Source organism: Calonectris borealis, chromosome Z (assembly GCF_964195595.1).
Source record: "Calonectris borealis chromosome Z, bCalBor7.hap1.2, whole genome shotgun sequence".
NCBI classification, from domain to species: domain Eukaryota; kingdom Metazoa; phylum Chordata; class Aves; order Procellariiformes; family Procellariidae; genus Calonectris; species Calonectris borealis.
This window is the reverse complement of record NC_134352.1, coordinates 33814497-33958675: the sequence shown is the minus strand read 5'-3', so window position 1 is coordinate 33958675 and position 144179 is coordinate 33814497. Positions and strand designations below refer to the sequence as shown.

The window sequence follows — 144179 nt, the reverse complement described above, 5'->3', positions numbered from 1 at the left end:
AAATTGTTTTGTCCTGAAGAAATCTTGTAAGGACAGTATCATTAAGACGTGTCCCATTTAAGTGCTGTGTGGGTGGAACAACATACAGTCTAATAACAATCTGCTGAAATGGTATCTTGCACTTAACGCACTGCCCCAGATAAGCTCCCGTCTCTGCCTCTTTTCTTTTCCAGTGTAAAACTAGGCAAGTTACTTAACTACAGGGTCTCTTAATTACCCTAGGACTGGATCAGTGTGCTACTGTCTGCCATCCTTTCTCTTGCCTCTAGAGACCAGGGACTTTTATTTTATTGTGTACTTTGCAAGTCCTAGTACTGTGGAGCCCTGAGCTTACTTGTGGTTTCAGATGTTACTGTTACAGAAGTACTGTGATTGGATTTTGTTTGTTTTTATCTTTGTGCTTAAATCTTCTGACCCACACAAGCAGGGGATACTTGCATCATGTCTGCTGCTTGCATGCTGCATCAGGATAATTCAGCTGTATTAGGGAAAGATGGGTCACATTAGCACAAGCTGTCAAAGGGGGAGCTTTGAAGTAGGTTTGAGAAAGGAGCCTCAGCTCAGCATCAAAGTGGGCAGCAAGAGCATAAAGGGTAAGTTTGTCAAAGAAAGAATAAAATATGGGGTTTACGCTGTCATTTTTTCCCACTGGCAGAGGTCTATTCTGTGAGCTATCACATTTTCCAGAGTCTGACCGTATGTAATAGGAACATACCTTTCCCACCACTTAAACCAAAAAAGGTTGGCAAACTATGAGTGCAGCAAAACACAGGAGCAACAGCATGTAGATGAAGTCAGCACTGCACTGCAGTGCATTGCAGAACCAGAACAGTCCCTTTTGTACCCCAGGAGGAGTAAAGAACCAGCTTTCTTCTCCTTTCTCTCCCTTCTGTCCCATTTTCTTTGTGATGCATATATTTTTGTCTGTGGTTAAGAAAAACCCAACAAAATCAAGTCACTGAGTAGGCATGCACTAGCAACCCTCATTTCTAAATCTCACATTCTCTCTTTAGCATCTGTTTCTGCTGTAGATATTTAAGTTTTGCCGAGTGAGCTATGAAGGGGAAGCACTCTTTTCCATGAGAGATATGGGCAGTGGGTTTTGCAAGTTGGCGAAGAGCTTTCTGAGTCTTTTTTCTGCTCAGGATGTAGAATTTCTGGTGGGGTGGTGGGAACACTAAAGTCTTGTCTAGGCTGAGACAAAACGTGTACAGTGTCAGTACACTGAAACATATTTGTTCCAACGTGTTTAAAAGATCTTTCAATGCAAATAACAGCTAGGAGAAAGTCCATTTTTGCTATCTTCTTTATATTTAATTGCAATTCCTGAGGTATCTGGGACTCACTTGGAAGTCACTAGATCCAGGAGTTATGAGAATTCATGAGAAATTTCAGCAAGCACCATAGAAACCCCAAAACACAGAAGGCAAATGTATTAAGTACGCCAGGGTCATATTGTATTTCCCCAGCCACCTGTGGGCTCCTTGGAGACTGTGAGCTGGCCTCAGGTCACAGCTGCGAGATAAATCGGTGTGGTTTATGCCAGGTGGAAGTAATACTAGAGATCAAGGGATTCACCCTATGCCAGCTCTGTTTGCTGTTAATGGTAGACCAGCACACGTGCCAGCTCCCAGTTTCCCCGCTGGCTGGGCTGAGCAGGATACATGTAATTTTTAACCTGGTTTAAAAAAAAAATCAAAGTTGCAGTCTTTTGCCTACTTTGCATGACATACTGAAACAGAGATGCAATTGCTTATCCAGCGGAGCCATGTTCAGCCCAAAACTAGGTAGGAAGCTACAAAGACAGCTCAGCAACCTGCTTGAAGTCACCCCTGCTGCACTTCAAAACCGGCCCTTTGAAGAGCACTGAAGTTCAGGCGGACTTGAACGCAAACCGTGGAGACGGCTTTCCACCACCTGATGGGCCCAGGAACCAGGAATCGGTAGCTGATCAGGGTTCTTGTGAAGCAGAAGCTGAGAGGAGACGGCAGTGGTGTGCTGCTATGGGAAAAACAAGAAAAAGAAAGTAAGTTTGTAATGTGCGAACAGGGCTTTCATATGCAACACTCCCAAAGCAATTCCCTTCTCCACTGGATTGCAGCAGTACTGTACCCCGTTTTGGAAACCATTCCCAGTCCACAGCACAACACTGGAAATAATAAGTCTAGAAAGTGGCAGACTGGGAGAAAGATTGTCTCTGTTGAGACTAGAAGAGATTCAAGATGAACAAGACAGAGAGTTTCAAATACTTAAGAAGGAGAGGTAGAGAAAGAGACTAAATCTCCACAACTGGAGGAGTGATGGGTTCAAGCTGCGGCAGTGAAGCTTGGACTAGACCTGAACGGAAACATTCCTGCAGCAGTGAGGCAGCAGGAGAGGTGGTGGGGCCTCTATCAAGGGATGTCTTGGAGAGCAGGTTAAGCAAACCTCCACTGGGAATAATCTAGATACAGCTGAGTCTGTCTTGGGCCCAGAAGGCGGAATTGATGATCTCCTCCTGTCTGTCCTGAAAGACTTGCTTGCCTATTAGTAAGAGTGACAGCAAGAAGTGCAACATCTGGGACATTCTAGATAGGACCAGTCGCTAGGCTTAGTTTGGAGGTCAATGTCAAATATCCTCTTCCCTCTCCCACCAACCCCTTCCGTTGGATAGTGTTGGATACACAGCGCTCTGTGGAGCACACTGCTGTTTTTGCACTCACAGAGCTGCTTTCTTTGGTTTTCTAGAGATGGATCCTCATCCCTGAATTCATCCTTAAATTCTTGGTTCACCACTGCCACAGCAAGGGCTAGCTTCCTGCTGTGCCAGCAGGGCCAAGGATGTGGCCATTGTCCTGCTCTGAGTGGATGACAAAATAAGAGTAGGACTTAAATGTGCAGTTGTCTCCTCGTCCCAAGTAAATATAGTTTTTCTACAAACCCAGTGCTTAGGAGAGGCACTGTGGGTAATTTGTCCTTCCTTCCAAGAGTGCAGATGAGCATTGTGTCTTGAGCATAAAGACCTGGAGAGCCATTTTGCACTCACATAACCCAGAATGCAGTGGCAGCAATTCCCTTGGGTTAGGAGCTGCTGTCATGAAACGGATCAGTCTCCAAAGCACTGAAAGGACTCACCAAGCTGAACATGTTCAAGCTTCTCACTGTGTCATTACGCTGGTGACTCACTAGCAGCATGGCAGTGACAGCAGCTGCATTAATGCCTGTGGCTTCTATCACCCACTAGCACAAATATTTTCACCATTGTTATCTTGAAAATAATGTTTGAAATGTGTGAGCTCTGTCTAGAGAAAAGCACACTAAGTTTCCCCGGTTTGATGCACTGTGCCTGTCAAATGGAGTTAATACTGCTGACTTCCTCAGCAACTCCTTAATGCTTGAGAATCCTCTTGCAAGATTCATTTCCGCAAGCTCTGCAAGGAGGCAGGCAGGCAGGCAACGGCAGCGATGCTTACACCGGTGCTGCTGATGCCCTATGAAAAGGCAGACCTTACTGAAAAGCAGTGGTAGCACTTCAGTGCCTAAGTGCAGAAAGTCCTTGACGTTGTTGTTCTGCTTTCCCTCCCACATTCCTCGCTCATTCCAGCATATCACACTTCACCTAGTCCATTCTGGAGCACGGAGACTGCGTCTCTCTTTTTTGCTCTGAAAAGCCATTTCAGAAACTGCTTGCCCAGGCCAAAAATAACAAGAAAGCCTGAGTGTCTTTCACAGTGAAGGGAATCATATGGAGCAGCTGAGTGTGTGACACCCTGGTGGCATCACCTCTCTGATAAATCCCAGGAGACTGTAAGCTGCTGCAGCTCCACTTGTAAAACTTTTGAGGCCCTAGATGAAGCTTTGTGGTACCTCCCAAGGGACAGCAGCCACAACCCCCGCTTCCTCCGCAGCTCCAGCTGGGTTGAGAGCTGGCACTCGCTCTTACAACTGGCCGTGCGGTGGTATCTGAACACCTCATGGGCATGTTTCCTTAGGGGGTGTGATAGTGATATGGGCTGCATCTCCTTCACTGACCTTTTGCAAATCAGACCTTGAGTTCCCTGAACCACTCGACCAGCTTCTGCCCTTTCTTCAGCACAGAGCATGGGTACTTTGCTGTTACTAATTCATTATAGATCACAATCCCACCCAGAAGTGACACTGAACCACTCTTTACCTCTTCCAGAAAAGAGACTTTACAGCAAGAGAAAAAATACAGATAAAAAGTTGGGGGTTTTCCTTTGTTTGTTTGTTTGTCTGTTTTCTGGAAAGCAATTTAAGCAAAAGAGCACCATTTAAAAAAAACATTTGCTGACACAAATCTGGTTTTGATTATCAATATGTCAATTTTAAAGTAAAACATCTCATTTTCTATGTAAAGTCAAAGAGTTTTCAGTTCTCATTCATACCAATGCAAAGTGTGGAAGGCTTATTTTTGTTTCCCTCAACTATTACAGAAAAATATTTAACTTTTCTTCAAAACTCTGCAAGGAGAAAAATATCTATCTCCACCACATCTGTCCAGGACTGCTGTAACTACAATATCAGCTGGCTTTTTGCATTTGCATATTTACTGCCTTAAGAATATAACGAATAGCAGTCCCAATCCCCTATGGGAATTGTGAAGTATGATTGCAGTATAAAATAATTAATTTGTTATTAATTAATAACAAGCCGGGTCTGGGTTCCCAGGGCGCAGACCCCGGGAGGAGCCATGGGGTCGAGAGGGGGGTGCCTGCGGCGGGGACCCCCCACATCTCGCAGGGGCAGCAACTGCCCCCGAGCCCCGCGCCGGCCCCCTGCCAGCCCATTTTGAGGCCGGGAGAGGACACCGTCCATCCTTGCTGCCTGAGCAGAGGCTGAAAGAAACCCTAACCTGTAACGCAGGGGCTGGGAGAGTAATCCTTCACAACAGCAGTTCCAAAAAAAAAGGCAGGTGGGTGTAAAAATCAATGTTGTGCTACTTCGGTCTGCATTTTATAAGAAAAAAAACCCACACCTGTTTACTCATGGAAGATTCTCCTTGCTTTTGCAAAAGCAAGTGATTGGGATCGTACTGAGACAGCATGACACACGCACAACTGCGCACAGCGTTTCACTGCGTTGACAAAGACGGTAGGGTGCAACGTGCACAAGCAGTATCTTCCCTGCGGGTAGGTTGCAGGGAGTTTTGTTTGGGAAGTCAGCAAGTCAGTTTCAGAGTGAGCCTGATTCTCACCTGTAAATCAGTTCCCCCTCCTCATCTCATCCTGGTGTAGAGCTAACGAGACCCTCAGTGCTAGTGAGAATTGCGTTGACCTTGAATGAAGAACCCACCAAAAGATTTGAGCCTACCGTGGTGGGCTGACCTTGGCTGTCCACCAGGTGCCCACAAAGATGCTCTATCACTCGGCCTCCTCAAGTGGACAGGGGGAGAAAAATATGACGAAAGGCTCGGGAGTTGAGATAAGGACAGGGAGATCACTTACCGATTACCATCATGGGCAAAACAGACTCAACTTGGAGAAATTAATTTAATTTATTGCCCGTTGAACAGAGTAGGATAATGAGAAATAAGAACAAATGTAAAAATGCCTTCCCCCCACCCCTCCCTTTTTTCCAGGCTCAGCTTCATTCCCAACTTCTCTACCTCCTCCCTGCGAGTGGCCCAGGGCATCCGGGCATGGGGGTTGCGGTCAGCTCATCACACGTTGTCTCTGCCGCTCTTTCCTCCACCCGCAGGAGACAGTCCTTCACGGACTTCTCCAGCGTGGGTCCTTCCCACAGGCTGCAGTTCTTCACGAACCACTCCAGCATGGGTCCTTTCCATGGGGTGCAGTCCTTCAGGGATGGACTACTCCAGCGTAGGTCCCCCGCGGGGTCACAAGTCCTGCCAGAAGACCTGCTCCAGTGCGCGCTTTCGTTAGGCTGCAGGTTTCTTCAGGGCACACCCACCTGCTCTGGCATGGGGTCCTCCATAGGCTGCAGGATGGATATCTGCTCCACTGTGGACCTCCATGCAGGGCGACAACCTTAGTCACCATGACCTTCACCACAGGCTGCAGACGAATCTCTGCTCTGGCACCAGGAGCACCTCCTCCCCCTCCTCCTTCATGACCTTGGTGTCTGCAGGGTTCTTTCTCTCACATATTCTCACTCCTCTTTCTCACAGTGGTTCTTGCGCAGCAATTTTTACCCTTTCTGAAATATGTTCTCACAGAAGCAGTACCACCATCACTGATGGGCTCAGCTTTGGCCAGCGGCAGGTCCAACTTGGAGCTGGCTGGAACCGGCTCCGTCCGAGACGGGGGGAGCTTGTCGTATCTTCTCACAGAAACCATCATTGCAGCCTGTCCTCCCACCCCCGGCTACCAAAACCTTGGCACATAAACCAAATATACCAACTCATAATGCTTCCAGTTTCTGTGATACTTATCCTAAAGCTCTTCCCAAGTAGCCAGTCTACCTTCCTACTAACATCCTTTGTCAGATGTCCTTTGGTAGGTGCTAGGGCCTCCAAATTTAACCACCCATAGACAACAGTCCATTTAAAAAAAAAAAAGGAGAAGAAAACCAAAATTCTAGTCCTATTAATAGCAGAGGGAAAGGATTGAAAATCAAAATTCAGATAATAATGGAAAGAAATAACCAGTGCTACTTATTAAGCTAGACATATTAGCTGATGATTTGCCCCAAAACCTTCCAAGTCCCACTCTGTCATCCTATTTGTCTTCTTATTGAACTTCCTGCATTGCCTACAAACGATTACTAAAAGTAGTAAACTGTCAAGAGAAAATGGGCTGAAGATATTGAGAGGCCATATAAAGGAAAGAAAAAAAGTCTGAGAGTCTAGATTTCTGCTTTAGACATGATAATTCAAGTTCTTTCACCAAATCAGGACAATTACACCTTTTCCTCTAAAAAAACAACAAAACCTCCAACTCACAGACTGATCAAATAGCTCAGGAAAAGACAGATGGTGTTCTCTGCCGTTGCAGTTAATAATATGCTGTCAAGCCTAAAAACAGTAAACAGCTCCAGCATCAAGGCCAGCAGGATTTCTTCTAAACCTCTGGATGCAAAACAAAGTATGTCAGGAAAGTGCCCTGCTTTCTTTCACCAGGATGCTTCCCAGCTGCTGCCTGTTGGGGTGCCCCCCCGCCATGATTCACATGTAGTGAAGATGTGACCCTTTCACCGTTTTATTCCTACTGAGCTTTTTTGGAACATGAATGCAAAGAAGCTTATCATTCCAGATCGGGAAAATTGCCTGGTTTTACCTCCGCGACTCAGAAAGCCTTTAAGTCGCAGATTAATGGCGTGTCTCAACGCGATGCGGTGGGGTGTTTTTGGTGTTTATGGCCCACGTGGGCGTGCAGACATCTGCTTTCGCATTGGTCACGGTCAACAGCAAAAGGCCTACCCTGATACGCATATGTGATTTTTTGGTCAAGTGAAGAGCAAAGCCAACAAGCTTCAAAGAAGTGTCAAACAGGAGGAAGAAGAAGCTGACGTGGGGCTTCTCCTTTCCACTGAGAGGCACAACCAGTACTCATGCTTTTAAGCTTCCATGGAGACACGCTCTTTGCTGTGTTCAGCTCTTCAGATTGTGCAAAATCCAGAGGTATGTTTGAATTGAATGAAGATTTAAGGAGGGGAGAATAAATTTTGAATTCTTTTTATTTGTCTTCTGGAAATTACGAGTGTATCCCCTAACCTTTACCTGTATTACCTGTACAGGTTTACACTTCTCCAGCTGTATGCTGTATAACATTGGGAACAGAGAGCACAGTGGAAAATATCTTTCTGTCTGCCCACAGAGATCTGTGCTGTGGCGAAACCTGTAAAACCAGTAAGTGACTGTAATGTAACACAAGCTAGGTTAACAGGACTGAGAAATCCTGCTTTAGATTAAAAACTCTTCAGGGCAGCAGGTTTCTCTTTGCTCAGGGGTGTGAAGGGCTCATCCCATAGAATCATAGAATCATACAGGTTGGAAAAGACCTCTAAGATCATCGTGTCCAACCGTCAACCCAACACCACCATGCCCACTACACCATGTCCCTAAGGGCCTCATCTACACGTCTTTTAAATACCTCCAGGGATGGTGACTCCACCACTTCCCTGGGCAGCCTGTTCCAAGGCCTGACCACTCTTTCAGTAAAGAAATTTTTCCTAATGTTCAATCTAAACCTCCCTTGGTGCAACTTGAGGCCATTTCCTCTCGTCCTATCGCTAGTTACTTGGCAGAAGAGACCAACACCCACCTCGCTACAACCTCCTTTCAGGTAGTTGTAGAGCGCGATGAGGTCTCCCCTCAGCCTCCTCTTCTCCAGGCTAAACAACCCCAGTTCCCTCAGCCGCTCCTCATAAGACTTGTGCTCCAGGCCCTTCACCAGCTTCGTTGCCCTCCTCTGGACACGCTCCAGCACCTCCATGTCCTTCTTGTAGTGAGGGGCCCAGAACTGAACACAGTATAGTATAGTATTGTTAGTCCCATAGTATTGTTTATATAGTCCCATAGTATTGTTTGGGACTTTCAGGTAATGCTGCCATAAAGATAATGGCTGGTTTTCATTCTAGTTCCATCCTGTTCAAACAAACAGCTAGGAAACGGGATAAAAAAAAAAAACTAAAAAAAAAACAAAACAGAAAACCCACTGTAAATCTGGGAATCTGTGCTGAAGTAAGGCAAGGATGAAACAGCTCTGTCAGAGCAGAAGCAAGTTTAACTGACACGCTCATTTTGAGGCTCCCCCAGACCGAACCACATCTCCCTTTCCACCTGCCGCATGGGCAGGCCTTCCCAACCACATGGCTAGGAGAAAGGATGAGACAATCTGCCCCACCTCAGCCGGACGAGAAGAGCCTGCACACAGAGCAGCTTTCCTGCAGAGCAGAGGTGGACAGGGTTCGGTAGGTCTGGCCACAAACGTACCTAAGTTTAGCAGCAGAAGGAAATCTCTTGGCACAAACGTGCACAGCCAGGCTCCAGATCGGTGTCTTTCTTGAGGGTTGCCTTTCCTAAAACTCCATGGGGGCTTTGCATGGATAATTTCAGTGGCCTTCAGCACAAGGCAATCCGTTAAAATCCAATGTAATGTAATGCTCCCTGTGTCTTTGCTGTCCTTAAATGTACATCCTTTCTGCTATTTGAATATTTTGTTGCTAACTTCTATTCAAACAGTAACAGAATAAAAAGTGGCAGTAGGAATGCACAATGAAAAACCCAAGTAAGATCCTTAAAATGGACAAACCCAACATCAGCATTAAAAATCTCTGTGGATGGAGGATCCTACTTTTTTTGATGTGGGTTTAAATAGAAAATACTTCAAATATATGAGGGTAGGACTTCTTTTGCTACTCAAGTGACAGAACTTTGTCTCCTTGTATGCACAGAGCAGATTTTCTGCCTCTGATATTTGAAGTCACCATTGTCTCATAACCATCCTGATTAATGCAGTACCCTACTAGCAGAATTGTATCAGCCATAATCAAAGCACCTTCGGTATCTGTCCTCTTTGCATTTTCACAAAAGGGATGATTAAATTTCATTTCTCCTTTTTCTCCTCTTTTGGGGGGGAGTGCCCTCTAGGGTGACAGTTGGCTAAGCCCGCCGTGTGGGTAACCCTTCCTGATTTTTGGGGGTAGAAACATCGGAGGTTTAACAGCACAGCCAATTGCTATTAAATGTTGCCCTCATTAGTGCTTGGGAGAAGGGGGGCCAGGAGGAAAACAGTGGTGTGTAGGTCTGTGATCTGAATACTCCTGAAAGTCTGCCAGGGAAGATTCGGACGTGGTGCATGGCATCCATTTGACATGTGAAGGGCACTGAGTGTGCTGGACCCTGCTCCCAGCTCGCCTTCCCGCAGTCGATGAGGGAGGGCTAAAAGACCAGTGCCTGTTTAATGTGCACACAAGAAGCCCAAGGGGAGCTGAGGAATAAGTCTTCAAATACTCAGAGGTTTGCTATGGTGCAGAAGAATAAACCACTCTCCATGGTTCACCAAAATAGAAATAGAAAAAGGGTGGGAATTGCAGCAAGAGATTTGGGAATGACACAATGGGAAACAAGGGGGGAGACAAAGGGCAGAAAGCACGGGAACTGATTTTTTTTAAAAAAGTGTTATGGTAGGTGTGGAGGAGTGATACAGAGAAATGTGCGTCAGGAGCAGTCCTGATCTGTTGAGTCTGCTGTGGGACAGGAGGACCAGAAGGTGTCTGCTGGTCCTCCCTGGGCCTGCTTTTAGATTTATACAAGCCAATGGAGCTGCGTGTGTTTGTCAGTGCCTGTCTGTCTGATCGGTATGGCTACAGCAGGATTACAGCTACCCTAAGCAAGTACCTCAAAACTCCTGCCAAAGCAGGAGCACCTCCCCTCCCACCAAAACCAGTTTGAGTCTCAGTGGACTGCTTTGGATGCAAGGGAAAGGGGAGCCAACCCTTAGGTCCCAAAGGAATGATTGCATATCAGTGTTTTAGGGCAGGATTATTCCTTCTGTGCACACATGGTCTGAAGCATGCCTGTGAAAACCACAGAAAGGAACAATTTTGAAGCACTGCAGAAGGGAAGCAAGCAGACTCAAATATTAGAAATGGTTGTACACCACAGAGCTATAACGAGTCATCTGTCCCACAACCAAATGGCATGAGGAAACAGTGAAACATGAAGGCACAGCTAGGCACCAGTCTCAGTCATGACCTCAGCTCTGCAGGCACGTGGAGGGAGGAGCCCACACCAGACCTCACCCCAAAGCTTGAATGTAGGAGTTTTGTGGCCAGGAAGGGGAAATGGTTGAGGTCATACAAAAGCTCCAAAAGGGCTGTGTAAACATTTTGTTCAAGGAGGCATACACCTTGCCTGAGCCAGGAGGGCTGGACTTGGCAGGCCGTAACAGCTTCCTACTGTGGATCTTTCTCTGCGATGCTCTAACATGGTGGGACAGTGGAGAAGCACCATTTCTCTGCATCAAGCAAAGCAGGAGACACAAAACAGCCATCCACCAGCAGCATCCAGAGCTCCACCACAAGGCTGCTCCAAGCCAGGTCTCAAAAGAAGTAAGAAGGCAGAAGTTTCTGCTAAGTTGCTCTCAGCACCCTCCTCAACACAAGAACTTGCTGTAAGACAAAGAATTATACCCTCAGATGAGGGAAGGGAAGGGAAGGGAAAGGAAGGCAAGGCAAGGCAAGGCAAGGCAAGGCAAGGCAAGGCAAGGCAAAGCAAGGCAAGGCAAGGCAAGGCAAGGCAGAAAATGGGAGGGGAGGAGAGGACTCCTGTAACTGTGTACAGTCACAGAGAGGGGTACGTAAGACAGCCCCAGAGCTCACCAGCACTTGCCCAGGAACCTTGAGTTATATCTTGACAATCACCAATTGCCAGGGATGGTTCATCTGCACCATCTCATATGTCAGAAGAGTCTCTCCATGGTGTAAGTGTCTGACAAAGAGGTCTTTGTGCAGGGCACTGAGTCTCTCCTGCTGCAAACTGCCGTTTCAACACCAAGGTGAATTATGAAAACACTTACCCTGAGGTGGCCTCCCTACCTGTCCTCAGCTTCATTACCAATCTTCATCGGTAGAGGAAGCAGAAACTTGAAAACTCATTTGTAAAATGCCCACAGGTTGTTGACTGATCTGTTCAAAGTGATGTTTTGATCAATCAGTCCAGTGATTAGGACAGGAATACGTGAGCAGGTGCTCAAAGGGTTAAACTTCCTGAGATTCATGTGCTTGGCAGGCAGCTTGGATAAAAGTGAGTTCCCTCTCCAGAGTTTTCCCAAGCTTTTGCAGCCCACAGGACAAAGAAGGAGTGAGCGGGGTGTGGGGGGTGATGCAGGCTGAGCAGGGTGGAATAAAGAGGTGGAGGCTGGGAGGCTGCTGCTGAACCACCCCCAGCATCTTCTTCCAGATGTCAAGAGACTTCAGGGGTGAGGACTGGGAAATGAGGCATGACTAACTCCTGGTGTTGGAAAGCCAGGAGCTGCCACCCAGGCAGCACGGGCTGACCTGAGGGTTTTGAGTCTGGAGCTGAGCGATTGCTCAATTCTTGAAAAGGAACCTCCTCCACAGATGCCAAGAGCCCTGAGGACTCTGGTGGCACATCGCATGGGAACAGCAACGAAGCAAATGGGACAGGCATTAAACCCGAGCCAGCCAGAGATTCTCAGTGTCTGAATCACAAGTTTAACATCCAGGTCTGCGTTATTATTTTGTAAATGGCAGGCAGCAAGCCTTGTTGTTCCCTGTTGAGGCAACGGTGTTCCTCCTCCCAGTCTCATTCATACACTGGGAGTGAGAGGCTCATAGAGAAGGGCCGTCCTGTTTCCTCCTCTAATCCCTGGGACACTTTTCCTACAGCCTCTGACTGTGTGAGGAGGCCAGGTGGTGGACCCGAGGTCATGGTGGGGTGGTGGATGGAGCTGAGCCAGGGTGAGTCCAGGGAAGGCAAAGGCACAGGCATGGGGCCAGCGTGGGGTGAGAAGGCATACTGGACGATGGCTCTGGGGACAAATACAAGAGCCAACCCTGCGCTTTTGACGCTTCTTGATTCCAGAGAAAGGCAGGGAAATTTCTTCAGGAAAGTCTCTCTCCTGTATGAGATTTCCTCCTACCACTTCTCCCGGGTGTGGCATGGTCCTGTCCTGTGCTAAGATCACCTACACAGATTGAAGAAAAAAGGATGGGCAGGATAGCTTTGAAACTGACCAGAGAAAAAACTGGTGGAGTTAAGTAAATGCCTTCTAATTTCCGTCCTTTAGAAAAATGGATCCAAAGGATGTAAAGAGGAGATTTTCAAATGCCATGAGTTTCATCCTAACTTTGGTCTCACTGAAGTCAGTGGGAATTTTTCTCCTGATTAACCATGGGAACAGAACGAAGTCGGGGCTGAGCAAACCCCACCTTCCCTCCAGAGCTGAGTAGATGCATATTTCCTATAATCAGCAAGAAACCCTGCATTTACTGTCAGCTCAAGTGGGGAAAGTGTTAGAAACCTCACAGAAACCCTGGGATGTAGCACCGAAACAGGAGGCTGCACTGAGCGAGGGATGAAAAGGTAAACGGGACGAAAGCAGCGTTCACACGGACTCTGACAAAGAAAGATGGAAGGAGGGAAAGAGGGAGCCGGAAAGCTTGGCAAACAAAAGGACAGACTCTGCTCTTACCTGAGCTGAAACAAATCCTGCTGAAGTCTGTGATAATTGAGTGTATCTCCCGGGAGCAAATCTGGGGAGGATGGGAACACTTGCCTTTTCTTTTGTTTATCACAGGGGAATGTATTTATACACCTATCAGGTGTCGTAGCTGGGCCGCACGGATCTCGGTGCAGCAATTAACTGCTCTATTCTGAAAGGGGGAAAAAAAAAACCACCCAAGAAGTACCCATTACCAAACCAAAAGGATGACATTAGTAAGACCAAATCGTATACACCCTAAAAAAATAGCATAACTTTCTGACTTAACATCTATTACTACAAGGCATCCACAGCCATGTTATTTGAGATAGTTAGTCTAATACTAACACTGAACAGTAATTAAAAGAAATAAAATCCAGAGAAGAAAATGCGATCCTTGCCTCTTTCTTTTATATTTGTAGTGGTGAATAGACCTCTAGTGGCAACAGTAAAAATATCCTATCAAGTATAAGTAAGTTCTTGGGTAAGAAAATACGCTGTAGATAAAAAACGTCTAAACAAAGGTGAAAGTGAGGAACAGGTACCTTGAGTAATCAAACATAAAATTTTTGCTTGTGAATAGCAACGTCATAATTATCTCTGTGTGATATTAATCGTCTAGTTTTGCTGCAGCAAATAGTAGTGTTAGTTGTGAAAACAGTGGAAAGTTTCCTCCTAGTAGCTGTAATTCATTTTGTGCCTTTTATAATGATTTTTTTCGTACAATTGCATTGAGACTAGCTTTTGTTCTTGAAGCTGAAATTTATACCTTTGAAATATGAAAGAGTCTGAAACAGTGCAGAAGATCAGTAAAGATTCAATCCATATTCACGGGAATGGGACAGCATTGCAGAGTTGCCCAGCTGAAAGATTTTGCATACTTTACAAACCCAGATGAATGAAGTGGGGAAAAGTTAAGATAGAAATTTAGGTAAAAAGACTTTTACCTCAACTACTTCTTCCTGCCTATCATTGCAGTAACACATGAGTTTCTCATTAGGAACAGGATTGGCCTATGAATTCATCTCATTTATGGCACTTTGAAGATAGGCAATTTATGTGTCCTTTCCAAAAGAGAATCAGAAATTTAAAATCCTAAGTCCTATTCATTTTCAATACGGCATTAGGTTCCAAGAGGTTAAGTTAGCTTTGAAAATGATAGTGAAGCTCCTGAGATTTTGTGTACAAACCTCCAACCGTCAAAAGTCCCCCTTTTGCAACTAAAGAAGAAGGACAAGTATTAGAAGAGCACTGCTACAGGAAGAGCATGTGTGGACTAGGAAGGGGTGGCAGAATGAAAAGCAAATGCAAAGGGAAGATGGAGAAAGATGATCTAACAGAAATGTAAATACAACTATACATATGTATAAACGTGCTGTAAATAAAGTGTCCATTTGTGGCAATTTGGCTATATGCCAAGGGGTATTGTCTATCACTAATATGAATCACAGACCTCTGTTTTGCTTAAAAACAAAATTTTAGAGTCAGATTACAAACTGCCTCTCACATAGTCCCAAAGAAAAACTCGTGCACAGAGCTCTAGGACCCATAGTAGGCTGGTGTCTTCAGAAGTGACTTTAGCTGATCTCCCCACGCTGCTTGTTAATGGTACTGGAGCAGGGTGGAGTAGGGAGGACCCAAGTCCTCAGGGCTTTGTGGGCAACAGTGCAGAGGATTTTGGACCATGGGACAGCCCTCATCACTGTTGCTCCAGTTTCTCCTCCTCAAGGTCCCTGGCTGGGTTTCTGGCATCTTTTTCTGTCTGGCTACAAACTCTTTGAATGTCAGAGGTTTTATCTCTGGTATTGACCTCAAAAAACAGATCCCCGCCTGAAATAAGTCTGCTTTGTGTCCCAAAGCAGCAAAAACCAGCCACCGAATAACAGAAGAATAGGCCCAGATTGTCTCCATCAGATTACTAATTGAGAAGCTGTGAGGGGTCCTACCGCAGAATAAACAAGTCTTGAAGAAACTGTGATGAGCCCAGCTGTGCATAGCAGTGCTGTGCCTCCACGGCAGGATCTGAGTATCTCATGCCTTCCATTTTCCTTTCATTGGGATGAGGTAGTGGCAATATTCCTTTTTTCAACTGGGGAACTGCTGCACCAAAAGACCAAACAGCCTCATGTGAACCACCCACAGGTGGAGCAGAGAGCTGAGCTGAGGTGTTGGGTTTGCTCCCCATCCATCAGTGCCACCGTCCTCCCCAACAAGCACCCCAGCAGGAGCCAGAGAGGCATCAGCCACCTGCGGTGTAAGCACCGCCACTTGCAGCGGGATTATGCAAGCACCCAGTGAATGGCTACTTGACAAAATATTTGCATGCTTGAATTGCAGGCACAGTCCTGCACGGTATCCTTTCACAGGAGTGGAGCTTTGGTGGCGGTGCCTCTGTCCATGCCCGATAAAGTGCATGAGCTGGATCTCTTTTGGCATGAGAACCAGCGCGGAACTGGGGCAAGTATCTGGCTCTCTGAGTGCTATTAGTTCAGTTCATGTGGTTGTAGACACAAGGAGTCAGTCTACACTTTCGTTTTAGAGAGGCCAGGTTGTCTTTGCAGCTAGAAAGAGCTAGAAGTCTCTCTCCTTAGTTTTTTCCTCACAGGAGAATAAATACGGACAGTATCTCCACTCTTACCCTGATGCAAACTGGGAATGCCATAATGCTGTGGGAGGGGAGAGCCTAGCTCCAGGTGGTGATTAAATGATTCCCATCCATGAATATTTTCAATATCTTAACCTTACCCTTTAAAATTTCCTTAAACTTTTTTTTTTTGTCTTTTCTGCTGGAAGTTAATATCACACTTGTCATCCTCACTGGTGTCTTCTCCCAGGCAATATTCTGGTGGCAGAGCTAGCAGTACTGAACAGCACACACCCCAGCTCAGCTCCAGCAAGTGCTGTGATACGTGCAACGACGGGCTGCTCTTCTCTCCGGCATGGCTTTCCCTTTTCTGGCCCCTTTTCGCTACTCCCGTGGCACAAAGGGGTGGGAGTGGAGCATGGCTGCCCCATTAGTGACTCCTGAGGGACAGCAAGGTCTCTCAGCAGGCCGGGACCGCCTGTGTGCCAAGACCCACCTCTCCCTCCTCCTTTTCGGGGGACGAGTCAGGGAGGAGGTGTCTGCACTTATGGGGTAGCTGGAGTTGGCCGGGGCTCTGCTGGTGCCTGACCCCTTTGCATCTCTGTCTAGCCGGGGCAGCTCGCAGCGCCCGGCCGGCCATGCGGCACGTGTGTCAGGACTGGCACTTAGCTTAAGGCTAGTCCAGTTCTTCTGGATGCTTGTGCTTTATCGTTGGTCTCCAGCCTTGCTTTCCTGCTCAAGTTAACGCAGCAACAATAGGTCTTCCTCTTCTCTCGTGCCACATTTATTTGGTTATCTGCTAGTGGATTGCTGAGAGGGAAATAATAGTATATTCAGGCTTAACTTTAGATAAAAGTTCACTCTTTGACCTCGAGGGAACGGCATCATGTGCGTAGCTATGCCAGCCAGAGTGCTGCCACACTCTGAAGGCTGCTGTTCTTCTTCATCTTATTTCTAATGGTATCACTACTGATTAATCAATGGAGTGAAGTAGCCCAGACGGTCCTTAACCCGAGAACATGGCCTCATCGTGCTAGGCCCCGAACAAAGTGCTCGCTTTCCCTGAATGAGCTCGAAGCAGAGGTGTGGATGAGTGCTTTACAGAGCTGGATTTCAGGCTGAGAGCACTTCACAGAGCCACACAGAGAAGTAAGTTTGGAGCCCAAACCCAGGTGTCCTAGTACAGAGCTGGTGGCTGCAAGCCCCTCCTTTTATTAAACGAAGACAACGGACCAGATTGGTTGACAGAGCAGAATGAGAACAAGCATTTTCCAACATCTTTCAGTGAGTTTCTTCATGGACAGGACCACTAGCAGAATAAATCCCTCAGGAGCTAATTCTCTGCGCTCTTACCCTGATGCAAACTGGGAATGCCATAATGCTGTGGGAGACAGCTGGGGCACGAGGGGAGAGCCCAGCTCCAGGTGGTGATTAAACGATTCCCATCCATGAATATTTTCAATACCTTCCTGGCATGCATTAGGTGATGTGAAACTGCCATCATAGTTGTCATCATCCAAACTCGGCAAAGACATCGAAGAGGAGGGGCTGAGTGGACAGCCCCCCTCGGCCCCAGAAAAGGCTCTTTCTCAGAGGGGGTGAGAAGCCTGTCTGGGCAGGTCTGAGGAAGCTCACACTGCTACGGCTCTCGCTTTGCAGAGGGGGTGGTTTTGACTAGTTTGAAGGATGTGGTGCAGATTGAATGCTCGTTTCTCGCCATCGCGAAGTTATTATTAGCCAATGTACTCTAGCTGGGTGGAGCTCATCTCTCCCACCCCATCACTGAAAATGCAAAACCTAGTCAACCAAAGCTTTTAGGTCTGCAACACAGAGCAGCTTAAGATGTAACTCACTAGGAAGGAAATTTTTTAGGAGGAGAAGAGGGAGATTAATACTTTTGATCCACTACTGCCTAAACATCAGATTTTGATTTCTCATGTCAAAATGACATCTGTTACCAAAACTCTTTCTGCTTATTTATTTGCTTTCAAGACTCAAGTCTCAGCTGAAAATAAATGTTTTCATTCAAGCATAAAGATTTGGTTGTCTCTAAAGGAGTTTTTCCCACTTTTTGTTTTTTAAGGGAGCAGTCAAACAAAAGATAGAGTTTTAAAAATTGTCACATGGCCAATAAAACTAAAATAAGTGTAAAGACCTATTTTTCACGAAGTTCCAGGCTTACCAAACTCTCATATAGCTAAGACATTGCGAATTTCAGCATGTCTTGTTCTCTCCCTGTCTTTAACCACATAGATTATTGGCATATGCTAAAATACACACGGAAGAGCTGCAGATTCAACAGTGACAAAGTGGTGTAGGAGGATAAGCCCATTGAATGTCAAAGGGAGCTCAGAACATCAAAGCCTTCTTCAGTGTTTTTAAACCTCGATTCAAATCTGCACCTACCTGACTAAATGTTATTTGTAAACTTTACACGGCCCTATACACTTCAGAAAGGTAGTTGTAACAAAATGAGAAAATAACCCCTCCTTTTCACTACACGCTGCCTGTCTTTCAATATACCTATTATGTACGTATGTAGTGCATGTCAAAATGCATCATTGCGGGGTTGGTGGCGTCAAATGCTTCACCATATGTATCTCCAATACCCAAATTCTGAGACCTGTTCAGGTTTCCAGCTTCTTCGGAGATGTTATAAAGAAATAAGCAAAGAGGTTACCAACCTCCTCACAAGAAACACCCTTTTTGTATTTGTTTACTAAACCCTCCAGTGTTAATAAGCTATTGAAGCCCAAGTTTGCATTGTAATAATAATTAAAATGTCACCAATGGGAATCTGGCCCAGTGTGAACAAGTCCTTGTATGACAATTAATGTAGTGGTGAGGTTTGCTCCTAGAAACAATTAAGATATAATTGGATGAGTTGATCCAGAAAGCATATGATTTATTTACAAGCAGGCGGAGGGGGAAGAAGCGGCTACTTTCAACATGGCACATATTAGAGCATGAGAATAGACTACATTATTGCACTCTAATTAATTGAACTGTTTAACATCTATTTTTAATTTAGTTTTTATCACAGGGAGAAAATCGCCTAATCATATGATTTCACAGCCTCATTTTCACCTCCACAGCCCCTTGGCAGCCAGATGATGCCACCCTCAAACAGATAACAAAGCAACCTTTCGTTTTTTGAATGCAACACTGCCGCCACTCCCTCCCTTCTGCTTGTGGCTTCATTTGCATGGGGTCGGCTTCTCCTACCACTGAAACAAGTTAATGCAAGGTAGAGCTCATCAGATGGTGACAGGACTATGGTTTGGCAGCACACAAGAGAGCTGGAGCTGTTGGAGATAACTTAAAAGATGCCCTGGGGACAGCCAGCTACTGGATTACCCACTAAGCCTTCCTCCTCTATGCCCAGCCAAAAGTCGTCTCCAAAAAGCTGACAGGAAGAATAGCCCGGGGATTAACCTGCTCTTCTGGGAGAGACCCCAGTTCATCTCCTTCGCTATGCCACAATCCTGACTGAGGGCTGGATTCACTGATTACCTTCTGCAATGTCTGTTGACTGTGAAGTAAGATGACCATGTTAGACTATTAGAAATCCAAAGTTAGGCTAAGATCTGTTTCATCTAGGTCCATTACATGACTTTCTTAATTATGAAATAGAAGGCAAAACATTTCCCTCTTCCCAGCAGTTGCTGAGATTAAAAAATTGAAAGAAAGTTCATAGTGTGCACAAACTCTGCTATAATAGGGGCTGTAAAGCAAGGAGGAGGTAGGTAAGGTCTTCAAGGTGCCTTAGATAATTTGCTTGAGGATTGCATATATCCTGAAAAGATGAGAAGGGCCAATGAAGACACCTGTAGTTCCAGTGCTGGGAGGTGACTGATGTGCAGAGACAGTACTAAAACATGGCTGTAGTGTGAAAAGTGCTTAAGTCTTAAATGACAACCCAGACTTCCCATCTGTGCTTGGACCTCTTGAACTTAAGAACAATCTTTCTTTTCTTTTGGGCATGGTAGTTACCCAAAATACGGCAACACCACTAGTACTGTAAGAGCACTCCTACTCTTTCAAGAGAATGCGCAATCAAACAACATCCTAAATCCCACAGTAAGTAATGGTCTGAAAATTAAAGGTAGCATTCACTGAGAAGAACAAGATGAGCTCACAACACCTGGAAGAATCTTTATGTTCATGATGGGCAAAAAATAACTAGATTCAAAGAAATTCCCTGCTCTTTGACATCCTCTCCCCACCAAGAAAATGAACTGGTACCATGAGAAGTTAGGTCGACAGCACTGCTGTGGATCAGATAAGCTGAAGCCTGGTGGCCTCTACCCCGGTCAGTACGGACTGTTTTGTGTCAACAGTGCATAGGGCTGGAAACTACTGGAGGAGGCAAGCTACATCCACACTGATTTTGGCTGACTGGTATCTCCTGGCTCCTGACTCGGTATCAGGAGAGCAGCCAGGAGTGTGACCAGGAGTGCATTTTGCCATTGGGCACTTCAGCTACTGCTTACTGAATCTAAGGCAACTTTCCCATTGAAAGTAGCACATACTGTCTCAGTCCTTAGCAGAACCTAAAGAAAACTTTGGATTGCTGCAAACAAAAGACTAGATAGAGCCTATTTGTCCTTCACGTACTTTTAACTGCTTCTGCCTGCTGCACTCGGTATGATGGAAGGAGGTTATGAAGAGTTAGCTATGCTGGCACCACTTTTCCCAAGCAACAACATCAGTTACAGCTTCAGTGCAGTTTTCCAGCCTGGGTTGTTTTAAAGGACAGAAATCTTGCCTACATGCTTTCCAAGGGTGGTTATTTACAAGCCCAAAGGAGACAAATTCCAGCATACATCAAAAATGGGACTCTTGAAACACACCTGGATGCCTGCAAGATACACTTAGTTGAGTCAGTATCCCATTGGAAATCAGGGCTTAATCACTATTGCATCAGCAAAAAAAGCCACCTTTTCATATATAATGAAATATATACTTCAGAGTTGAATCAACAACACAATTTCAGACTGTAAACTGGATCATCTACAACTCAGTGCATTCTACTAAAAAAGTGACATACGACACTGCCTAAAGAAGTTCTGAACTTGTGAAAACTAGTTCAAGTCCTGAAAAAGTTGGAGGCTTCTTATATAAGAAAGCATCCGCTAAAAGAATCAGTAATAAATAGGTGTCTTAGGCCGTATCTTTGGCTGGTAGAACATGCAGACATATCCATTATCACCTTTTCTCTTTTTATATGAGCCCTTCCACCTCTGGCTGTTGCAATAAGAATGGATTCAAGAATCAAAGGAATTCATAGGAGCGGTGGGGAACATAAAGCCAGATATTATGCATATGAAATACGCGTGGTAACAGATAGTCTTGGGCAGTCTGTGTAATTATTGGTGAATATTACAGGAAGTTTTGGATCACTGTCAAGTAGTAAAAGAAAGTGAAGGAATGACACTTTTAAAGTTTTGTCCCTTTTCAATGCTGAGTGAGTCACCGTACTCTGGCAGTCTGTGAAAGTCACATTCCTGGTTATATTGCTTGGTGAGGAAGAGATTCCTAATGTCTTTAGCGAGTTTGGTGAGACCCAAAGCCAGCATGAAACCTCAGCTATAAACCAGGTCTGCATCTAAACTCTGCCTCCTTTCCTTACACAAATCTCTGTTCCTATGATGCATGTCTGAAATTGGCAGTTTCCTGCGTGAGGCAAAACTGAGACATCTTTGCTTGCTTCCTTTTAGGGAGAAGTTATTCAGTGAAACGGAGATTACCTTGGTGTAATAAAAAGTCAATTTGCAACAATATTCAGATAAAGACTGTGTTCAAAATTTTACTATTCAATATTTTTATCGATTTGAGAGACTTGAAAGTATGTTCATCAGTTTGTAGATGATAAGCGGGAGGGCCTGTGGGCTTTGAAAAACAGGCTGAGAATTCAGACTGATCTTGACAAAATAGAAAATTAATCTGGAAAAAGGATTAAAAAAGTAACTTAATTGTCTTAAAAAATAATAAAGAAAATCAGGTAGGAATAACCAACAGTACAAATGCAGGGTAAAAATTCCTGGGGGTTTTATGGTCACAAACTAAGCGTAAGCCAAGAATGATACAGACAGTATATGCCTGGATACAGGAAGACAGCTGTTATGTCAAAGACATCTGAAGTCATCGCTCTGCTTCTTTACACAGGTAAGGTTTTACGTGTATTTACTCATTTGGGCACTTTGGGACATCAAATTTCAAGAAAAATGTGAATCTATGGCAGTAAGTGCAGAGGAGAGTGACAGCGTGATTGAAAGGCTGACCTGCAAAGACGGACTGAAAGCGGTGGTGGTTCAGCTCAGAGGGTAGCAAAGGGAGGCATGAGAGCAGTCCTCAGCTACGTCCCAGGCTGCTCTGAGGACGAATGGAATAACTTGTTTTCCATTTCCATTGCGGATGGGACACAAAATTATGCTGTGAATTGCAGGAAAAGGTCTTTAGCTCCAGCTGCAGGAGACAAACATTCGAACAGCAGGAATAGCTGAGCCCTAGAGCATAGGTGTCACACCTCCACCTCTGGAGAGATCGAAGAGATTAGACAAACATCCATCTCGGATAACTTGGGCAAGGCTGAACCAGCCTTGAGGCAGAGCGATGGAGTAGATACCTCTTCCAGGCCTGTATTCTGTGGTTTCCTGTTTACAAATTAACTTTTTAAATAAATCTCCTTCATCAGAAAATTATTTTACTGTATGAATGGGTTATTGATGCTCAGATTCACTTCCTCCATTTTTCTCAGGCTCGTTTGTGAATTTCACATTGCAGATGACCTGAGAGCAGACTTTTCTAGCCATCTGATCACTGCAAGCGTGTCCGTTGTTTGGAGACTGACACAGCTGAAGATGGTGGCCTCAGAGCACAAGAGACACTCACGATATGTAAGGCGGAGATATCCTGAAGTCTCCAAGATCAATCACACGGTGACGTTACATCTGCTTAATGAGTTGTTCAGTGTCTGCCTAACCCACAGCAAAACCAAAAATGAGGGAAGAGATCTGCTGTGGCGGGTCTGAGCTGGCCAGCCTGACCTCTCTGCTGGAACAAGCCAAGCACGCTTAGCTGTGAGCTACCACAGCTCAGCTGGTACAAGGCAGCTCCTCAAGCTATGCTGGTCATGTGCTTGAGCCCTGACTATCTTGATGTCTCTATTTACTCACGAAGAGCTTAAAAAACCTGGGGCAGCCGCATTTGGAAAGATCACACCCCTCTCGACCCTTTGGTGCTGGAGGTCTACATGGAGGCAGAGCTCTAAATTTCACTAATATTTGATAGACATTAATTTCTAATTAATGAGTCTTTATTCCCCTCCCTAAATATCCTCACATAATTCAACTCCTGCTCCCAGTTCTTGTGAGTCTAGTAACTGGGAGTGCCCAACTCAGAAATTATGGGCTTGCTTGCCAACTGCAGAGAAATCAGTGTGAAATCAACAGTGGATTGTGTTCCTGCAATGGATCATTTCCTCTGTGCTGGGTGTTCAGATGCAAGATCACACAAGCTAATTAAGATAAGAGAGAATTTTGCAGCAGGGCCATGTGATAAGACGATCCAGAAACCAGTGCTGAGGGGACGAGAACAGAGTCAGAAGAAGGAAAGGGTAGGAGGAATTTCCTGTTGAACACACAAACACACAAAACAAAATAGCAGCCAAAAACCCACAAAACATATGGCTTACCCCAAAGTCGATATTCACTTTTATGATTTCTTAAGTGACAGGAGGGAGGGATGCATACATTGTATGGAAGGATGGCAAACCATCACCCTATCCAAAGCCATTGCTGTTAATGGAAAGACACCTAGCCACATCAGTAGTCGTGGTGTTTATAAGGGCCGGATTTGACTTGTTGGATAGGAAAACTTCTGTTCCATCCATCAGTCTGGGTGGACAAGGGCCCACATCCTTAGCTGCTGTCCAAAAGCAGCGTAGCTCATGATCTTCTGTACAGATATGCTTCTCCAACACAAAGCTCCGCTGCCTGCCAGCAAAGTTCCCTCACTCTAATTTTGGACTAGAGATAGGAGAAACATTCCCAACAGTGTTGCTGTGGCATTTGGATCAAAATGAGTGTTATCAGGGGAAGGGGGAGGAGGAATCAAACAGCTTTTTTCCTAGCATCTCTTCTTTCTCCTTATCTTTTTGTCTCAAGCCTGAAAAGTTGTAGCTAGAATATGTTTTCAGTTTTGGTTTTTTTTAAGAGAAAGATAAGCAGGGAAAAAAAACTCCAAAACACTAGCCCAAAAAGCACAGCAAACTTTCTGCTTTGGGATTTTCTTCAGAAAAAAGTTTGTAAGAAACCACTTTTTTTAGTTCAGAAAAGCATCCAACAACCCCTTCTTTCGCTCCAAATACAGCATTTCTCATGGTCAATTGTTGTCACATTTAAAGCAACTTGACAAATATAGCAACTATTGAGAACTACCCCAAAAGCGGGTTTTTTTCTTAGTAATTTCAAAGCTTTGAAGTTCTTACACTTCTTCTTGCATTTGATACTATCAGTATTACTTCATTTCTCTGGCAATAGCACCTAGCAACCTCAATCATTTTGGCAGATGTTATGCAAACATATAGGTCCATTTGCACTTTCCTGCATGTCAGCCACTGAACTCTTCTTTTATTGTTGGGAGTTATTTGCATAGCTGGTTAGTGTTACTATGCTACCTGCCTTTCAGACACCGTTCTCTCAGCCAGATCTCTCGGAGAGCTTCTCTAAGTATAAGCAAGCCAAGACTTGGTTGAATCTCTCTTCAAACTGTCATACTCCCTGAGACAGTTTTTTTCTTGCCTTTCGTCTTTCACTTTTCAAAATTGGATGCACCAATGCAGATAGATCAGAAGAGCTCAATGCTTTCTAAGCGCTTGCTGGGCAGTATGTCATTTATATTCCCCTCACTTTTAGAAACCCTTCTCAGGGCTTTGTTTGCTTTTCAACTGCTGCCAAACATTGTCCAGATGGTCTTAATGTCACATCACTGTAGGTCTTTTATTTTCTAGTCTGTGCTCTGTTTTGTCCTTCCTTGTAAGCTAATGTCTCTAGGACTATTTTTGGCCCCTTACTTCATTTCCTTTCCCTTCTGTACATCAAGCTGGGTGAGTCACACTCATCCGTCCAGGAAACCTCATCTATTACCCAAATTGTTTTGGACTGAAAGGAGGAGAAGAGCAGTCATCTCCAGACGACATTGTTTGCGCTACCCCAAAGTGGCTTACCAAGGGTTTAGGTACTTCACACCGCACACCCACAAGGCTGCCCTCGGGTGTGTAGCAGCACCGACTGCACCTCCGGGAATGTGCTTTGGAGAGGGAGCATCTTGCCAGGACCCTGCGGTTATCACATGCTGCTGTATTTCTTAATAGTACCAGGAGATCCAGTTCTCACCTACACATGCATGCAAAAGGTACTCATGTATGCCAACAGCAACAGAAGACAGTATATGAACGTCCAAGCGCATCCAAACATTCAGCAGAGATAGCTCCACATGCAGAGTAGGTAAAGAAAGATGCACACAATCTCTGGATCTTAAATTCAGACGAGTGGATACTTTTCTCTAACATTTTCCTTACCAACATGATCATTAGAAACCTTCATCTCCCTCCTTCTTCTTAGTTTCTCTCCTGTATTACAAGGAACTATCCACTTTAAGTATATCCCCATCATAATGATCCCTTTTCCATTCCTTTGGTCTCGTTCCCATTCTCAGGGAAGAAAATTTTTATGTCTTCTACTACTTCCTGCCAACTTCTGAGATACCATTTTTCCTATTGCTTTCATCATTGTCCTTAGTTTTCATGCTGCCCTGTCTGCTCAGTTTTAAAACCAAATCCTATCTAAATATCACATTCCTCCAGAACAGGCAGCTCACTCTCTGGGATGCTACCATCAATATTGGCAAACATGAAGGCAAAGAAGTTATTTAAGCCTCAGGGAACAGCTACTCCCACTCTTCAGAGGTGGAGTAGACTTCTGAGTTTTGGAAACAAGACTGTGCATGGCGGCAACCTAAAGTTGTAGACCCATTTGCAACCCTTAGTTTAATAATCCTGATTCATGAAGAGAGTGGGAAAGATTTCTGATTTAAAAAAAGAAGTCTGTATTCTGCCTCTCTGTCGAGGAAGGACAAGGTCAGGTAGGTCTCTCCCCTGTTTGCTGTCAGGGTCTGAGTAACCAGTGCCATGCTCTACCCCCAGCCTCTAATAACTGAAATATCAGGTACAATGTCTGGTACTCATCATATGAACTTGTTCCTACTCCGTAAATCCACATATTGAGACAAAATGGCAGAAGGATGATGCAGATCTTCATTCAGTACAATCAAGGCAGTGTGAACAATACTCAGCACCTCAAGCTGTGGATGCCTTGTCATATTTTGATGGCCAGACGGGGTGAACCAGTGTATCTTGGTGGAAGTCTAATGCTCTGCAGCATTAAACGCCGGTAAGACGGGCCCCATTTGTGTAACTGGGTCTGAACTTGTCATCCCTCTTGCTGTTAGTTGGCCTATTGCACTGTAACCAGTTGTATGAGAGATGTCGGGTTTGCCGGATCACGCAGCTGGGTGCAGTTCAGAGATGTTCAAACCAGTGCCAACCAACATCAGTCTGGCATCAGAATAACCCCATCAGTATCATATCCAAGCTAACACAATTAAGGGAGCTGAAAACACTTTGTAAATGGAAGAGTTGATTGACAGCGCCTCAGGAGTCTCTGCGTTGTGTTCAATTGCCATCAGACTTTGTAAGACATGGAGCCAAATTCTCACATTCTTACCTACCACTGTAGATAAAATCCCCTCTAATTCCAGAGAAATCACTTTGGAGCCACATACTGCCATGCTAGACAGTTCCCAAGAGGAGAACTTGGTTTTTGCTCCCTCGCCTAGTTCCAGAATTACAAAACCAGTTCAGAAGCACTACAAAACTTTCAGTGGGGAAACAGTCTTTGTGGGCTTACCAACTAAAAACATGCAGCAAAAACTTCTGCAGCCAGGAAGTTAACAAGGTAGCAAGATGCTGAGGATCGCAAACCCTGCATACAGATTAATTTTGATGAGGAAGGAAGTTTTTTCCTTTCAATCAGAAAAAAAGAAATCTACTTCACAGAAAGCCCAGGCTGACCTAATTTTTCTGGAAGCACCCAATTCCTATAAATCAAAGGCACCTGCAATCGTTCAATACCTCTGTGAAATCAGGACAAATCTTGGGCTTTTCTTATTTCCAAGACTAATATAATACAGCAAATGCAAACCAAAAGATCCCTCCCAGCCTGCCTAGTAATCTCCTGAGAGCCATCCCATACATCCTAACACAATGCTGTCAGTCGGCTGATGGAATCAAACAGCATCCAGGTTAAAACCAATGCAATCCAGAGAACAACGGTTTCAAACTCAGTGGGCTGGGAAGTGGAAGGTATGCTGTTCCTTTTTTTTGTGTACATACACAATGTGACCTTAGGCGTATGGTTCATGCTAAGAAAATGAGAGCGAAACTCTCAAAGGTCGCACAGCACCCTGCCTGCCCACCAAGATGAAGATCTGGGACCTGACAGCTTGAACCACAGAGATGGCCACAGGAGCTTATCTAAGCCACATTTAAAGCAGAGATATATTTTACAAAATTTAAATTAAAGGAAATGCAAAAATATATACAGTTTTTTCCAATCCCACCCCCATTTGTCACCACGTTGTGAGTGATGGGGGAATACAGTGATATAGGCTTGGGACTGCAGAAACCAAAATCCTCAGGCATAAAAATTGGCCCTGGATTTATCTCTCCCTCTGTCTGTAACACAGCTTTCATTTCTAGAAAGCAGAGACAATCCTGACAACTTTGGCAAAATCCTTAAACTCTAGAATTTGTAGCGTGTTGTGCTGTTTGACACCTGGAGTGGTTCAGGGTCCTGGATCCAACCATCCTAGATTCTGCACCAAGGTTGCAGATAGCTCCTCCCGCAGAAAGCATCAGTGTCAGTGCAGCTGTTCAACAGGAGAAAGGCTCATATAGATGGGGAAGAGTACAGAAACAACAAATCCACTGGTCAACGTAAGTCAGCCAGTCACCTCAGCACAACAGAAACCCAAGCACTCTGAAGGGGGTTTTAGAGGACAAAATGTTTTAAGGAAGGATTTGGAGGAGAAGAGAAGGCAGCTTTGCAGGCAGTGCAGTAAGTGGGGAAGGTATGGGAGGAGGCATCAAGGTGCCTGTTTAAAAGCCTCCCAAGCAGGGTGTGGGCTGAATGGGATGTTCAGCAAAACCTGAGAGCCAGGGGAAGCAGCAGTCTTGTGTCTAATGCTGGGGAGAAAAAGCAACTAGAGAAAAAGTGCAAAGACAGTTAAATAGCTAAACAGTCACCCCAGCAATGGTCTGGACAGAAATGAGTAAGGCAAAGTAGTGTTTGTTAAGGTCAGAGAAATGTTTTGGTAGTAATTGACATAAAAGAGTTTTATTTGCACGGGTGGGTAGAAAAGGTTGATTTTTGAGGTATTATACAGACCGAACAGGCAAAGTCAGAGAATGGCCTGAATATACAAGTCTGGTAAGAATCCCAAATCAAAAATAATTATGAACGGTTTTCCCCCACCCCTATTATTATTATTATTATTATTATTATTATTTGTTATTGTTATTGTTATTACTTCATCAGTTCTAATCGTTATATTTATTCTCCATCTGTCATGCAGCTGCTGCAGAGCAGGGATCCTCTGTGCATATACAGCTACCTTACTCACCCAAGTAATTATAGAAGTACTTCGTAGCTTTTTTGTTCCCTAGGCACCACGGAGATGACATTCCTGAGACAGCAGGATACGGGTTTGGCCTGTGACTGTGGATCATCACTAAATTGTTTCCTGAGCTCCTGTCGCCACCCTGTAAAAGATTAATGTGAGTGGAATGGAAAGCAGAGTTTTCCTCTCAGACCCTTCACTTCTGTTGCTTACAAAAGAGGATGAACACATCCCACGTGGTCTCAGCACTTGAGGTAGAGCACACAAGCCTGGCAGGTGAGAAATAAGGGGCATGTCATTGCATGTTGAGGCACGGTGGATGGGGAGGTCACTAGCAAACTGAGCACGCAACTCCACAGCACACTTCTCCAGGCACTTCTGAGAACAGAGCCGTAATTCAACAGGGCAAGGCTGAGCCTTGGTGAGGGACATCTCTTTGTCAAGAAGTACGCATTTCTTGTTTTCACACCAGCTAGAAGCAGAACACAATGCAAGTGCTACCATTGTCCTACCATGCGTTGAATCCTTTGTGTTAAGTAGCACTCAATCTCAGAAGGCAATGCTCAGACACAGTTGAGTCCATACTACTCATTCCACTTCACATACAGACACTCAGCACTATTACGTGAGGCCCCTTAACTTAGCAGAAACTCCAGCAGTACTCTACGCTTTAGAAATGATGTATGTAGTGAGCTCCTGAAAGATCCCCAGTTTTTTGCACTCCAGATACTAGGAGCAACGACTCGCCGACCTTCGCAGATTTATGAGCCACAATTCACTTCACTGCAGTCGCCATTAGAAACATTAAAGAGCTAGATCTAGCTACCTATTTATAGAACGACATCTGAGCACCTTCCAAATCACTGAAAAAGCTCAAGGCTGACTCATTTTGTCACTGGAACCAAAGGATGGAATTTCAAAGTACCTGACCATACAAATCTGCACCCCTGCATACCCTACAGGGCAGCAAAGGGTAGCGCGTGCCTCTGGCCAGATTCTTGGGGGGCACAAAGGGAAGTAAATCCATCAGAGTCAATGGAGAAGTGCTGATTTATGCCAGTGAAAGAGCTGATGCCTTGGGGGAACTTCACAAATGCTTTAGTCACACATTCCAGTTCATCAGGAAATTTCTCTTGCAGAGACACTGCAAGATACATGTGTGTACATGTGTGAAGCTAGCAAAGTCTTTTTTTATTATTTTTTTCCTGCCACTGGGTGGGAAGAGCTTTATCCAGGCTGGTTATGGACTGTATGCCAGCTATTCAAACACTAGGTCTTTCCCCACCTTCTAGTTCCATGCTCTGGTGGCCCCATCTTTCCATGTTCATGACCCCTACTAAGCCTGTACTTGTTAGGCCCTCACCTTTCTCATTTTTCCCTGCCCAAGGCATCTTTTTAACATTGCATCCTGCACCACCTACATGCCACATCTCTATCATGCAGCACTTGTCCTGGCAATGCCACAGGTACCACAGAAGATGATGTGGAACAAAAACTTAGTGCCACAGCTGCCCACGTCAGAGGTCAGCAGCTCCACTCTCACTGCCGTAGGTTGGGAAATATCATTCAGGAGGCACCCTTCCATTTCATTATTTTTTCTCTTTTTGCAAAACCCTTTTAATAGTACACAGGGTTTTATTGTATTTATTCAATCTTCCTGGAGATAAGCTGACAGAACTCATAATCTTCTTTTTCTGCACCAGCATGAAGTGCTAGAGAAGGCAAGAGCTGACCAGTGTGGGTGAGGAAGGAGATGCTGGCAAAACTTCTGGGTTTTTTTTGCAGTCTCCTTCACTGAGAAGAACAGGCCACAGATGTGCAATTGAGCAAGATAAGTGTGGTTGTAAGGGATCATTACAGTTCTGGGCATCATGTGATCCTTAGCCTTTCCTGAAATAAGGAAACCTCTGTGTAACAAGAAAGAATATTGAAGAAGAGCAAGTCCACTGACAGTTGAAAACTCTGTTTATTGCCCTGGGTTGTATCTCTGGCAAGGCACAGAGAGAGGAAAAGTCTCCAGTTTTCAGGCAGGGGCTGGTGGTAGGAGACAGTAGGGAAAGGAGACAACTACTGTGGGATGCTTACATGTCTTAAGGCATGCTCCAGCTCCCTGACACGTTGGTATTTTTCAGCAGAATAGTGTGAAGTGCATGCACTTCTTCAGGAATCACTGTTTGTGTGACTCCCTGGTATCCCTCCTGGGCTTCAGAAGGTGAGAAACCGAGCCCAGTGAAAAACACCAGGAAAACGTTGCCTTACGTGCTCTGCCTTTCCTCAGCCTGTGCTGTTTCTGTAATCCTGACCTCATCCTTTTCTCTGGTGTCCAGCCTGGATCCAGAGATGGTAACAGAAGCTTGTCATCTCAGTTGCCTGCCACTTTACCAAGCTTCAGAGGAGTTGTCAGTATGAAGACACTGACTCCCTGCCTCCTCTGCTGCTGTGGCTGAGACGCCATCAACCTTTAAAGCCCCCTTCTCTCTGTGCCTCCACTCCAGGTCCACGGGGATGAGATAACACAGCTTTAATCCCTCCTGCTCCCATTAGACACCCCCGCCCTCTGCACTACCTTTAATAGAAATTGGAGAACGTGGATTCCTACTGCAGAGTATCCATTTCACTTTAATTAAGTCTCCAGTTGTTAAAGGGTATCAAGTGTCCCCTGCACCGAGACAGGCAGATTTCTGAGACTCGGTGAAACAGGAATGCGCAAAACCAAACAGGGCTGTTTGGTCGGGGATAAGTGAGAGTATCGCCACCGAGCAGGGACTGCGAGAGGACCTGCTTAGGTTGGACTGCCCGCTCCCCTGGCAGGGATGCTTCGCCCTGCAGGCTGCGGGGGGGGCTTCAGTGAGGGGAGGCACGGACTTTTGGGTCACATTTGTGGCAGGCACAAGGCAAAATGTGATCAGGCCCTGCCAGCCTGTGGTGCCCCTCCTCAGTTCTCCCCATGGAGGGGACCGGAGGCCTCTGGGGCCATGCCTATGGCAGGCAGTGGGAAGGAGAAACCGGAGCCCCCAGCCAAGCCGAGAGCGGGTGCCAAATCTAGGGAAAGAGCAGCGCCAGCTCTGCGCAGGTCTGAGCAGCCGGCTCTCCCCAGCCAAGGACCCTGCCAGCCCACGCAGCTGGTGTGCAGGCGGGGGTGACGTGCCCCACATCCACAGAGACAATCCTTGGGACCGCTCTTAATCCTCCACCACCTTGAGATGGACCTTCGGCTCCTCACAGGCGCTGACGAACAGCTGGAGCCAGGGAAAAGGTGACAGGATCCCTCCCAAAGAAGAAAGGAAACAGTGTGTTTCAATCAAAATTAAAATCTTCCATTTCAAATTGAATTTTTAGCAGCCTATTGTCTCTAGGCCATCCCTTTCAGGAGTTCAAACAATTGAAACCAATTGCAAGGAGATTCCAGCCAGAGCAATGCTCTTGCATGGCAGGTTTTGCATTCCTTGAATCAGCACCTCCCAGCAGAAAACCTTGGTTTTGGAAAGTTTCCAACCATCTCTGCTTTGGAAACAGTGCTTAGGGCAAATCACACTGCCACATCAACACTGAATCATAGTTCAGATGGAGATAGAAACCTAGAGGATTTCCAGAGCAAGTTGTTTCACCGCACCCTTCATGCAAAATCTTTTTTCCACTTCCAGTTCTTGCAAAGGGCAATGAGCATTGTTATAAGTATTTACATTGTTGCTCTCTGCCAAATTAACATGATCACTCTCACCACTGTAGGAGCTTCTAGGTAATGTTAATTACTTGCAGGAAACACTCCTAGAAGCACTAAAAGCAACCAGGATAAATGGTTACATTTAGCTCTAACTCCAGCGAAAAACTCTACTCCAACAAACAAGCTTAAATTGTAGATTTCGCCAGAATATCAAATACTTGCAAGTTTTGTAAAAGCAAGTAGCTGTGAGCACATATTCTGTTGCTCTTTGCTTTCATACATCATTCCATGGTCACTGCTGTACCAGAAGATAGGTAGTGAGAAGTAAGCAAAAAGCCACCTGAAATACCAGTCCACATCATGAACCAGGTTTACGCAGACCAGTTGACAATTGCCTGCTTTTCAGAAGTCACCCTTTGCCTGCTTTGAACCTCCTAAGGAATTTACTTTCACCATATTCCTGCTATGTAGGATAGGATCGTCCCCAGTGACTTAAACATGAATCATGGTGTGGTGTAGAAGATTGAATGAGTTCATCTGAACCTTACCCCAAAGCCTGACCTTTAAGACTATTTTCCCTCTTTCAATTGCGCATGGCAAGTCTCGGTATATCATCATCAGTGGGAAATATGTAACCGCACAGGAGGAGCAAAATAACTGGGAGACATGTAAGTAACTGAGACAATGCAGAAGTGCCAGAACCACGGCAGCTGCTGAGGGCAACTTTACGGTTTGACATTAAGCACATCCAGGTAAATTATCATTTTTACATGCGTATTTCTGTGGGCGCAAGAACTAGCACAAACATACAAGGAATTTTTTAGTATTATTATTACTCTGTGGACAAAGTATTGAAAGCTCCATTTTACCAGTGACTGCTTCTGGAAGGGGGAAAAAACTGTTGGAGTCCCTCCCAAACTCTCTAAAGTGGGTTAAATGAAGACATTCCTTCAAAAATGTGAAATCTACCATGATAATACAGGGAATTACACAACCCCTTAGCCTGCCAGAACCTCTTTTAAATTAGCTTTTCCAAACTTTTCTAAAAGCTTCTATTAGCTTTCGACAACAACAGGAGCCTAAACACTGTAAACAAAGTATTTTTTCCATGCTGAATAGCTTAAGAAAAAAATAAAAAGAAAAGACAGAATGGGGAAAGCAGTGGAGCACCAAGGCTCTCCCTCCTTCTGCGGGGGCAGCTCCTCACGCTTGGTCTGAATGCTTCATGGCTTCAGCAAAACTTTGCATCAAGCCCTCAACTTTGTCAAACAGGTTCTTGGCTGGTCTCAGCGAGTGCTGCTTCGTTAAGTCTTCAGCACCCTGTAGGAGAAAGCACTTTCCCTGCTGCTTTGTGCTGAGTGATTTCCTACAGCTTCGTTCTGGAGGGGCATAGCCCCGAGCCTCTGCTAAAATATGCAGTGCTGCCTAAAGGACTGAGTTCCCTAAGTCTTGTAAAAACCAATGTCTCAATATCTTCCAGGCTGCCTGGAAAGTTTTGGCTGAGCTTCATCAGTAAGGTAGGATGAAATATTCCACCTTGTAGTGGAAATATTAATTAGTTACTGTTTCTAAAGTGTATTGAACGTGAAAATCTTTCATGTTATTGTATCTCTGTCTTTTCTTATCTGCAATATGGGCTTTCTATCTACCTCAACCAATATTTTACAGAAACCTGGAGTGCAACGCCTGCACTGACGTGTTAGAGGATGAGCCAAGTGACTATCATTCAAATATTTATTTCATGAGAAGTTAGAACATTTTGCACTTTCCTCCACAACTCTTTCAAAAGCAGCTCATTTCTTCTTGCTGGAAGAGTGCCCATTGTTCATTTGACGCTAAAGATAGGGCTTTGCTGTTTTCTTTTAAGTTAGCGATTGGAGGGTGGAGAGCAAAGAGGGAGTTAAGCTTTATTATGCTGCCTTGTCAAAAGGATACAACATTATGCAAAAGGAATTATGTGGAACAAAAAATTGCTTTCTTTTCCATGCACTGTCTCTCACTGGCGTACAGATTTCAAATGATATTCTTCCTTCGCTTTGCCTGGTAGATTGGATTTCAGATGGCTGTGTCAATTAAATGGCAGGCCCTTTGTGCACCTTGCTGCCTCAGTCATTTAGGAAGCAGCAAGCAGTTTTCTGTTGACCTCAAATTTTCCAAATTAATGGGGCAGGAGGGTGGTGCTGTTTGTCTGGTTTTAAATCTATCTCAAATATGTATTTGATCTCTTTAGTGTTGGAGCCTGTAGTCTGGAATGAACAATATTCCCTCAGAGTAAAGACAGGCAGAGTGTTACATCCACAGAAGGGTAAGTGGGGCACAGAGGCACTAAGCGATTTGCCTGAGGTCATGCTGAGATTGCATGGAGAAGCAGGGACTCAGGCTTACAGCTTCCCTATCTTTAAACTGGAGGCAAAAACAGACGGACTGTGTGATCTACCAAGAGAAAAGAGGACAGCCAGCTGCCTTTCTCTGTGGCTTCGCAGGATAAAGCAGAAAACACTGAGTGATGCCCTTCCTGATTTGTTTTTCTAACAACGCGTCCCTACCTCCCAGCTGCTCGCCTCGCTGCAGCACGTTGTGCAGCAGGATCATTTTATAGCCCATAAAGTGTTTCTTCGTGTGTGTTTATCATCATCCCTGAAAGTGGAATCCCTCGTGGCTGAACGCACGGTGCGCAGCGGGGAACGCGTGGCAGACTCCCAGCAAATTCCAGCATTGAACGTGATTAGCTTCCCTGTACCTCTGAGGAATAGTACCAGGAAATTGCTAACACTGTAAATTGTCTCAAATACGCACTTACTAAAGCCTTTAAAGAGCAATTACTGTATGTTAACTGAACACCAATCAACTGTAAAAACAGCAGTAATGTGGGTTTAATAGGTATATAAAGGAGAAAATCTCACCACCCTGCAATTAATTCTAAATCACATAAAAAGTGTAACTTGTACACTTATTGCTTATTAATACATAAAACATGTACAGCATGTTAAAACATTTAATTAGCACTTATATAACAGGCTAAAAGTTAAGTATCAAATTATCACTAAAATACTGTTGAGCTCTTCATTAACCATGTGAAACAACCCCCTCACATGCAGTGCTCAGGTCGTTCTAGCAATTAGGTGCTTTCAGCTACCGTTCAGTGATTTTATATCAGCTGTGTCCCATGCTCTGTCGGGAACAATGATATATTATCCAGTTTCACTCTCTCCAGAATCACCTTTCTTAAAATACAGGATGTTCCTGAGAAAGCCAGAAGACAAAGAAGGGACAGCAGGAAGAGATGCTCCTGAGCAAGGTCTTCAGCTCTCATCTCCGTGAAGCTGTGTTTAAAAATCTGGCCAGTAAAAGATATGTTAATAGCAACTCACAATGTGGAGAACTTCATCAGTAGCTACAGGCACATCAAGAGAGAGAGGAGAGTAAATCTGCAGTGAAGGCCCGCACGTGGAAGAGGAGGTGATTAGTGGTAAATGACATCAGCAGGCGAGTTTGTGGCAGAGGCCAGGGAAGAGGGGAGCCGAAACCAGAGCGCTGGAGGCCTCCAGCATTGCCAGGAGGAGAGCGAGTGACTAGATATTGCAACAGGAGTTTGAAAAAGTAGAAAAAGGGAGGGGGTGGGGCACCTTAGACTTGACTTGCAGTCAAGATGGATGCTTACTAGGGATCCCAGAGGGAAAGAAAATAATATCTGATATATGCCATTGGGAACTTCATCCAATCACACAGTCTGTTGACAGAAGGAAACCACAACGTAGAATTACCCTTTGTTTAGTCTAAATCAGCTGCCAGTATGCACATACACCACATGAAAGGCGAAACCTGAACACGTTCCCAGAATGTCTTCCTGAAAAAGCCATCTGCTGCCCAAGCTAATGTTACCATCCTCCCCATCACAATGAGTTTTGAAAGGATAAATTCCATTTTCCAGGCAAGATAACATCCTCACCTCAGCAACACAGCTCAAGGCTGCCAAGTGCAGTCGAGAGACTGGTTTCTTCACAGAGGCTCTCAGCTCTTGCGTGCAGACTCACCGAAGAGGCACAGGTGTAGAAGGGGTTTGCATGCAGCCAGCACGGCCCATCACTCTTGCAGGTTGGTGAAGGGCTGTGGACTTGCACCACAGCTTCAAAGAAAAGGAGGGATTGTGAATGGTCAAGGAAGGCAGAGCCGCCAGCAAGCTGGGCGAGTTATTGGAGGGAGACCTGTGCTGTTGTGATTCTCCGCTTGCAGAAGTAGGTGGTAAAGAAAGGACATCCACCCAGTTCCCTGACTTCTGTGGGACAGGTGTGAAAGTGCCTGGTCAAGGTGAAGGTCCAACAAGAGAGGGCCATCTCTTGGTCCCAGACACACAGATGCATGGTTGCTTCTCACCAGAGTGGGTAGAAAAGCCCCCCTTTCCTCAGAAGTGTCATTTAACTCCTCTCCAAGGAGGTGGACAGATCTGTTCACCCTCAGAAAAATGGTGTCCGCTCACTAATTTTGCTTAAATTCTTTGACTATGTTTGATTGCGTTTTTACTCCTCTTAATAGTAAATCTGAATTTATGGTACCCCACCAGCTCTAAAGATATGTCATACGAAAAATAAAAAATTGTTTGCCTTTCATGCACAAAGGTTTAATTTAAAGCAAATATTTAACTTAAAGCATTTTTCCTCTTGATATAACTGTATCTGTGCACTTACCAATAGGACAGATTTAAATGTAAGCAGTTGTGGGACCAAGAGATAGATAGCTCCTTGTGGTGGGTTGACCTTGGCTGGTTGCCAGGTGCCAACCAAGCCCCTCCATTGCTCCCCCTCCTCAACAGGACAGAAGAATAAGATATGACAAAAAGCTCTCAGGTCGAGATAAGGACAGGGAGATCACTTACCAACTACCGTCATGGGCAAAACAGCCTCAACGTGGAGAAATTAATTAGATTTATGGCCAATCAAACAGAGTAGGATAATGAGAAACAAGAACAAAACTAAAAACACCTTCCCCCCACCCATCCTTTCTTCTCAGGCTCCACTTCACTCCCAATTTCTCTGCCTCCTCCCCCTGAGCAGCACAAGGGGATGGGGAATGGGGTTGCAGTCAGTTCATCACACGTTGTCTCTGCCAATCCTGCCTCCTCACACTCTTCCCCTCTTCCAGCATGGGGTCCCACCCATTGGAGACAGCCATCCACGAACCTCTCCAACGTGGGTCCTTTCCATGGGATGCAGTCCTTCAGGAACAAACTGTTCCGGCCCCCACAGGGTCATAGGTCCTGCCGGAAAACCTCCTCTCTATGGGCCCCAGTTCTGCCAGGAGCCTGCTCCAAGTGGGCTCCATGGTCTGCAGCTTCCTTCAGGGCACACCCACTGCTCAGGCATGGGGTCTCCACGGTCCGCAGGGGGACAACCTGCATCACCATAGTCTTCACCATGGCCTGCAGGGGAATCTCTGCTCTGGTGCCTGGAGCACCTCCTCCCCCTCCTTCTTCACTGACCTTGGTGTCTGCAGAGTTGTTTCTCTCATATTTTCTCATTCCTCTCTCACAGCTGCTGTTGCGCTGCGTTTCTTACCCTTTCTGACATACATTATTCCAGAGACACTACCAACATCGCTGATCAGCTCAGCTTTGGCCAGCAGTGGGTCCATCTTGGAGCCAGCCGGAGCTGGCTGTCCAACATGGGGACAGCTTCTGATGTTTTCTCACAGAAGCCACTCCCGGAGCCCCCGCACTAGCAAAACCTTGCCACATAAACCCAATACACTCCTAATACCTGGAAACTGATTCATGTCTTCAATAACCATCAGCAAGAGTACCAGCAATCCTGACATCATCTAACCTTTGTGACCTTTCCAAGAGTCTGGACAATACAAAGCTGCTCAAAGGAAATAAACAATTTGCAGAAGGAACATATTTCTCCTCTCTCCTGGACCTGAACATGTCTTGAAAGTCATTGGAGAAAAATGGATCTTTTTACTCAATGACACATCATGTCAGGTCTATATTCTTTGTTTAGGGGGTGTTATTCTTAGCCTGGCATTTGTTGCCTAGTTCTGAGGTGGGTTTAGTGTCCTTCTACGCACAGGAGCAGATGTTCAGTGCATTTTTCAGGGCTGAACCACTTTTATGGTTAGCTTAGTTTGGCAGGATCCAGCTCCATGATGCAGACAGTCCCTTCTGGTTTTACATTCTTATTCTGGTAAAAGAAAAGGGAAGGTCTTCAGGCTGAGGCAATGGACAAGGACCTAACTTACCAGAATTTATTTTCCGGTTATGATAGACTTCCCCAAGACAACATCATTTCCTCTACTTCCTATACCAGCTCTCCATCTAGTAAATGGAGATATTAAAACCTCCTTCTGCTCCGACAGTAAGCCATGACTTGTTTGTCCCTTAGATGGTAAGATTTTTTGGTGAAGGGTTTGTGCTCTGTTCGTACTACAGCAAGCACTACAAAAATACCTGTGTGACATAACTTCTTTATGCTATTGTCATGTACAAAAAGATTGGTATGTCTTGTTCCATTTTTTATTCCATCCTCTAACTATAAACTATTCTCTCTGAGAGAGCATTGGTGACAAAGGATACTAGCATGAAATACTAATGGGCTCAAATTATGACTACCATTAGTGAAAAGAAACATGAGAATTAAAATAATTTAAATACTTCATTAACAACAGAAGCCTTCCTAGTGCTATGGATCCTCCATGAAGGGGACCTTGGAATGGTGATAGGAGATATTTATAAATAGTTTTAAGCCCTTGTCTGTCCTGGAATATAAACAGGAATTAAGGTTTAGGAATTTTGAATGCAAGTTTGGACAACTCTTCCTGCTTTGAGAGGACTCAAAGTCTAAATATTATAGATTTAGTGAATGTTATTCACGACACAGGAAAGTTAAGAGTGGACTATCACTACTTTTAAAAGAAAGAAATCCCAGCCTGACATTGGACACAATCTGGACTAACTAAAGTTGTGCTGGAAACCTGCTGTTGAAGAAGCAAACAAGATTCCTCACTGCTCACAGACAGCTAAAGACGTCTGGAAAACTTTGTGCAGAACAAAGCAGTCCAGCAATGAAACAGCTGCACAGAGAGGTTATTTAGGAACCATCAGTTTAAATGTTCAGGTTAGAGATGGATCTGAGCCACAAAGTTTTGATCAGGATTCAGACATGCTGTAAGTTTTCAGTCTGACCTGCCATGGGGACTGGGCAGTATTCAGCTCCTGACTTCTCCAAAGCTTATGCACAATTTGGATCTGAGAGGATAGCTTGCACCCAGCTCCAGCTCCAAGAGATCAGATACCTCAGTGCTGAAAAGAAGCGCTTGCATTTTACCTCACTACATCCTCTGCTTTGAGGTCTGTGAGGAAAAGCACTATGTCAGCATGGATGGTAGTTACAGATAACCCCATGGACAGAAAAAAATTAAGAAGCCAGCTTGTACCATGAGTCTCTGGGTTTGCATTTTCCTTTTTCCATTATTAGCTTTCAGATGACATTAGACATCTGGGAAATACAAGCATAATGGCCAGGTTTGATACACTTAAGTTATCTCGATAAAAAGTCAAACTACCCACATGTGCGTAAGAACCAACCATGAAATGGAGTTCTTGTTATTTGCAGAAAGTATGACTAAAACACAGAATCAGTCAGTAAACTCTCATAAAGCAGAACCTCACCTGAGCGCCGGAGAACAGCTCATCTGTGTCATACCCTTGCCATTTCATTTACAGCCTTTGCTAGTGTTCATATCAGGACAGAGCTCTCTGAAACTGAATCTGAACATTTTAATTGGGAAATCTTGGAGGCTCGCCTTATTCAAGGTTGCGCTTTTGCATGAAAATCAAAATGATCGCCTCTTCCCTGAGCAGATTAACCACCTGTGAGCACAGCACTTTTCCATTGCTGACTGATGGCGGTACCTGATCATGCTTCTACTTGAACGCAGGGTGTGTAATCACAGAGGTTGCTCTCAAGGATGACACTGAGAAGGAGGTCTACTTTTTTTCCCAGGCAAAGACGAAAAGTTCTGCAGCAGATGACTGAAGTTCTCTGCTCCAGGTGAATGGAGACTCCCCGTAAAAAGCAACTCTTCCATGTCTGCAATCAGGAAGAAGTTCCAGGAGACCTGTTGGTCACTAGCACACCTATAATACAAACTCCCAAATTAAGTCCTGAACTCACACCTCCTGCAATGGAAAGCATGATTTTCAGATGTTTTCAAAACCACTCAGATGCCAAAGGACGACAACAGACCTGCTGAGACTTCTAAAAACCCCAAACTGCCATTATGAATGTTAAAAGGCAAGGAGGCTGCCAAGGAAGTAATGTATTTTCTTACTTTTGCCACCATGTGTGTAACCAGCACATTGGTTTGGAGAGCCTTATCCGTTATTCCTCTTTTCCATCTCACTCTAAGGCTCTCCCAGACTGCACAGTGTCCCTGCAAACAGCCCATTCACTCAGGGACAACACCAATTTGATACAAATTAATGCGTAAAGAGCATTTCCTTGTCAGCTCTCCAATTAAATTATATCGAAAGAAATCTAAGTTACAGCATGAATCCCTGCAGAATGAGGTCCTAATTGTTAAATATGTACATTAAATGGATCAAATAACAACGTACTTTTAATCTGATGATAAATGTTTTGTTGCTATTGAGCTAATTACATGGGATGTGATATCCACATCTGATCGCCTGTCCTTCCTGGTTTTGGTGAACAGGACAGAAGACCAACCAGTTCCTCAGAGAAGGATCAGGCACGTTTAAATTTGTTCACCCTGAAAAATCTTTTTTCTGCAACTGAGCCGAAAAAACACACATTCTGTTTGCACCTTCTCTCCAGAACAGATCATAAGGTCTGATGAAGGCAAGCACAAAGATACTTTTTCGATTGCCAGATGGATTATGTCTGGTCCCCACCGAAGCCTAGCAGAGAACTCTGTTTTCTTGCCTTGCCGCATAGTCTCAGTCTTGCATGTGCATAAGCCTGGGCTTTCTCTAGCACCAACAACCACGATAAAGTTCTCAGTCTCCTAAATAGCCCAACTCTTACCAGCTCCAGCATGGCTAGCATTTGTTGTCTAGTTACTAGGAGCAATCCTGCAAAGGACGGTGGAAGAGGTGATTACAGGAGCAGCTGAGGAACGAGAGAAGAAAACCTCATTTTTTAACCTGTTTTCCAGGAGGAGACTCCTACAGTAATAGCAAGAAATACCCTGCAGCTGCAGCAAGATGGCTCAAAGATGTTACTTCTTTCTGCAGGCAACAGGCTTTTAGTGCTGTATATTTATTTACCTATGAGAAACCAAATCCCTTCTACTTCTGAAAGACTGTTTTTACTTAAATCATGTGGCTTCAACAATCACATACCTGAGGTCCTGAAGAGTCTAAGCAGAGGAAAACATTTTCTCTGGAAGTAACACATCAAAGACTCATTGCTTTACAGAGCTTGCCTTCCAATTATCTACAGGTTCATACAGACCAAAACTACCACTCCTTTTACTGCAGCATCTCTGCTAGAAGTCTTCAGTGACTTCAGTCTAAATGATTTCACAAAGACTTGAAGCATCATTTGGCCCAGTAGCTTAATATGATTTCCTTCAGTTGCAGAGAAAAGTCAAAATTTCAGTCCAACATTTTCAACACAAGCTAAATTAATTTGAGGCATAGCTGGTAAATATATTTCTCTCTTTAAACACTACTGAGAGCACAACAGAACAGCTGCAAAGAGGCACATCTCACTTAGATTTGGAAGTCATGCATGTACAGTTGGCTAGACTGAGCTAAGCTCTTCATTAATAGAAGTGTAAACTCAATAGAGAATTCAAGAATCAAGCTGAGGCATATTTGCTTTAACACCAACTATTCAAAGAGGCAAATTATTTGAGAAGAAGAGAAGCATGTCTCTTCTCATTCCAGTAGCTGACATCATTTTTTCCTAAGCATCCTAGCTGAAATGAATCAATTGGAATTCTTGACAGATTATTTTATGTACATGAAAAATGCATTTTATGAACAACATAAGAATGACAGAGATCACACAACTAATTTTTAGGAAGCACTTCTTTTTAGGATAATAAATTTACAAATTTTTTTTAACACAAAAATACTTCACCTGTCAGTTCTCATCAGAGAAACCAAGAGTTCAGTAAAATTTAAAATGGAATCCGTAGCAAAAGTACTGTAACTTATATTACTATAATATAAAATGAATGTGAAAGAGGTAGGACTCTTTCTGCTTCTGTGCATAAAGCTATCGTCAAAAGGGATTAAGATGAGACTTTAATTAGGGACAGATTATTCCCTTCCTGTTCACCATGGGATTTCCTGCTTTTTCCTTGAGGAGTCAAGACACTGAACTAGACAGGGAACAGACCTGATCTGATCAATTCCCACATTCTGCTAGAACAAAATAGATCTCAAACGCAGTAGAAGAAAAGCCAATAGTGCTACCTGACACCTAGCTGCACACTCCATCTGTTGCCACACAATGAAGTGCATTGCATGAGAAGTTATTGTATTTTGCTTATTTTTCGTGCTGTTTTCCTCATTTTTTTCCAAGTTGACAGAACTTTGGATTGGATTCCTCCAGTTGTAAAAAGCGAGAATACTGGCTCAATCACAAAAGCAAAGCAAAACCAAAACCCCACCACACTGACACTCTTTTGTCGGGTATTTCACTTGATTTGTAGCATATTGTGGGAGTGCTGGAGAAAAGGAATTGTAGGATTCAAGTCAGAACTAATTAAATAGTTTGGGCTAAGATGAAACACAGAAATACAGATCGATATCTTCTCCTACATGATAGCCATTTTCTACATCTAAGAGCTGTTCGGTGCTGTCCCCTGCTAATGATGCATATAAACCCATAGAGAAAGTCTGATAAAATTTGCTTTGATCCTGCTAAGAGATCATTGCCTTAGGTACATTATGTGTCACTGAGCAGACAGCATTTAGATGGAAGGCATGCCTTCTGGTCAAAAATGATTGGACATAGGACAGACAGAAATGCTGGTCAGAGAAGAGCCCATCAGTCAGTGAGCAAGTCCTTAAAGTAGTTCACACGTCACCAAAAACTTGGGCTTGCAAAAAGTCAGAGAGAAGCTGGAGAAATCAAAGGTTAAGAGAACACTGAAGAAATAGGAAAATAGGAAATTGAAATAGAAAATGGGCCTAAGAGGGAGTTCTGGAGGTCTCTGGTCCAACCTCTTGCCAAAAGCAGGATTATTGCCGACATTAGACCAGGTCAGTCATGTCTTTTTCCAAAAAACTACCAACAGGAAGATATCACATGTTAATGGATTGACCTGCCACAGTGCTGCACCACTCTCCCAACAGAAAAGCTATCCTACCTAAATGTCTTCTCTCTTTATAGCCACACACACATATGTCCTGCATGTCTGATGAATCAGGCTTCCTTCTCTCCCTCTACCCTCACAAAATACGCACTGTATCTCCACACACAGGTAAGTAACTGCAAACGCAGCAGGAAAGACAATGCCTTCAGCTAGGCTCTCCAAACATCAGTTGATCCAAATAGCCATCAGCCTTCTTTACCAAGACTTTGGCCAGGATGCTTGCTCTTTGACTTATGCCACCCAGGCCCACCTTTGGTTCACAAGGCGTTTGCACCCATCCATATATCTGAGGACAGTTTGGTACATGTCAGCTGAGAAGACAATAAAAGGGTTACAAGCTGCACCCTGGAAGGACTGTAGCCTTCAAGACTAAACTTCATACTCCAGACTGCTCAAACTGAAACCCCTGCTTCCAGCAGTGGTTGGTGTGGGGGGCGTGGAATTAACCATGCTGCAAACAAAAAAAAGATTTCTCTACCGTCTTAAGCTTATCTTGGACTAAAACAGTCCCTTTTCCAAAATCTTCTTACTCAGAATCATTTCCTACTCAGTAATCTTGCTGTTTTGGAGACAGAGAGATGGGTTTCATGGTGGAAAAGTCCCATGTTATCAGAAAAATATTGAAGAAAGACTTCAGGGTGAGGAGGAGTGGAGAAGCTTGGGGCAGTTTTCATTGAAATGTACTGAACATCTGTAATTATATTTAGATATTTTCTTGAAGCCAGGAGACTGATTTTGCTGTTTAAGTTCACCTGAAGTCTTACGTGCAGCACCAGTTTCCAAGATAACTGGGCCACAAGTATCAACGTTTCACATAGTCGCTATCACTTTGCAAAGAGCAGACTTTCCACTGGAAACCCTACAGTTCTGGACCTATAATCCTTACTTACCGTGACCCTGCCAATCCTCAGTGTCGGTCTCTGAGTCACAGGGTAACCTTCACATAACTGCTTAACCCTCCAGGGAGGCTGCGTGTTTGCAAGGGAGGGAGATAGCGGTCTCCCTTCTCATAGCAACTCCTGCAAAGCCTTTGCACCGGTGTGAATACGAAGGCAAGATCTTTGCGTGGAGAGCATTCAGGCACTGTACCTCTAGACCAAAAGAAAATGCCAGCAGTCAGCTAGCAATAACGTGGCAAACATTTACCCAGACTTCTTAAGAAAAGGAAGGACAATAAGCCTGGGAATACAGTGTGTGCAGAAAACCAGTTGTCCCACGGCACAAATGCTCCCTGTGAAGCCCAGGGCTCCCAGTTACGAGAAAGGGAATTGTCTGGCAAGGCAGAGAAGTAATGTGAGTAAAGGATCATGTTAGTAACTATTTCCTCTTCCTCTTCCCTCCCTCCCCCTCGTGGTATTGCAATTCAGCACAGGAATCTCAAGGCAAGTGATCCAGTCACGTTCAGCCAGAAACCTAAAACTGTGAAGATTGCAGGCTTTGTTTCAAACTCACACAATCCTGCCACTGAGGTGAATGGGATAATGCAACTGTAATACTCTAGAAAATCATCCCAAGCTCTTTCATTACGTCAGTTATGTAATTCTTGTTAGCGACATACCACTGAGCAACCCTTTCTCTTTTTAAGTTGGTGGAAGTGCAGGTTAGCTCTGGGCTAGAACTTACAATGTGCAAATTAGTTGTAGGTCTCCCTCATGAACAAATGTTTCCAGAGATGACTGAAAAAAGGCCGCGTCCAACAGCCTAAAATGCATCCTTTTCTTTTTTTTTTCCCCTCCGTAAATATAGGATAAGGAAATAAGTATTTTAACAGAGAAATATTTTGACTCCTAGGGAGAAAGGTGGAAGCATGTAAAGCTATCAGATGATCAAAGCTTTAACATTATACACATTCAGTTGAGATCCAGTTCCAGTACAATCAAAAAGCTACTTAAACTGGAAACAGAATCTGATTAAAACACACCCAGGAAAAAACCTCTGGCATCTTCTGAATGTGCATTTAAAAATCTTTATTTAGCAAATAAAGATTCCAAGACAACACCACAAGCATTGTTTTAACTTTTCAATGGAGAAAGACGAAAAAATGCTGCCCCCTGCTCCATCTTACTGAGTGTATATTGGACTCCAACTAAGCACAGCCCCAATGCTGGATTCAGTAGGTCATCAGACATTGGAGCATACAGTACCCCAACTCATGAAGAGGCTGAGTTGATAATCCAAATACCAGCCCGTCTCCATCTATTTTGATCTTCAAGACAGCCTGCAAAATTCCTTCATTTCTATGTTTGGGTTCAGGAGGAGTCAGCAGACCTTGGCAGTGTGCCCTTGACCTCTAATGGATGTTGGACTGGTGGATATTCAAGGCATTCTTCGGGGATGTGGTAGGCCCTAGACCTGTGTGATCTAAGGGAAGTCACTCCCCCTCTGCCTGTAAATCCAAAATTCCCTGTGAAATAGCGGAGGAAAGGGTGCAGAGGGGAAAAAGGGTGCTTTGCTCCCTCCCAGAGCTGCCCATTGCACAGACCTATCATCAGAGTAGCCAACACAAAACTACACACACACAAGCATACACTCTTAAAAAGTTTTTATTAATTTTCATTGTTTTTTTTTTTAAAAAAAACAAACCCGTCAGTGCAACAGTTCAGTATCCCCTTCCTATCCCCCATCAGTAAGCAGTAATTTTAAAATCAGGAAATACCGAGTGCTGAAGCCAATGGGTTAGCATTTTGCTATTATTTCCTTCTGTCAAACTCTGAAAAAGTCCTCTGTATAAATTAAACAATGAAAAAAATGTTATTTTCAATTCTATGTCATTACAGTCAACAGAATCATAATAATGCATCTAAAATGTGTGTCCACAATACATCAGGTATACATTTTTGGGAAAAGAAAAAAAGGAAAAAAAAAATATGACATTCTAGGCTTGTTAAAAGGATAATGGTCCCATATTTTTTATTAACAGGTTAGCAAAACAAAATCCAATGGATTACAATATTTACATGTTATTTGAAAAATAAAGTAGTGATAAAAGCATGTCACAATCATTATTTCTTTTTTTTTTTTTTTTTTTTTTCTTTTTCATTTTTGGTAACCATTACAAACACCCAATCCAGGTATGGAACTGTTTAAATACATTTGAAATGAGGCCAATTAAAAAACAAATACAGACACAAAATGTGTATTTATACTTGCCCCTCCAATGTGTTTTTCCATGACATTCCCTCCCTACTTTAAAAAACAAAACAAAAAAAACCCAACAAAAAAATCAAAAGAATCCCCCTAACACACAACTGATGAATCCCCAAAAGCAAAACACCATGCTTCTCAAGTAGCACTTATTCCACAAATGCAACATTTTTGCCATCAATTTTATGTGAAGCTCTCTAGGACACCGTTTCCTCAGCAGCTTCCTATTTTCCCCCCTCCCCCTCCCACAGAACCCTCCCCAAAACAAAAAAAACAAACGAAGACACATGCATTTCTAAAACTAGGTTTCAGTCAAGTACTTTCTACTTTTTGGAAAGAAACTCTTTTTTTTTTTTTGTTCACAATCAGAACATACCATGGGCACCAGATCCTGTATTCGTTGCTCAGGCAAAATTCCTGTTGAGTTTGGTAGGCTTTCCACCCAAGAAGTAGTGCAGGATCAGCCACTTAGGTATGCAAGTTCCTACTCATTCTACGCTGCTCCCCTCATGCTAAGAGCTAAGGAGGAGGGGAAAAACTTAGCAACTCCATCTTGAATCGAGTAAAAGTAGTTCTCCAGGCTCAATGTCGTATATAACTATTTCACCTCCGCTTGCAAAAAGATGTGTTAACAGACACCCCTCCCTCCCACCACACCAAAACAAAAAGAAAACACGCACACCACAGACGGAAGAAAAAAAGGCAGCCAATCTTAACGAAAAGTTACTGGTGTGAGACTGATAGATGTTAATATGACAAGCAACAGAACGGTTATGAGGACCTATGTGTTTGGCCCGCGAGCTGCATAGCTGTGCCGTAAGTTTGGTTCTTTAGTTTTTTTAAAAAAAAGTTAAAACTTCTTTGTTATTTCCATATGTTTAAAATTAACAACAACAACAACAACAACAACAAAAAGTTCTATTCACAAGATCTAGTCTCCTTTCCCTGTCCCCCCCTCGAAAACAAATACTCATTTTACATGAGAAACTTAATTGTGCTGTATTTGTAACACCTCAGGCTGATAGAAAATAAACATGTGGCAAACAAAACCGCACAATCAGTCACATGAAATCTATCAAATCCTAAAATTATAACTGAATACTAACAAACAGCTTACCTGGAATAAAGGATGACAATTCACAAACAGTTATCTAGGAATTAAAGTCTCTCTCTCTTTTTTTTTGTTTTTTTTTTTACTAAAATAATTAAAAAAATCACAGTATTTTAAGAAATAAAACCCACACTGGGATTTTAAGCACAATTTGTTTTCCTTTCTTTAAAACTTTTTTTCTTCCTCCATTCACCACCTTGCCCAGCAGTCTCTCTACATTTAACCACAACAACAACAGGTAGTACTGACAAATGCAGAGATCTCCCTTGGTTAATTCTGAGGTACTAGGAAACAGGTGACTGTTTTAAGCAAAGCAGTTTCTGTTTTGTTTTTGTTTTCCTTTTTTTTTTTTTTCCTCTTTTTTTTTCTTTTCTAAAGCAGTTGCATTCAGTCTGGAAAAGCGTTATGTATTAAAACTAGAAAAACGCACACAAATTTGTGCGTTGAAAAGTTATCCCCCCCACTTCTTCCATGCTCACGAAGCTTCCATTCACAAACAATCCAAGTCTCCACTGCAAAGCACGATGTGTAATGTAGGAATACGGGGAGTTGCTTCATTAGTCCAAGATGAATGTAACTTCCCATTGTCAAGATCCAGAAGAAAAGATGCAGTGATGTAATGGAGCCACTTATTCCATCACTTAAATAACTTTAATATACACACACTCACACAGGTACCAGTGCTTTGAAAATAGATCATTCAGTCCTAAAAGCAGCTTTGTTTCTTCCTTCTGCCCACCCCACCCGCCCACCCCATCCCGTTCATCACTGTTCAAGTACGTTGATTAGAATCACACCAAATGCTTATTCGTTTTTGGCCTCCGAGTTGTCTTGGAGAGGTTTGTCAGCAGCTACCATGCTGACTGCTGTTTCACTGTTGTGGGAATAGTCCACCACCATTTTCTCAACGTCGCCTTTTTCTTCTGGCAGTGTGCTAACAGTTTCTTCTACATCCTCCTTTGGCTGGCTGTCCTCACTGATCCTGTGCTTGCTTTCGTTCAGTGCCCTGGAAAGCCAAGCGGCAGAAAATAGGAACACTTATAGTTGACATAGAGAACAGCAAAGCCAATCTGTGCATACCACACAAGGGAGAAAAACAGGTAACTTTCTAGAAAGGTAGATGCCAGCAGCCACACCACTGCCACCTTATGCTCAAAAGGAAAGGCAGGGGAATGAAGCTACCAGTGGGACTCATAACATTCTAGCTTTGAAATCAAATCTTTATTTGCTCTACACTGGGACAGATATGAGATGAGGGGAAAGAACCCCAATTCTGACTTTTAGAAGTTTACTCCCCTTTCCCCAGTCCCTTGTAAACAAGACTTACAAGGCACCAAACAAAGGCACAGGAAAAGAGTACTCTTCCCAGAGAGTTAATGATCCAATAAAACTTTTTATAGGTTGCAACATTTCAAGTACTCATATTTAGACAGACAAGATTAAGGGTAAAAGAAGTAATAATTCTTATCCTATCATAGTTAACCTACAATATTGTATTCAAATGTCTTCCACATGTCAGCAACCTTGAATGAAATCTACTCTTTGAAGAAACTCTGGTCAGCAAAGAGATCTCTGCTACCGATGAGATCTTCATCAAAAGAAGGAAAATGATTGTTCCAGAGATGCCTATCTTATCTGTGATGCATATCACCCCACAGTGTGCAAAACGCTATAGAAAGGCCAAGACTTTCACAATGAAAATGAAGTAGTGAACTTCACTAAGCACATTTTAGGAGGAGTTCATTCAGATTGATTTTACTTCTCTTAAAGGTCTTGACATTTCTCTGCACATGATTCCTTGCACTGCTATGCAAGTTTAGCTGCAAGCATGTGAAAAAGATATAACAATAAAGGAAAAAAAAAACCAGTTGCTTCCTAGAACATTCCGTATAATTTCCTGCCATTTTTATGCTGCTCTTCTGGCAGGCAAAATCAACAGTACGCTCAGGTAAAGTTAATCCTGGCCAAGTGGTATTCCCCTTCGGACAATCTTAAGTTTTAGAATAACAGTTAAACCCTACAGTCTACAGCCACCCTGGGCAGGAACTTCCCATACAGAGACATCTGATGACTGTACCCACACTTGTGATAGATAGAATTGTTCTTCATAGAACTGTGTTTGCCTTCATCACAGGGCTTTTTGGGGGGTAAGGAATGGGGTGGGGGAATGCACAGAGATCTACTGTTACATTTGGCTGCTTTGGCAAAGGAATGTAAACCAACTTACATGCCATGTCTCAGCACATGTCGCTCCCACTCAGAGCCTTCTGTAAATGATCGGCCACAGAACTCGCACGGGAAGCGTTTCTCTGGAGCACCGCTATCAGGAAACATCATGGGATCTAGAAAAAGACAGCACAGCCCCCGAATTCAGAAATGCCAGGGCAAAAAGGGACCACTGTGATCCTACTCTGATCCCCTCTGCTGCACCTTCTCATCCCTGAGAAGCAAAAGGACTTACCTATCAAACAACTGTGTTTGTGAAAATGCAACTCCCCCAAAGCAAAGTGACACTGCAAGCGACAAATCCCATCCTAAGTCTTAAAGCATCTCTGCAAATAAGGGTAACGAGTTACTACTCCCTGTTCCTGCATTTCAACAAATGAAGAGACTGCGGAAAGCAAAACTAAGAAGTGTAGGGCTGAAATGGCTTGAAAGCAAAATCAAAAAACCCGCTAACGCCCAGCTGTAATTTTTTAATTGGTAGTACAAATTTTAGGAAACAAAGACTTGGTATATTTAACATGTGATCTTCATAATTAATAGATATCCCTTCATCATGAAGTCTCATGGGTTAAGTCCTGCATATTAACTGCATAGGTGTTTCATTCCCTCCTAATCTTTTATACAAAGTGCTTGGGGCCTCATTTCCAGAAGTGTCAAGCACCTAGTGAAGTCACTGGCAGCTCAGGGTGCGGTATTTCTGAAAGCCAAGCTCCACGTGAACACAGCCAGCTTTAACAAAAGATGAAACATTTTCTCACAAATTAAGAAGATCACCACACAAACCATTAAAAATAATTGCATGGACTATCTCACTTGATTCTTTTGCTGGAAATGAGACAGCACCATCTGCTCAGAGCATTAATTCCTTAGCAGGGATTATCTTAAGCAAGAAATCAACAGAATGTCTTTCTGACTCCTCCCAGACTCCTCCCAAACTACACAATAAAAGAAAAGGGATTCTGCTTCATTTTGGTTCTGATCTCTGCTCACTTGATTTCTTCACTCTCAGATTTACTCTGTTCAAGATCAGCCTATCAACTTAAAATTGCCCACACATTCCCTATTAGCTGTATGTAAGTCCTGCAAATGTATTTTTGTGACACATTTCTCACTAGGCAGCCTTTACTAAAGTTCTATATGGCATGGTTCTTAACATAATTTTTTGCCTCTTCCTCCTGAAAGAAAAAACCCCACTTTGTATTTCTTACTGTCAGTGATTTATTACCTGGTTATATATCACAAAGCAAGGTGCACCTTGCTTTGTGAAATACCAGAAAGTAAGTCAATGCCATTAGTTCAGTTTACATCTGGATTTTAATACCTCATGTGTGTGGCACAAATTTATAAACACACCGCAACACACAGACTAGTCATGGTACAGAGACAAATATTTACGGAGGGTAAAAGTTTTTAGAGGCAGATGCTGCTGTTCTGTACAAGAACATACCTACTGTATAGTACACAATAGGAACTTTATTCTGGGCCCCTGCAGAGAGGAGACATGCAACATAGAGGTTGTTTTGCTCAAATAAGGAGAAATTGGGGTTGTTCAGCCTGGAGAAGAGAAGGCTCTGGGGAGACCTTGCTGCAGCCTTTCAATTCTTAAAGGGGACTTATGAGAAAGATGGGGACAGACTTTTTAGTAGGGCTTGTAATGATAGGACAAGGGGTAATAGTTTTAAACTGAAAGAGAGTAGGTTTAGATTGGACATAAGGAAGAAATTTTTTAAGATGAGGGTGTTGAGACACCGGAACAGGTTGCCCAGAGAAGTTGTGGATGCCCCATCATTAGAAGTGTTCAAGGTCAGGTTGGGGGGGACTTTAAGCAACTTGATCTAGTGAAAGACGTCTCTGTCCATGGCAGCGGGGTTGGACTGTATGATCTTTAAAGGTCCCTTCAAACCCAAACCAGTCCATGATTTATACTTGCAACTCCCTTTAAGATTAGCAAGTGCTACTCTAGTAAATACATCACCTCTTCAGAAAACCCTATCTTGTTCACCCTACTTCTCCACGAGTTTTGCTTCTAGGGCTGTGAATTTGGACTGCTTCCCCGGAGAAGTATCAGAAGCTGCTCTTCTCTGGGGCCTGCAGAAGAGGTAATAGACTGTGCAGACTCTCTGCGGTTTTCCTGCATCACACATACAGACACTCATGGACATTTATTTTTGTCTACTGTGGAAAAACACCTCTCGATTCCAGTTTCTGCTAAGACCAAGACATAAAGGTCAGTAAAGATAGACAGTCCCTCTGGAATGCAGGCCCTACCAGGCGGAGCTGTTCTTTCTATGGTGTATGCCCGACATCCTCTTTCCCCCCCCTCATCTTCTTTCTCCCAGGGTCAATATATTTTCTACTATCCTTTACCAGCAGCCAACGACTACCTTCCTTTCCCATCCAAGATAGCAGTTCAGCTCTGCTGAGCTCTGCTGCCCGGCTTTGCCATCCAGCTCTGCCTGTTCACACGGGCAATAGTCCTTCTTTGGTCCGCTGTCCAACAGCTCATTTAGAGAAGCAACACACTCTTCTTTGCACCTTCAGTACTGCACATACCACCCTGAAGTCAAAGTGGCAAATCTAGGCAGCTGTTTGACTCATGGGAAGAAATTCTGGTTCTGCCAAAGTCACAGACTCCAGAGGGTTCAGACAACATTTACTTCCAGATACTCAGAGCACACAGAGGCACTCTCAGCAAATCCCACTTCCTGCTACCACCACAAAGGCTAGAACTGTCAAAAGCAGCCGAGTGGTATACAGGATTACACAGTTTGATGTGGTTTGAAAGCTGTGACAGCATTAGCCACTGTGACAGGCTATATTTAAAAACATAGGTCTGGTCCTCTGCAAACAGGGCAAACCATTTCTGTGCTAGAACTACCGTCTGAAAATCCATAGGGAGATGTCAGCATGCAACTCGGCATCCCACCATGCCTTCAGTTCCTGTTCTCGCTGAGACATTTTTCAAAAGTGTACTTTGCATCTTGCACCTTATAGTGGTAATCAACAACTTGTCTAGAAAAATATAGTCAATACAACTGGATCTTTTCTAAATACCCTTGCTGCAGTAGGCATAAGGGTTTTCTGCATTTTCTACCCGTTTTAGTATAATATATTACAAATGGTAACAGATTAAAAAGGAGAAAAAATAACAATGGTGAAACATTGACCCTACAGGCCAGTCAGGAAAGAATAGCTGCAAAACAAACTTGGAAATATGCATGATTTTTTCAGACTGGTCATCTGAACAAGCATGCAGAAATCATTTTAGCCAGTCACAGATTAAAAAACCACAGATACAGGTGAAAAAAGTACAAAATAAAAAAATTAGAATTATTAAGACACTATCCCTTGCTTAACTATGGATCACATGAGACATGGGGATAACACTTATTATCCCTCATTACACAATCATTGTTCCAGCCATGAAGCTCTGAGGGTCGAAGCTGTCCCCGAACAAACACCCAAGCATGTCTCCACACGAGTTACTAAAGTTCAACTTTGAAATGCATATAGAATAAACATCCCTTTAGGTCCTCCTCCAATTTTTCTACTGCTTTACCTAAGATCTGGTGAAGGATATTTTTCATTAAAACGTAAATGGTTTCCTATCCAACTCACTTTCTTTCTCATTTAAATAAAAGCTATCACTAACCACACTTGAAGTGAAGTGCTGGTGGTAAGTGCAGACCGAATTTATGCTGCAGGGACAGTAAACGAAAGCCAAGATGCTGGGGTCTTGCTATTAAAAGGTAAGAAGCATGTTCTGAGCCCCTCCTGTTCTGTAAACAACCTGTGAATCCAGAAATCGGAATTTTTCAAGGTCTGAAAAGATGTAGGGGGACACATTTTGTTTTGTGGCTGATTTGAAAACTGAAAATTCAGGAGGAAAAGGGTAAACGTGGTGGCGTATCTTTAGTTAAAGTACATAGAACTTGGCTAACTGCGATTGTCAGCATCAAGAGGGTGGGTGACCCCAAGAACGTGACATTCAGACATCACAGGGCTAAAGATGTTGAAGAGTTATGAACATACTGCATTTGACTGATGAATTGTGCACCAGAGCAGACTAGACAAGACACAGTTTGCACCAGATACTGCAATAGCCTAGTTTTCATGGAAGAAGGTTGTTGGAAGGGAAGGACGAGAAACCCTTAGTTCAATTTACAGGGAACTTACTTTTTCCCTGCTGATCTAACTTCAACCAAACCAAAAGCATTAGCAAGCACATGGCCTAGCCTTGCTGAAATCAGTGGGATTAGTCTTAGATATGAACTTAGGCACATATTTAAATACACAATGGTACAGGCGGGGCATGGACCTACCCTGGCTCCAGAGCTCCCATCTGCAGCATCTGCAACAGGACTGACTCTGTCTGACAAGGAATGCTGGGCATGGAGTTAATAACACTCCATTAAAAAGTTTGGCCAGGACCCTTTCAGCCCCGACTTGAACAATGCCGAGTGAAAAGCTGAAAATTGGTTACCAAAACAGAAAATCTGACAAGACCACTAACATACTCTGCTTAGTTTCCCAAGCCCTTATAGATGTTATCTGCATGGGCAGATAAGTCACAGATGCAATCTGTGTTTTCTCATAGTATGTATTTTCTTAATAGAGAGAAAACTTGTAATAAGGATTAGAAACACGAGATTCCCCCCAGTGTCTTCACAAAAGCCCCATTCTGCTTCTGCTGGCATGCCTGCATGGCTCTACAGGAATGTGCTGTAGACTCAACAGCTGACCTTGCTTGGTGGAACTGGTGGGACATGTTGCAGTGCCAAGGGAAAAAAGAAAAAAAGAAGAAAAAAAAAAAAAAAAAAAGAGCTCCACTGACCTCTCTCTTCAGTCTTGGGACTTAACTCTTCTTCTTTTTCTTCTTCATCACTACTGGAGCTCTCTGTTTTCCCCTTCATTTGTTCCAACTGGTCCAAGTTAACCCGTCCAACCAGCTCAAAATTACGACTCACCTTTGAAAGAAACACTTTTGTCAGCAATTAGCACAAACACCAGCTAATCAGAAAAATCATCACATATGCAAACCAAAATCGAGTACACCCCAAAGCCTGCTCAGCTAGAGGTGACATGCAGTCACCTAATCAAATTAACACTCATTTCTTTTCAACAATAGTGGTTCTTCTTTTGCTGTTTATTCTGCATTTCTCATTTTTGGTTTTCAAAAATTAATGACATTCAGTAAAACCCCCTGCATTTCTTCCTGGTTTTGATGTATTAAAACAAAAAAAAATCCAAGAAATGCAAAACACTTTAAGTTGTATCCTCTTTTTATGGGACCATTCAACCGCTGTGATCAAACACTACTATTGCACATCCACACTGAAGGAAAATTCTTTCTGACTGGCTCATTCAGCTTCACTCACAAAAGGATCAGTCTTTTACTAAGCACATGGCTGCTGTGTGCCACATACACTTTCACTCATTAATAACAGATTAATTTTCATTACGAAGGGCTGCAAAGTGCTTTGCAAACCGATACACAAACTATAATGGGAACACTTCAGCCAGCAGTCAAATTCAGCTAACCCTAGGGTGAAAATGCTCACAGCAGCAGTATGAAAAGAGCAGCTTAGGGTGCAGAAGTCAGGAACTCCACCACATGCAACAGAAACAGCAGAGGAGCAGTCCAGATTTACAGTAGAGGCAGAGAGCATGGAGCATGACCAGGACACTAGGGCTAACACTTGTTAGATGACAAGCGCCCTCTGAGCTCATTGATTACTGCTGGGAAGGATTTTGGATTCATCTTTCATGCAAAGAGACAGCCCTCCGGCAGCACAGGCACTAAGCCACATAGGCAGAGAGGATGGAGACGGAGGAATGAGCGCAGTACAACACCTCCTGCAAGATGCTGAATGAAATATCAACACCCACTGACTATTTTTTATCCCTCTGTGGGAAAGGGAATGTGAATGAACTTAAGGAGTATGTGAATTAGACTGTAGTATATCTCCAAATAGCAAACTATCCTAAATGCGGTGGTATGCAGATTCCTAGCACTACTCCGTACAGACAGCTGTGATGAGAGTCTCTGACTTAACACGTTACCCACTGAGATTTAGACAATCAAGACCACATGCAAGGCACTTAATTCAACTCAGCTCATGCACAGGAACTCTTTAAGGTGCAATATATCACTTGGGTATCTGAGTCCAGAACTTGGACACAAATTAGTGAGAGAGAAATTACCAAAGAGAAATGGGGAAAAGATACCCTAAACCATTGGCACCATCACTGTAGGTACGAATTGGAAGGGAGAGCTAAATAAGGAAATAATCTTCCCAGCCTGATGCACTGTGTGAAAAGAATGAGGAATAGTGCCCCTGGATACGGCAGGCACCTCGCTGTGGTGACTAGGAGGCATGGAGCAGCTCATGTACCATGTGAATTGCAGAAGGCTCTCCAGAACTAATAAAGAAGAGGGCAGATAAGCATAGCAGGCCAACATAAGTTTACAGACCTTGTTTTTATAAGACAGCCAAATATTTTTTAAGCATGAAAAGTTTTGCTGGGACTTCTGCTGCTAATACTGTCAATATTAATGTATTTGGCTGTAAGGGAAGTGTCTTTCAGTCAATGAAGTAAGATTGAGTTTTTAGTGAGGACCTGGGCAGCTCAGCTCCAACAGGTGGAGGCATATAGCTGCCTCCCCTGGAAATGTGACAAGAAAGCACTCTAACAAATACTCCAAAACACATCTCAGTTCTAGAACTTAAAGTGTCTCTCAGCTACGCAGCTCACAACTACAGAAATTCAAAGCTAACAGTCTGTGGAAAGCCTCTAATGACTTCTCAAAGACTGGATCAGGTCTGCACTCAGCCACTCCACAAAAACTCCAAAGCAGTCTTAACTTAGGACCTGGTTATACTTGCTGTTTATCTTTCCCTTGTTAAATGTAAATGGAGAGGTATTACCCTTTTTGTTATTAAAATATGCATGGCATGTCACGCTGCTGAAGTTGCCAGAGCAATCTTATGTTTGGAATCTCCTGCCTTTTAGAGAGGCTGAATCACACAGCTTTAATATTGTTTCACAACCCTTTTCTTTCCCCTCTTTAAATAAACGTAGCATACACAAGTGCCTTTTCCAGATAATCATACTCTGCATACAACAGTCTGCCAATTCTGATCGATCTGAACAGCTTTAGAAACCCTCAATTTTTATTTTCTAAATAAAAAAAGAAATAGTAGAAAACAGAGGAAGTGAAGCCCAACATAGGATTAGTTTCCAGACTTGGGGAGGGAGAGAAAAAGAAACCAACAACAATTTGGCTACTCAGAGTTGACATGCAAGTAAACTAATACAGCATTTGCAAAGAGTAGATTGCTACAAATTAAAACTATTTGGATGTTACCTTGTGCTCATCTCGAAGGTGAGCGTCCAGCTCCTCTGTGTGTTTGGTCTCATAGTAGCAGAGTTGGCATTTGTAAGGTTTCAGTTCATTGTGCTTCTCTATGTGCTGCTGCAAGCTCTCATCACTGGAGCAGGTAAAGGTACACTTATCACAGCGGAAAACAACTCCCTGCAAGTACTTTGACAGTTTGGAACGGCAGACTTCAATGGGAACGACCCGTTCTTCTGTAGGGACAGGACAACATTCACTTAACAAATTTTATGAAATACCAGGCCCAGTTTGGGCACTACCACCCACAGAAGGAATAGGATCTGCTGTATGGGTAGGCAGTCTGTCTAGAAAGGAATGGGAGCTAAGCTGGACCAACACAAAAAACACAAGACAACAATTCTTCCTGCAACGACAGCGTTAATCATCCAAGGCTACAAAGGCAGGTGTCCTCACAAATGTAACTGCTTGGATGATGAGGATGGGAATGGAGGTTTTGGGGCAAATGAGACTCCATCTGTGAGTCAGAGTAGCAGAGCCTGGGATTACAGAACCAGCCATAAATCAGCCAGACCAAAAGTCCATTTTGGTTCAGTACTTGACAGCAGCCAGCAATGGCTGCTAGAAATGTAATAGACAGGGAAGCTGCAGGGTGCTTCCCAATGCATCACCCTGCTGATCTATAAAAATCGGAGCTGGTATCCTCACCATCACATCTTACGCTACTCTCTGGGGACTGACAGGGTAAGCAAGGCAGCACCTTTTCCTGGAAGAGGCTGTGCAGTTCAGCCAGGGGCAGAAACTTCCCAAGACACCGACAGCTTTCAGAAAGCTCAGATTCAAAATCTGCACGCATGTCATGTCACACTTCCCACAGTTCAGATCACGGATACAGGCATGTACTGAAAATGCTCTTGCTGAGTTTTTAAACTCTCCACTTCTCAAACAAAGCACTGATGTTTAACAGAGCAGCACTTAATTTCAATCATTTGACAAAGCCAAAATCTGATGTGCAAAACACTCATACACTGTGGTTCCCTGAGCTGTGCACACAAGGGAAACCCCAAATTTGACCCTTCAGCTGAGGGTCACCAGAAGATCCTCATCACGGGCTTTTGTTACTCAACTGGCCTTTTGAACTAGAACACTGAAATTTAGTACTGTTACTCCTTATGAACCTCAGATTAAAGGAGATGGATATCTGAGCTAATTGGCCCTTTTCTTCAATGAGGAGGGTCATCAAACACAACTACAGAAATACCCCTCAGGGTTTCTGGAAGGTGGCAAAAGCTCCACTGTTCATTCAATTTTGGCCAATCCACATGCCACCACTGCTCACAAGACTTCTTCTACAGCCCAGCAAATATTCCATCCTGCTCAGCTTCTCCCTAAACACAAAAGTTATCCTATCTCATAACTTCCTCTTTGGCCACTTCAAAAAGTGGAAGTTTTCCTCCCCAAAGCTATGCCTTAAAAAAAACCAAACCTGTAGACTTGTCATTCTTTTCTACACCATAACAGCTTCTCTAGCTATGAAGACACCAAGTTGTGGCCATTCAGGGTGGAAAAAGGGGAGAATAGGGTCTAAGAGACAACAGAATTTAAAGCTGTTGGGGGGTCATACGAAGACTTTTTACAAGGTTGTCGCAGCTGTGTGCTTTTGAACTCACTGAAGTAAGTGACACAGCTGGTTTCAAAAGTGAAAAAATGAAATTAATTTTTCAAAAAGAGAGATACTAATTAAAATATCTGAAAATTCACTTTTCCTCTAGCACCTGGCACAGATTAAAAAAGCTAAAACATAGGATGGTATAAAACTTTTTATCTACCAGTCTGGAGTAATGCAGCATTCCCTAATTCACATTAGCAAAACCTACTATCTCACAATCACATACACGCTCCCAAAATCAAAGGCAGCACAATAACACAAGAAAAGCAAAATAAGCATAAACATCAATTCCAGCCTGAAGGATATCACTTTCAGGGGATGATTTAAAACTTTTACATGATGTATTCATGTCAGTGAGCTTCCTCCAAGCAATGATTTTGGAACTTGCAGGGTTATTTGGATCCAGAACCTTACATTTTGTAAGGTGATGCTCTCATCTCCAGCTTGCCCCTATAAAGCTCTGTTTATTTAATTACTCATTTAGAATGCACTTATCATATCTGGGAAACTGACAAAATTACAGCAAACCATAAAGTCCCATACACAAATTGAAATAGGTAGCTTCTTTATTCCTGTGCAGACTTCTTCAAAGTTCAGCAGTGTCTAAACAAAGACTACTGTATACGCCTCACAAAAAGATGTCCTGAATTGTGGAACAATTTAGCAAGAGGTGTAATTAAAAAACAACAAGATAAACACCTAAAAAGCATCATCTTGGTTTAAGAAATCCAATCCACCATTAGACTGAAATATTCAGGCTAACTGTAATGCAGATCAGAGATTAAATTGAAAGGCCATTAATGCACTAGGTATTTGCAGTACAGTAACTCAAAGCAGACATACATTTTTTTGTTCAAGGCATGACTCTATCAGCCCTTAGTTGTAAGGAAAAATCTTTATTCAGCAACACACCACAGCATATACAAGTTATTTCCTTCCCTTAACATATACCAAGTACAAACAAAACAGTCCTACTATCTAGACACAGACCAATTATTCGGTCATGTTGGGTGTTTGAAAATATGCGTTTTGCAAATCCAAGCTACAGTCACAGACCATGTAGCATTTGCATTCCAGTAGCCAAAAGCAAGCATAGCACAAGGGTTCTACAGGTATCAATGAAGCCGTGTGTACAAGGGATAATGCCAGAAACAACCACGTGCAAGGAATCAGGACATGTAGCAATGAAACCTTTGGGGCAATAGATGAATTTGAAAATTTGATTTTTTTATCTTAAAGTTACTATTCAAGAGAAATGGGTGTGATTTCTATTAAATGGAAGAACAAAATCACTATTTGTACCAGGAAGAGAATAAATGATCGCGAAAAGAAGAAAAAATGACGCCCCAAGGATTTTAAAGTAGACTCAATAATGATCTGCATAAGTTGTGTTCAGCCCTGGAAAATACCAGTGTGTTTCAAAATGTGTGATGGGAATGCTACTGGAAGGGATAATGAAAACTATTTGCATTGTCCAGACTAAATTACATTAAAAGCCAGCACCTCTGCTGGTCACGGAGCAAGTGTTCACTGTCTCTCCTGTGTCTCCTCTCCCCAGGCTTGCCTGTCACAAAGGCCAGGAAGAACTCAAGAGCCAAGCTTCTTCACTTCACCTACCTGCATAGCTATGTCAGTCCCCTGCTACAGGCCACCTGTAATGAGTCTGTGCTCCATCTGTACCCGCAGAAGGGATCGTGAACTGCTTTTACACTGATGAGGAATAGGTGATACATGGAAAAAGGTTCTTGGAAGCTTCCTGTTTGCCCTCATTCTTAATGGGAAGCAAACTCCTTGCCTAATATTTTCTCACTAGGCATTCAGTCTTCTAGCTGATAATGCTTTAGCCCTGTAAAACTCAGCTTCTGTAGCCACTCATTAAGAGGCAAATATACTCTCTTTTCAAGCACATGCTGTTTCACCACGGATTAGGGGTGCAGCAACTTGGAAGTAATGTAATGTAACAGTCACACATCTGTAAACACAGGAGGAACTTTAACTATGAATGGATCAAATCCTTCACTCTTTATTTTACACACTGCACCACTCCATCTACCTCAAAACTAATTTTCCTGGACCACAGCTCAGGGCTATGCCCTTGTTTTACCAATGCAATGGCTATAAAAAAGGAAGGCTATCTCAGACTATATTCACCACCTCTCAGTCTCTCTTTCAATGCATGTTAAATCTTGTCAAAATTGTCTGCTTCAGCTGCCACACAATTAAACACAACGGTAGAGGTTTTTTTAGCAGGATATATGCACCAGAAAGAACTTTAAGGAAGGACCCTGCTTCCTTTATTACCTGGATGCTTGATGCCAGAGAAAACCCTTGTCCTTCCCTCGGTGGCATCTGAGATTCTTTATCAGCTATAATCCCATATGCATTAAAACTTCTTTTACTCTGTTTTACCTCTCCCAGTGCTCTAGTGGGTATACCATTATGTCCTTTGCTATCAGCTTTGTTTCAGCAGCACAAAGGCTCGAGGTTGGTTTGTGCAACTGAAGCAACAGCCCTACAAAAGAACAGATCCACAGTGTCACTTACCCAGAAGATAACCACCTCCTTGCAATTGGTCAGAAACAGCTCTGTACAGGCAGTACAGCTGCTTGAGCCCATGAAGTGCTCTTCCACTTCTGCAACTGGACATTCCCAGTGTCAAGTCTATGCATGATGGAAAATACCCTAACTAAGCCCATACAGTTCTCCCTCAGCCTGTCTATCTGTATTTTAAAGCACTGGAGCCCTGGCACAGCCACAAAACAGAGCACACTGTTCAGCAGCACTTGGAACTGCACGGTCCCCTGCACAGGGGTTAACTAAGCCCTCCTCTCGTCTAACATGAGCTAATTCTGGAGTATGCCCTGAAGCTGGGCAAAACCCAACACAGCAACACCTTCAAAGACAGGAATTAAAAGCTAAAGCATCTGCCAAACTCTTACAACCAAGTAAGGCAGCTTTGTAATGTGCTTTCTGAATCACTGACAGGTCATTTTTCCCAGATGTTCCCTCAGAATAGCCCTGCTAGCAGACAGAAATTTGTATGAACTCTGCCAACCTCACTGCTTTGGTACAAGAAGGACTTTAAGCTACTGAAAAGTGGTATGTTACAAGGAATTACGATAGCGCTTGTCACACCAGGATCTCCTCCAGGAAAAAGATGGCATGCAAAACTTGTGTTTGCTCACCACCAATACCCTACTGTGAAACTCTGCCCAACCTGCAAGCAGGCAGAGTGCCATCCCAACACATGGGTTTGGATTTCGGCAGCCAACAGACCATCTACAAGCATCAAGTGTGATAGCTATGGGCAGGAATCCCAGCCCAGAGAGCCCAAACAGCTGTCTCTTCTGAGCTAGCGAGCCCACAGTTAATAGAATATAGAAACCCCTAATCCCACTTTTAGATGGCTTAAAAAACAGAAGGAAGAGGTGGAGATAGAAAAGGAGTCTTAAGGAAAAACAAAAATATGATAATTCTTGTTTTGATCCTAAGAATGCTGAAGAGAAAAAATTCAAGCAAGTAATCAAGGGATATTTTGGGGCCTCTGTGGTTAGTTGATACACCTTGTCAGAGAGTTTATGATAGCAAGGCCTTTATGATAACAAGGACATAAGCAGGAAACAACTCTGGCCTAGATCAGAGCTGTAAATTAGGGCAACTCTTGCTAAACAGGTGTTTGATGACTGTTAACCTCTCGAGAGGAAAAGCTTAAAAACAATTTTAAATCTGCCCTGTTTCAGCACTGGCTAACTTTGAATTTTACAGAAAATAAGTACGATGCATCATTTAGAAATGAAACAAAAGATACTGAAGGGCTGATGACTTATTCAACATACTTGTCCTCATGTACAGAGAGGGGAAAATGTAATGAAACCAGTCTGAAAGACAAGGGCGTTGTTCAGCATTCCCCTCATCAGATACAGACACATACAGGGATATTGTTACCTCTGTGCAGAACTATATGGTCAATCATGTTGCGTTTATATTTGGTGTGATATAGGCAAAGAGGACAGCGAAGGTCTTTGGGTCCTTCTTCAGGAACTGCCGAATGCCCAGCTTCCACGTGCATAGTAAAAGCAGATCTGTGAAACAGGAGGGAGAGATGGAAGCAGTCAGAAGAGGTGTGCAGGGAACGATGAAGTGTCACAGCTCTATAAGGGACGTGTCGTGTAAAATGGTACAGATACCACTCAGCCTTGTCTTCACAGTGCCACATGGCATTTCAACGGGGCTACCCACATGAGTAACACATGAGCAGAGGTATTTGCAGGCTTGTATCCTCAAGTAACAAACACTCATTCTAACAAGATATTCTTTTGCATGGGTTGCTCTATAGTCACATTGCTACAGTTAAGATAGCAAAAGAATTCCCATCTTTCATGCTCATTATTTGTCTTCAGGCTGAAATATTCAGTGTACTTCCTCTGGCAAATACTAAATTTTTAACAAGTTCCACAAAATCTATCAACTGTTCTGGACTTGCAGAGGTGAGGACAGACTTATTTCTGGAGACAGATAACATCCTTAATCACCTCTGTCTTTGTAGGACAAGCCCAAAACCAGCTAAAATGTTTAGATTCAGGATACAAAACAGACTTGCGTTCACAGTGAGTTTGGCACTGAGTAGTTAAGTTTTAAAGCATCAGCTATAAGGATCTGAAAACCCAAGACTAAGAATACTCTATTTATTAATGTGGAGGAATGAATGAATACTCCACAGTACTTTTGAACAAAAAATTTCATGCTGACATTACGCTGGCTGCATACTTAAAAGCTGCAAGAGAGATGCATTCAGAGGAAATTAACTGTACACCTATCTAACCACAAGCGCAACTACTGAAATGAGAGGTGTCTGTAAACTTGGGGCACTTGGTCATTTTCTCCTGAAGCAGTGGTAAAGCTTGCAAAAGCTAAGGAGCTTGCCACACTGAACTAGAGTTAGAAGTCTCTTTGAAGTTCTTCAAGACTGTTAGCTTGAACACAAAGCAACTTACTAACACAACTGGCTTTGGGCCCGATCCAGCGATCACTGAATTCTACAAGTGTATTTCTATCAACTTCAGTGAGTGCTTTCATGCATTTAAGTTTCTATGGTGAGTTGAAGAGGGGATTGGTATGGGGTTCTTTTGCCCCCTCCCCCCCTTTTTTCAAAGACAGAAAACATGCAGTGCTTCTGAAAGAAGCAAGACTTAATCCTTGAATGTTTGAGACACCACATGAAAGAACACTACTCCCTTATGCAACTATGAACGTGTTTAAATGCTGCTTGATTGAAGCTTATTTCATTTCATCCAGGTAGAAGAAAATGGCACTCTCAAGAAATGAACAGATTGAACGGATCTGGCAATTCCTGGTAATCTTTAAGACAGATAGCAATTAGGATATAAAGCACAAGCAGCAAATTTTACCAGAGAGGTGGCAAGGGGCTGAAGCAACAGAGGCTAGAGTAACTAGAAGTTGCTCTTGTGTGGATTCTCTCAGGTTTGTGCTCAACATTTTCTTCAACAGAACTCCTCTCCTTTATCCAGTCATACTGCTTACTGTCACCAGTCTCCTAAGAACTTAACAAGTTTGAGACCTCAAATGTCAGCTGAGGGTATTATGCTCGAGTGTCCAGCATATCAGGAGGAAATGATGAACAGCACAGGCGCATAGGCCTTTTTTTTCCTTACGGAACAGCAGCTAAAAAAACACACACATGCAAACACACACAGCACCGAGTTTTTAAATTTTGCACATCTAATTGGGTTTTCTGGTATGTCTCTATATGCTATCAGATATACTAGAGAATGCTTTGCATTTCAGCTAGATAGATGGTGAAAGAAATAAAATTACATGAGAGGTTTCTTCAGAAAGGTGGTATAAATTCTTCTGTCTCCCTAGGACACTTGATTGTCCCATGCTTCATGCTGGCTGCACCAGGAAATGACCTTATTTTTGCAGAGAAGATTTTCACACTTAACGATAAGGATAGCCCTCTAATTGCCTATGCTGAGGGAAAAGTACTACCTGTACCATTTCCTCCAGCAAGTAAAACCTACTGCAAGTACTTACTGTGCTTTCGTCTGTAGCAGATGGTACTGGCTGTTGTAGGAGAGAGGAAAATGGATTACATGGATGCTGCTGTGATCTGGCATGGCATTTCCTATGTTCCTCTCCCTGGTCAGCAGCAGCCATGTTTCTGTTAGATACAGCCAGCTCTCAAAGATCTCAGAAGTTTTTTCAAGTGCTAAAAAACCCCTTATGAGTTCATTTTATCTGTTTTGCACAGTACTTACTTAAAGCCTGTATAAAAGGAACAATCTTTGCACTTGAAGAGTTTTTTCCCTCCATGCTTGTCACGGTAGTGACGCCGAATGCTCTGTATGTAACCCGAGGAGAATTCACAAAATTCACAGTTAAGGATGGCTTCCGTTTTTTCCACTCCTGCAGCACTCCCGGAAAGTGGGATTGGGCTGATGTTGTTGTTCCTGGCCAAAGCTGCAGACTGGTAGTGGTTCAACTGCTGCTGAACGTCAGGAGGCTCAGAGTATGAAGAGTCTGTAGACAAACAGAGGGAAGTTGTTATTCCAGGTGGATCAACAAATCTAAAAAGGTTTGAGGCCTGCTCCAGCACCTATTGGCTTTTAGAGGGGTTTGATCAAGATGTTTGTTATGAAATCCGCCGATAGCTGTCTGAAGGGATTAAGAAAAAGAGGTGTAGCGCTTCTTAATTTAATCTAATGTGTGTTCTACAATTTAAAAGGTGATCAGTATAAATTATGCTTTTTAGATCTGATTTGGGGAGGAAAGGAGTGACAGATTTAAATTAAAAGTAGTTTAAAAAGAAGTCTGGTTTTAAGACACTTTTAATTTGTGAAGGTAAAGCTCGTTATGTGTTTGGTGCATAAATCAGACCAGATCCTCTCAAATGTCTTATGCCAGTTTACACCAGATGAAGATCTGGCGCAGGATACATGTAAATAGCCTATCTAAAAGGAAAAAAATGAAAAAAGAAAGGAAAAATAAATGGATACTCTTCCCTACTCATTCATGGAATTATTTAAGAAACCCACATGAAAAGTTAACTTTAGCGAAATGATACAATTTTACTTTGTCACATTTGAAGCAGTCTTCACAAAAGCTAAATTCAAAAGCTAAATTCTCCTAGCTGATGATGTTTGAAATGAAGTCATCATTGGAGAAAAAGATATTTAATCATAAATTCCAGTAAAGCAAACTTCTAAATCACATTTCCTTAGAAGCTGCTAAGTTTCGCTATACTGAGAAAGAGATCTCTTTATATAGGTATGTCTGTAGAGACGCATCCCTTCTACAACCAACAACAGAACTCTGCCACACCATTTTAATGGCATGTGGAGAAACACAGTCTACAGACGTCTCAGTACTGAAACTGTAATACTTTAGTTGGACCCCCCAAAAAAGGAGGGGGGAGGGTGGTGTTGAACTTTTCCCAACACACTGCTTGAATGTGGAGGTTAGGAATTCATCTGCTTTGTCCTATATAACCCACAGCTGCCCATGAATGGCACAAACGAAAGCAGACGAATAAAGCACAGATGAATTTCAGTGTAACCTTCCTGAAAAGAACACAAAAGGCTCTTTTCTTAAGCTTTCTGGAAGAAGGAAAAAAAAAGCAAAGGCAGGCAGGGGGGGAAGTCAGGATACAAACTGTACCAGTCACCTCCTGCTTTGATGGGTACTTCATTTTCCAAAGCTTAATTCCCCGAGGCTGGATATGTAGGAATTCTCTAACAGACATACTTGTGGGAACTTAACACCATCCATTCTAACCAATTAGTACGGAGAAACAAAAGGCAAACAGACCTATACAGCACTCAGTGTGGGGACTTCTCCACCTGTCTTCAAAAGAGTAAAATGCTTGCTTTCTTTTCTAACTACCACAGAAGGGGGTTGTACATGCCCGAGAAACGAAAAACAAACTAACAACAACAACAAAAACCAAACACACAAACAAAACACAAGCAGGAGATAAATGTCTCTGGGCTCCCCTGGCTTCATCACCAGGTGTACAGCAAAGACAAAGGCAGAGACATGAAAGATTCTGGTAAAATGAATGAAATACTTTTTGCTTTTCTTATCCAAGCCTCATGAACTGAGGCTGGATTACAATGCAGCGTTTATCATCTCTTGTTTCTACCACTTCTACAGCAGGTTTGCTCACCATGAGGGCTCATAGTGATCTCCACCTGTTCAAATGTCAAGGCTTTCTTTTGTTTGAAACAGACTCCCCACTTCCTTTACTTTGGCACAGGACAAGCCTGAGGAGCTGCAAACCGCTGCAGAAGTCTCTTCTCCCTCAAAGGCAGCAACCATGGGCTCATGCTCTTTTGGAACAGGACCTTGAGGCCCAAAACGATGCATTGTTCAGAGCAGATTTGCTGACTTGCATATCTGCACCCCAGTGTCTGGACTACTGGGTTCAATGCTTCTAAAAGCTCAAAACACAGTTAGATTTCCTGAGAAGGATACGATAGCACTGGAAACAGTTCTTTTTGTATGTGTACTAGTCAAATTATTTGTGGAGTACTGATTAAAGTCTAGTTTGTAGCTTACTGTTCCCTTCCTCAGGAAGAAGGGATCAAAAATTTCCATCACATCATCAAGGTTCCTAGCCAAAACCTCAATGATATCCACTGCTAAGAAAGTTACAGGTTTAAAAACGATTATTTTCAGAACAAGGAAGTTTTGTTGTTGTTTGGAAGATCTACTATACTTCAGATGTTTTTACTTCCCCTATCATCTGGTGTCTATTATTCCAGCTTTGTAACTTTCAATCAAGTATTTACATACTTCTGTGGAATTTGGTATGTGAAAACTGCAAAAGTAGATAGCTACATGTCTATCCCCACAGGAGAAAAAAGTACACAAAGTAGCTTTCCTGGTCATCACGAATATTCAAAAGCAAATTCTAACTTTAATATTTGAATTCTTACTTTCTTTCAACCAGGATTCATGCTGGCCACCTTACAATTTTTAGTATATTGCTCCAGTACAATTAAGATAGTTATGGTATTTACAGGAAAAAAGCCATCTGAAGAGCTTATATGGAGTGTCTTACACTTAAACAATGGTAGCATGCATGTCCCTAGTTCTGCCTGTGTATTCTTCCCCTTTTCCCTTGCCAAATGCTTTCATTACTTTGCAATCCTTCTGGAGTGCAAGATTTAGCACTTCGTGAAGAAAAACACTCAGGATTAACACATGTGTATAGGGCTTCTGTTGGTTTCTGAGAATCAGCTTGCCAGACAGCTATCCTAGCATCCAGGTGCAACCCAGCTCCACCAGCAACACTTCAACACTTCTCACCAAGACAGAGTCCAAAGCCGACTAAAGGCCTGGGAGGTTTTCCACCCACTTCAGTGAACCACACTTTTTCATGCCCACTCCAAAACCAGTTAAGGCAGTGGAAAGATAGCAACTGCCTTGTGTTTGCTTCCAAACATGCATTTTAGCACACAGCACAGAATGAACTGCCAGCAAATAAGAAACAGATGATGGGGTTGAGGTTTTGTATTTTTTTATTTATTTTTCAAAAGCAGTACCTGAGAGAAGGACTAGGGAGGTAAATCCACAGCCAAGGAACAACAGCGCTGCCTTAAACTGTCAGAGCACTTCTACATGGGCACCTCCTCTATTCCTACTGGAAGAACGGGCTGATGTTCCAAACAGCTCTGCATGTACTTCAGCGCTGGGATGACTTAAGGTGTTGACCAAGTATTGTAAGACCCTTAGGATTCACAGAAGCCTCGAGCTGCTGCACACCAAATGGCTGGACACCTTTTGGTGGTGTTGCTGCAACAACAGGACGCCTGGATGTAAGACTGGAGAATGAAGGAGGAAGAGAGCAGAGCTTTTCCCTCAGAACTGACCAACAATTGAGCCATGGCTGTACACAAGTTCCACCTCAGTCTTTTTTCCTGCACCCCAAGCACAAAGGCTTGGGAGCACTCCAGGAAAGTGTTAACAACCTTGGCCTGGAGCAGGAAGAGGGTCTAGCCATCCACGTCTGAAAAAAGTAAAATGGCCTTAGAAGCCTACATCAAAGTCAGAAAGCAGAAGACAGACATTAAAATAAGCAAAGGGAGAAGTTAAGAGAATTTGTATTAAGTAATGCAAAACACAAAGGCAAGGAGAAAACATGAAGGGGAAGAAAATGAAGAAAAATGAATCATCAGGAAGTACCGATTACATGTTAAGGAAAAAAATGGCACTGTTTTCTTTGAGCAGCCTTGAGGCAGCACAAGAAAATAAAGCATGTTCATATATGCAATGCAAGGAAAGACAATGGACTACTTAGCCCTGACTGATTTAAAACAATCAAACAAACAAAAAAAGCCCACACCAAAACCACTGAGATCCATTTTTAAAAGTAATTTTATCCAAAATGAATGGAAGGACTTAACTGTGCAACTCCAAAAGCAAGGTAATAGCATGGGATGATCTGATGTAAAAGGAAGGACACCTACAGTCATGCCAAGAGGCAAAAATTAATAGTAATTGATGTAGTCAAAAATATAAGAACAGCAGCAATGATGCAAATCTCAATTTTGAGATTTCACATACGACGTCTACCTACAGACCTGCACAGGAAGAGTAACAAGGCTAGCAAGCACCTATGGATCTAAAATCCCTGCCAGCACCTATGGATCTAAAAGACCACAGAATCTACCCTCAGTATACAACAGCATTCTCATATCCAAATGCGGAAAAGACTAGTTGAAAGGAAAACAGTAGAAATTACTGTCCTCATGGTGCCCCATCAATACAGCCATATCTAAATTACTACTGCATGCTGGTAATAACACATAAGTCTCATGCACGGGGTGAAGAGAGACATCATTTCCAGAGTGCCTAAAACACTTAAATGCCTGGTAAGTGATGTTGCCACCCTGAAAACTTTATTCAGAGTACAGACAGAAAGACTGTCACAATCAGTCTGTCAACAATACTGGAAGTTACTACGTCATCCAAAAGAGCATTCACAGTCTCCACAACAATGCAATGCAATGCAATGCAGTGCAATCATGAAAATGCAGCTTGATACGCACCTGCATACCCTGGGATCATACACGGGGGATAAATATGCAATGAAAACCCACCACAGAAGCAAAATGAAAATCTAAGTTTTCATGGATTCTCTGCAGCGTATAACATGTTTCAGATACCTAAAAGAAGAAAAACTTGGGATCTTTTCAGAAGAAAAAAAAACCTAAAGATTCTGATCTGGATACATAAATTTACTCAGAAATTAAATGATGTTTAGTTATTTGTAGGTATTTTCAGAGCTATTCATGAACACATATGCAACAGCAAAACACACTAATACAAGACACCTAAACCAAACAACAAGAGACCAGAAATACACCTGGACGTGTCTAAGTAAGAGACACTGAGCAACAGTTGAGAAACCAGAGGAAAAAGTACCTAAGTACTGAAGTAGTAAAGGAAAGAAATCAAACCATCGCTTCATCCTTTTAGGGTGAACAGAACTAGACACATCTAATTCAAGCATTTGCATGCCTGTACAATGAGGGATAAGGATGGAGGGAGAAACACTCTTCAGGAAAAGCCACTGTTCGAGTACACTGGAAAGCGAGCTTATTGCATTTGCACACTACTCATAATTGAATAGCTCAATGACTAGAAGGAGACAATGGGAGATAAAAATTTTTTAGATTTTCCTGGTACATCCACACAGAAACATCAAGCAAAGTCAAAAGAGATCAGCATTTGTATGACAAATGAAACTAGGGAAGGGGATGTTTGGCTCCTGAGATAAGAGAAAAACAGAGAATGTATAAATAACAAGAAGTGCTTAAAAACGCTTTCGGAGGAAAAAAGGGAATGTAGTAACAATACAGGCCTAGGACACTATGGATCTGTGAGAAAAAGTCCTAAAGAGACTAAAAGGAAAATATTTGGAATGCTATTTAATTTTCTGTGAATTAATTCACATAAAGAGAAGATTTCTGTGAAGAATGACAGAAAAATTCCAAGGAATTAAGAAAAGCAGCAGACAAATGGTTTCCTCTGGATAGAAACATATTTGTGAAATCAAATCAAGATGCAATACTATACCAAAAAATACCAACAAACACAAAATATATGGCCAAAAGCACGGAGGATTGAACTAATAATAATTATTATTTTAAAAGGCATAAGATAAGGCTAAGAGTGGAACTTAGGAAATTTAGCAACATAATCCCTTTCTAAATTGAATGGGACTCAAAATTACCAGCTCACTGAGTGGTAAGATAGCATATAGTCATGAATGGCAACAGCTTGAAAAGTGGGAAGGTGGCAAAGCAGGGTGTCATAAAAAGATTGTCAAGACTACACACATTTGTTCACTTTATGCCATGCAGCACTGACCTGGAAGGAAGAATATGTGGGAGGGTGAAATGTTCTGGCAATAAATTAAGCTGAGGGGAGGGGAATATAGAAGAGATTAAGATTCAGAGGGATGCAACAAAACATTCATGAAGTGTTTTTTTCATACAGTAGAAGGAAGTTTTATTCATCGCATGTTTAGAAACAGAATATGAAGCTCCTCTACCTAAATTCTGATTTCTACGAAAGAGCCTTTACATTGCTAGGATGTTGTGAACAAGATGTAATAGAAACAAACTTTGTGTTCTTCTTCACACACTCTGAATGACAAAAGAAAAGAGTAATCAGAAAGGAAAGAAAATAAAGCCCTGGAATAAAATTGCCATTTAAAGGATTTACACAAAAAAAAACAAAAAAACCCAAAAAAACCAAAACCCAAACCAAAACAAAACCAAACCAAAAAAAAACAAACCACAAAACCCAAAAACCTTCTTGGAGGAATTTATTTCAGCATTATCTGTAAAGGCCAATTTTTGGATCATTTTGGACCAGCTTTTGTGAGAAAGATACTACATATGTGTCTAAGGCTGAGAAGAGGGTAACCAGAAAGACACATGGACTACGCAATCTTATTCAAAAGAGGTGAGAAACTATATCCATGTTTCTTTATAACTTTGAATTCCCTTTTGAGTTACGTGCACACCTATCTCTGAATGGAACTGAGACAGGATATATGCTATGCATATATCAATGTTGTGCTAATATCAAAATCATTTCAAAGGGACGTAAATTTAATCTAAGAAGAAAATAATAAATAATTTTATTATCTGAATTCCTTTACACAGAGAGTGTCTCATAGTGCTGCCTATTGAAGAATCTTGGAGTTTCATAGTTGAGATCAAGGAGAAAGTGGCTGTAATACTCTGTGTAAGATGATGCAATGGAAAACAGTAGGAATTGTGTAAGACATAGGAAGGAGTAACGTAATTGATGAAATAAGTTATACCATATTATTTCCATCAGAAGAAAAGGATCAGTCCAAGAGCTTCCCACGCCCTCCTGTTTCTGAGTATCCAACACTACCAGGAATTCCTAATTAGTATTAGCTTTCAAGACAGGCACAAGATGGTCATGAACACTGCCTGAATCATTACCCTGCTTTGCTAATGCTGTGATTTGGAAGGATCCGTTTTAGGGGTCAGGAAACACTTCATCATATAGCCATTTAATTTCTAGTTATCCCTTCTTTTCATCCATCCTCCCCACAACAAAATTTCTTTCCTGGCTTCAATTCAATTCCTGCAGTTCTTCAGGTGAGTTGGCCACTTACTAGCCACATCTAGGCTGCACAGAACCCTCTCATTATAAACTAGGCTCTTTCAGTAGCTGCTCTACCACTTGCGACCTTTGCAACACCAGTGCCAAGCCACTACAGCTTTCTAACCCCACCGGTTCCTTTGCCCATTGCAATTTTCACTTACAACACAGAGACAATGCATGGGGAGTGCATCATGTTTCCCTTGCTCTGGCATTCGTGTTATTTCACCTCTGTTTATCCACTGCCTTCTGTTTAAAGAATGTTGCAGGCTGAGAATCTGCTGCCACTGGCTTCTTCTGGGTGAACAGTTCAAACTGATGGTCGTGTTTCAAGCCTATATTCTTATTATTTGTTATTCCAGGAATAAAATTCCATTGTCTAAATATAGGCTGGCACTTAAAACCAAGACTTCTGCTACGTGTCAAATATTTAGATCTCCATGTGCTTACCTATTTCCATAAAATGCATAAATAAAAAGTTGCCTAGCTATTCCTTATTCCGTTGAGCTAAACCCAAACCTCATAAATGGAAGTGCACTTATAGAAGAGGAAAACAAACAGATCTGGAAATAGCTTTAGCAAGATGCTGATTTAACCAATCTGCTAAAAGGACTTACTGGTAACAGGTTCTTCTCTGAATTTTCAAAGATTTCCTACTTCGATTGATTCTTCACTCAGACAATAATCTATCAAGCAATTTTTTTTTGGCACCGGTAACCAAACCATCCTCATGCTACTATGCTCCATGATTTCCTTCTCATTTTTAAGGGCAATTCATGAGATGTTTTTCAGGAGCATGCCACATTTCCTTCTCTGTTGCTGTGGCCGTTTAAGTATTTCTATTAATACAAACACACAGTCACAAACACACACGCTGCTGTCACCTAAATGGTCACTTGCCTCTAAGGCTGAAATGAAGAGGGTAAAGAAATCCAGCTTTATCAAATGCTACATTTTTGCACTCTGCTTTAAAACTGGCCCCAAAATTACAGTGACAATATATGGAGGATCCATTCTAATCACAGAGCTCAGGAACTTGTACTTTGTTCTGGAGACTTCCAGCATATACCTTGACATTATTATTATTATTGCCAACAGAAAGACCTCATCTCTGTCACCAGCTCTGAGCTTAGATCACTTTGGGCAGTATTTTCAAGCATTGGTACCGAAATGTGGTAACAATGTCCCTTAAAGAAGAAATAAAACCAGCTACTTAAACGTCAAACTTTGGGCCATCAACTATGAAGATGACATACATTCATTTCAAAAGAGCTAAAATGAGCAAAGGACTTTTACCTCTCCATCAAGCACCAAATCCCTCTAGCAGGTTTTAGATCAATATAAAGTAACTGGAATCTCAGGGGACAGGGAGAATATCAGTTAGCTTACACAAGAAGGCTACTAACATGTGGGAACAATACCCTGCAGAAATGCTCTCTTGCACAGCATTGGTCAAGTCGTACCACGTATCCCTTTATAGCAATAGCATCCTTTTTACTCTGTATAGAGTGATCACAAATTCCAGCGACGGCAGTAGTACGTGACAGCTAAGAAAGCATCACCTACCACTTTGTTCCCTATCCTGAACATAAAAATCAGAGCCAAAAGAAAGCAAAAACCTCAGGAAAAAAAAACAACAGGAGTCTAGATATGCTTCTTTCTTTCCACCGTGAGTTCAGTCAGGTCATTTCTGTCTGCCCAGAAGGAATCCAGAAGATGTTTCTTCCTTCATTTATTACTTGATCCACCCAAACAACTTATCTTCTCTCTATCCTAGGCAAGTCTTTCAGTATCACATCAATCCCATCACAGCAGGCTGGCCAAATCCATACAAAGACTGACAGCAACCTTCTCCCAGCTGCATGAGTTCCTGTCTCCATCCTGTTGAATCTCAATTTTGCCTTTACCCATTCAGTTCAAGCACAAAAAGCTCAGGACCAGAAAAAAGCACAATGAACAGCAAGTTGACACCCCGCTGAGCACAGCCAATGACAGAATAAACATCTCCCTCTGTTCCACTAGCCACAAAACTGTTCTCAACATGCTGTAGGAAAAGGCCAAAAGCCAAACAGCTATACACCAGTGGAAGAGAGCTGCAGAGAACAAGGTCACTCCCAGTGCCTCATGTCCTTGAAACAGTGAGGAGTTTGTTCAGTAAACTTGGAGGTGAACAAACCCTGCACTTGTTCCACCAGTCTCTGCCAGTCTGATGCAGGAGAAAAGTTCCCATCTGATCCAACATCTGATAATTAGTTTAATGTTGACCACAATAAGTAAGACACACCAACAAGTACCGGAGAGTTTTAACAAGCACTGGCAGGCAGTATGACCATGGGCAGCACCTCTGGGAAGGAAAGATAGACAAAGTCTGAGGGGAAAGTAGAAACTTGCTCTAGGGTAGAGAAAGATGCATTGTGGCTAGGGAAAAAAAAGCAGCCTGCAAGGAAGAAGAGTTAATCTGGTACTTCAGACTGAGCATGCAGCATCACTCCTACGGGGCACAAAGGCAGGGAAACAGGCAGAACACGTAGACAGCTCTTTGCAACCTGACGGTAACTACAAAAGCAGAGGCAACTTCTGTTCTGCAGTACGCACATCACCATCTTGCACCCTTAACATGGATGCTATCCTTCCAACTCACCTTGCAATTAAAGCAATTAGGTATTGAAGCTTTGCCTGAATTTGCCCTGTAGTCACTACTGGCTCTCTGCCTCCCCAGTCAAACAAAAGTGAAATAGAAGGGTCTCAAACTTCAAAAGAGTGGGGTCAACCCCCCCCCCCCCAAAAAAAAAAAAGGGGAAAACCAACCAAACTAAATACAAAGAAAAGGCTATTCTGCTCCAATACAAGGTTTCCAGGCCATGAGGACTCTGACCGTTGTGGTCTTTCCCAAACAGCAGCAGCCATAAACACTAAGAGAGGGTAGCAACAATGAGAGAGGAACAGCACCAAAGGTGAAGAGGATGGTCTCAGGAACTTTCTGTCCTGATTGGAAGATTAGAAAAATATCTGTTATCAAGAGCAACAGTGCACGCAAATAGAAATAAACAAGTCAGCCACAAACTATGGTATAGATTAAAAAAAAAAAAAAAAATCAGGGGTACTATGTCTGAGCATATGGAAAGCTTGTCTCTCTTCTGAAAGGTGGAAGGAAGAGGGAGATATGCAGCTCTAGGGCTGAGTGGATCACTGTAACAATGCCTCGCTGGCACCAGCTGAGAGAATTTTGTTGAAAAGGCTCCTTGCTTCCCACTGTTCTCCTCTTGCTCTGGTAGTACATGAAATTGCTTTAGCAAACCTGATAAAGGCCCTCTGCATCCCTCAGGATTTCATCTGTCAAGCAACACAGAAGATACACATCCTGATTATGCATTATCCACTTTGAAAAAGTGTACAGAAATGGGAAGGGATTTACAGTTCTTAAACAACAGTCCCAGAAACAGGACTTAGTCAAGCAGTTTTGTGCCCAGCCTAGCTCTGGCAAGGCAAGCAGATGTATTTATATTTCAGTTTCTAGATGAGGCAAAGTTCTTTTCCACTGGCAAAGGCTAAAGTTCAGAAAAAGCTGGAACAGGGCATTGGGTGTTTCACTTAGCAGTTTTCAAGGCATTTGCTGCTGCACGTAATTAAATTTAATGAAGATGTTGACATACCATGTACTGGGAAACTCAAAAAAAATCTTCTAGTTCTGACCATGCATGTATTTTGTGATATGTGCTGGTATTAATGATAGATCCCCGTTTGGTCTGCACAACAGTGAAAAGCATGATGATCAGCTTCAAGGACACACACAAAGTGTGTTGCTTTCTACATTTCAAGAACTGGTTACCACTAAAAAGGAATGATCTTGTACAATAGCACCATGAATGAGAAGACATTAAAGTCACATCCAGGTCTGCCTAGTCTATCACTTGCACCTTACTGTTTTATTTTGACAATTCAATATTCTTAATCAGTACAATTAAAAAACTATCATTTTAAATTACTGCACACACTCATGATACAGACAAATTTATGAGGCTCCAAATCTGCCAGCCATATGAATAAAGAGTAGTACTTTGCTCTACAATGCAGCTAGGCCAAAGGGATCATTTTCACAAAACAAAGAGCTACTCAAAAAAGCAGTAGTACTATCCAGGGCAATTTAGGGCAAGTATTTTATATGCTCCCAAGAAGCTTTTGCTGAGGGTGAAGTCATAACATGAAACTGTTTATCAATCTATTGACTCATTCTGCTTTATGAGCTTTATAACAATAGGTTGCACTCATGGGTTTCTCCAGTTTATAAGAAGAAGGCAGTCCACCACCTCCAAAGCCCTTGAATACAAGCAAACGTGCTAACACCAGTGCTTACACAAGCAGCGTCTGTTGCCATGCGCTTTCTCCTTAGCTGATGATCACTTTGCAGGTAACACCTGTTGCTATTGTTCCTATCCCTGATTTCTAGTGTTCAGTCACACAATTTTTGTATCTCTGCCTTGCTTCCAACTCTTCCTTATTGCAAGAGACGGTAGTCTTCTAATGTTATGCCTTGACAGTGCAGATTGTGGGATTCCACTGCCTTGCACTCAAGTCAACGGGAACAGAGCTGACCCTGCACAGTGCAACACTGGAAATCTTTATCTGTGACACATACTGCCCCACAGGATGACAGTATCATCAATAAATCCATACAACCCTTCTGGGCAGAGATTAACATGAATATAAGTTCTGATTCTCACAAAGACTGTGAAAGAACACGGAAACAGATCTTGTTAAGGGATTCACCCAATCCTCCTAGCAGTTTGTAATACTTCAATTTACACTGAATTTTTACTGTATAAGTTTGCAAAAGTGTTAAGCCACATTTCAGTGTAAAGGGCAAATAAGTAAGCAAATCCAAACAAGCAAAAAAGCCAACCACACAAATGCAAATAAATAGTCAAACACCATCATTTCTTTCTCGCAAGAGGAAAAATATCTGTAAACTATCAGAAGAGCAAAAGAACATTTTACCACAATGGCAACCTTACCATTTCAACAAGAGTTGGACACCACAAACCATTCAGTGCCCCTATGCTATGCAAAACAGAGAGAAGTTGAACTGGTGATCAAGATTTACTGGTTTTTTGTGGCTGTTTGTAAGAAAAACACCCCCAAAACAAAACATCATCACCTCACCCCCCAAAAAACCCTGAGTGCTTTACCTCTAGGTAGATTAGGATACAATGAAAACAGGTTTCTTATATATCAAAATATTGCCCAACATGCAAAGAGAGGTAGGATACAAAAAGCAGCATCTTCTGATGATGTCTTTGTAAGAAAGCCTCCTCTGCTGACTCACTGAGACTGACACAATCACCTTCTTACGCTACTGGCCAGAGAGAGGCATACAAGTACCGAAGCGGTTCTTATGCTTTCTAATGACAATGTAGTTGCCAGGGATGGATCTACCTAAAACATTAAGCACCTACTCCACTTTAATTTCACTTCCATGAAAAGTATATCAAGCACCCAAAACATCCCCAGGACACACAGTCAAACACTTCAGATGTGCTTGCTGCTATCAACACAGTACTACAAGAGATGAGTCACAGAAATTTAAATACATTCACATCTTTTAATGAATGGATCAATCTAAAAGAACAAAAGAAATGTTCTAAGAAAGGCCTCTGAGGGAACAATTTCTGGAGGGAAAAAAAGCATCAGCAGAATTTCCACTGGGCTGCTGTCCCAAAACAGTTCCATTCAGACGTGCACTCTGCTATTACAGTTCAGTACCCTTTTCCCTCTTCTCCATTTTTACAGAGCTCAACAATTGGCAAGATGAGTTCTGCTTGCTCCTCAAATCTCCCCAAGTCATCCTGTTCCATCTCCTATTCCAACTACAATATTCATGCACAGACAAGGATAGACCCCTTCTGCAACCATTTCTATTATACTAACCTGCTGCATACCTCCTAACCTACAAAATAAGTTCATAACAGTATGAGGCAACCTTTTGTCTGCCTTTCACCCCAGCCCTAATTCAATTTTGCATACCCAGTGAATTAACTTGATCACAGCCCGCATTGCAGGTTATTTATACACACTAACACAGGCAAAATCCAACTGCGCTACACCATGTGAGCCCCACTTAGTGTTGGCTCCAGCTGGACATAATAGTGCCTGTCACAGAGACCTGCATTTCCTATCAGTGGGACCATTCTTTTGTCTAGTCCTACATATCACCTGCAGGCCTAGGCCACAGAGACATTGATTTATCCCCCTCTAAAAACCAAAAATAAATTATGTCATAAGAGCAGCCATCATTAACATGATCTTCAGCCAACTTCCTCATGTAAAAAAATTACTTAAAATGGGTTATTCCTTCCTCAAGCAATGCTGAAAATGTTAACATGATTATTGTAACACCTGTACTGATCTGACTAGCTCCCCAGTGGGTGGCTTATATGATTGTCAAAGTGACTTAACCATCAACCCTGTTTAAAGATGATCGAGCTAACTGGGACAAATTCTGCCTTGGTTTCAGGCTGCAATACAGATCTAGGTAACAGAGTCAACCTCTTGAAATGCTTTTGTTAACAGAGTCATCATTTTATGTATTTTTAGGAGGAGTTCCTAAAGGCGGTAAAATTATCTTCTACAGAGACCTGCACTTGAGTTTCAACTTCACTAATCATGACTTTCAGCTCCTGGGATAAGCAAAAAGAGAAGAAAATGAACCATCCCTCCCAAATTAAAGTATTGTCCTTCTGTATCTCTCAACACATCATTGCTACCAAAAGATTGCTAACACACAGGAAAGACTAGGGCAGCCACTGAAAATTATTCTCTGCTTTTTAGTCAGTAATGGAACATTTTTTTTAAAAAAGCAATAAAAAAAGCAGCAGAATACATCACAAGATGTACTCCGCTTGCTGGATTAGTTTAAACTAGCATTAGCAAAAAGAAAAGCTCAGTTAGTAAGTCTTCATTGCACTGTTCCAGACAACCCTTTGACGAAAGGTAGACTGAGAGCAGCTGGTCAAAATCTTTCGATAAGATTCTGATTCTGACCCCAGAAGTAAACCACAAAAATATTATTCACTTCTCTCTTTTTCTTCAATAAAGTACTTCTATGCTGATTACTTTTTTCTTTAAATTCTTTTCTCTCATTTTCTGAACTTATTTCTTTCACTCCTTCTCATTTCACACTTTTTTCTGTTAAGAAAGGAAAGAAGGGAAGATGGGAGACCAAAAATGCTACAAAATTATTACAGATAATATTTACCTCCCATCCTTAATTCGCCAGTAACCCAAGCAAAACAGCAACAACAAAAAACCCTAAGAACCTCTCAAACTTCTGGAAAAAAGGTATTTTCTTCCCTCTTCTAATACGCCCTCCATCCATCCCAGTTCCTTGAACATCTGCAGATCTGAACCTTTTATTTATAGTCACCTACATTCTCCTCCCATGTCAAGGCAACTTATCCAGGAATTAAGAGTTTTTTCCCAAAGACCACCTCTTTTCTTAATTGGAAGGAAGTGACACCCAAAACATGCCTCATAAGCTGCCATTTAAAAAACTTTAACACTTGCTGTGATATCACACAACACCTCTTCCATGAGTCTGCATTTTCTCTGTTAGGAGTGTCCCTTCCTCTGCTGCTTTCCAAATATCTTCTGCATAGTCCTCCAGCACAAGGGGATTAACAGCTTTCAAAGAAAGCATGGAAAAGAAAATGGTTCTCAGATTCTCCTTCCTGCAGATGCAGCTTAATATCTGAAGGTACTTTGGTATCGTCCGTAGCAAGGACAAGAAGAATAATTACTTTTACTATCATTACAGGTTCACATTTTAAGCTTAATCATGTGCTTCCACTGAAGTGCTCTACTAACAAGATAAAGGGGTGTTTTTTAGGAGCATAGATGGAATTAGATGATCCCTTTCCCACTGGCTATCAATAGAAGCTCTGCCTTTGAAAATTTTCTACAATTTAAATCTCTGCTAAGAAGTAAAGCCAGCATTGACATATTCCAAAGTCAACTGGTGACAGGACAAGTTAATGTAGTATGAACTGGTGAGGATCTAAAGCAGGTCACTTCCTACAACACCACGTTTACTCTTGGTTTTGATGCAACTTCTGGTTTTTCTTAATAATCAAACGAAGCTGCTTTTTGGGCAAGCTGCCTGCTGTAATTTTTTTTGTAATAAAAATATTAAGTGGCACCTTAGACAATTAAATTCTTGCTCTGAGGCACCTCTTACCATTAGAGTCCTCCACTTCTTCAGCAGGAGTGTGGTTCTTGGAGGTGTGGTGGGCGTGTGAGGCTGCAAGGTTGACAATGCGGGGTCTTGGTAGTGTCAGTGCTTTCCCATGCACTTTCAAGGAGTGCTCTTTCAGCTGGCTGATTGTCATGGTGGAAAATGAGCAGGAGGAACATTTGTAGGCATGTTCACCTGGGTGAGCGAAATACAGGCAAGTCATCAGCTCACAAAAGAAACAAAATGGGGCCCCCATACTTCTCTTACTGAACTCGGCAGTAAAATTCCCATGGACTCTTCAGCGAAAGACTGATCCCAAAGAGAACAAGCTATGCGTGTCTCCTTGTTGGAGCAGTCTGGAGTCCGTGGGTACAGACACCTGCTTTGGACCAAAGTATTGCTTTTTGACAACTGCAGATCCTTGTAAAGTGACCGATGCCAAAAAAGAGAGATCAGACTCTTAGCATGCCTGTGTTGCATGGTATGAGAAGAAAACAGACTCTGGGATGAAAATGGAGTCACTTAACTATAGCACTTCCAAATTTCTTTAGGAGCACAGCAACTAGAGAGGGTGAAGTCATCTGTTTCTGCATGCAGCACATCCAGCGTCATTATTAATGAAGCAAGAAGGACACTACAAAATGCTAACAAAGGTCCCTCAAAAAAAAAAAAAAACAAAACACAAAAAAGGGGGGGAATTTACATTTGGGGAAGGTCACATTTTCCTTATGAAAAACCTGCCATTAGGCAGGAGTAATCTTCATAGAACTGGTAACCAAGTCAAGATTGGTTTACTACAAGAAGTGAACATGGCAATACCAAGAACAGTGCATATCTGTAAGGCTATGTGAAAGTGTTATGAAAAAGCACTAAAAAGAAGTGAAAGAACAGAAGTAATGAACAGTAGTGAATTTAATTTTGAATACATTCTGAGCCATAGAGACAGCAAACAAGGGGAAACAAATCCTGAGACAAGATTTGTTTTGCATTAAGCATGGAGGCAACTGGAACACAAAGTGAAACTGTCCCAACACAAACAATGTGATATTATACAGGTGCCAAGTTATTGTTTTGGAAGTGCCACTTCCATGTACAAGAGTAACACCGGCCACATGAGTTGTACATAAAGTGCCAAAACTAATATAGAAGTGAAATATTCATAAATAGTAACAGCAGAACAAGAGTTTTGGTAATGAACGAAGCAGAACATGTTTTCCATCTCTCAACAAATTTAGTGAACAAGATTCTCAAACAGCATTGTTTCCAACACTGGAAATAAGTGAACCAAAAGAGAATGTGAAAACACACGTATTGCAGTAAGTCAAAGTAAGCACACGTGAAAAGATTAGCAACCATCCTACATAAAAATAACTCCCACCCCTCTCTTCCAGAAAAACTGTGCTAATCATGGGGACAAAACACAAACTCTTAAAAAGCCTCTTTTGGTACATCTGAAAAAGAAAAGATCACTTGGAGTCTGAAATGGTGAAACAAGAAATTGTCCCACATTTTTTTTCAAATGGCATTCCTCACCTGCATATTACATCAGTTATATATTACTCTTTCAAAAATAGAAAGAAAACATTTTTTGTATAGCACGTACAACAAGTTGCTGAACAGGATACTGTAAGGACAAAAGAAATTCCAAGGTGTAAGATACCAGTAAGACACAGATATAGACCTTCATGGTTGTCAGTATAAAAGATTCCTTGACGAAAGTAGGCATCAACCGTTAATTTAAAAGTACATTTCAACAAATGGAGGATGATTACATATTAAGCAGTCTAGACACAGCTAACAAATATACCCACTGTTCAGCCATAACAGTTCAGGTGGACATCAGCATGAAAGGATGTGTTTGATCGCAGAGGAAAGGCTACAGTTTGGATTAACAGAAGCCTTCTGCACTTTTTTGACTACTAGTTTTGCATTTCATAAAATGATTATATGAATACACATACAAATAAATAAATCTAAAAATTTATGTAGTGGGTCTCAACACCTGATACATACTCAAAGCATTATGTTCCAGATTACACAGAAACTGAGCAGGGCCAATACTCTCAACCATTTGTGCACGCAGCGCATCCGGTGTCATTACTAATGAAGCAAGGACACTAGAAAATGCTAACAAAGGCCCCTCAAAAAAAATAAGCAAAAAAAAAAAGAGCAGGTGAAAAAGTTCAGATGAAAACAACAGACAGCCCATTTAGAGATACTGCAAACTGTTCTGCTCCATGCCAAAGGAGATGGCACATACTGGAGGAAAAACAAATGCCAGAAACACTGACTGGTATCAGCTGTTAGGCAAGAATGCATTTTAAAGTCCACCGAGTTTTGACCCATCCCCAGAAAATGAGGGAGAGAGGCAGACTGAGTAAAAGACTTCAGGATTCAGGATTTCACTGAATTTTAAAGATCTCCAGGAGACTTCAGAAAAATTCAGGAGGACTGAAGCTTCCACTTCTAAATAAACTGATAATGAGTTGATTGAGAAGAGACAAAAAAATGGTAACAAAAGAGAGGTTCAGAGAATCACTGTTATTGAAAAACTGGGGAGTCTTAGGAAAAGTCTTCATAACATGTTTATTCAGTAGTATATATTTCTGAAGGATTGACTCAAAACACAACAAAGCAAAGCTCTGACTGAAAAACATACAAGCAATTTTTCTGTGATGTGAATATTCATTCAGCAGAAATGGACTGAGGCAGAAACAGTTCATAAGCCTTTGGAAACCCTGTTACACAAGTCATTGTGCAAGCACTATCTAGGCAACCATGAAATTGTGTTCTTGTACGATGCAAAACATGGTCCTTCAAGGAGTGTCCACTAATCAAGTTCAAAAGCATGAGTTCATAATAAATAAATCAATGACTTACATGAAGAGAAGTGTGAAGTAAATATTAGTTGCATGCTAACTTTGGCTCTAAAAATCTGGCAGATTCAAACAAGGTAACACAAAGTAGCCCAACTGTACAATAGCATAAAGAAAATATTATTTCAGGGTTGGCGAAGATAAAGACCCATGTCACCTCCTACAGGATGTGGGACTCTGTGAACTGGAACTGCTGCATACAGTTGGATTTCCTAGAAGGGACAGAATGCCATGGTCCCATACAACAAGAGGTTGGCAAAAGTTAAGCTAATCCACAATACCCATCCAGCTACAGAAAAGGGTCCTGGCACAAGCTCTGTGAAATCCAAAATCAATACAAGAAACGAAGTACAAGCAACCATCAAGCCCTCCAACATTTTTGTAGACGAAAAGTGCCTTTGGATCAATGGTGACAATTACCCTTTTTTTTTTTTAAAAAAAATCAGCAGACAGCTATAAATTCCTCCTGTCTTTTCTCCCCATTTCCCCGTCTGCCTCCTCCACCCCAACCTGAGTATATGACATAGTGTAAACAAATAATAAAGAAAGGAACATACTTCTAGACCTTTTGTCATCTGTTCCAAGAGTTTCTACTTGCGAGTTTTTAACACCTGGGCTAGTTTGCAGTTTTTTAGATTGATCAATATTCTGTTATTTGCATCAGAGTGCATGTTTGGACTGTGGTTTGATTTTTTGTCCTTTTAATCACAAAGATGCAACTGTAACCAATGGAGCCAGTGAGTTTTGACTCCAGTCTTCTGATAACCTTTCAATGCATGATGTGTGACGGTGCCAAGAGTCTAGGGCCAAGGAATAAAGATGAGGAAATTCTGAGTCTTGCACTTTTTAATAATCAAAGGTGACCTATCCTGTATGACACATCACCTTCCCAATTCCTGTTCAGAAGCATGTCTGCTTGCTTGCTTGTATGGATTCCGTACTGCAATACAGAGATTTGCAAGACAAATTTCCATGTACGATAATGGAATCCTGCTGTTCTCAGTCTGCTGCACACAGACCTGACTCCCAAAGTTTGCAATGTTTGGTTTTAACGTGAAAGCCAGCGTAAGGCTCTACCAAAACCAAGGTGCAATCCACAATCCTTTTCCCAGAGACACCTAAAGCACAAACATAAATACAAACATAGCAGAGCAAAGCTCACTACCAATCCGTTAAGACACCAATGGTATAAGCAGACTGATTAAATTCTCTTGGAAACAAGCAGAAATAATAACAAAAAAAATCATTCATATAAAAGAAAATAGAAGAAAAGGAAGAAGTTCTTGAAGTACTCATCACTATTTTAAATTCTTGTCCTTCAAAAAACATTATCCAAACTCCCACTCATTCCAACAGGTGTGTCGGCTGGCCAATCCTGACTTGTCTTTGAAAATCTTACCCAAATTTGCTGACAAAAAACGTGGTTCAAACCAGCATCTCTGATCAGCAACAAGAATACACGGGCGATTCAGCTGCTGCACTGCAAAACTGAGAGAGAAAACTTACCAGCATGAGCCTTGAGTATATGGGTTTTCAGGCGGCTATTATAAGAGGACTTGAATGGGCACAATTTGCAACGGAACGGCTTATGGTGTCCATGATGGGTCTGCATATGACGATCCAGACTTGAAAAGAGAAAGAAACAAGAGGGAAACACAAAAGAGTAAATCGTTTCAACTGTTCCTTCAGATGCAAAGCAAAACACTTAACAGCAATAATAAATTAAATAAGAGGCAGAAACTATCCTTTCTCATACTCTCTCTTAAAATTCAGTAGGATTGCTTATGGAATAAAGTACAATCTAATCTGAGGAAAAGGTGCAGAGCTGACACCAATTCTGTTATGCAGAAAGCAAGCCACTTAAATAAACTTACAGGGCAAGATTAGTATAAATTAAATTATACCTGATCCAGACTTAAAAGGACCAACTGAAGAAAAAAAAAATAGACAAGAACAGTAAAATTATCATTACAGAATTTTTCTCCGGGCAAATATTTTTGTGAAATATGCCCCCTTTTGTCCTGTTGATGAAGGCGGAGGGAAGTATTTTTGACCAGTTTTACTGAGGAAGCCGCCTTTTGAGTACAGCAGCAAAAGCAGATTAGAGACCCTGCTCTGGGGAGGGTGCCAGCAGGCTGCAGTTGATGAGTTCCAGGATTAAAAGGCAGCAGAGTTCCCGAAGTAACAGTGTGGGAGAGTCTGCATGAAGCTCAAAAAGAGAAGAAGGGGTGGCAAAGACCAGCCTCTACTTCCTTCAAGGAAACTGGAAGCTACCGACAGCCTGAATACTGGCAGGTGACCAGAACCTGCTCTCTCTACCACTTTCTCATAACAGCTCAGTAAAGTTTGGAAGGAAAACAAGGATCTTTTCCACATTTTCTAACAGAAGATCAAATTCATTCTATCTGAGTGAGTCCTGCAGAGCTCTGCAGTTACTACACTGTGGCTGACAGCCATGAATTCACAGTCTCCAGGTGGCAGGCAGGTAGTTTCAGCTCGGGTTGTAAACATTTCCCATACAGCCTCTTCTTCCGACACATTCATGCTTTGTGATCTAGTCTTAGTTTGAGTCATCTTATGCATGGTGATGGAACAATAACAGAGCAGATACAGCACACTGGAGGAGTGGCAATTTCCCAAAACTAACCCCCATCTGCCACCTTAATTCTAGATGTATTTCAGCGTATTTCCTTTTATTTTTCCTAAATTGTCCTATTCTTTTTTTACTGAATATCAAACATAGATCAAGTGGCAGTTGTTTCAGCCCTCTCACACTACACAAGATTGTCACGGGATCTTTAGTCCCACACTGACAAGAGCTTGAGCCAGAAAATCCCTGTTTACGAGAGCTAACACTGAAGTCTGTGTATTCAAAGATCTGATGACAGCAAAAAAAATAAAAAATGAACTTATGTCTCCTCTCAGGGCCACTTCATACAAATACAATCTAATAGAACATCCAGGATGGAGTTTGTGGCAAGATAAAATGTACAGCTTTTCCAGAGAAATGGGGAAAAAAGTCTCCTAAATGAGTAAGACATTGAACACTTGCAGTGAATACTTCATAGAACAAAACTTGTTTTAAATAGCTGACAGGGAATGAGCTTACGTAACAATTAAAGCAGACTGCCAAAGATGTATATAATACATATCAAGCTATTATAAATATATACCTTAAGGTATTGTACACAGTAATAATTAAAACTATATTCACAACCACATACTTTGGCAGCAAAATTCTTTTGAAGGCAGGTTTTTGAGTTTTGGTCAGATTTGGGAGAATAGTGGGCTGTTTAAACATTTGGTTCAGTTTCTTTCACAGACTTTATCTCCCAAGAGAGTAATTGCATCAGAAACAAAAATAAAAGATGAACCAGACAACTTCAACAACAGCGACACCACCTATTACCATGTTAGGTGATACCTTTAAAGTTCTTCCCTGCCATGCACTACTTTCTGACTTACCCATCCTTCTACTTGTAGGACACGACTTTATTCACTTCCTAGGTAGGAAACAGAGTGACTAGAGACCAAACTCAACACAAGTCTGATTTTGGAAGCAAACCAGTTTACTAGGCAAACAGCAGGTTCTGTAAGCTATGTCAGGTAGGGGCGTCCCCCACTGTCAGCCTTGCCAAAGCAGGGTGGGATACACCAGGTAGTACCATCCTTCCCCCAGTTCCTTTCTTCCTGTTGGCTGCTCAATCCCACGGACCTTTTCAACAAGGCAGACCAAACTGTGGCATCAATTTGCAACGCTTTTACACTAGCAGAAATCTTGCTTTTTAACATAAAGAGTTAAAAAATGCTTTTTATCATGCTTTCTCTCCCACATGCATTTGATTGCAAAAGAGTGACATCTTCACCAAATTTAAAAGCACTACTGACAGTGCTATGAATGCCTACATCAAATGAGCACCCAGATCTCTCTTCTTTTGTTAAAATTGTAAATAAGCAGTGTTCTCCCCAGAAATTAGAGAAAACATGTACCTGTGAGCCAGTCCAAGCTGCCAGTGGAAAATATCCCACAAACCCCATTTTTTTGGGGGCATGACATATATATATATATGATTATGATTAAAATAATTTTAAAAACTACCCAGCTTAAGTCAACCTTAGGGAGACAAATCATAAGAAAGATGACTATTAATGATGACTATGTATTTTTCACATGCTACATGAGACAGGGAAACAGGCTGAGGGAGTCACTAGTATACCACACTGATGTGAACTTGAAATATTTGTAGACTGAAATTGTATACCATAATTAAGAAAAAAAAAATCTAATTTTAAGGTAAGTTTATGACAGTTATTTAACACTAGAAATGAAAACTCAATCATCAAAGACTTGTAGTAATTATAAACAAGATAGTTATATGCAGCAGAAGTTCCTTATATATGAAAGATTAACAAGGAAAATACTTTTCGCTCCTTTTCTTGGCTTGTTAAGTCTCATGCATTACACAAGGTTGCGTAAGTGGTGGGCTTCACTGTTTGCCTACTGAAAGAAGTCTTATTCTTTTGCTTGCATGCTTTTCCCCTACATGCACAAAAAAAGGGCTTAAATAAATTAAAGAAAATATAAAGATGCGACCTTTTATAAATAGCCACTCATAACAGCCAAAGATTTTGCAGCATGGAAAATACCTAAATGCTGAGAAAAGTGTTGCTCGAGATCAAGTTGAGTGCGCTCTTCTTCAATGACAACCTGCAAAGCAGTAGTGCGAGTTTGTGCTTCTTTTGAAAACAAAAATAAAAGCCACAACTTACTTGTGCCTGAAAGCAGAGACAAAGGAGCAATACTGGCAGCTGTACTTGTCTTCCCGGGTAAACATGGCCAGAGCCAAGTGACTCCTCTCGTGAGATCGCAGACCCTGCATAGACATCAAAACCCGGTCACACTGGCTGCAGTGGTAGCCCCCAGGCCTGGTTTCATCTTCCAAGGATGCTCCAGATTCAGCTTCTGTAAATTCCACAATGCCAGGGTCTTTGGCTCCCTCACAACCCTCCATCAAAGTTGTGTTTGGAGAATCTTCAGCTTCCTGCTAAAAAACACATACCCCCCCAAAGCCATCAATTCTTTCCCTTCTGCCCCTCAGTCTTTCCCATGTGTTCATCATAATGCCTAGGTTTCCCACTGCATTATTTTTCTAAATATATCCCTACACAAACTCCACATCAATAGCTTTCTGAAAAAAGGGCCTACTCTTGGGAGGGGAAAATGTAATTATATCTATTATACTCATACATGGATATGTAAAAAAAGAATCTCCTTGATCAAATTTGTGTCAGATAATGCAAAAAGACAAGAAACCGAATCAACTACATTTCAATAGGCTTGATATGAATCTTCTAAACTTGATCAGATAAACATGAGTAAGGTATAGAGCAAGTTCATTTTAGTTTATTTTGCTCTAGCTTACAGTGTAGCTACTCTGCAGACTAATACAGTAGTCTAGTCTACAGTAGACTTTGTCCATCAGTGCCAAATGCACAAGAAAGAAGCCAGTACTCTAAGACCCTAGAATCCTCTTTAAAAATAAAAAGCAAACAGAAAAATCTTTTTTTATTCCCTTTCCTAACTTTCCTTTCCTTTCCCTTTTCTAACCAGAGCATGCATTTTTGCAGCAACTTTAATAACCTGTAAGAGTATCTCCATCACATTCTTTCGGCCATGGATTTCAGCTTTTGTTCCCTGCTGCAAAATTTCCATTTACTCAAAAGAAAGCATTGACCCTACATAAACTTCACTTCAGAAGCAAGGAGAAGAGGAAATGGTCTGTTAGGAGGAAGCATCTGAATCTGTCAGTAGTACCACGTAAGGTAAAGGAAGGTCAGTGGTAGGGCAACAATGAAAGCTCGCTCAGGTAGCATGAGTTAGGCTATGAAGGACTCGGCTTCCTCACAACAAGCAGACACTGCCACGAAAGAAGCACCCTTAGCCAGGCAGCAGGAGTCTTTGCCAAGAGCTCACTGCAGACAAAGAGGAATACACAGCTAGTTCCCACAGCCTTGCTGCACTCTCACTATCCCTGCCGATATCCTGGAAATCGGGCTGTGGAGCACGGCCTATCCTTGGAGACGTCCTAGAAGGCATCCCCTTTCACAGGAACAACACATTTACACGTCATCACCTGAATGGGACCACTGGCTTAGCTAGCCATTGAATGTTTTGTTTGGAGCCAGCGTGCAAATTTCATGTGGAAAGGTGTACCACAAACAACTTCGCACATTTGCATGTGCACAACTTCCTCTTCTTAAAAAAAAAAAAAAAAAAAGAAAAAAGAAAAAAGAGAACAAGCAGCTCTTTTAGGGTTTAACTAAGCAGAAAAGTAGCCCAGAATAGCTGAGAGAAAGCCTCCTGCTCATAAACCAAGTCTTTCGGTCATCAACGACATCAACTCCTTTGTGGCTGAGAAGAAATGAGAATTAAATAGTCTTCGTGCCCCTGGATCAAGAGTGGAAAAAAGTTAAAACATCTTAAAATAAACCAAATGCACTTCAGAAACTTAGTATTAGATTAAAACATCATGCTGAACTGGAATACCCAGTTCAAAACCCATTCAATTTCACAATAGCCCTCCATAGATTTTCAACGAGTCCTTTATTTTAAACAATGTAAGAAGTTGCAGTCACCTTGAGTCACCTTTTTAAAATTCTTACCTTTACTGTAGCTGACACAGAAGAGACATTCCCATACTGGACATGCTTGCGGAGGTGATTACAAATGGCTCGAAGTGTTGGATGGACTTCCACGCAAAATTTGCATTTGTAGCCAACCACCTTCCTCTCCTTAAGTTTTGAAACATCTTCCAAGTGTCCAAAAGCCTGTTTGAGTACACAAGCATAAATCACTGAAGTATGCTTTGTTACCTCATTTTTAGGAACACAGACCAGATTTTACACCTGAAGGGAAATTACGCTTAATGTACATGTCCTGTTTTGCAGGACTGCAAAGGTCAATTTTTGTTGACATCTCTTAACCCCTCCAGAATAAGTGGACAAGACATCTGCGCAGTTTCTGCATAACAGTGGTCCTCCAGAAGACAATCCAGTTTGGCCTGAAACTGCGCTCTTCCATGACACCATGACTTCCCCAACAGCTGTGTGGAGCTCTTCCACAGCAAGTATATTTCAAACTGAAGCAGAAGGAAGGGGGTAAGCAGGCAAGAAAAGGAGCGCTATTTGGTCTTCTGCTTATGAGGCGCTTGCCCAAAGCTTCAGTCACCAGATAGATTCATGTCATGTTAATATTGAGTGCTTAATCAAAGAAAGTACTGAGAAAGAGAGAAGGTTGAGAAGGAAACTGATATGTTATTCAGAGGTACACTGAGGAGCAGGATGGGACATTTTGTAAAGAATCTGCAACAAAGTACGTGGCAGCCTAGCCACAAAAGAACAAGTAACTGTCAGATACAGATGGCCTTCCAGAAGGGTGGGAGGAAGGAAAGAAGATAAAGAAAATACTGAAGGAAGCAGCAGGAAGGAGCAGGGCTTCCTACAGAAACTAGGGAGATGTGGAGGATGGATGAGGAAATTAAAGCAGAACGTGTAATTGACTTATGGAGCTCACTGGCACGCCGAGTCATTCATTAGCCTGTGGTCATTTGGCTGTCAAAGAGAACATGCAAGTGGGCATTAGTGGGCTTCCTGGCAGGGAGCAGGGAAAGAGACCAGACACACAAATCCTTACCCTCTCTTGTTTGAAATCTGCAAAAGCACCATCTGCATATTTCTGCTTGCTCAAAAGCTGCTTCCTCCTCTCCTGACGTTTGGCACGCTTCTGGAATTCCTCATTGTGACCATTCAAGTGTGCGGTCAGCTCTGCTGTGCTATGCAATTTCGTATCACAGTGCTTGCACTGGTAGACAGGGTTCTGAGAGCGGGTACCGCTTCCCAGTATGGTAAAGTCCCTCTTCAAATCCTTGCTGTGGTGGTCGGTGTAATGCATGCACAGCAGCTCTGCTGTGCTGAAGGACAGCTTGAAACATTTTATGCATCTGAAGGGAAGCCACTCAATTTCCTGAGCCTCAGTCTCCACCTCAGGCCTTTCAAAGTCATTCCTCTCCTCGGCTGGAGTTGGCTTTTCATGCTCATCGGCATACACGGCAGTGAAGTAGCCCCCCAGCTTGCTCGCATGCTGCTTCTTAGGGAAAACACCAGGGTGACGCTTCATGTAGTGGGACACAATACCCTTTTTGCTGAAGGACTGGAAGGAACAAAGCGAGCATTTCTTCTTCTCTACAGCCCTCCTCAGCTCCTCACTTAACTGAGGAGTGTCATCCTTGGGAGGAGATGGAATGATCACCTTATTGGGTTTGTCGCTTACCGTCCTGGAGGCTGCTAAGCAGTGAGTGTAGTAAGCATCAATGTCATGTCTTTTCTGGTAGTGTGCCGCAAGCCCTTTGCGGATAGGGTTGGTGTACGAACACAAAGCACATTTGAAGAGGTTGTTCTTGCCCTCTGGCTGTGCCCGGACATTGTTATGTTTGATGCGGTAGTGCCTAGCTATCCCCTTCCGGGTGGAACAGAAGTATTTGCAGAGCTGACACCGGAAAACTGTGTGAGACACTAAATGAGAACTGGAAAAATGAGGTGCTGGCACAGAGACTTCTCCAATATCCTCAGCAGCAATTTCTGGGGAGGCCTTGATTTCAGTCACCATCTCTGGCTCCACTGAGGCAGATACCTTTGGTGGTGACTGGGCAAAAACATCAAATTCAGGTTGATTGTGGTATTTCTCATAGTGAATTTTCAGCTTCTCAAGTGTTCCATGGGTGTAAGGGCAGAGTTTGCACCGATAAGCACCATAGCCTTGTTTGAAAATCCTACTTGTCTCTTCCACATCATTCTGAGCAATATCATTTGACTGCTCCACATCATGCACAAAGTCTTCAGCAGTGACTTTTATTGATGGGTGCCGTTTCTGGTAGTGTGTGAGAACGCCATGAATACGTGTATTAATGTATGGGCAATGTCTGCACTTATATACAGCCCCTGGGTTAATGTCTATATCCTGAGCAAAGTCCGCAGCTTTTACTTTCATGCCAGGATGCTTTTTGCCATAATGTGTCAGGAGGCCATGCAAGTTGTTGTATTCAGACTGGCAAACTGTGCACTGATACGGAGTGGAGGAGATGGCAGGGTTTGCAGAAGCCAGCTGGACAGTTTTTTCCTGGGAAAGGCTGGGATCCTCTGCACACTCTGCATCCTGATCTATCTGTGATGTTATCTGGTCTTCAGAATCCATCCTGGCCCCAGCTTCATCAGGCTGCGGGATGGATTTCTCAGCAGCATCCTTCTCCTTAATGATATCTAACAATACAGATTCATCTCCATTCATGGCCCAAGGGTGAAATGCTTGGTAGTGATTAGTAATATCCCAAATGGAAGATGCTTCAAAAATGCAGTCTCTGCATTTATAGGTCTTTATCTCTGTTGGCATCACTAGGGCAGGAGGGGAAGGATCAGGACCTGCCCAAAGTTTAGTTGCCATATATGTATAATCAACATAATGCTCGGGATGTCTCCTTTGATAATGCACAAGCAAACCACTTGGCTCTGTGTGTGAATAAATGCACCATTCACAGTGATAACCAGCTTCTATCAAGCCATCCAAAAATGCCCATCTCAGAATGGATGTGACCGTGGCCTTCAGATTCGGGTGGTCTTTCTTAATATGCTTCCTCAGTGCATAGAAGTAAGGTGATGTGTAGCTACACTGCCTGCATTTGAGGGCTCTCAGCTTTGACTTGTCCCGTTCGGTGCTGGAGGTGTGAGCAGGCACGCTGCCAGTTGATTTCTTCTGGCTGCGATCACAAAGGCTTCTAATGGTGGCTGTATGCTGCCTAATCACATCTGCATTAGCTTTGAAGTCACGATGCTTCTTCTGATAATGAATGAGCACGCCTTTCACGGTCCGATTTCCATAATCACAGTGTTGGCAGAAGAACATTTCATTCTCGGGAGGATTCACAGAGGTCTCAGATCCACCCCGGCTCAACTGCTGCATTGACACTGGTGGCCTCTGAATACCAGGTGGCAACTCACCAGCCCTCATCATCGCTGCGGTGGGGGGTGCCTGTCTGATATATTTGGCAGTGACCTTTATCTCTGGGTGCCTTTTCTGGTAGTGGACAAGCACTCCCACAACTGAGCGGTTGCTGTATGAACAGTGTTTGCAATAGTAGAGTTCAGTAGCGAGGTCTGGGGGTGGTGGTGGGGGAGGAGGAGGTTGAGAAGCCAAGTTGGACAATTTTGGGGAGACGGGTGTCCCCAACTCAAAAGACATCTGAGCCAGGGCAGAGCCCCTGTCAACAGAGACTACACGCATGGTCTTCTGAATTCTGAAATACGATGCTTTTTCTTCGGGGTGCTTTTTCTGGTAATGCACCAGAACCGAATGCATGTTAGGGCTTGCAAATGAACACACATCACAGTCATAAACAACCACAGTATTGACTGAAGGTTCCTTCTGATTTTCACATTCAGGACTAAAACCCTTGGCGGCACTTTTGTTAAAACCAGCTGGCACACCAGCCCCGCGAGCCACGGGGGTGGAAGTTGCCATAGTTTTTGGAGCAGAATTCAAGATCTCTCTCAGTGTCTGAGACTCTGTATTCAGCCCTTCTTGCTGCTCAACAACATAGCTTGAAAATATCATTGCATTGTTAATTTTCACTGTGGGATGCATTCTTTGGTAATGTGGCATCAGGCTTCTAACATTTGGGCTTGTATAAGAGCAGAAGCGGCAGCGGTAGATCAGATCAGAATGATCAAAGTTCAGTACATTCATAGCTTCAGGGTGATGCTCTCCATAATGCTGCTGCAGGTCTTCAAAGTTTGTGTAGTCAATATAGCACTCAAGACACCGGTATACTGCGCTGTGATCATTGGGATCCAGGATATACCTAAAGCTGAATTTAATATAGGGGTGCATTCGCTGGTAGTGGGTGCTAACACTCCTGGCAGATTTGTTGCTGAAATCACAGTGTTTACAATAGTAAAGCCTGCCAGAGTCACTAAACTCTGAATTCTCATTGTTCTGATCAGTACCATACATGTTTGACTGGCTCCCCAGAACAGAGGCATTAGGGCTCTGATGGTCCTTCATACTGACAGAAGAATAATAGTCTTCCTCATCTTCAGATAAAGTGAGCTCAATCTCCGCTCCATTGGTGGAATTGTAGTCATGCTGCATGCTTCTAAAGTTTGTCTCCTTCTGGGAATCATTAGCCTCTCTGCCCCACATTTGCTGGGGTGCATAAGAACTGGAAACCTCTATCATTGGTTCAGTTTGCTCTTCTTCTCTGTCTAACTCCACTTCTATCTCCACCTCATTGTCCTCCTCCTCTTCCTCATCGTCCTCTACATTAATCACAGCATCTTCTTGCTGTTTGTTTTGGTTGATTTTGCTCTGCAGGTTGCTCGCTATTTCATCAATTCTAGTTCTCTTTTTCACTGGAGAGAGATCTAAAGGGAAGTCATTTGACACCTTCCGAGGGGCCTTTGCAACAAAGTTATTTTTAGATGAGAGCCCAAGGATGGAGGTTTGGCTCTTCTTCACTGTGCTGGCAGAGGGGTGAGCATCTGCCTCGCTCTCCTGTGGTGTGTTTGATGGCGGTCCATCATATTTTGGCAAGTTGTCACAGAACGAATGCTTATGCTGCTGATGAACTCTGAGGCCTTTCAAAGTTGTGGTGGAATAGTTGCACATTGTGCACTTGTATGGATGTTGTGAATGGGGCTGGGGTGACTGCTGTTGTTGCTGTTGCTGCTGCGGCTGCACCGGTTCCATCATCCCAGCTGACTTCCTGCCATTTATATTTCCACTCTCGTAAGACACTGTGCTGTCGTTCAAAGAAGAGGTGATGCTTTCCGCCTGAGAGTTCATGGTGTCCCAGTCTGATGTTGTTCCTGTGTGACATTGCTTGTGGGCACCAAGCTTTAAAGAACTCTTGCAGGTGAAAGGGCATTCATCACATTTGTACACAGCTGTCTTCCCAGACAGGTGGATGTTCTCAATGTGACGGGAAATACTTCGGCGGTGCATTGTCAGGAAAGGGCAAAAAGGACACTGGAACCTGTTCATATACCTTCTAAAGGGAATCCCCTTTGTTTCCAATAGTTTGTTGCCATCAGATCCCATCAGCTGCTCTGCAGACATTCCTGAGGTCTGGTGATCCATGGAGTTCAAGCCATTCTCACTGTCCATTTCGTTTAGCTCCTCATCTGAACTGGAGTCATTTAGCATACTGCTTGTTTCCAGGTCAGCAGAAGAATTTGTCATATCAGCAATTCCATAGCGGGATCTGTCAGACAAATTAACCATGCCTGAGTTGTGAGGTGACTTAGGCTTCATCTGAGGGTAAGACACAGAAGAAAACTTGGAAGATGTAGAAGAATTGGGCCTGATAAGAGAATTGCCCATAGAGCTCCTGAAGTTTGAGACATTAGCATTCGATATCTCACGTCCTGTTGTATTCATGGAGATATAATTAGAGTTTGGAGAGGCATTCTGGGCACTCTTACTCTGTACATCAGGTGCACCGTTTCCATCTTGTTGCTGCCTCAGGCTTGACAGTATTTTTACCATGCTGCGGTGCTTCTTCATCATGTGGTCACACCAGCGCTCCCTTCGAGGTGTCTGGTAGCTGCACCATTCACAGCAAAAGTTGCCCCTAGACTTTGTCAGGGGCTTGACCATAGATTCCAAAATGCTCCGCTCCACCACCTCTGCAGGCAGCTCCTTGCAGGGTTCCTGCACTGGCACAGAAGCAGACGTTGATTCAGACATAGCAGCGGCAGCAGTAGGAGGAGCTGAACTCTCTTTCAGGTTGTTTTTGTGATACATTTTCTGGTGCTTAATAATCCTCGCGCGCCTGGGTGACTTGTAGGTGCAGAACTGGCAACTGAAAACTTTGCCAAACCCTTCATGCATCATGATGTTGTAACTTAGGGAACCAGCAGCAGTTGGTGGCCCCACTGAGCTCCCCCCAGCTTGTGCTCCATGAACCTTGCGTGTGTGCTCTATGAGGAGGTTTTTGGAACGGAAGTAACGCACACAGAACTTGCACTGGAAAAACTTGTTGGTTGGTTTAGGATTTGGAGCCATGTGCTGACCATAGAAAGTCTGGCTCTGGCTATAGTAACTTCCAGTCCCCATCTGACTTGTTGCATTTTGCCCTAAAATGAGAATTAAGGTGTATATGTAAATAAATAAAATCAAATAAAGAGGCTTTTTCTCCACCCACCCTGTATACATAAGAATGCAACCACATCGTGCATAGATAATAATCACACCAGAATTCCTTCACTTACTTATGGTGAGATCTACATATCTGGCAATGGTCAGAAAAATGACCATTAGGCATAGTGTCTACATATATATGACCGCAGTGTACAGTTTGGGATAGGTAATTTCCAAAATAATCTTCTTAGGGAAAAAAGAAAGCTAGTACACTAATAAAGTTGAAAATTTTGAGGCGGTTCATGGTAACTAAGAACAACCATGAAAGTCTGAAAAGCAAAAAACAGTATGAAGAAATACATGAAAAGCAGCTGGGAAATAAAATCATCCTCCATGTTCACATTTACAGAAAAAGCTGTGATCAGAACCAATATGGCTGAAGCTAGACACATGCTTTGCTGACATAGCAATAAAGATAATGCAAGTTTTTTAAAGCACATTGAAAGTAGGTAATAAAACACACTGAAATAAGCCACATGTAAAATAGGGGTTAAAGTTGAGATCTTAAGAGTTGAGCTCAATCTTAGAGTTGAGATTTACCTGCTATTTCGTCTGCAATTGTAAATTCATCCTTTACAGAAGAAAATTCAACCTCAGTCTGGTTGCTAGCATTCATGGAACCAGACCTTGGCTGGCTAGGACTTTCCTCAGAGACATCAGTTGGCTGCAGAAAAGCAGTGTGAACATCCTGAATGTGAGCTTTTAGGTCTTCATAAGATGGAGCTCGAAAATCACAGCCATCACACTGCAGCACCTCCATGGCTCAGGGATGATCTTTCACATTAGAAAATTCTGCAAGAAAAACAGGGGAAGGAGAGAAGAAAAAGAGAGATGTTTTACAATGAATCCTGAAAATAGGTAATACCAAGCTTATGATGACTCAGTCATTTCCAGAGATTCTACAAATACTGCGACATAAAACTCAACCTTTGCTTACCATATTAAAAGGCATCAATTCAGATTCACATAAAGTCCTACCTAGGTAGCTCACAAGTTGCTGACTCAACACTCAAACAGTCAACCTTCTGACAAGTGACTATTGATTCAATGGACTTTGTCCTCTTGGCTTTTCCATTACACAGGATAGGGCTGCTGTTCAGAAGTTTGTCTTGTTCAAAGACCACAACCCATATGCTAGAGAAACAGTACATTACTCCCAGTCATGCACTGAAATTTACAATCAGAAGACAGTGGCTTCTGCCTTTATGAGACCCGCTCTAACCTTCCTGGAAGTTGCCAAGTCCTGCCTGTTTCGCTACCATAAATCAAAAGCCTTCACAGGAAGAAACTTGCCTTTCTTTTCAACATCCTGTCGGTCCTGATGCTGGTGGAAAACCTAGACATAACTGCAAGATGAGGTGCAGCTGCATGAACCCAAGGTAGAATGCTTCGCTCTGCCCTACTGCCACCAAGCTTTGTAAGGGAATCTCCATTCTTTGTTAAAATGTTTACAGTTTCATTTTAAGTCTATTCTGGGGCCATGACCTTTGTGCGTTAGCAGTCTGGGGGACAGAGAGGGCTGGAGGAAGAGAGGGACAGCAAGGGAATAGGAATACTGCAAAAGTACAATGGAAACAGGAGTAACAAAAACTCAGAGACATCATGACTTCCCTGATTTATCCAAAAGCCCTGTGTACCTTGAAGTACAAAACAACATCAGATACAGTAACATGAAGTATGGTGGTTCAGCTTGTGACCAATTAATCCTGCAACAGAGAATTGTAGATTTCTGCACAGCTATAGAGGCGAGGAGACACAAAGCACAAGCAAGAGACCCTCCTATCCTGTGCAGTACTTAGGCACCAGAGCAACCTTCCTATGTTAACAGAAGAATTACTTCTTTAAGCTTCCATGTGCTGCACTGGGAAAGAATGATAAAGTGGGTGTTTCAGAGGTCCAAGGCACAAGGGCAGCCCAAAGCACTGACAATTCTGTATGTTTATTGTATGTAGAGTATGAAGCTACTTCCACAGTAAGGAGAAAGCTCCAAAACATTAGTGCACAGAAACAAGAGAGGGTACTGCATCAGGATTTTATATGAGAGAATGCTCCTTCAGAGAGCCTGCTAAAATAAACGTCTAGCAAGTCAAATTCTGGACAGTCTGAGCACAGAAGCTCTCCACATATTTAGCTACATTAACGTTGCAGGCTGCACTGTGTCCTTTCTCTCCCTCCACTCCCTCCCACCACCAATAAAGAAAATGAACGCTGCACCAGGTTCTTTTCAGCTAACAAAGTTACAATAATCGAGATACTCAAGCTTTTATGTGCAAGCACCAGACCAAATTGTGTGGAAGAGGTTGCTATCTGCTCTGGATCAAATTACAGCAGTGAGTGAAGCCCCACCCCACGTCTCCTTTAGCACAGTCCATTAGACCTGAAAACAAATTTTTCCATGGAGCAGACGACTCCTGCATTTAGAGCACTTCACAGAAAAGCAGATCATCCAGTTTTCACTACCCATCCCCCAAGCTTAGTCCTTTCATCTCAGCCAAACAAGCCACAGCTTTGCTGAATGTGTTTATCACACTTTCAAGAGATATGAACCCCTGCGTCACTGAAGCTTTAAGACTCACTAAGCTGCCCTAGTCCTCTGAGCTTTGGGAGCAGCCATTTTAGCTCAGACAACTCCTGCACTCAGAGGCTCAGAGCTTCTCGCCTGTGCACAACATGGCCTCACTTATCTCAGCTTCATCTCAAGCACACCAGGCTTTTTCTTTTTTTTCCCCTTTTTTCCTCCTCCTCCTTGGGTGATGCTTGAAAAATCAGTATTCCCAGAACACATCTCCTCTTCTCCTGCATGACTTGCCCCCCAAGTCATGTCGCTGCCGTCCCCCTGCACTGCCCAAGCAGCACCTTCCCTCCCTGAGCAGATCGCCCGCAAGCATCTCCTAGGGTTGGTTCCCCTGTCCCATGGATGACAAATGTGACAGTTCGTTCCAGAAACAGAGCATTACAGCATCAAGACACTGGTCCAAGCTGTCCTACAGGCAAAGGCAACACACAGCTGAGGCTCCCAGGAGGGGGGGTGAAGAGGCAGGGAGGGGGCCTCTAGCCTGCCCTGTCCCTGGGGAGCCCTCCTGCTTGGCGCAGAAGACACACAACCCCACTCCCCTGCCAGATTCCAAAGTCTAATGACCTTTGTTAATCACCAGCCAGCCTGTCTGCATCAGCAAACCCTGCCAGCAGACACACCCTTCACACAAAGGCTGTAGCTATGCCTTTTAAGAGAGGTTCTCTGAAAGCTCCATTGTGTAGAACAGAGGAAAAACAACACACACACACACACACACACAAATACAAATCCCGCTCTTCCCCCCTCACGCTCCCCACCCCCCACGGAAAACTTCAGACCCTTTAGAACACTACCACAAAACCCTTTCAGTTCTGTCTCTTCTGGGAACTTCAGGCTATCTTACAAAATAGAAAACCAGAAGGGACAGCAAACCCGAGGTTCTGAAAAAAAATAATCCTGGCAGCTTCAAGAGGTAAAAACCACCACCATCCCCATCTCCAGCTCCAGCAGTCACGATACCCTGATGCTTGGAGAAGGTATCCTCAGGGATGCTGGTTGCTCTCTCGACCAGTCTTAAACCAACAATACCTTCCTCTACAAATCGGAAGAGTTGAGAGCTCGTTAATAGCTGCTGATTACAAAAACTGATGGAGACTTTCTAATGGGTTCCAGCTTGAATCTCAGCAGGGTCTAAATCACAAAGACAGTACCAAGTCAGGGAAGAGGTTAATCCTACTGCAACTATGAGGAACAAACATCAGGTACAGCTGAATGGACTTCAATTTGATGTTTTCACCATGCATCACACTGAAAGCAGGATGAAGCATTTTGTAAGGAATTCTGCTCTACCATTTCCACATTTTTCTTTAAAATTCAGGCATTGCACAAAGGCAAAGAAAAACAGAAACTCCTAGTTTGGACTCATATATCAAAAGAAACTGATATACAATGTATGTCTTTCTTCTTTTTTGTCTGCATGGGATATGGTATGGAGAGAGACCCACCTACCTACCAGCAAAGAGCACTTTCAAGTGCAGATGTTAATACACTGGCAAGACACACACCCCAAGCAAAGGCAACAAAGCAAGATTTGCACATTTCCATCATGACCAGCTAAGGCAATGCATTCCATAATCTTTAAATTTTCAAACAACACAGTAAGAAAATTTAGAGGGGAATGGTGATGGAGTGAGGGAGGAGTTACCAAATCCGCTAACTCAAAAACAGCACAGGAAGTCTGGAAAAAAAACCCAAAACAACCAAACGCAACCACCATGAAATGAATCCATAAATCCCACAAGCCCTCTAACATATTCACAACCAATCTCTTGAGACCACATTGCCCACAGATAATGTGACTTCTAAAATACCCTTACTAATGCAATGTTAACTTCACCAAACAGATTATTAAAATGCCATTGTCCGACTAATTTGCATTTTATAACCTCTTCTTAAAATATATGGCTTTAATGCTTAATATGGAGAAGAGATATTCTCATCTTCCTTATGAGCGGAAAGCTTCCAAAACATTGGGCAAAAGAGATTCTCAAAGCCACAGTTTTAAAGACCCAAGGTGAAGTCTCAAATTGTCTTCGACATCCTTCTCTACACTCATAAATGTGTGAGAACATCAGAGATACACTTGCATTAGACTTCTCGGTTTTTAAAAATCCAAAACAAAAGATAATTGTGCTTGTTGAACAACAGTCATTACAGAATTTGGCAGCAGCCAAAGTAGTACAAATCATTATGTTTAAGTTTGGTTTTAAAGCTTCAAAATACAAAATTAATTGCAAAGCCCAAGGCACTGACCTCAAAATTAAGCTTCTGTGGTTTGACTACCCATCCGTTATATTTTGAAATGGAGTCAGCAGAGCTTCTAGAAGTTAAGAATATGCACATGCACAACCACAAGTGAAAAGGTCAGTCAGACCACACACACTATGTGAACTTCCAGCTCAGTATTAGTAACTTCGCGTGTAAAACAACGAAATCTCCAGTTCTCCCAAGTCTTCCTCCAGTCAGATGATCAGAGGCATCTTCATCCCTACCTCATACATGCAGACTGCGCTAACAGCTTTCATTTTACTCTGTGCCAAGGTGGAGCTGAAAGAAATTTCTTCAGGGAAAGTGTTGTCAAGCACCGGAACAGGCTGCCCAGGGAAGTGGTTGAGTCACCATCCCTGGAGGTATTTAAAAGACGTGTAGATGTGGCGCTTATAGGGACCTGGTTTAGTGGTGGACCTGGCAGTGTTAGGTTTACTAAGTTTGGACTTGATGATCTTAAAGGTCTTTTCCAACCTAGATGATTCTATGATGTTACACACCCCATCACACCGGCAGAAACACTGCCAAACCCCTTTCAACTGGACAAAGTCCCCCTGGAGACGCAGCATGTGTCGGGGCCCTGAGGGCACGCACAGGCCTCGGTCTTCCTGAACTCCTGGGGCTCCCTGACGGCCCAGCACCCCATTTCACACCCTGGCGCCATCAGCCCCCACCCCAGCAACGCCGCAGCAGGGCCGGTCTCCAGCTCCTGACAGCCCTGCCCTGGGCTGCGCCCAGCCAGGCCCACCTGCAGGCCCACAGCCCGGCCAGGTCCCAGGGAGGTTCCCAATACCCGGGGCTCAGGCTGCCCCGCAGCCTGCCCCGCTCCCGGCTGGGGTGGTGGGGCAGGCCCCGGCTGCCAGGCCCTGACCTGCCTCTCCATGGGGAGCCCCGGCGGCTCCTGCACGGTGCGTTGGGTCAAAGCAGATCGGCATGAACAAAACGTCTTAGCAGAGGCTGTCTGTGTCATCTGGCACCAGTGTCATCTTTTTTCCTTCAAAACATGCAGGAAGCTTCAGTGTTGGTCTAATCTCCCTGCCGCCTTTTTGTTGCTGTTGGAGATCAACCTACCAGAAATAAACTACCAAACACTACGGCAATGCAATTCATAAGCAACTAATAACAGACATGACAAGTTTTCAAAATTCCCATGAGTAACACCGCAGGCATTTTTCCCTGCCAGAGAAGCCTGGGTTTTACGAGGCACCAGTACCTACAGCTGTGGTGAGGACCTTCCAGCCGTGCCACCTGGGCTTCTGGACAGGTTCAGCTCACGTACGATGGAGCTGCCGCTCTGATATCCTTGGGTTTGGGGTTATTTAGCCTTTTTTTCTTTTTTTAACGTAAGATCACAACAGGGAAAATGAGAACTAAACAAGTAAAATCATAGGAGCAATGCAAAAATTTATACATTTGAGAAACTGGAAACCTGAAGGCTATTCTAACTGGAGGAAGCTAGCCTCACCTTTCATTTATGAAAAAAAAGGTAGTTAATGAGGAATTCAAATAATAAATTCAACTCTCAACTACAGTCAGGCAAACCTACTCAACTCATGGGTCTTTTTCAATGACCAAGTATCAGTCAAGCTACTGGGATTCTTGGTCCTCTGAGGGTTGTCTTTGGAGTTACTCCTCCAAGCTGGTATCAAAATAAACTAAATTGATACACCATTTCTTTTTTCACCTTTTTTTTTTAATTTGATAGAACTAGATTTTGATAGAATTCCATGGGTTAGGTTGCAACTGTCCACCTCAATATACTTACTTTGTGGTTCGTATTTTCATGTAAAGGATTTGCAGTAAAATTTTATCACCAGTTACGCCTTTTATTGTCAACATCTGATGTCCGGTTTTGAGTCATTTATTACATTTTGAAACTCAACAGTTATTCCCATGAGAGAAATACATTAGCTGATACGTGTGATCATGTTGCCCATTTCTTCCAGTAAATATTTCTGTTGACCTATACGGAAATACATATTACAATATAACATATTTTCAGGAAAGAACTTCTATTAGAGATGCATTACAATTCAACAGTAGAAACAATGATCTAAACTGAGCAGAGACAGACACTTTTTTTTCCTAAAAGGTACTTATCCCACCACCTGGAAGACTGTTTGAACCTGAAGTGGACTCCAGGTCAGATTCCACAAAAGGAGGTCTTCCTACTACACATTCTTTGTACATTGTATTCCAAACTTTTCAGAAATTTCCCAGTCACAGAGAACAGGATGACCAACTTTGTTGATCCCTATACAGTTACTGTTTACTTATGTTCTTGAATACACGCATTCATTTAACATACCTGATACCATACTGTAGATCACTGTAAAGCTACCACATAGCTTGCAAAACCTTCTAAAGGAAATATAAACCACATTACTCTTAAAGCTTGTGGAAGTGCTAGGAGCTGCCAGAAGCATAGATGCGTTTTTCAGTTCAAGAAGAGCACAAGGATTCACAGAACCTCTGGTTATTTTTATTTTGGGGAACTTAATACATAAACACATAAATGACCTGAAACAGGTCCAAATGATGGATACATTGCTTTCAGTTCAACCGGTTCTCCAAGACTATGACTCTTCAAAAATGGAAAAAATCCCACAAAACAAACAAACACACACAAAAAAAACCCAAAACAGAAAAACATGGTGCTCAGTTACTGAACGTTAATGCATATTAGCCATCTCACTGTAAGACCCTAGCAGAATAAAGGCATACCATAGATTTTGCAAGGAGGTATGAAAGAAAGGAGAATCACAGATAGGAGCACAATGTCAGCTTCTGCTAGGTATCTTGAGGAAAAGACTGCAGTCCAGAGCCTCAAGCAGACACAGCAAACATAGTTATCTCACTGCGGAAAACACAAACTTCCCTAGCAAGGAAGACAAAAGTCCAAGATGGAATACTTGATCTTACATCCACGTGTTACTTGCAAGGATATCAAATCAACAAAGACAATTCAGATGTAAGTAACCAAACTACAAAGAACATCAGGCTGGGGCTTCACTGATTCAAGCTACCTAAAAGCTGACCACTCCTTTTCCATTTCTACAAATAATGTCTCTTCTTCTTTCTTTGGGCTCCTGGACTGTACATATATATCTGTTCTTTTTAAAAAAATACATGAAGAGGCCACCTAAATGCCTGAAGGATACTTTCAAACTTCAAGCTTTTAAAATAAGAGCAGATTGCAAATAAAATGCCACAACTTAATTAAAAGACAAATTGAGAGACTTATACAAAGTATGATTTGACATTTTTTGTCTTCCCTTCCTGAAGGTTAGCTGTGAGGCATTACACAGTACAGAGCATGGGCAACTGAGTCTTGGGAAGAAGAACTTCACCTATGAGAAGGCTCTCGAATATTAAATGCTTTTGCTCTAAGCAAGGCTTAGGATGGGTTTTTCTGATCTTCTGAATTACCTTCATGGCATGTTATTAATCCCTACAGAAATGAAAAAGACTCTAAATATATGTGAGAATCTGAACAACTAAATGGTCAGAGTAGGACTTTTTCCCTTATTAAGTATGGCAGGTACTTAATTTACTGCACAAAAGTAGTTGTGGAGGTACAAATTCAGACACACAGACAGTTTTGTCAAGTTTTCCTGTGGTTCAGAGAGTCAATAAACAGAATACAGCTTTGACCCTGTGTTACAAGAAGATGCAACAACAGTTTTACTACAAAGGGTGGAATTTTGATCAGATGGGCTCCTTTTTCTTACAGAATAAACTTAAGTTTCCTTTCCTATCAGAAGATGAAGAAGAGGAAGAAAATGAAAACACACAAAAAAAGCATTAAACCATTTTTCCAGTCAAAACCTGTAAAGAAAATACCTGTTTAAATCCTTCCAGGATTTAAAAGGAAGATGAAACAGCATAGGGCAAAACTGTTTCAGTAGAAATGTGGTCTGCCACTTGGTTCCATATTAAATGCTCGCAGGATATGAGCCAACTCATCCACCTTGCTGACACAACCCAACCTTTCAATGCCCTTCTGCATAGACATAGATGTTCAAGAGGCAAGTGGGTTGGCCCAACAGAGGAAAACAGATACCAGAGCCAAGCAACTTGGCTTTTGTACCCTGCTCCTTAGTGGTCCCCATATGGCATAATGCAACTGAAAGCAGTGAGTCTGGGGTTTCTAATCTCCAGCCAAGACTATATTGTTAATTACCTCAAGAAATCCAGTTCCTGTAAGTTAACAGAAGTGCACTCCCCCGTATACGTGGACTTGGGAGAGGTAGATGTCAGCAGGTGGTGCTGAAGAACACGGCAGCACTCTTCCTGGGTACTCCAGAAACAACCTAATTCCTTCTCATGCATTGCAAGTAACCTCTTCTAGGAGCTCTTTACACAAAGGATGCATTACCAGCCTCATCCTGGAAGGAGCTGGGGGAGGAGCAGGCTCCTCAGCCTGGCATAACCCCAGCAAAGATCTCTTTCTTGCCAAGAAAAGTCAGAGCTGTTATAAAGGGGGTCTTGCCAGTAGCAAATCGGATATGACAAACTCAACCACATATCCTGCTGCACCATGAACTGAAGTGGGAAAGAGCAAAACTGTGACTGAAGACAGAAGAGATTATCTCCTGATGCCCATCTGCCCTTAAATGAACCCTAAAACAGACTTGCACAGCCTGTAGTGCCTTTAAAAGTAATCTTGCCATTCAACCCGAACTACATGCTCCATTCCATGGTCACTTACAGTGCTGTAGCTGGTGAGTTACAAGCATGCTTTAGAGAGGACCAATGTTAGTTTGCAAGGAGCATGGTGTTTTTACAGAGGCTAAATACAGCTTATAAACTGGTGACAGAGCTAAACCATGGGAACACATGAATTGCTGGATTATTTTAAGGGCCACAAAATTTTAATCTTAGAGATCTGAGATTAGACCAGCCAACACAGCTGGTTCAAAACACAAGCAGGCACAGAGGAGGAAATCAAGTCACTAGCACTCAGAAACCACAAATGCCAAGGGCAAAGCTCTGCTTTGAGATTGCTACTGAAAAGTGTCTTCACTTTTCAAAGGCAAAATAAAGGGACATTATCACCATCTTGAAAGATGGATGTTAAAAGATGCTTTGCTGGACACACGTTCCTCCTTTAAGTGGAGAGACTGGACCTATGTCATAGCAGTGGTTGACAGAGGCTGAACTCAGCTCGTGAGAGGAGTAATCTTTCAGCCAGAGATCATTTTCTTATACAGCACCCAGTTTGGTAGATATTCAAGACTCTCTAAGTAAGAGAAATTCACAGGGCAGTTGGGAACCAAAGAAACATTGCGTGGATCAGATCCAAGTGAGCCAAAGCCCACTGCCTGCCTTTTGTCACCAGTATGAGCTCAGCTTAGTCAGGACCCTGGGGATGATGCAGCCCTCTCCCTCAGTCCATCCTGAGATCTTACATGCTCCAGAGGTACGCCTTTAAAGGGTTAACCCCATGCAGACAGCATGTGGAGAGGATGAAAAAAGGGCATTCAGAGGAATGGGTTTAACCCTATAAAACCAAAGCATCAGAAGTCATGTTCTGTACCAGCAAAGAAAGCTGAATAGAACAGGACATCACCTCATGCAGACCCACACCTACCTCATGCACGACTCTTAATTATAAAGAGGATCCATGGCTGAAACCCTACTGGAGGACAAGAAAACGCTGATTAACAAAGTCCAAAGATTGTTCTGCTTTCCCAGTCTACTCCTCAGAAGCACTTTTTGTGGAGCTCTACTGACATCCTAGCTATTTTAACACCGCCTTTGTCTCCAGCTATCCCTCCCCTTCCCCCAAGCTTCCTGCTATATTTGACATTTGCTGGGCAGCAAGCAGAAGCCTCTCTGTCAGCCAGTTCATTTCCTCAGGTAATACAAATCCATCACTGACCCATTTATAATGCCAGACAGAATACACAGTTTTATTTGCCCACTGATTCACTTGCAGTATAGCAGCCAGCATCTCTGCCCCAGGTAGAAGAATATACACTTTTCAAGTATTTGACAGATCTCAGACTAGTGATTACCACTAGGCTGCCACCCTTCTCTCTGCCACCCCTCTCAAAAGATCTTTTTCACTTGTGCAAGTGAAGATCCTCTCTCTGTTTGGGATGGTGGCAGCAAGATGCTGGTCCTATCACTGATTGCTGAAAAGTGATACTGCTACAAAGGAGGAACAACAAGTTGCAGCTAACATTTATGTTGTCCAAAATACTTTACTTTGTGCCAAGTAACTTTTTATAGATAGAGAGTACATTGGATTACACGTCGAGATGGAATATATACACACTGGAATGCAATATCCTGGGTCCAGATGAGAACCTTGCTTCTTTTACCATCCCTTCAACCTCCATCTCCACCCACTTAGTCCTTCCAGGAAACAAGTTTTTGCAGTTGTTGTAATATATAAAGCCCAAGTAAAAAAATATTTAAAGTAGCATACTGGCTCAATCATCATTTGTGTGATATGCAGATAGCAGACAGTCCCTAGAAGAAACGAAGTGGAACATCTACAATGCATTTCAAGGGTGGGGATGGGGGAGAAGGAATTCAGAGTGATCCTAGGATTACAGATCACAGTATCTATGAATTGACCAAGGTTAATGGAAGTTCTCCAGCCAGAAAGTGAATGGATCAAAGAGGCATTAAAAACTATTCCATTAAAAACGGAAAAAGCGGCTATTCCCTGTCTATAAAAGAAACACTCTTTGCTATGCAGGTAATAATTAAGAACAATCTCCCTCACAAAAAGAAAAAAAAACAACCTCTTGTTAACCTTATTTCTTATCCTTCCAATAATAAACAGTCCCTTTCCCTGACTTCTGTGGACATATTGAAATTAAGGGGAAAACTATTATTAAAACTGAATTGTAGCAAAAGTGGTAAGATGTTGAAGCTCCTAAATGGAGTTCTTCTGACCTAGTTTAATCCTTTTTGCTTTGAATAAGCTGTTTGAGGGTCAGCCACTAAGATCCAATTTCTTTTTCTTCCTCCTAAGAAATACCCAAACAGGAAATGGACCATAAAGAAGAAAAAATAACTAAGACTTTCTTTGTAATAAGGCCCATGGCTAAGAGGGGCTAAGATTATAACCAACTGCATCCTTCAAAAGCTACAATCCTTGCAAGTATGTAGACATTACAGAACTACTGCGGCTTTTTTCTCTTCTGCAAGTCCATTACACAACACCTTGGGTTTTTCTGCTGTTGTAAATGCTTTACATTTAACCATTTAAAACTGAAAAATTTTCAAGGATTTTAAGTAACAAGGAAGGTAACAAAATCCAATTTTAGAACAAAATAATTAGTTCCCATTGTCATAAGATTACTTTCATTTTGAAGAAAGAGGAACCATTCTCGCTTTACCCTAAAGATACAGGGTGAAAGCTGGTAAAAGAGAAACTAGTTGCCAAAACTTTATCCCAGAAAACATAAACAATTGCCAAACTATATATAAAGAAAACAATGTCTCCTGTCATAAGGGAAGTTCAGTTCATGACTAGTTCATCAACATAAAAAGTATCTCTCTGAAAAAAAAATTAAAGGGAGACCATGAACACCCTGTTCTTGTATTTTCCAGCCACCCACTCCTTCTATTTAACCCAGTGAATTGAACTAACAACTTCTCATAATTTAGAAACAGTTCATTAAAGATTTTAGCTACCTCAGGTAATCACCAATTTGAAACCTGGCCATCATGTTTTATCCAAACACTCTGAAAGAAAATGGCATACCTTCATTATGGAAAAAGAAAAGCAGGGACAGTCCACTTCAGAGTGGTACACCCATTGGTACACTAGCCATTGCTTTAGCTGCAGAGAGAGTAACTGCTCCTGGGATATTCCCTGTCTGGAATGGAGGGGACAGAACATCTTGACTGCCAACAGCTCCACCTCGAAAACACAGAAATACAGTGAGGTCATCGTGTGTCTGCATATGGAGCAGATCCACTGTGTTCTCACTAGAAGCCCTCTGCAACTGACCTCAGCATGTCTTCCTACAAACATTTTCATCAAGGCTCCAGGTCATCCTTCATGTCACACCAAGCCATGTGTGTGAGAAGAAACAGAAGTGAGGTTGTACCCACACTTGGACATGCTTTTGGACTTAAGGAGAGTTATTTGAAACTGCAATAGCTCTGTCTAAATAACTCCATGGGTAGACAAACCTTGACATTTACTCTGCACGCGAAATGGATGGAAATGGGTAAGATGTATTTTAAGCTAACAAAGATGGCAAAAATATTTTTAAAAACACCCAAAAGAACCCAGAAGATTCAAGCCCTGTGATGGTTTAAAACACCCAACAGAACTTTCAACCTGACGAGATACAAACAAAATTATGCAATATAACGTGCCTTTTAATTAATCTGAAAACTTCAGAACTAATGTTCTGAAAGCAAAGAAAGGGTAGTCTGGACCACAATGTTTTCAACAAACAGAAAGAATATTCACCTATGGTAATGACAAAGACACGCTGCAATGTTCTACAGTTCCAAAGCAAAGGGGTCATAATTGAAATTGGTTTTATTGATGATTACAGAACCACTTAAAAAAAGGAACCAGAGTTTGACTCTAAGGGAAGAAACTTACAAACTTCCCAACTTACTGTTTTTCCAAGAGATACACATAAATACTTTAGGTAGATCAAGTGTCATTGAATCCTCTAGTTCAAGAGGTTTTAAAATAAAGCAGGATTACTTCAAAGCAGAACCATATAAAGAAATTCTTTTTTCTTCTTCTCACTAAAGGAACAAAGATGGAAACAAGCAAGCAAGAAAAAAAAACCCTAAACCACAAAGACATAGACTCAACTGTTACAAAATTGTATGTCCTCAGATGTATGCTGCTTGAAAGGGACAGGATGCATCTTTTCAACTACACATGGAGAGGAGACATGGACAGTCACAGAGATAAACAGCATATGTCTCTTTTCAGTAAGAGTCCAGCTAAGTGACCAACCCTTCAGACACAGCATTCAGCAACACCACTTGCCAGTCAGGTTAATCTCCTGCCTTTTTTCATCCCAAAAGAGGCATACATGAACCATATGACACCAAAATACATACAAAGAATATTTTGAGGCACTTCATTTATGTTAGCCAACATCCTTTAACACTATAGAAGAGAAAAAAGTAAGAACGTAATATGTTTTATAGTCCATTCTAGACTTTTTTCCCTGTTAAAACTCATCTGAATAAAAGGCATTTGTACTTTTTTATTTGTCTCTTGCAACAAGCATTCATTCAGGCGTGGGTTCTTGTTTGCAGGAATGTATGCAGAGTGAAAGTTTCACATTAATTTAGGACTTCATTGACAAAAGATTTTATGCCAAAAGTATACAATCAGTCCTGCAGAAATTTCATTTTTCCTTCTGCTGTTTATGGAACACCAAAGCAAGACAAAAGACAGTATCATCTATTTCAGGTTTCCATTCATTTATCACAAACAAGTCATTTAAGTCAGCAGAAGTGATTTGTTCTCAGAGAGAGAAAAGACTGAAGAATTCCCCTGGTTTTCAAAAACCTTCAAATTATTGAACAAAATCTGAAGACTCACAACTTCTCAGTAATATGTAAGGAACAAAAAGGCAGAATTAAATATATCAAGTAGCAATACTGACACGCTGTTCTATGCAGTTACTACCTATTTATTTGACTTATGCAGCTTCAGGCCACACTGTTGTAGGCTTTCTCTCTGCGAAAAGCAACATGAGTGAGTCTGCACCATGGAGAACCTTCTTCCTTTACCTGGTAATGGAGAAGCACAGGGAAGTGAAGTAGCCTGGCTCCTGGTCGCACAGCTGGTCTGTGGCATAGCCAGCAGCAGAAAGTGGGTTTCCAGACTCCAGCCATTCCCCGTTATGCCATGCTACCCTTCTGTGCCACTGTGCCTGAAATCCCAGTGCTAACTTCCCACAACAACAAATGAAATGTTCTCCAGCACAGTGGAAGTTAAAATTTCAGGGGTGAATCATACACTACACACAAGGATATTAACTGAGGCTCTTTATTTGTCTTTGTATTTACTTCTTAACTGGAGTTGCCATTTCCAGCTTTCTGCACAGAATCCAGGCCTTTTGCTGAAGAATTTAGGTCAACTCAGCAAAATGTCTGCAGCGCTGAGGAGAGGAATACCAGGGGAGACAGAGTTTAGGGATGGTGAACATGGTCTAACCCTCATATTACTCGAGATCACAGTGGGAGGAGGGAGATTGAAAAAAGGGTGGCCATCCAAAAAGGGAGCTTTATATGGGGATGAGGAAAGATATTAATTTTGAAGGACTGACAGCTAGAAAAACAGAAATTCTCACACAGTCTGAGAGGCTTTTCTCTTAATACGATTTTGGCCAAACTGTCCTTCTACTGTCTTCCCAAACTCTTCTAAATAATGGGCAACATATTAATAATTCTTGTGTTGTAGAAAAAGTCTAGACAAAAAAATCAAAACTTACTAGAAGTCATCAAAGGAAATCTTCTTTATAGCACCTTTATAAAAATAACTGTAAGAGGAACACTCTAGGTCTTCCTCAATGTCTTCTGTAAGCAGGAGATACTCATGACCAAAGAAGAGGAAGTTTGATTTAATCAGACCTCTCTTTCACACATGCTAGCTGGAGCCACAAAGCGTGTGCACACTTCCACTCCACCCTGGCTAACAAAATTTATGAGAACAAACCAAGCAATTAGTTTTCACATGCTGACAGTTGCACCTACCCTTCATTTTTAGGACATCACCACAGCAAGACCCCGATATTTTATGGATTTTTAAAAAAAACATTCAGATTCTAAGAGAATCAAGCATCACCTTCAGTGTATGTTCAACTAGTGTGTAAAGTTAGTATGTTTTTCCTGAAAATCTTCAATAAAATAAGTGTTCCAGTTTGAGAGTCTGGATGTCTAAGAAAACACAACTTTCCAAAAAAGGTGATTAGCCTGTGCTGAGAGCCATGCACAGGCTACCAAGGACTCCTGATCCCGTTTAATGTGAACCCAAACTCTGCAGAAGGAGCTCACAGACACAGAGCAGTCTCTGTAGTAATCCAAGATACTGCTGGCATTCCTGTTGAAGGAAGCATACTGAGCATGCTTCATCTTATGTCTGCAGAGCAGAACCAGCCTGAGGTCTGCCAAAAGCCAAGTGTGTCATGGGCAGCTGTGACTGTTACTTTGCCTGGGCAGAGATACAAAGTGGTAATACCTCTTCTTTGGGTTTTTTTCCCCCCCTGTAGCTGTCAGCTGAGATACACAAACATGCTTGCTGCAGCTGGAAGAAGCCTAGCTACAAATCCAGCTTGCATTTACTATGAGGTGCATCTGGGAAGCAGGGGTTCTTCTAGGAACTGCATCTGCCCACTCCATGCAGTCAAAAGCATAGGCTCCAATCTTTTAGCGCACTAGCTTGAGGCAGCTTACAGGCAGGTAAGACTGTGCACAGCTGCTACCTGCACACAGTTTATGTCACGTCACCTGAGAGAAGCACACTCCCTGCTGCTTCACACCGAGCCACTGGAGGAACCCTGACTTCCCACCCTTGTCAGCCCAGCTCACAATTATCAAGCAAAGTCTGGAAGTTGATAGGACATCAGCATTTTGGGAAAGCAGGCAAAAAAGGGTTAAATCTTTCACCTTATTCATCCCTGTCTACCTTCACAAGTGATCAAGAATTGTATCTTCCTATTTTCTTAGACTGTTTGTCTGAGTAGCGTCACCTTTGCTTTCAAAAGATCATTCCTTTCTAACATAAGTTATCTCACCTTCCAAGCTGTATTCCTGGCATTAAACCTTAAATTTCTCCTTTTCTGCCATAAATAATTTTTCCTGGTCTATCTACTACCTCCTCTGTGTAGGCCCCTCCTTCTCCAGGTCTTCTGGAAAGATGCAAACTGATCATCTGCTATTTCCACAGTCTAGCAGAGAAATGATGCCGGTGACGTGCATCTTTAAAGTAGCTCTGAAGTCTTTCAATTCTTCTGAAGGTGTCTGGCGTGCTGGTCCCTCAGCACTCAATATGAAATAAAAGCACTGCTTTTATCTCTTAAGAAAGGAGCACATTTTCAAAAAAGACTGCTTTGCCCAGAACCATGACTTAGTAGGGCAGAGAAAATGAGGGAGAGAAAAGGGAGGGCTGGGAAGGGGCTACAGCAGACACCATCAGGAATGACTGACAGTCATTTGGTCTTACTCTCTCAACCCTGCTGGTGATGAGGGGCCTCCCATGCACTCCAGAAACTGGTATCTGAGGCTGCAGAAGTCTTACATTTCTTCCTCTTTCTTTTTGAGGAACAAGACTCCGTTTTTGGTTCTCATTGTCCGTTGCTCTGAACTCAGTAACTGATATAACTGTGGTCAGTCAAGATATTGCGTATGTGTGTGTGTGTATGCTATGTCTGGATCCTCAGAAAGGCAGCCTGGTATTTTATTTTTAAACTTTGGCTCCTGTTGCACAGCCCCACATATAATGGCTCCACTCCTGAAGGTTGGATAGTCTTCTGCTATCAGTTTTCAAAAAAAAACAAAGCCATGCAAGCCAATACCACCAAGAGAACAGGAGCAAAGTTCTCTCCTAAAGATTTTCTTTCCCTCACAGAAAAACAAGAGATCACAGAAAGATTAAGCCATCAGTGTCGTTCCAACTTCCTGCTCCTGTATTCTTACAAGCTGCAGAACATTGTGCAAGTCCCAGTAACTGCTGTGCTTTCAGAGACTTCTCCAGTTTTTTATTTCTGGAAATTTGCTGGAGTTCTGCCAATTTTCCCCAGCTGAGGACCAGACCTTTATGTGGATCAGTACTTACTAAAGCCTTTTATTATGAAGTGGAGAGTCAAAATAGGAATAAGTTTCTCCTTACCTGAAAACAGAACCTATAATGTATCTTCAAGGTCTCAGAAGTTGAAGGAGGCAGAACCAGACTTGCTAATCATAGGACTGGTGCTACAGTTCACCCTTCCTGAAGAGCCTGCCCTTCAGATGTGTTCCAAAGCTGAAAAACTAACTTGTATCATATACCTCTAGCCACCTGCAGTACAAGATCATTTTGGCAGTGAAGCTTCACTGTCAAAAAAACAAGTGGTTTCCTTTTCAGCTGAGCACACAGGGGCTATATCTGTAGGCTTGATTACTAGAAGAAAGGAAATGTTCAAGTTAAAGACAAGAAGGCTCCTTTGCACCCATGCCTGGGAGAAAAGATTTTATACAGAACATGGGAGAGAAATGTAGGGGAAAAAGTTTGCCAAGAGGAAGTTACCTTCTTATTTTAACTTTACTTGCATTTCATGATGGAAGACAGCCATTGATCTCAGCATTACTTACAGGTTAAAATAGTTATTCATTTCAAAACCAAGAAACAGAGGAAACAGCTCAGACCTCTTTCTCCTTCTTCTTTCCTGAACTCCTTTGTTCTCCCATTGTGTTCTAACTCCTCCAGCTAGACTACTGCAATACAGAGTTCTGAATCTTGAAAGGAGTCTTCCAAAACTGAAACTACAAATTAAGAACTGAAAACAATTTGTCAATTAGGGAATCAAAACCCTCCTTCATCCAGCTGTAGTAATTGGTTTATAAAGTTAAAAAGAAAAGCATTTACAGTGAGGCCTCTACTGCGGCATGACCTTCGAAACCAAGCTAATGTACCATTTTCCCCAGAAACTGACTTGTTTGTGCGTCAGTTATCAAAAAAAGCTGATCTAATGATAGTGCTTATTGTTAAAGTCTTTGATTAGCACAGAAGACAAAAAGAGTTAATCTCTAAGTTTCCTGGATGTATCATCCTTAACAGACCAAAGTCTAAGATTTTGAGAGGTGTCTAACAAAAAACCAAAACATATTTCTACTGAAAGGGTCGAGACCCTGGAATCTACTGAAATGCTTTCATAGTATAATTGGTGGGATATCTCTGATAGAAAGTTAGGTTACTCTAGGAAACTGACACGTTGACAAATTCTGATTGAATTTTTATGCCACAACCACCTCTGTGGTAACTGCAGGACCAAAGTATCTAGTTCCTGTCTGTAAAACCAGGACTAAAGTTCTGGGTGACCAAAGTACTGGGTTGTAGAGTCCAGAGGAAACCAGAGGTCTTCTGTTTGGGGGATTTACTGTCCTTTAGAAACCACAATGTGAAAGTCTACAGTAGCTCTGTCAGGACTACAAAAACCCTGTTCCATTTCTTCTTTTCCTTCATTGAGACAATAGGAAAACACATCTAATTTTTAAGAGGAAGGCAGCTTCCACCAACCTTGTGCATAGATTCCACTTTGAGAACAAAATGCAAATCATTTGTCCATAGTTTTAAGCCTAAGACAGCCCGCTACAGATAATCAAGCCTAAACTGGTAACTACAAACCCGGAGTCAGCCTTATCATTTCACTTAACTTGGTTATTTGCTTCCTTTTTCTTTGCTAGGTGAGAAAGAGTCTTCTTGCATGTTCTGATACAACTCAATCACCTCCTTAGAATCCCTACACCTCCAAGTTACAGCATGCCCGTCAGCAGTTCCTTAAGATAACTAATCCCTGACGTACCATGAGATAACAGCAGTGGGAGTCATCTTGCTGAAAGTTCACCTTCTACGACTAGACAGTTGTCCAGGTCCAACTTAATGGTAACAGTCTAAAGCCTGTCTCCCACCACAGCATCTGAAGAGAAACTACACTTAGGCTTGATGCCTTAGGACTTTTCTATAGTCCATTAGTCATTCCAATAACTCTTAATCTTCTTCCACTATTAAATTAGAAATAAAGAACTATTTATATAGCAAACGTTTTCTAGTCTTAGATTCCAGCCACTGCATCTTGTTACAGCTTGGTACAGATTCCAGATTCCTATAATATTGGACATAGCCTGGCAAATTAACAGCTTTTAGTCTTCTAAATGTCACTTCTGAAAACCTGTGAAAGGGAGGAATGGACTATCTGAAAGCTCTCACTGTGAGAGAATTTTCCAGACTTCAAATCATTACTATTCCCAGCATTTCCACACTCGTTTTTACAGACATGACAACTTCAGGAATGGATTTAGTATTCCAAGAGCAGTACTTGCACAGATCAGCAGAGGGTCAACAGTATCTCTTGAGTTTATACATCTAAATGCTGTACTAGTCCACTTAGCTATTCTAACTGTTTTGAATGATATCCACTACTTCACAGGATCACTGTTTTCTGATTTAAAAGGAAGACAGGACTCTTAAAGTCCACATAGGCTACAAAGCCAAGACATTTCTTGAGCGAGTCACAAAGCATTTTCTGTTCCACATTTTCTATCCATTTCAGATATAAACGGAATGAGGAGCTTCTACTGGTGTAGAGAACAGGAGGAAAAAGGAAAAGTGTCTTTAAATCCTGTCAGATACCCTTCTTGTCTGACCTGTGGGATGCTTTTGTTTGCAGTGGAATGGATCCAAAATAAAAAGGAAAACCCTTGCCTTTCTCTTTGGAGATCAAGGGCTCTCAAAGGTACAACACTGGTGTTATTTGTTTCATCTATCAAAGCAAGGTCATTATTTACTTCGGTCATGGAAAGCCTCGAAAGTCTTTTCTGATACACTAGAAAAGCCAATGAGACCTATGATTCACCTGCACTCTCTGCATGAGGTTTTCTCATTCCACAGTCCCCTTCTACTTGAGCTGCAAAAGCAGGTGCCTCCATCTGGATGATCCCTGAGGAACTGACCCAATTCTCAATCCCTTTCACTTGGGGAAAAAAAAAAGCACAAAAGGTATTAGACTTAGATCTAAAGATTGTACAAATACATGTTTTGATGATTTTCCTTCTTCAGTTCAACTCCTTTGTGAATATTTGATGACAGTCCAAAAATTTGCTGTTGTCTTTGAAGTGTAATGGGTAAATTCCAAAATTCAACATTCGGCCACAGGAACTTCAGACATCCACCTTGCTTGACCTGATGGATGACTGAGAAACCAAGCACTCTGCTCTTGCTCAAACTTTTATGCAAGCCAACCCTTCGTGGTTCCTCTTATCTAGGCCATGATATAGCCTTTTTTGTGAAAACATCTCAGCTTTATGATCAGTACAGTGCTCTGCTTTTCTGAAAGTAGTGATTGGTCCAACTGTCTTATATCTTAAAGAGTTCTATTATTAAAAAAAAAAATAAAAACATCCCACAAAACAAAGATAAGATCTGCTTAATATAAAGTTGGGAAATGTAACAGCTTCAAAGGATGGATGCTTTTCTGAAGATCTCCAAAACTAGCCAAGATCCTCTGCTGTGCCTTTATTTCCTGAAGAGGTGAGTAAGCAGAAGATAATAAGAAATTCTTTTGCAGCCTTCACTGATAAACAATTGACTTTTTGTCTCTGCTTAGCACCAGGCTGATACTGTTCTTTCAGAAAATGCTCGCTTTAAGACCCAAATCTTTATCACTTGGGCGAATGCTCCTTGATTTATTTGTGAGATTTATGTCCGCCCTGGAGATTTTTCCTCTTATCCTCACTGAACTCTTTTCCAATAGACTTTTTTTGGAATATGCATTTTTGATCACCCTGTCCAAATAACACCGATTTAGTTTAGACACAGTGTAACCGTCGTTGAACAAAGAAGGCAAAGCAGCCATAAAAGTTCAGCCATTGAGCAACTAGTATCATTATTTCCTCTCCCTGACAGTACTTCCTCTAGGTCAGAGCAGGTGGAAACCCATACTGAAGGTTCTGTTGAGTCAAATCCAGCATGGCACATCCTCTGGGGTGGGATGGGTTTTAACCCTCTCCTAAGAATAAACAGGGAATTTTCAGAATTGCTTTTGGATACTAAACATGCTGATCATGGCAGCCCATTCATCACACATTTAAAAGCTTCAACACTTGGCTTCCACTCAAGGACTCTGATGACCTTCTGATACCTTTTATAAACGGGCTCCTAAAGCAGCATCTTCATCCCCACTGCAGACTAGTGATGGACTCTGTCAGCATCCTGTGGAACTAATTACTTCTTTTTTGAATTGACATAACCTACTATACAGTATGTGGGCAAACAAAGGATGGAAGGGATCTCATGGATCACCAAGACTGGTTCTGTTATCACAGACACAAATCTAATCTCCATTAACTTAAAGAAAAATAGCATGCTTGCTAAAGAAATGACAGCTATGGGTCCCTGAGCCAAGAAAAGCTTGATTTTGAAGAAAACTGGTTCCATATGAAAGTATCATGACAAACCTAATTGCTAGCAATTTCTAGTCCCAATGACCATGCAAAAAGGTAATACACAGGGATCTAACCAGCTATGATACTGACAGAACTTCTACACCCCTTCCTCTAAAAGATTTATTTCTCGGCTGAAATCCCCCTTGAGGCTGGAAGTCAAATATTATAGCTCTGGAATGCGCAGTAACCCTCAATTCTGCCCAGCTTATCAAAAATCCTGTCCTGCTCCCTCTCTTCTTACATTTCCTTGGCCTGATTATGCCTTTAAAAGGGGAGCTTGCTAGTAAAATCCTACTTTGGTTAATTTGGCTATTACAGCTAGACAGCTGGAGCAAGAGAGACAGAAGGATTCTCCTAAGCAGAAGATGACTCTGACTGTCCCAGCATTCCCTATGTAAAAATCCCATCAGGAACACAACTGACAGGTATCCCAGAACACACAGATGAGTTATTCAGGGGAGACAGGAACAGAAAAAGAAAAAGAAAGGGAAAAAACTCTGAATCTCCTCATGTACAGAAAAAGTCTTAAATCACTCTTTATTAGCAGGTGAGAATTAGTTGGATTTCTACACCCACTGAGCTTCCTTCAAGGTAGGCTTGGTCACATATTCCAAGCCTGGAACATTTCATCAGATTCCTAATGCCAGTTAAGATTTTCTAGGCAGGCTACAGAAGAGAAAGTACTCGTTCAATACCAGTAGTCCATTGCCACACTTTCCTATTACAAGTTTGTCAGCCTGCCAGTACAGAGAACTTCTAGAATTCCTGCTTGCTCTCTTCCCACAGAACGCAAAGCAGCATATTCCTTCAGAAACTCTATTCAACCTCCCTTTCTTCTCTATGAGCCTGCATCTTTGAGACAATGGATAAGAGGAGGCGGACCACTTCCTCCATTCATTTGCTCAGCCTGCTGAAGCATCAGATCTGTCTGATCTTGCAGCAGAAGCATTATCCTTTGTTCTGATCAGGTTGCACAAATAGCTGTGCTTGTGTCAGTCCCCGGAGCAGAGATTTTTTTCATGACCAATATGCTTACAGCTCACGCAACACACTGTGTCCTACTAAAAATGTTGCAGTTTGTTTTCCCCCAGATCCAGGAGTTCTACAAAAATACCATTCAGTGTTATGCACTAAGGGAGAACGGGAAACTGTGTAATGCTGTCACTATCCTAGCCAAATAAGCCAAAATATTCATAGCCTCACCAAATGAGCCCAGAGTCATGAGAAGCACCTGAAGGGCCTCAAGCTGAAGGAGTTACAGGGGTACAAGATGATTACGACTCCCGAGACATCCCACCACTTCTTTGCAGGTTAGGCACTCCCCATGCTGATCAGCAACAGCTGCCTTTGCAGGTCCTGACAGCTTACTTCGTCCCCCACAGACAAATTGGGCTGGCCCCAGCCACCCCCACCGCTGTCGTGACATACCTTTGCCCAGAATTCACACCTGGACTGCTTGCAAGCCATCTGCAACTGAAGAGACACAGGTTAGCCACTGCCAGGTTATATGCATATTCAAAGCAGTACGTCTGGTAAGCAGTTCAGTTTCCCACACTGACAGAAGAATAATAAATCACCACATCTACTGATAGAGTCATGAGCTCTCAAAAGGTTACAAAGCATGGCTTTAATTTTCCCTTCCCCCGTTCTACCATAATGCACACTACTTATGAAAACAGTTGTTATCGCACACCCTTCCTTTTCCTAGGGCAGAAAATCAAATTAACCAGAAACACAGCCTATAGGTTCTTCAGAACTTCAGACTGTCAGAAAGTACTCATTCAGGTTGGAGGTTGAACTTTATCTAGTACCTCCAAATTTCTTATATTTTTGCCTAAGTGTAAGTATGTATGCTGCGTCGTCTCTGACACCAGGTAAAAGCTTGAATCCCCATTTCTGGCTTCTAGCCAGGATGTAAAAAGGAAAAAAATTTGCTAATCCATGGTTTGCAATGAAAAAACCACCTACCACAGGGGAAAAATCCTCCTGCCTTTAGCCAAATCTAATCTAATCTACCCTCACAGCTATAATATCACTCTTAGTGCTTCACTCCCTAACTTTAGCTTCACATATGGAACACAGAGAATTACTGATACAAACCTTTTGTACAAGGCCAGTCTGAAGAAAATACATAAATGGGTCTGATTAACATTCCTGAGTTTGCAATCAGAATCAATACAGTTCCATGAAGATATTGCCATTTTTAGTAATTACAATACCCTCTAAAATGCAACAACAGTATATGATTTCTGTTTCATAAAGGCTTTGACTTTCCTTCTATTATCCCAGTCTTGCTTTAGCACATATTTTATATTAGAATGCGTTCCAGGAGGCATATGGCAATAGAACTAGGTCAACCATTAACCAAATAACAGGAAGCTGCTCTGCAGAGCACACCCTTCAAAGCTTGCTTAATGAGCTAGCTCTTCAGAATGTGTCCTTCAGTAAGGTTGAAACTAACAGTTCCACAGGATTTTCTTTAAAGCCACAAGGTCACCCAAGTTAGGCAGCTTCTGGACATGACAGACTCTGAACAGCCATCCCGAAGTGTAAAGGCAGGTCAGGTGTTAAGAGATGAAGAACACTCCACAGTCATGCATAGATCATTGAACATCAGGAACCAGTTCCAATGATTTCTTCATCTTCTCAGCAAGCAGAACCCATCCCATCGTTAATCTACTCCCACAATTTCAGCAAAGAACACAGGAATTTGCCTTTGTAGAGCTTGTGGGGAAGGATACCATCACTAGATAAAGTTACCATCTCTCTGCCTCCTTCCATGCTTTCCTTTCAGAAGATGGCAAATCACTTCCCACATGAAAGTCAACTCCAAACACTCGTAAGGTTTGAAAAAAAGGACTGGTATTAAAGCTTACAAGTCAGTATCTGACTAAATTCTTCATGTCCTGTTTTCCCCTTGATTTTGTTGAGATACATACAGGATTTAACATGATCTGTCAAATCAGGGAGAAAAAAATTCCAACATCATCGTTGACACCTTCATTTCTTCCATCTCAATCTTACCAATTACTTCCACTAAGTATCACATGCCATACTTTTAAACAACCATAGATGCCCAGACTTGAAATAGAAGTTGTTAGGACTCTGAGAAGCATCAGGCACCAAGGAACAGAATCCATGTGTAATATGGAGGTTAGAAAAAGTTCTCATTCATATTATATGGCTAACAGAGCAGTAGAGATGGCCTGATCAAATTGTTTCTAAACAAATAAAACACGAACACTTGCCAGCACTCTGCTTGAAAAGAATTTTGTATACAACACTATATCCATCACACGACTGTTGCAATAACATGATAACTCAACAGCCATGTACCGCAAAGCAGTATCAACTTCTCAACTCAAAAAAGTCACTATAAGCTATGTGACTACAATCAAATCTTGACACTAAACATATATGGGTATTAATATTATTTTCCAATACCCTCAGAAAAATGGATACAGCCTCTTACCTCTTTATCCTAGTCTTTCTTTTGGACAATATTTCTACAAAAATAAAATATTCAAAGGTCCTGAAGTCATTATTTAAGCAAACAAAACCAACACCAAAAAAATCCTCTCTACACCACTGCCAGTGGTAGACTATGTTTCTCCACCATTTTTAATAGGAAGGTATGCTGTGAACATATATATATCAAGAGTTTCCCCAGTAGTTCACATCTATCCTTGTGACATCAAAAATAAAAACAAACAAAAAAAGCAAAAAAACCCCACAACCATGTCCAACAGACTTTCTCCTACTACTGCCTCCATAACTGAGAACTTCTCTGTAAGCTGATGTTTCTGAGATGGGAACTCAAGTCCATCTTTCTGGTGCTAGATCCTGCTGGTCTACCAGATAATAATTCCAGTTCCTAATTATCAGACACAGAAAATTATGAGGCATCCATGATGACAGAGAAAACAGTCAGTGTGTGTGATCATATGTCCCTGCAGATTGCTTTGTATCTTAAGCGACAGCTCCTTGCTGAAACAGGCTAACTGAGTGGAAGACTGCCAAGCATGCTGTGGTGAGATTATCATCTTAGTAGTTATTTATAATAAACTATCTTCGCCAAGTAGCACCTTTTTCAGTATGAAAAAGTCAAGGACAATGTATTTTCTTTGCAGTATAGAGATGTTCTATAAGAAAAGGTGCAGACAAAATCTAGAAGCATTATTCATTTGTATATGAAGAAACACTTCTGATGAACATTCTCCAGTGTGTTCTAAAAACTGTTCAACACCACTAGAAAACCCACAAAATTACCAGCTGCTAGAAAATAGAACCTGCAAGGGAAATTACCTGGACAGACACGACAGAGCAACCATATTTTAGAAAAAGTTTCTTGATTTGCCGGCATCCTTAATACTTCTGATGCTGAAACAGCTACCACTACATGGAGTTATCTATGGAACCAAGAAAAAGTTCTGCCCTGAGAGATGGTGTCTGAGTTTCACATAATTCTTCAGTGCCATTTCTTTGCAAGTGCCCTATGCAGAAGTGCTAGACTCCCATAGCTTCAACCAAAAAATCTCCTGAATGTGGCCAATGGAGCAAGGAGGACTGCATAAGGATGAAGTTACTGCAGAACAGAGCAAACAGTCTTCACACACAAGCCACGTTTTATATGCATCCCCTCCTCCCATCACCAAATTACAACTGGGAAAACATACCTGTGGGTTGACTACTCCCAAACTCCCACTCCAGTTCTTAGTAACATATGAAGAAAGTCATACCTTTGCAGGGCTACCACGGAACAGCATCTGAGACAAGGATTCATTCAAGGGGAGCTGTAATATTATTCTTTGAAAATCCTGCTGAACAGGCAATAGAAACCATGAGAGCTCTGATTATGAAGTTCCACTCTGCCATGCCCGTCAGGAAGGAAGCAAGCTCTGGTATTCTAGAGCTTCCCAGGCTGCAGCTATAGGATGATAACTCCAAATGTTTTGGGGGAAAAAACCCAACAACAAACAACCCCAAACCAGTTGACCAGTCTATCTATGACTGACAGAAGACATATCACTAGATTTTTAAGTCCATAGAGTGCCTAGCAAGCTTATTTAGAAATTCTTTGTGCATATTTAGACAGTCATGTAACAGTATTTGGCTCTTAAAAAAATGGTGTCACAGTAATGTGCCACTAGCTTTAACCAAATAAGAAAAAGAAATTCTAATAGGACATTCCTGCTAAAAAGAAAGCAGAAACAATTACAACAACTTCCTACAGTTTCTTAGTAATTACAGAGTTTCAAAGTCTACACAGTATCACTTGCAGTAGTTCATACCTTTCTGCATTTCGCAGCTGCAGTACAACGTTCTCAAATGGTTACAGCTTTTGAACAAACTGTCTCTGCACTAAAGCCAAAAGGATCTACAATGAAACTTCATCTGAAGCTCAGGACTTTCACATGACTGAACTCTTCTCTTTCTCCAGATCTGCTTAGCCCTTCAGCCTCCCCCCAGTCCCTTTTATAATCCATCAGACATGCTTTTGGAGTGCACTTCACTTGTTTAAAAAAAACAAACAGGTTCAAAAAGAGAAAGAAATTAAACCCTGCTGGGCTGAAGTTTTCAGATGACAAAGCAGAAGGTAGTTGTTTAATACCAAGTATGAAAGCAGCATAAAAGGACAAGATGCAGAGGGGAAAAATCTATTTAGGCTTCCTGCACTGGCATGAAATGGCTGCTTTCCTTCTTACTGCCAGCTCCCATGCTTCATGTTGACATTACACATCCTGTACTGTAGATCCACCCCCATGCTGATGCTTGCCCAACAGAATTATCTCCTGCGTCACAGCAGTGGTAACAGAACTGCTGGCTCTGCAGATCTGAAAGCACCATTTCAATGCTTAATACATGCAGCAACTGGACACGCTACCAGATACTCTGGGTTGGTTTGTGGCACTCTCAGCGCTGTATTACTTGGCCTAACCTTCTGTTAACCAGATGGTCTGTTCTCCCCTTGGGACCAAACCATTAAACTTTATTTTATTAATTTCTACCAAAATGCAGGGACAATTTACAGCACTTGTGTCTGGTTTATCTCCAACAGGGTTGCTAAGATGAAAATGACCTAAAAATAACTGGAAATGCTGCTTCACACCAACAGAGAACAAGATCTTTTGGAGTAAATATTTAAATGATCTGCCAGATGAACTACCATAGCAGTATGAACCACATGGATAGCAACTTGTATTATGTACACATATGCAAAGGTACACAACTCCTGTCATTGTACAAGGGCCTAAGTTGCATTTTTCCTGATCCAAAGCACCTCTCTCTTGAACAGGCAATTACCATATTAGTATCTATACAAACCAATCCCTTAATCAAAAAAAAAAGTGTGAAAAACCATGGCTTCCAAAAACACCACAGTTAGTGATGGGACTCCAGAATGCATGAATATCATCTACAGGCAGCAGAACAACATGAATGTTCTCAATAGAACACCCACAAACTCATATGAAATCGTATTTAAGGGACATGCCAGCATTAATTGAAGTCAAACTTGAGTATTTATAACATACGTGCTCCCCCTGTCAAAATACAAAGGGTGAGAATGAAAGAAAAGGAGCACATGAATGAAAGTGAAATAATTATCTAATGCATAAGCTCCTGTTGGCTCTTGCGAATCAGCTACAACCATGCCCTCACATGCAACCACAAATGAACATCTCATGTATGTAGGTGGTAGTTGTTGAAAGCTAAGGGCATCTTCTATTCAGGATGTAATTTCCAAATGCCTCCCTGAAAAATCCGTAAGAATTAGTCCATGCAGCTAAGGATTTGATCTTCAAATGTTTACTCACAGGAGTAGCTACAGTGAAATTCAAAATCAGATCACAGCGACTATTCACATCAATAAGCTTTTACAGTGTAAGGGCTTTAACCCCATCTTCTATTATCTGCCAAATGTACTACAGTAACAAGAAAATGCAATGGTAGCTGAGGTCTGACCTATTAAAAAGCCTTTGTTAATGTTCCTAACAGTGGCAGTGAGGATTTATTAAATAAATAAATAAAGCATACATGCCTGCACACAAAATAAAATCCCGGGAATGTAAGAAGAATCCTGTAAAAGTTGCAGTTTTACTGCCTTCCAAAGAAAATAGGAAGCCAATCCACATAAAATCTAACCATAATAAATCATTAAAATCTGTTCTTCATGGCTACCACTACAGTGGAGTGCTTCCAAAGCAAGGCTGGATTCACTGTTCAGACTGCTGCATGCTCGTATTTGTCTGAGGCAGTCTTCTCAACCTAAAGCTCCAAATCTCTGCAGGCTGGGGTGTCAAATATGTTTCAATAGGACAGCACTGCTATTATGCAACTTCCCACATGTGACTAACTTCTGATGTGGAAGGAGATCACAAACCATCTTCTTCACACCACTTGGGCAACTAAAACAGTCTTTTGGTCACCCATTACTAAAATTCTCACTTGGACACGAACAATCCTCCAATCTGGAGGTCAACAGATCATCAGGCATTGCCTTCAGCTCATAAGCAGGCTGCTTATTTCACCTGTAAAGAGGATTAGATGCCTTCAGCACATCAAGAAACAAGCATGAGAACAGATTGTGTGACATTTTAGCTCCATCTATCTTTAAAATTTCCCCAAAGAACAGGATTTCTTTTATGTCCCGTTTAAGTTACTACCTCATCATCATATGACTGGCCTCCACTGCCATGACATACAAAACTTCGGTATATGGTGACAGGCCCCCCAGAAAGTCATTCCACAACCTGAAACATCATCTACCCTTCAAACACACTAAAAATAGATTGCTCACCCCCTTGAGGTCTCAGCAGCCCATCTGATATTACAGTACAGTATTAACAAACCTATGTAGACATGAATTCTTAAAATAAGTATCTTCAGAGATAAGACCAGAATACCAGCAAGCAAATTATATTCCTGTACACCACTGAAGTAACATGGGTGAAGCACTGAAGTACCATGGAGGGCAATGAGCATTTCATGTTCGTTTTGCAAGAGCAAAAACATGCAACCTTTGGTCAACCTGTCTGTCATCCTGCCAAGCAACTTCTGACTCAAGGCTTTTGGTCTGAAAGACATTTTCTGAGTGCGACCTCAGCAGTTTTTGTGTGTTTCCTTGCGAGAACAACACACTGAAAATCTTGTATTCCTCCCCTGCTCCACAGTGGAAGGAGAGCGGCACATTTGTAGAGGGCGTGGAATGGAAAATTCATTGTAGTATGTTATCGCCCCTGTAATCTGATAATTTAAAAATAATTCAGGTTTACTCATTTATTCATGCAGCTGGGAGACCCAAATATATTGACTCACTCTTTCAGCAGCTCCAGTGAGTAATACAGTTATGCCCTTGGAGCCAGGGATTTCAGAAGGTCTCACACATGCACGGATAACCTGGCAGGAGAAATCTGCATACTTTTGTGAAACAACAGCTTCTTCTCAACCTACCAGGGTGGAAACACACCAGGAGCCAGCACCACCAAAGAGTTAAATACACGAATCCTGCAAGCCCAGAGCCAAAAGCCATCCTGTATGCTGATTCACAACATGGCCTTCAGTCACATTTACCTCCAGAAGGCCTGATAAAGTCCTCCTCTCCCCAGGTCCTGGTGCTATCGCACACTGTTTTACACCATATGCTTGATCACAGACAAGAGAACTTGACCTCTATATGACCTGACATAGCTGAAAGCTGATATGCTTTCTCCCCACTGCCCTCCCCCAACGAAGATAAAAGGTCATTTAGACCAAAAGGAACCGGTCCACACTGACTTCAAGTTACATTAATTCAACTTTTGGGATGCACTCCTGGCCAGGAACCCAAATAAGGGTGCAAGCCACAGCCATATGAGAGGGCAGGAACAATTCAGCAGTCAAGAAACTAATTAACCAGGCTGAGAGCTGTCTGGCTGCTCTCAATTTTCCATCAGCCATTTGTTAACATTTTTACACTTGTCAAGTTATTTAGCCAAGTATGACAGAAGCACAGTTTCAGAGCCCACCAGTGCCGGAGGTCCTACATCCTGCAGCCAGAGCCACCCAGATGTAGACAAGAAAGGGAAAAACTGAAATGCAAGATCAGAGCTTTTCCAATCAAATAAGGAGAGAAATCATTCCAAATTTGTTCATATTGAGATTTATTTATTTTTCTGACATTACCACTTGTCACACAACACAGAAGAAAACAGGATGACTCCGTATGGCCATTGCCTTCCAGACTTTGCTGCATTATCAACTAAGTAGATACTGTATATATAGTTAGTCTCTTCTTCCATACTCACCACAAGCAGCAACACACCTGAGAACAAATGATCAGTCAGAATGACAGCAGTGACATAGAAACAAAGTGGCAGGTAACTCTAGTTCCCATCTTCCAAGTGTTTGCAAACAGCAGAGCAGGTCTGCTCCAGTCTCACACACCAGAACCACTGCAAAAGGAGATTCTTCTTTTCTTATCTACGTATTGGTTTGTTTCAACATACATGGCAATAGAATCCAGCACCAAGGTCTTAATTTCCAAAATCCCAGTCGAATCCTAATTATGCCTATTTTACTGGGTAGAGGGATGGATGGTTGAAGGAATTAAAAAAATTAAGAGCAAGATTTCAAGGGCTGTACACTAATTCTTTGGTCTCCTTAGTGTTTGGTCAGAGAGGCCTAAAACCCATTATAAAGAGCCACATGCCCACAAATCTAGCTGAGTCTGACTAGAACTGATGAATCCAAGTCTGAGTTAAAATACATAAATATTCAGGGACCTCTCTAAGTTCTCTCCAGAAGCAGTTTGCTCAACTAGAGATGAACACTCATGCCTGATTCACTGCATCCACCTCAAGACCAGCACTCCTCCAAGCTGTCTCACAAGTTTAGCCCAGACTGGAGTGTCCACTCTGTTTAAAAAAAAAAAAAAAGGAAAGGAAAGGAGGAAGAAATTGTTAAACAACCACCACCAACATAAGCCACCTTCACCAATCCCTCTAGAACTTCTGACCTAGGAACTATTTGAGCTGTCAATTTAAGATCAACAAGAGGGAGGCAGAAAGGAAAAAACCATTTTTCAGCATCATCAGACAGCTGAATTCTGGCATTCGGACCACAGCAAGGCCTTTATTAATGATCCCTTTCCCAGCTAGACACTAAATTAAAGTCTTCAGGAAATCAAAGTCATTAGAAGGTAAGTGCACCACCCTGCATGTCACACTCACGCTGGACCGAAATCTTCCAGCACATGTAGTCTTCCCTTGGTGACCCTGTTTATTTGATAAATAAGGAGAAAACTGGGCTGCTGGAGCACAGGTTCTGTATGTCACATTCCCCCATTCCGCTCTTTTCTTTGCCAGCAATGAGAGGTCTAGGGACCATGTGTGGGAAGACTGTGTTTGCCTGGGTCCTGTGATAAGTAGCTATGGTATTTTGAATCCATTTGCATGACAACAGTCCAATCCAGTATGACCCATCTTCTTCCCAAAAGGAATATCCTGTGATGCCTTCTTTCCACAACCACTGATACCACCCTGAAGCAGCACTATTTGAACCTTAAGAGCTGCAAGCGGGAAGGAAGAGTTTGCTCATTCAGCCAGTGCAAAGAAGCCCCTATTGTCCTACAAGGCCACGGAAACAGTGACCACATGTACATCAGAAGATTCCGTTTTTAGCATCTTTCAAAACAAAGTCTTCTCTTTTACATTATCACGAGCACACTGAATCCTCAGTCTTCCTATATCATTCTCTGCAATGTCTGCTTTGTTTTGTCTTGAAAAATCATTCTCCTGCCTCTCTACCCCACGCAATTGCTCTATTAGCAGCAAGTTTCCACTACACATAATTATGGCATGCCGTAGCCTACTTTTCTGTTTGCTGAATAGCTCTGCCTATTTTCTACTTGTGCTGATGCTACCATTTACTTTTCCTGACACTCTAATCCTTGTATCCTTTGAAGGCCTGACTTCCTCCACCATGACAGCAGCTGGGGTTCTCAGGCCCCTTTCCAGAGCTTTTTAATAGCAACAGTAATGCCATCGCTGAACATCCCACTTCTTAATCTTCAGGTCAGCATAGAGCCTGTACCTGTAACAAGTTCTGCAAATACACCGTCCAGTACTGCTGACCACCCATTATCTAAATGACTAGCAAGTTATTAATTGCATATTCCTGGCATTGAAAGGAGAAGGAAAAACACAGGCACGCAATGCAAGCACCTAGCTTCTCCTAAAAGCATGAAATAACTCTCCGATTTTCTGCATAATCCCAATTAGATTGTTTTACATTCCACCACGAAGTAACAAGTGACACACTTTAACAACTGAGTTCTTATTTTAACTAGTTCAAAACTAACAGGAGTAGTCCAGTGAATCAAGTGTTTTCTCAGAATTATCTGTCCTCAACACACTGGCCTTGCAATGATTGCTACCCCGATAAGCTCTCAGTAAGTCCTTCTTAATCACTCATGACATTGATGTTGTGCCTACAGCTCTTTATGCTGACATTATTAAACATGTATTCTTAAAGAGACTGTATTTGACTCCACTCAAGAACAATGACCGCACATCCCAAGATATCTCATTTCCACATCTTCTTTAAATTACCAAATAAACGTAAACTGATTGTTTTTCTTGAGGCATCTTACCATCTTCTACCCAAAAAACTGCTGTTAGCCCAAGCCAAAAACCTATTGTATTTCCCCTAGACAGAAGCTGTGGAGGTCCATAATTCTGTCATAAAGACTAGCCAAAAACGAAGAGGCTTGTAGATCAAGGGGAAATAAAAGGCATAGCACAGTTGCTAGGTCTGGGACTGATGCTTTGGTAACCAGTGTATCTCAAAAATTACTACAAAGCAATCACAAGCAATGGTGAAGGAAGGCTCTTTTTCAAACACTGCTTAAAGAAAAGTTCCTTCAAGTAGTACTTAGGCAAGGATATTTTGAGTTACAGCAGTAACACATACTGCCTCAAGCTGAAGAAAGCAACTGTACCAAGATCTTCAACTCCTGAAGATCTGAAGAGAACACAGAAAATAATGAAATTGTACATAAGACTATGTGTTTCAAATGTAAGACACCAGAAATAAAGATTCCCTTTTCCTCATCTCAAACCCCCTTTAGAGTTGTGTTTGTACTGCAACATCTGGCACAGCTTCATAAAACTCGAGAGATGAGGGGCAGACTTTAGATCTTTGGTATTGTTTTTAAAGTTAAAAGAACAAAATGGAACAAAACCGAAAACAGTATCATGTGACTTTTTATTTACCTATGTGTTCAACTTCCCAAACACAGGCTGAAACCAGAAGAACACTTCCAAAACTCAGGACACAAATGAAGACTGCATTCTATTAAATCTAGTCCCCTCATTTGGAAACTTCTACTAAAGCCTTTTCACTACAACCAACAAGATAATTACCATAAGTTGAGCTATCTCCCTTCCTCCCCCCTTTTCTTCTTTCAGCACTGGCATACAAACCATGCTATTTTAACTTCTTTCCTGTTCTCCCAGTTCTTCTGGAACATTTTATTTTCAACAGTCAACTCATTTGGAGAAGTGCCATGCTGAAGTTCAACCGTTTACAATGTTAACTGTGTCTCTGCCAGCAGCTGAAGACTAGCATCACACCACCTTCTTCAGCACCTCTTGATTAAACAATTTGAGTTCCTCTCTCTGAGAGGTTAGCAGATGTTTAAGCAGCCTTCATTCTCATCATACTCTTTTTTTCCTTCAAAATTATTCTCACTCGCTGAAGAGTAAGGTGGCATTTCTCATCCCCTCCTCAATTAATACTTCACAGACCTCCTGCTCACCTTCTATAGGCCCATATTCTATTTTAACACAACCTAAAAGATTTCCATTAAACAAACCCTTTCAGACATATTGCTTGATTATTTAATACTCTAGAAGGAAGCAACTCTTTGAAAAGCAAGCAAGCATTTAGACTGATGAAGTTCAACATTTTTACTGAAGCCAGCAATTAGAAGTTCATACTTGATCACATGTTGATCAAGTATGCAAGTTAAGCAAATCATACAGTTCTGGCGCTATCAGCAGACTGTTTTAATCCAGAACAAGTACATTATTTAATTTCAAAATAGAGAAATATCTGTGAAGAGAGCATTTACATTATTTTTCTACTACAGTGGATTGGAAGTATAGCAAAGGATAAGGAAACAAAATAACATGAAAAGACACAAAGACATATTGGCCTTTGTAGACCTTTCCTGATCGGCTAAAACAGGATCTCCTTCCTCTACCAGTATGCTTCTTCAAATCACTCTGTACAGTATTTCACTGGAGGTTTTTGGATACTACAGGTTTTGTCCCTAAGTTTGCTTAGTGATAGCTCCATAACAGGGCAATGTTAGTTAATGAATACTACACAGCTATTCACCAGTTTCACACTTCTAAGTCCTTTTGCTGCAGTTTCTTACTATAAAGCAGTGTTGTTCTGTTCAATGTAAGAAATTACCCACAACACCACGCAGAGAAAAACTGGAGCAATCTCAATTTATATTGTAACTCTACACATGTGGTTTGGAATAATAGGAAAACTCAACAGGAAAAACTCATTTACACTGATTTCTGGGAGTTCCAAATTTCAAGAGACATCTTTGGCCTTTTCTGAAGTAACCTTCCTCAAACTGTAAGTTGTACTATTATAAGACTTTAGTTCTTCCCATTTCCTCTTTAAGGCTAAAATTAAACTTGTCCATTCCTTGGGGCCCAGAGTAACATCTGACAGATGTCCAGACATCTATGTTGAACACAGTTCTTCTCCAATACTTATCTACTTATCAATTCTCTTTTCAATCACTCATGTCTTCATAAAAGTCAATCCTCCTTTAAGTCAAAGTTCATAACACTAAAGAATTTGTTATAAACTTCACTGAATTGAAATGATCATCTTTTTTTTTCCACTTCTACTTGCAGTTGTTCTACTTTCCTTTTACAGCATCCAATTATGTACTCATACTCTTCACAGTCTGAGCATACACAACATATTTTTACTTTTCCTCTTATAAAAATAATTTTTAAAAATTATGGAAGGAAATTCAAAACATGACATTTTAAATTTCTCAACAATGTAATCCATTATGAACCCACTAAAAGTGTATAAGGAAATCAAATCATTGTTTAAACATTTTTAAAGCAGTGGTCTGTAGGCTATGTCTAATGGGGTTGAGAAAAGCGATTAAGAATAGCAAGTTTATATACTGAAGAATAAGCTATGAATGCAGTTTCTGTTACAGCTTGCACCATGAAAAAGTTCTGGGTACCCACAAACCAAAAGCAATTGAAAGCCATTGTCGGAATGAAGAAATTTGTGCCTTATTACAAGGAACGTTCTAGTCACCACCATCTCATGAATTAAGATTATCTTTCTGTAACTCACTGGTTTGGGTTTGGGGTTTTTTTTTAGATTAGTTTTGTTTTGTTTTTAAAAATAAAAGAAGTCCCTCAGCTAGTATTTTAACAGCAAAGTGAACTTCAGTCTGTCTGGGCAGAACTACAGCAAGAAACATCATTAACAAGAATATCATTCTCTAAAAGGATTTCAGTCTCATAGTGAAGAACCCCCCCATAGAAATAACACCACTCTCACTCCAACTCAAACTATTCCAATGACATTTGGTTTTCTAGGGTGTCTGTCACCACAGGAAGGGGACAAGAGGCCCTCCCATAAAGATCCTCAGCTTAAATCTCAAACTTGTTCTTGGATTGCACATGCCCCATTCAAGAGCAATGTATCTGTAGGGCACATTGTAGCGCAAGCACTGAATTGACCTCTCAGGAAGTAACAGGAGATTCAGAATTCTGAACTATACCTAAGAAGACTGCATACAGTCTTCTTACACAGGGGATGGGTACTTAGGATCTGACCCAAACAAGCAAAGGTCAGTGGGGACATTTCCAGTTTCTTCAGTGGCTGCTGATTTAGACCTGTGCAGAGATTGCAAAGTGCATCAAAGAACATCACCTCAGGGGAAAAAAAAACCCAAACAGTTAAGCTCCCTCTTTACTTTGTCAAAATCGAAGATTAAACATACCTGAAATGGTACGTGTTCCATGGCCCACTTCTGAAAGATGGAGACAACCACAGTATCTCAGAAATTTGGGTGACATATCAGCAACAAGAACTTAAGAAATGCATAGTTGATAATGCAATATCCTTCCCAAGTATATTAGATTATATACTAAACCATTTTCTCCATAGCAAAAATAAAACAAAGCCATTGATTTTAACCTTGCAGCAGCTGGATTCCAAGTTCATCGCTAGTCATTGCAATCCTCAAATCCTTCTATTCTTTTTGCACATCTAGGAGTGTGTTCTGATTCAGATTCACTGATCCCCTATCTTGTCACTTACACCTCCCATATGTAAAACATTCCTTCTTAAACTCTTCAGAGTAACCTATGTATGAACATTACTGATACCTTTCTATGGAGCTATGCCTTCAAGCTCAGTAGCACTGCAGTCTGGTATCCCCTTCATGCATTTCAGCATGTAGTTTGAATTTTTTGAGGAACTGCATCTACTATGCAACTGATGTGCAAATTTAGGTTGGTGGGAAAAGAGTGAGACCTGGTTTGAGTCTACTCAAAATGACTTCAGATTAAAAGGTGGGTTAAAAAAAAGGACACAAATTCCTGTTCAACTGCTATCTCACTTTAAAGATCTTAGGTTTCCATAATGACATTAAAATCATAACAAGAATGTTGCCATAAGTTTTCAGAAAAAAATATTTTAAGACACCAAAAAGACAGCTGTGAAAATTGTTTTCTTTTTTCCGTAAGAAATTATGTGTGTTATGATGCTCTGAGGAACCTACTAAAAGCTTGCTGGCATCATTTTAATGCAACCTAGTGAGTAGGGAGAAATATTCCATCTTAATTTAAAATACATCCAAAAGAAGGAATGCTCTTGAAAATCAGATGTTAAAAATCCCAAAAATCAGGCATCACCATCATCACCTAGAAAAAAAATGACATTTCATGACGTTCTCTGGAAGAACCTGAGCAGCCTCAAGCTGCGTGCACTTACCTCCAAATGCTTTCAAAAATCTATAAATATATGCATATATACACTATTTCTTTGGCCAACTGATCAACCTCCTAAATTCTGTGGTCTTTAACCAAAGAAAAATATCTAGAAAGGTGACCTCCGCATGAAAGCATAAGAGCAAAAAAGCCTGAGGATGTGTTTCTCTGTGTGAAGGAGAATCTGAGCAATTTCCTCCAATCCTCATTTCCTGATAGCATGAAGTCAGAGAGAAGACCCATCACAATGTTGTACATTGAAAAAACTGAAGAAACCTTAGGGGAAAAAATCATTATTAAGCCAGCTACTGCCAGCAAAGCTTCAAAACATGGAGAGACATCCACGATGTTAGGAGCACTTCCCATCTCAGCTTTGTCTACTCTCTCTCTCCTCCATTTTCTGGTGGAGCTAGAGAACATGACATGGCTTACCTGACTCAGATCACAGCTCTCTGCCAAACTAGTCACTTCCTCTTAGACATGCAAGCAGCTTCATGAGACAAACAGACCCCCACAGACACACACACAAAAGCAGCAGCAGAAAGCACTCAAACTTGAAGGTCTTTCTCCTTCCAAACACCAGAAAAACGAATGAAAGTTTTCCTTTTTCTCCCCCAAAAGAGGGAGGTGAGGGGGGGAGAAATCCTATCAGATCACAACTACATGAAGCTCCAGGAGGATCTCTCTGTGTGGAGAATAGAAACCACAATGCTAAGAGGAGCGGGGGGGGGGCGAGAAGAAGGTTACTCCAGAAGACATAAAGAGCCTGTAGACTGTGTGTGTGCATGTGTGCGAGAGCGAGGAGAAGCTTTGTGTTGTGGAGCCTGGACTGGAACCAAAGCAGACAGCTTGCAAATGGAGGACAGGGAGATAAAGAAAGGGAAAGAGGGGGAGAGATAGTGAGAAAGCCGCTCCGGGTGGTTGAGAAAGGGGCAGGGGAGAAAGCGCCTTCTCCCTCGCCTGGTTTAAAGGTAGGGACATCGGAGAACTGAGCAAGAAGAAGTGGGCTCCTTCCCCTTCCTTTCTTCCCTTCTCGCTCTCTTTCTCCCAAAGGAGAGCACAAGCGTGTGTAATGGCTCCTGCTCTCCAGCTGAACGCTGTCCTCCTCCAAGCAACCTCCTGCGGGCACCACCAGCCCCCCAGCCCCGACGCCGCCGGGGACCCCCGCATCCCAACTCCAGGAGAGCCGCGGTGGGGGCACCACCGCCGGGGTGAGGGACCAGCCTCACCAGCGGCGAGGAGGAGGGCAGCGAGAGGGGACGAGGGGAAAGAGAAGGAGAGGAAGAGGGGGAGAGAGAGAAAGCAAGAAAGAAAGAAAGAAAGGAAGGAAGAAAGAGGTCACCCGATTGCCTGGGTCGTGCCAGCACGGAGCTTTTCTCTCCTCCGTGTCTCTCCCGTCTCTGATCCAAGTCCACACGCACAGCACCATCCAGACCTCGCACACACACACATATCCTCTCGGGCACCCCCCACCCCGAAAGCTCGGCTGATATCTCACTTATCTCCCCATACTCCCCCCCCCCTTAGTGCAACAACAAAAAATTAATTAACCGCCTTCCTCCTCCTCCCACCACCACCACCACCACCACCAGCACCTCCTCCTCTTCTCCTCCTCCATGCAAGAGACTTCTCTCTCAAACAAAACACCCCGCTCTCGCTCCCCTCTCTTCTCTTTTTTTTTTTTCTTCCTTTCTTTCTTCCGCCTTCCTCCGTTGACCGAATGAATGGATTTCAGAGGAAGGTGGTGGAAAGAAAGAAAGACAGAAAAGACCAAACAAAAAAAATATATATATACACACACGAGAGATGATCTCTCCAATGCCAAACCGGAGATGGGTTTTAATTGCAAGAACTTACAGGAGCGTCCCGGCACTGCTGCTCTTGCTGCTGCCTCCTCTCCTCTTCCTCTCTGCCTAGCTCTTCTTCTTGTTATTGTTGTGGAAGTTGTTTTGTGAGTCTCATGTGCTCCTTGCCAGGTCTCAGCAATGGAGGATCGCCATCTTTCCCTGCTTTTCCCCCCCCTCTCTCTCTCCCTCTCCCTCTCTCTCTCTCCTTCACTGGTTTGCTGCAGCTGCAGATGACCTGAGATATCCGTCTCTCTCTCTCTCTCTCACTCACCCTCTGTGTCTCTCTCTGAATAATGAGCAACCAGAGGGAGAGAGAGAAAGAAGACAATCTCCTCTCCTACCACACAAAACGCAAGAGCACCAGGGGGTGCAAGAATCCTTTCTAACAACAACAACAACGTGTAGGGGAAGAGGAGGAAAAAGAGAAAGAAAAGAGAAGAAAAGAGAGGAGGAAAAGGCAAGAAGAAAGAGAAGGAGGGAGGTGGAAGAGGAGGGGGGAAAGCAAGCAAACAAGAGAGATCCAGGAGGCAGACAGATGGAGGAGAAGATGGTAGTGATAGAGGAGGAGGTGTTGAAGATGAAGGAGATTAAGAGGAGGAAGGTGGTAACAAAAAGTTAAGGTTTGGGACACTGAATCACTCACAGGCCAGGGAGGAGGAGAAGAAGGGGGAAAGATCTGAAGAGCTTCCCCTTCCAAGCTGTTGCCTTCACAAAGCTTCCTGTGCAGGAGCGCTCAGCAGCTCCTGCGATGCTGGGGGAGCCGCTCGGATGGAGTGCTCTGCTAGGTCATAGCTCTCTTCCAGCCATGGCAAAAACCGGTTTCTGCATGCAGATCTGCCCCTGAGGTGATCCCTCAGACACATCCATCTAGAGGCTAATCTTCCCTGAGCAGGGTAAAGAACATAAATGGAGCTGGAGGTTGCAAAGTATAAAACCAGATCTACCACGTGGTTGGTTTTTAATCCCCCTTCCAGCTCGCATTTGATGTGGAGAAAGGAGACTCGAATTGTCCATTTCTGGCACGTATTTTGAAGTCTACTCCCGGAAATAAATACAGTCATCTCCAGGTTTTTTATTTCTCACAAGCATTTAGGAGAAAAGAGAGCTTGTACTACCGAGCACCAAAATCACTTCCTACATTGGTGAAACGTTTTTGGCTGCAAAATAAAATAAATAATTCTACTTAAAATAACTTTTATGCCTTCCAACACCTAGTTGTCTGCTCCTCTGTGACTGATTATTTAAAACCGTGGAAACTAACGATCAAGGCTCACAAAGAAAGGTATCTTGGTGATGAAGGCAAGCAAGCAAAGACAAAGCGGCTGTAGCCTGCATTTTTATGTAGTCTCGTTTCTATTAAGCATTGTGCTGAGCTACTTCTTTTGCTCGACATCCCCCCCTCCTCCCCCTCCAATCTTCCTACAGCACCAGGTCAGATTCTTTCTAGGGTTATGTCTAGCACTGGAGTGTGTGTGTGGGATGGGGGGGGATTAGGGGTTATGTGCAGACTCAGAAAATCAATACAAGGGAGTGAGGCAAAATCAATTTGAGCACAAGGGCATGACTGGTATTGGAACATCACTGGGATTTCTCTAGCCCTCAAGCGCTGCAATTTGCATGGGTGGAAGACAGACTAGAACCACAAAGCTCCGGTTCGGGTGAGGGGGGAGACCCCTCCCCTGCTCCGAGGAAGTTTTGTGTGAGTGGTGAAGCTGAGATGATCTTCTTAAAAGAGTCCAGATTTTACTGGCTCTGGGAGAGGTCAGGCATGTTAGAACTTCATTGTCTGAACTCTCCCAGCTCAGCTGAAGACCAAATGCAGAAATGCTAACGATAGCAATAAAATAAAATAACAAAAATCGGTCGCCCAGGTACTAGTCAAATATTAAACCCATGCACTCTCCGATCTTCCCATCCGCAAGACTGCTGTGAGTACAAAGCACACAGGCAGGATCTCTCCCATTAAATCTTCTCTTTCTTTGAGCCGTGCAAGTTAATCACTAAACAGGAGAAAGATCTTCTCCCTCCTCCTCTCCCCTCTTTCCGCTCTCCCCCTCCTCGCCCCAAACAAGTGCTGTGAGAAATAGGAGGAAGAATAATATCTGGGCAGAAGGAGCACTGCTGGATTTAGAGAATCCTTCTTAAGGAAAAGGGGAAAAAACATCAAAACTGGGGATTCCTACTAAGACTACTGGTTTCATGCAGACAAATGAAGCGGACACCTCCTAAGAAGCTGATAAAAGAACATTAAGGAAAAGGGAGGGACTGTCTTTACGGCTGCCAGAATGTGCATGTGTTCTGCCTGCAATTTTCTATAAATCATCCTCTTCGCAGGAAGAGAGCGCCTGGGCTTTGCAATCTTTGACGTACCATCAACGCCGAGGCAGATAATTTACCTCTTTGTCTCCCAGCATTACATTTTAAATTAAAAAAAAAAAAAAAAAAAAGAAAAAAAAAGAAAAAAGGAAAATAGAGCAACCCCACAACCACAAACCCCAAAACACCTGACTTCTGACCAGCCACCCTCCAGGGAAACAACAATCCCGTTTCAAAATGATGGCTCTTGGGAGGAGTGGGCATCAAACCTTGGGGGGGCGGGGGGGAAAGCAAGCAAGCAAGCAAATGTATCTTCATGGAGGTAGCCTGGAAATGTTTTCCCGCCCTATCCCCCCGTCCTTTGGCGGGGGGGGGAGCGGGGAGGGGGGGTCCCTCCTGGGCCGGTCCCGTGGGGGACCCCCGTGCTTCGGCGGGGAGCGCGGGTGTCGGGGTACCCACCCGCGGCCCCGGGGAGGAGGTCGGGGCGGCCAGAGGAACCCCGGCGCTGGAGGGCAGTGCCGGGGGGCACGGGGCGGGAGGCTTCTCGCTCGGGGTTGGGTGGTCCACAACTTCCTCCCGCAGGTTTTCTGCCATCCCCACCGTGCTCCGACCGCCGCCTGGGAAAGTCAGCGGCGAGGTGGACACGCTGGGCTGGGAGAGCCCCACCAAGAAGCAGCCACCAGGGAAAAGAGAGGGGGAAGCCTCCCCGGGGCCCCCCGTGTCCACGGACCGCTGGTTTCGCGCAGGAACTGGCGCTTCTGGTTGCCGAGTCCAGTGGAGGCGAGGGGGGCAAGTCCGGAGGGTGCAGGACCCTCCACGGGTGGTGGGCGGGCGGGGGAGGGCTTTAGCTGCGGGGTGGCTCGCCCGGGTGCCGTGCCCAGGAATAAAGAGGTTAACCGTGCTGACAGCCCCCTGGTCCTAATTACCCCGGCGGGTTAACAGCCCCATTAAGGACAATGAACATAGTTTGCACCTCTCTGGGTGCTGGCATTTGGGTCGCCGGGACGCCAGAGGACGTCGGGGTGTAGGCAAAGTCGCCGGTACCTCCTCTGCCAGGGACGGCAGTGGGGAAGCCGGGACGGAGCCTTCCATGGGGCTTAGCACCCCCGCTCCCCAGCAGGGGTAGGGGGGCGGTGAGAGGGGATTTCAGCTTCTGTCCGTCTTCCCAGCAGGGATTGTGTCCCACCACCTCCTTGGCTGAAGCCACAGGAGAGGAATGTTCTTGGTTTTAAAGAAAAATTTAACATCCCCCCCCCATAGACTTGGGGCAGATGGATGATGTTCCACCATGTGGCCAGGTGAAAGAGAGCCTGGGGTTGGGGGAAAAAACATTTTCCAGCCTCTCGGGCTGGCTACATCTTCCCTCACCCAGAAAATCTCACCAACCTGGGCCCGAGTGCTTCGTCCCCAGGCCAGGTCTTTACTGGTGTGCGATGAGCATTCAGGTTTTCATGGCCCTGCCTGACACCTGCATCCCGCTCCTGCAGCCACTGGAAGTCCGTGGGGGCTGCACAGTGAGCCCCACAGCGGCAAGGCCACAGGCGGAGGGGTGAGCAGACCACAGGAAGCTCAGGATGGTGCTATTCTGCCTTCCAGTTTTTTATTTTTACTTTTTCAGCCAAACCCATTGCTCCATGGACTCTAATTATCTCCTCAGGATGGGAAACTAGTGCATTTAACATGGACAGTGAACACAGTCTTAGTGAGCAGGAGACATTAGGAAAGCAATGTGGAAAATAAGACACTGGAAGCACACTTCTTTATACATAATCAACAGTGAGGCAGTGTTGTTAATGTCCCCTCACAGAACTGAAAGTGACTTCTTTCTTTTCCCCCCAGATTTGGAAGAGTTTCTTCCTTTTCCTGCAACAAGTTTGAATGAACTTCCTATTTATTCTCCACTTCTTCATGGCTATTTTACCCTACCAGAGCAAGGTTTCACAGTCCTTATGCAAGAGGCAAGCATTGTATCGGCTCACTGGAGAACTGAATATCACACTTTCTCTATAATATTATCTTCTGCAGCTATTGAGAGAATTTCACTTTCCTATCAAAGAAGATTAGAAATGTGCTGTTATGACCTTTAGCCTGGCAACTCACTTATTTCTTTAACCTCCAAGGGTTTCCTTATTGTGAAGGACTTCGAGGAGAAACTGGTTGATTGGAAGCAGAGAAATCTTACTCGGATCCATGAAAGACAAGGGATATCTAATCAGCAAAAGTTTCTTTTAGCAAATACTCTTACAGAGGACAGTGGATTCAAGAGGGTTTACATGTAAATAATCCAAATCTAGGCTCTTAAGAACCCTTCAGAAAATTTTTCTACTAAAACCTAAAACTTTTAGGCTGCTAATAAAATTTGGCATGTTTTATTTCTGGCAGAGCTCAGACTGAAATCTCCAAGAGCAAGCTCTTCACCGTAAGATCACTTTGTTATCTGCAAGGACACCTCAGAATGTAGTACACATACAAAGACATATTGCAGACCCATAGAAAGACATATTTTTATGTTGCTGGAATGCTTAAGGGAAATATACTGGTGAGGACCAGGTTGGGTATTGGAAGACACTTCTTTAGCTGAGAGATGTATACGTTGCAACTGTTAGAAATACAGTTTTTGCTCCTTTGAAAAACCTGAATCTTCAGCAGTCAGATGTTTGGGTAAACTCATGGTTATGTTTTATACCTGTCCACAAGCTTCCTCAGAAACTACACCAGGACCAGGAGCCAAGAAGTCACTTTACAAAGAAGCAGTCCCGCTCCAAAACCGTTTAATTTAGGCATGAGTCAAGAATAATGGGTATATGGTGTTGGAAGGATATGGTAGACTTGTGGGTGGATTTGGTGAGTACCACAGGTCATCACTTCTCCAACCTAAGAACATGTCTAAAAAGTGCAAGCAGCAGAAAACCTTGTGTTTAGAGCCCAGTCAAACTCCCAGTAGAGTTAATGAAAAAAATTCCTTCACTGTTAAAATTAACGGGGTTGGAACTGAACAGAGCACATCCTCGTTAGTCTATATCCTCTTTTCAATGATCAATTTGATTTAATAAAAGAATAAAATGCAGTATAGTCAATAGGGTGTTTTATCCATCACCAGAAGACAGGCAACAAACTGATTTTGGGGAAATCCATAATTACCATGACAAGGGTTTGCTAAGCAACTAAAGGCATCCTGACTTCCCTTCTTACTGTTAAAAAACAGTGACCATGAAGCTTAATTAAATTCACTTCGCACTTTTGAAATCTTTAGAAGCAAAATATTCTTTGCTAAACTGCAAATTGTTTTATGAAATTCAGTTCTTCCAAAGACACAGCTGGATTTCATTTAACTTCTGCGTGGTTTTGATGGATTCAGTGAGATTGAAACTGCAGTCACTTTACAACATCTGACCTTCTGAATCATGACAACTGGTTTGCTCGTTAGTATAAGAACATTATATTCCAACATTATATTATACTCACTACTAAGAAGACATCAAGAGAGAAGCAGTCTGATTTTGTCTTCAGAAGAGATAGGTACTGAGTGATTTGTGAAATGGTTTTGAATTCATTGGTCAGATAGAAGTGGTCTCTGGCTATATTTACTGGTCATTTTTCAGTCCGCCCACCTTGTATATTTTACTAGATTTATGCAATTCAATACAAGGCTATTCTTACTTGCATACCCTTGAAAAATGCATTTTCCCTTTTTTCTTTTTTTAAGACCTAAATGCAACACTTGCATCTCTTGATCTGTCTGTCTAGCACTCCAGTATTTTTAAAAATTAAGGTCTCAAATGCCAGTCAAATAACTTTTATTCTGTATGTCCTATTCAACCTGTATAATATACAGCCTCTGATAGATTTGAGTTCCACTTCCTAGCCAGTATTTCCAATATCTAATTTTTCTAGACCACCATAAAATTGAACAAGGCCATCTCTGGCTTTGTAGGGAAGTGCCTGGTACTGCTGAATAATCTGTCTGGTATATGCCGTTTGATGACATTTTTATTGATACATTACAAATTTAGCCCAAGTTTCATTTTTTGAAGCAACTCCGGTAAGTATTTTCATTTCCCGTGGAAGCATTTCAGGCATAGTTGATTTCCCATCTTGCATGTCTTTGAAGATATAAAAAGGAAACAATGCATTTTATCTCCTACTTTTGAACTACTTCAACTTACAGTTTATTTCCTAATGAAGTTGTTTCTTCTTCAGCTTTTGCTGAAGTCCCAGTTGTGCATATGGGTCAATTCCAGTTCATTTTCCCTGTGAGCACAGGGATGCACACTGCAGAAAGTTGAACACTGCTGAAGTGCATGCCAAAACTCTATTCTTCTAATAAGATCATTTGTTTTGGGCACACCTTTCCTATCTGTGAGCTTGTCACTACTACAGCTAATCTGGAGGTGTTTCAACAAATGTTGTTGAAGACTTTTCTCATGATCTTAAGTTTGTGACCAACACAAAATGAAGGTCTTCCTCATCTATCTGCTGTCCGTTTATCTCTGTTAAAGGATTTAATTTTTTTCTACTCCCATGTATTTATGGCACTTTTTTTTCCAGTTCCACGTCTCCACATGATCAGCCAAATCCTCAACTGATGTAATTTGGCTGGCTTCATTGACTTCAATGGATATACTGCTAATTTAAACCTTCTGCCTGGCTCATTCTTGCATCTAATTGGGTTAATAATCTTTACCAATTACTTTCAGTAGTTTAGATATTTCTCTTTTTACTTGTAGGTTTACATATTGAAATTACATATTTTTCTCCATTGATGTTTTCACTATGATACATTGATATCTCATAAAGTGTTACTCTGTTTTTAAAATTTACGTTTCTTTTCTGCTACCCATTCTGATCTCTCCAGAGTTATTAAGTTTCCTAATGCCCACCTTGACTTTCTACATTCTAAACTGTAGCATTTTGCTGAGTTTCTCTCTGCATTGATTTATTTCAATATGCTATATTTCAAAGGAGCCTTTCTTGTGTAATATCTCATCTATACTAGTGTGCC

The 144179-nt window shown here is 42.4% G+C and overlaps 1 protein-coding gene across 7 annotated transcripts; it reads right to left on the bottom strand.

Moving 5' to 3' along the window:
• Nucleotides 1–45989: 45989 nt before the first annotated feature.
• On the bottom strand, nt 45990–139680 carry ZNF462 (zinc finger protein 462). Of its 7 annotated transcripts, none has more exons than XM_075137479.1 (14): nt 136872–139679; nt 120415–120459; nt 97533–97784; nt 91437–96928; nt 90407–90571; nt 88514–88788; nt 85250–85368; nt 80871–81062; nt 65248–65509; nt 62915–63051; nt 57313–57536; nt 54778–54910; nt 49945–50059; nt 45990–48723 (listed from the first exon to the last, which is right to left on the bottom strand). In XM_075137479.1, the coding sequence occupies exons 3-14, from the start codon at nt 97750–97752 to the stop codon at nt 48522–48524; spliced, it is 7536 nt and encodes a 2511-aa protein (XP_074993580.1). In that variant the 5' UTR covers nt 97753–97784; nt 120415–120459; nt 136872–139679; the 3' UTR covers nt 45990–48521. The 7 variants fall into 7 exon arrangements, with proteins under 7 accessions (XP_074993580.1, XP_074993579.1, XP_074993577.1 ...); XM_075137478.1 differs by lacking the exon at nt 136872–139679 and adding an exon at nt 124278–125460; XM_075137476.1 differs by lacking the exon at nt 120415–120459.
• Nucleotides 139681–144179: the final 4499 nt, after the last annotated feature.

Excerpts from the sequence above, each read along its gene's own strand:
- ZNF462 (XM_075137479.1), bottom strand. The coding sequence starts at position 97,752 with ATGGAGGTGCTGCAGTGTGATGGCTGTGATTTTCGAGCTCCATCTTAT. Across the intron at positions 57,537-62,914 it reads CCATATAGTTCTGCACAGAG|AAGAACGGGTCGTTCCCATT; the intron begins GTAACAATATCC and ends CTGTCCCTACAG. Across the intron at positions 48,724-49,944 it reads CATGTGCTGAGACATGGCAT|GGCACTGAACGAAAGCAAGC; the intron begins GTAAGTTGGTTT and ends TTGGCTTTCCAG.